General features: G+C 53.5%; 2 protein-coding genes across 3 annotated transcripts; one reads left to right on the top strand and one right to left on the bottom strand.

Moving 5' to 3' along the window:
- The first annotated feature begins 19,867 nt into the window (after nucleotides 1–19,867).
- Nucleotides 19,868–35,709, top strand: CCN4 (cellular communication network factor 4). The gene is made up of 7 exons (XM_040979439.1): nucleotides 19,868–19,969; nucleotides 20,453–20,567; nucleotides 21,135–21,170; nucleotides 24,852–25,112; nucleotides 30,364–30,624; nucleotides 33,559–33,752; nucleotides 35,405–35,709. Exons 1-7 carry the CDS (start codon nucleotides 19,868–19,870, stop codon nucleotides 35,702–35,704), a joined length of 1,269 nt encoding a protein of 422 aa, XP_040835373.1. The 3' UTR covers nucleotides 35,705–35,709.
- Nucleotides 35,710–44,150: 8,441 nt separating this feature from the next.
- NDRG1 (N-myc downstream regulated 1) lies at nucleotides 44,151–84,967 on the bottom strand. 2 transcript variants are annotated; one of them, XM_040979251.1, is made up of 16 exons: nucleotides 84,846–84,967; nucleotides 74,778–74,858; nucleotides 74,093–74,128; nucleotides 64,687–64,792; nucleotides 62,628–62,748; nucleotides 60,697–60,759; nucleotides 59,660–59,720; nucleotides 58,377–58,463; nucleotides 56,235–56,291; nucleotides 54,064–54,167; nucleotides 52,886–52,942; nucleotides 52,059–52,110; nucleotides 50,870–50,917; nucleotides 49,903–49,938; nucleotides 47,841–47,892; nucleotides 44,151–45,999 (listed from the first exon to the last, which is right to left on the bottom strand). In XM_040979251.1, exons 2-16 carry the CDS (start codon nucleotides 74,838–74,840, stop codon nucleotides 45,758–45,760), a joined length of 1,185 nt encoding a protein of 394 aa, XP_040835185.1. In that variant the 5' UTR covers nucleotides 74,841–74,858; nucleotides 84,846–84,967; the 3' UTR covers nucleotides 44,151–45,757. The 2 variants fall into 2 exon arrangements, with proteins under 2 accessions (XP_040835185.1, XP_040835184.1); XM_040979250.1 differs by lacking the exon at nucleotides 44,151–45,999 and having other exon boundaries at nucleotides 46,423–47,892.
- Nucleotides 84,968–141,543: the final 56,576 nt, after the last annotated feature.

Below are 141,543 nucleotides of genomic sequence, written 5' to 3'. Positions count from 1 at the left end.
TGCATTTCATCCTTCTCTTAGCCTTAGTCTCAATCGTCTCTGAATTGTGTGCGGGATTTGCACAGTACCCACGACCTCCCAGCTCCAATCCATGGCCCAGAGCTAGACGCTGAGGACTCACGAGGCTGACACTGGCTTCCACTCACTCCTGGAATGTCTGGTCATCCTCCCAGAATTACTCATGGCAAGGGAACAAAACCAACATCTAAAGAACATGCAGTTCAGTGAATTGAAAGTCTGAGATGCAACGTTAGCTTTGGGTGCTTGTAACCAACCACAGATGCACTGCTAGCCCAAAGCAGGCTGGTCTCACCCGAGGCTGCTCAAGTTTTGCATGTCTTGTGTGTGAGCTCATGGTGGTGAGGCATGGAGGGGAACCACAGGATGACCTGGGATTGCTCAGCACGTTGTCTGGCCACGAGGGAACCGTGAAGCAGTGCCGGCCATGGTTGACTGTGAATACAAAGCCCACAGATGCAGCTGTGATGACCAATCAACCAAGCCTCAGCTCTGGCCTTGACTGGGTGGAGAACAGAGCAGACTCACGAGATAGAGTGGAAAAGGAACGTCATCCAGGAGCTGGGTAGTGTGGGACAAGGGCTGGTGCCGGACGTGTTCCCCGACCCGCTTTGGTGCCTACTGAGTTCCTCACCCAGGCCTGATCTTGCTGACTCCAGCTCTTCTTTCACATCTCATCTCTGGAAACTCAATCTTTGAGCATAGTTCAATTCTTAATCATTTACTGTGCCTCAGGAGGAACTTTTCAAAAGCATGAGCATTTGGCATCAGGGTCACTTCAAGTCACTCCTTTAGTCATCACGGCTTGTACCCTGAGTTTAACAATATGGCACACAATGTCCCGCCTTCCTCCTGTATGCAGACAGAAGAAAGACAATTCCAAACACGCAAGTCACACAATATTAGTTAGGCATCTGTGCTTTAGATAAAATAAAGAACAAGGAAGGGGCTGGCCATGTTTGCCAGTGAGGGTCCAGGAAGCTTTCTGTAGAGGCAGAATTTGGGAATAGATGATGGTTTAGGAGGTGCTGTTGATCAGCCACGTGATGTGCACACTGGTCTCTTGGAGGTGTCAGTGAATGAGAGGCAAGGAAGGAGGTATTGGGGATAAAGCTGGATTCGTGGTTGGGGAGTGGGGAGAGGTCAAGAGACATGACAGAGCATGCGGGAAGGCCCCGTTCAGAGCAGCAGGTGCTCTGACTTACAGCGCTGAGAATAAGGTCCCTTCCCTATCCTCCCAGCACCGAGGTAGCACCTGCTATATACAGAAGCTGTGTGTGCCTATGCACACATGCGCAGAGAGGGCCTGGGTTCCAAGTCTGTTCACAGCAAAACACTGGGCAGAAGGTGGACGGAGGAGGCAAGGGACTCCCTGGACCCTGGGGACTGGCCCCAGGAGTGTGGGTTCAGTGAGGGACCCTGCCTGCTTTCTCTGCCCCTTCACACATCCTGCCCCAGGGCGGCATGGTTGGGCACACGCAATGCAGTTCTCAGTCTCTCCCTCTAGGGAACGGGCTCTCCTCCTGGAGGGGGCACCCTCCTGGACGTGTCTGAGCCCACTGCTTGTCTGAGCCGAGCCATGGGTATTCAAACCACACACCTCTCAAAATCTACCCACTCAGCTACATGTCAGCCATTGTTACGATTAGTGCTATTATATGACTCGTGGATAATTCAAAGCAGGAAATAAAGAAGATGAAATTCTTTTAAATTCTTAAAAGATTTGTTTTATTTATTTAAAATACAAAGTAACAGACAAGAGGGGGAAAAAGAGAGCTCTTCTGCCGGCTGGTTCACTCTCCTATGGCTCCAACAGCCAGAGATGGTCCAGGCTGAAGCCAGGATCCAGGAGCTTCCTCCAGGTCTGCCATGGGGATGCATGGGCCCAAGCACATGGGCTATCTTCTGCTTCTTTCTCTGCATATTACCAAGGAGCTGGATTTGAAGTGGAACAGCTGACACCGGAGCCTATATGGGACGCCAGCTCTTCAGGCAGTAAATAAACCAACTGAGCCGGTGTTGGTAACTAAAGATTTATGTATTTATTTGAAAGCAGAGTTGCAGAGAGAGAAAGAGAGGGATCTAGAGAAAGGTTTTCTGTCCACTGACTTAACTCCCAAATGACTGCAAAGCCAGGGCTGGGCCGGGAAGACGCCTGGAGCTCCCTCTCAATCTCCCACAGGGCTGCAGAGTCCCAAAGGTCGGGCCATCTTCAGTTGCAATAGCAGGAAGCCTGATGGAAAGTGGACCTCAAAAAAGCACTTGGACCTATTCTCCAATGTGGAATGCTTATATTGTAGCATGTGGCTTAACCCACTGTACTACCATAACAGTCTCGAGATAAGTTGCTGGTGTGCATGTGTGTGTGGACACAGAATGCATAGTTTGTTCCTAATGCACACCTGCTATGGACTTCCTGATGACCTCAGACTAAGTTGCCACCAAGCAACATTAACCATGGAGAGGTGCCACAGCTAGCAGGCTTGGGGCATCAGGACTGCATATCGACTACTCCAAATCCCACAACTTAAGGAAACATTTTGTTTTATTCCCGGACTTAGGGATCAAGAGGCTAACAAGAGCTCAGCTCAGTGGCTTCTCTCCACGCATGGAGTGCCAGCTGGGACAGCTGAGGCTGGAGCATCTGCACCAGGACCACTGCTTCGCGTGGGCCTCTTGGCAGAGATCGCCACAAAGCTGTGCATCAGCCGGCACCCCTGCTTCTGTAGGTAGTCTAAGAGACCAAGGAGGAAGCCAGTTGAATTTTAGCAAGCTGGACATTTAGCAAACTAAGTCATGTAGCGTTACTTTTGGTTTAAATGGTCATGGAGACAAGCCAGAGCCAATGGATTGAGAGCACACCGTCCTGTCCCTGGAGAGGCAGCTGAGAGTTTGCAGTCAGCTTTAACCTGCAGGAGAGGGTGATGTCCAAACTCAAGGCAGACGTAGGTCCTGGAGCCTGGCTGGGAACTGTAGGCTTATCTAATACACATTACAGGTTTAAGAGAATGAGACAGGCCAGTTTCTCCTGGAGAGCCTCAGCCTTGGCAGCAAGAAGAGAACGGATCTGAGAAACAAAGCTACAAGATGGGCTTGCTACAAAATTGGACTTCCGCAGGCCACCCCATGAAGCTGCCCCTGCCTCCCAGAGCTCCTGGGAGGCGCTCCAACAGGGAGCAGGAAGCTCCTTCCAGCACCAGCACCGTTTGGACTTGAGTTCTGCCCAGTCCCTAGCAATGTTTTCTTAAATGTGGAGCCCACTGAAGCAGAAACACATGGTGTCAGGCTTCTCTCCCTTAGAAAAACAGCAGACTCCAGTGTTTACAGCAGAAGTCTGAATGTGTTCTTTGAAGCTCTCTCTGGGCAAAGCCCCAGTAAATGGTAGGGAAAAAAAAGACAACTAACCAAGACCTTCTTTCCTGCCCATGCCACGGGGTACCTGCTCACCCTAGGCCCCATCTTTTCACCCCCCGACCCATGCAGGCTTTGTGGGGAGGGAACAGAGGCAGGTTGGGAAAAGGCATATGCTAGGCTGCTTGGTGAATTCATGAGTGGCAACCAGATACTGGGTTTCTGGAAGGAGGCCCAACGAGAAGCAACAGGGACAAAGGAAGTGTAAAGACTGACTGTGGACCTTCAGAGTGGTCAACGGGGTATTGATGCCTCAGCTCCACTGGAAGGCTCCATGGCTGATGCATCGTGCTTTGGTCTCTCCTAGACCAGGCTCAAACTCTCTGCCTGCACTGCCAGAATGGCGGGAAGCCGAACAGCAGCTAAGTGGGGGAATTGTCTCACAAATCATAGCGTGCCCACCCACAGGATGCCAGCCCAAGTCTCCAAAGGAAATGGAATATGTGCTTACGATATTAAGCTCAAATAAATAAGCAACAGTAGAGTGATTTCTGTCTCCAGGAATACATCTAATATATAGATAAGTATAGAAAAGTTATCAAAAGCATCTTAAAATGTGACAGCACTTATCTTTGGCAATGAGTCTTTGTGTGCCATTTTATTTTGTCTAGGATTTATTTCATTTATTTGAAAGCCAGAGAGGATAAGACAGAAATATGTATACACAGAGAGAAATGTTCCACCATCTGGTTCACTGCCTAAATGGCCCTAATGGCCAGGGCTTGGCCAGACTGAAACCAGGAGTCTAGAACTCGTCTGAGTCTCCTCTGTGAGTGGCAGGGGCCCAAGGGCTCGGGCCACTTCCTGCTGCCTTCCCATCAGTATTTGCAGGGAGCTGGAATGAAAGTGAGGCAGCTGGAACTTAAAACCAGTATTCGTGTGGTATGCCTCACGCACAGCAGCTTAACTTGTTGCACCACAACACCAGCTCTATGATGTTTTAGTTTAGGGTTTGGAGAATATGAGCCTTTCAAGTACACATTATGATAAGACTCAAGATAGGGTGTGGGGATCATTCCCTGAGAGCCTAGGCTTTTTAAAGACTTTTCTTGTACACACATTTAATGTTTATAGCAGTTTACTATGTCTTTACTTTAGCCAGCATGGGAAAGTAAAGACATGTCTAAATAAGCATTGTCCCCTTTTGTCTCCAGCTCTGTAGCCGTGGGCCGGTGACTGGATAGGTCTTGAGACTTGCTCAGCGAAGCTTGTCCTAAGGTATAGAAAGTGTCAGTGGAACATTTAGAAGATACTCAGTATACAATGGTCGCTCCAGTTGGTTCTTTCAATGCATGTCATTGTAATGTAGATAAAGTCTGTGCTGGCATACACATGCTTATGTATACATAAGCTGATATGCAGCCACTGTGTCCCTGATAGTGTATGCTGGATGTTTGGTCAGACTCTTTACTAGCACCAGCCATGTCCACAGACCAGTTCCTGGCAGCCGGTGTAGAAGCCCAGTTTGTTCCGAACACTGGGCTCCCCCTGACCTGGCAGGATCCTCTGGGCAGAATTTCCTGAAACCCAAACAGAATCAGGCACAAAGGACAGCAGAGGGTTTATCTAGCCCAGATCGTGCAGAGAGAAGACAGGCAACATTGTGCCCAGGCGATGGTGCCACAGGCAACACTGCAAGTGGACACCCCCCCAGGGAGAGTTGCCCATGCAGACCCATGGTGCCTGGGAGGCTCCCAGAGCTAAGCAAGCCGGTGCTGTCCCAGTCAGGGGCTGCAGGCCAGCCAGGCAGGAGACTGTCCCCAGTTCCCCTCTTCCAAGGAAGTTGGCAGGGGGGTGGGGAGACACTACACAGGCACCAGGGACACATCAGTGAAGAGGGGCTCTAGGATGCTGTTCCTGTTGTGGTCACATGTGCAGATGATCAGCTCTGTACCCTATTTAACAGGAAGGGAAATGAAGTGCTGAGTGATTGAGCTATATAGTCAAGACTTGTAAGCAGCAATGTGGAGATCTCCCTATGCCTTTGTATACATGCAGGTGCAAAAGTAGAAATAGCCCCGAATGCACAGCCAGAGGGCAGATGCTTAAGCAGAGCCACTCCATCAACCTGCCAGGTGACTTTCTTGCTCTTCTCAACCATCGGAGTGGGGATGCAAGGGGGCCATTCCATGCTCTGCAAAACCTAGAAAACTCATCTTTGTTTTCTCCAAATTTCTGCTTATCATTCACGTAGTAATTCATTCAATCACTATTTATCCATCTACACATCTGTCCACCCACCCAGCTAACCATCCATTCACCCACCCAGTTAACCATCCATTCACCTACCCATCCATCCATCCATTCACCCTCTCATCCATCCATCCACCCACCCAACCAACCATCCATTCACCTACTCAATCAACCATCCATTCACCCAACCAACTAACCATCCATTCACCCACCTAACCATCCATCAGTTCACTCACCCATCCATACACACCCATCAATCTACATATTCATCCACCCACCCAACCATACATCTCACCACTCATTTATCCCCCAATTTATGCATTTGTTTTCCAACTCTCTCATCTTTTCATTTCTGATTATTTTTAACACTTTTTCCCCTCTTTCCTTCCTGTAAACACTTAACTGAATGTATTAAGTGCAGTTAGCACAGGGTAAGCCCAGATCTGGAAGCTCCATCAGGGCCCTCAAATAGCTTAGGATATATTATCCAGTGTATGCAAACCATCATCATGTCCAAAGCACCTGTGTATGCTTTACATGTAAAATGTGCAACTGCTGCTTGTACTGTAGAGGGGAAATGCTGGAGGGAAGCCAGGAAGCCCTGCATGGAGGAGAGATGTTAGACATGAAGAGGCCTAAAAAGCAGCCAGATCATCAGGAACAATGTGGGTAAACAGATGTCCCAATGAATAGGTGTCGCACAGTGGGTTAACCTGCCTCTGAGCATACCCACATCCTGCATTGACCTTACTTCAAGCCCTGGTTCAACTTCCAATCTAGCTCAGGAGGCAGCGGATGATGAATCAACTACCTGGACCCCTGCCACCTGTGTGGGACACCTAATGGGGTTCAAATCAATGAACATTTTAAAAGAGATGTCATCAGGTTTACAACCCTGGCTGCCTTCTATCACAGTCTTACTTCTTGCTTCATCCCTTTACTTACTGATGTGAGGACTTGGCCAATGGTTTTTTCCTCCACTATGCCCAATGCCAAGTATACTACCAAACAGTGGCATGAGTTGCCCACCTGTCCCCCAACCCTACTGCTCTTCTAACACTGTGGCTTAACCCAGGTGGCTGCATGTCCTCTGGCGCTACCCCCCACAGAATTCTCCCCAGCCTCACACACCAGCTCCTCCTTCTGCCCAGCCACTCGTATTCTACCTCTGCTCCCAGGGAAATGCTACCCTTTGTGTCTCAGTTCTTCCATATGCAAACTTGCATTTACCTCTGGCCTGCATCATCCTATACCCCAACCCAGATTGAGAGAAGGGGTTCCCTTTATTCCTATAACTTATGGGGCTGCCCTAGCTAAGGTGTCAAATGCGATTGCTTACACAAGATCGATGACCTTGGGGGCCAAAGCTGTGATTGTTTGCCCACTGTATTCCCAGCTCCTTCTAGAATCTTCTCTGTAGCAGGTGCCCAGTGAGTGACAACTGGCAGACAGTTGACAACGTGCAACAGCACAGCAGACAGGAGACTGAATGGGAATGACAGAGTGAATTCTGGGACCATTTCTATCCTCCAGCAGCCATGAGCTTGACTGAGCTTCATACCTCTGATTCTGATTTGCAATGAGGAGCTAAAAGAAGGAAAACTGTGTTATTGTGTCATGGAGGAGATCAACGAATGACCATCTTAAGGGCTCTGCACCTTCTCTGTGCCAGCCTGGACCTGTCTCGGGGTTGTGGGCACACATGTGAGCTTCAGTGGCCTGGGTAAGGAGCAGAAGGTTGCCATGTTGCTCTGCCATCTGTGATGCGGAAGTCATGTACAGAGCTGGGAAGAATTCTGAGACTGTTCAGCCCTCATTGACCCAAACACATCCCAGGAAGCATCATCACTGCAGAGAGACCCTGGGGAAAAAACCACAGCTATGGCCAAGAATCCGACAGTCTTGGCAGGGAGAGGCTCGGAGCTGTGGTTACTGTCTGACTCTGAGACACTCAGGAGAGCCCGCTGCCAAGTTGAGACTGTACGTCTAACTGCAACAGCAACTGGTGAAGCCAGCTGCAGAGCCAAGCTGAGAAGGGGCGTGCCTCCCTGTGGCCCCACCCTTACCTTCTGTCCTCTCCCATCGTGCTTCTGCTGCCCTTCCTCTCCTGGACTCATTGAAGTCCTCTCCCTCACAGCCAGGGGCAGTGTCTCTAATGTGAGTGTCCCGACATCTACACCCTCTTAAAAATAAGGGAGTGTGAGTGCATGTACCTGATTTGGGTCCACACCCATAGTGGAGGCTGGAAGACTCATTCCCACCCTCTTTTCCCCTCATCTCTGCATTGTGAGCTCGCCCCACTGCTCTGTGCACATCTGTGTCCCTTCCTTCTAATGGCCATGGAACTCCACGGTAGACACCATCTGCCCCATCCACAAGTTGCTGTCATGATTCTGCTTCAGTGGTCAATGGCCTTGATTTTTTCAGGTCCCCAGAAAGACCCCTCTTTTGCACCTGCCCCAGAGCTTCTGGATGACCAAAGAAACTGCCTCTTTGATCCTCGGGCTCCCTTCCCCACCACTGCTCCTATGCATCTTGCAAAGCCAACTTCCTGGGCAAGTTCTTCTTCTCATTCTACTGATACCTGTGTTACATAGACAAGCCTGATGGGAATAGCCCAATGGTACCTGGGTCAGACCATGGGAACATGGTCCTGGTTCCCTGGTTTGACCAGTTCCAAAGGTATCAGGGACCCACTGCCCATATTGCATGAAATGCTGGAAAACCACAGCATGCAAGGCAGAACAGTGGCTTAGAGGATCACTCGGTGTCACCTGGGACAAGTGCCTTAGTAAGTAAGGCTTTGTGGAGCCTGACACCTGCTCTCCTGCAACATGTAAGTCCCAGCAGAGAATCCAATTATGGTACGGTTGGCTGATTGCTCCCCAGTGCTTTGAAAAACTTTGGGAAGAAAAATGATGAGCAGGCACAGCACGGTAACCTAGCAGTAAAGTCCTTGCCTTGCTTGTGCTAGAATCCCACATGGCCACTAGTTCCAATCCTGACTGCTCCACTTCCCATCCAGCTCCCTGCTTATGGTCTGGAAGAGCAGTTGAGGGTAGCCCAAAGCCTTGGGACCCTGCACCCACATGGGAGACCTAGGAGAAGCTGTGGGCTCCTGGCTTCAGATCGGCTCAGCTCTGGCTGTTGTGGCCACTTAGGGAGTGAATCAGCAGTGGGAGGTCTTTTTCTCTGCCTTCCCTCCTCTTTCTGTATATCTAACTTTCCAATAAAAATAAATAATTCTTTAAATTTTTTTTAAAAGAAAATGATGAGTGCAGGATGGAAAATTCCCCAGCTGAAGACCTGAATAAGGATCCACAAAGCTTTTATTGTGGTCCTGGAAGAAATGTTTGCTCTTTCAGAAAGCCAAAGCCAACAGCAAGTCCTGAGATGCGGGGGTGGGGGGCGGGCAGGGAGCTGCACTGCAATACAGCTTGAAAGAGCACTGCCTTTATAAAGAAGAACTGGGAAAGCATGTGGGACGCTGGACGTGGAGATGGAGACACAGGATCACATCCCAGGGAATCAGGACACAATTCTGCAAGCCTCATTTTCTGGATGAAACAGCTCCTCTTCCCAGAGAGGTTCATGGTTCCCGGCCTGTAGATCTCTTTCTGGAATGTCTTGAGGTCACTCTCCTGCAGGGACTGGTGACCCTCCTCCAGCCCGCCCACTGCACTGTGACTGAGCAGTGGTCCCTAGCAGAGGAGGCTGGGAGTGGGGACCTTTGGCACTCTGTCATGGTTTAGTCGGCTTGTGGGAATGGGGTTCTGTACAGTCTTCACTTCTTCCTCTCCCCTGAGTTACAAATCCAGGGGCTCTGGAGGACACCCCCTTCCTCCAGCCTCCGGAGACACCCTCTGATGAGGGGTGTCTATGCACATTGTAAAGTGCCAATACAGCCACCACCCTGCACCCAAGCGGCCAGCCCTGATCCATCCTTCCAGTGCCAATACAGCCACCGCCCTGCACCCAGGCAGCCAGCCTGGTCTCTCAGCCATGAAAGATCCTGCACCCTCCTCAGGGCCCTTCTCCTAGGATGACACCATTCTGGCAATTCCAAGTCACAGTCCCCAGGTAGAAGCAATGGAGGTGGATGAAGTGGCCATGCAGTGTGTTGAGTTCAAGCTCAAGATGACATACTCAGGCAACATAGAAGAACTGGAGCACAAACTATTGCAGGGCTCTCAGGGCCTGCTATGCCTCAGGTGTTCTACCCAGAGTTGGACTGAGTAGGTCAAAAGATGCACCCCAAAGGAAGTAGCCTTGAGCTATCATCCAGAACTGGGGCTTGTGGCAGGATGACAAAGTGATGAAGCCAAGCCATGCTTGGAAGATGGACAGATAGGAGAGGGGAGGCCCCACGAGGACCATGAGACTAGAGCCATAGCCAGGCGACCCCCAGAGGAGCCAGGGGCTGGGAGTGACTGCCAGGTGTCTCTCAGTAGCCTGTGGATGGCACACTGCCCAGTGACACCTTGAGTTCTGCCTCCTGGCCTTCGAGGAAGCCAGAGAAGTGATGGTTGAGCTGAAAGCCACCCAGCTGGAGGTAAGGTGGCCCTGCAGCTGCTTCACTGCACATTACACACCCCTAGCAAATGCATTACTGCCCCATTCTACAAACAGGAAATCTGAATCCCAGAGAAATCTGTGATTCCTCCATGACGAGGCACTGGCAGGAGGAGAGTGGATTTCAGGGCTTCCAGCCCCCACCTGCATACCTGCCATTACTTCTCCAAGTGTTTCTGGATGTGTTTGCTGAAAAACACATTCTCAAGCCCTGCCGGACACACGGAGTCCTGGTTTCTGGATCGCAGGCTCAAGATCTGCATGCTGTGAAAACTTCCAGTGCACCCCAGGACAAGTACGCCAGAGAACGCCTGTGCCTCCTAGCAGGTGCACTGCCAGAGCTCCACCCAGCAGACAGACCTTGGAACTGCCCCAGGTGGGTGCGGGCACTGCAGGCATGGCCCAGAGGCTGCGCTGCCTCCTGGCCAGGCTGCCTTTGGAGCACCTCTCTGCGCTTTCTTCCCCTGGCTGCTGGGGAAACCTTTCTCGCCAAGGACTGACACAATGCCCGGTTCCTTCATGGCAAGGCTTCTAGCCAGCAGCTCCCTGCTCTTCTGGCCTGGAGCACCCACTTCCCACCACTGTCAACCCAAGCCAGCACAGCCACCAAGAGCCAGAGTGCAACCAGCTCTCCCCACAGCCTGCCAGGACCTCGGGCCACACTCATCTCCATCTCCCTTCACCAGAAGGACTCGGGCTGTTGCTGTAGGAGGCAGGGATAGGGGAGACGATCCCACTGCACAGCTAAGCCGAGAGACAGAGACTCAGAGAGATGGGAACAGCACAATCCACGATAGGGACACAAGTGAAGCCCCAGTGATGAAAATAAATGATGGTGTGATAAGCACCTACAGCAGTCCTTGGAGGGACTCACCAGCAGACAGGAATACCGAGGCTCAGAGACACATGACATCTGCAAGACCTCCACTTGGTGTGTTACGGAACAAGCATTCAGTGTGGGGCTCAGGGGCAAAGAAGGTTACTAAGTCAACAAGATGGCGACTAACAGTCAAGGTCACTGGGTTATGCATGACGAGTAAGATGGAGGCCAAGGACAGAGCCTTGGGCTTGATCGGGGGGGTGGGGGTGGCGGGGGGGGGGGCGGTGTCAAGTTGTTTCAAAGGAAGACTGATTGGCCAGGGCCACTGGCTCACCGGCCCGGCCTATGGGAGGCGGCTCCCGTAGTGCAGGTGACCATTGGCTCCTAGTTTCTCCCCTCCTGGGATTCCTGGAATTCCTGGCCTGAGGCTATTCACTATCCTATATAAGAACTTGTACTCCCCAAATAAACCGGAACTGCTTAGACAGAGCCCCTGTGTGTCTCTCGCTCACCAGGAGGCTGGATGGCGGGCAGCAGGCTCACCCCCTCCGGTAACGGGGTACTAGAGGAATCTGTGGGAGACACCCCACATTCAGTTGCTTGCTTAACACAGGCTGGTCTGATGCCAGCGTTTGCAGCTTTCCCTGCCCAGGTGAGGAGCAGGGAGCCCTGCTTGTAGCCAAGATTGAGGCTAGGCTGTGGGGGCAGGGGCAGCAGGAGGATGAGGGCCAGCCCCCTGCTGCCACCGGGCTGGTCCCCTGATGCCACCGAAGCAGTCTGGATGTGGAACACAGCAGTGACCAAGGCATAAGGCCAAGGGACTTACTTAGTAGGTCCTACCTGTCAAGCTTTGAACAAATTCTTACCTCACTCATCCCATATGATAGATGAACAAACAGCACAGAGAGGTTATGTGACATCTCCAAAAACACACAGCAAGCAGTCAGTAGTCAATGGGTGTGCCACACACACATGATGGCAAGACTCTCAGACGAGCCCTGAATCCCGGACTTCTAAGGGATCGTGGCAGTGTGAGGTAGGGTGGGTAGAATCTGAGGGCTTCACACTGGGGAAACTGAGGCAGCGCAGGGCACAGCCAAGCTGAGGAGCTAAACTACAAAACCAAGTGCAGAACCCGAGATGGGAGGGGCAGGTGTCTGGTGCACAAGCTCTGGCTGAGCCCCCTCCTTGGTGGGTGACCCACCATAACTTCCTGCATCATTTTGTGCTTCAGTATCCCCGGGTAGATAGAGCGGGTCGTGGGAGCCCAGGGGTGCTCAGCACCTAAGTGCCGTGGAGGTGCTTAGCACCTGATGTGCGCACTGCACAGGGATATGGAACAAAACCCACAGCAGAGGCCAGAGGGCCATCCCAGCTCCCACCTGTGTCCAGCGGGGGCTGTGGGAAGGGGCAACAGCACTGGGGTTAAAGCTGACACCTGTGAAGCCAAGTCCAGGGGGGACCTGCCGGACGCCAGTGGCCACCTGTCTGACACGTTACCAATGACAAGAACAAGTCTCCTGGTGCTTCCCTACCCAACCCCCACCATGCCCTGTGCGCATGCCTGGGAGCACACGCCCTACCCTAGGCCCGCCAGCATCCCATCCAGTCCCTTCTTCACTCACTGCCCCACAAAAGCTTCCTGGAGCCCAGCTGTTGCCTGCACATTCTTGCAGGCCCTTTGAAGAGCAGCACCTGACTGAGTACCTCACAGGGACCCATGTGTCCCTTCCTCCAAGCCCTCCACATCTCCTCTGGCCCTCGCAGTGCACACACGCACTCACCGATTCACCAGCTCACACACCTGTGTCTTCCTCCGTTCTCAGGGTGGTTCTCCTGAAACACGGCCCGGGTGCCCGTGGTGTGTTCGCCAGGTGTGTCCATTGCACGGCCCGCGGGCTGCCTGCCCATCACCACCTGTTCTTCTCTGAAAGGTCATCGAACTGGATTGGCCCCAGCACCTCGATGGCTCCATCACCGACACTTGTTCTCAGCACTCTGGGAACTGCATGTGAGGGCAAATCCGAGGGTCCCCGAGAAGGAAAGAAGGACTGGGCAGTCTGCATGTGCCCTCGCACTGTCCAGCCTTGGCATTATGCACATGATTCAGAAAACCCTCGTACAGCCATTTGTATATGTACAGCTCTAACAAGTAAGCCACGTGGCCAATGGCTTAAGCCATGAATCACGGACAAGCCTGGAGGTGGTGGTTCCAGGTTTGGTTCAGTAACCATACAAACAGCCAAGAACATAGCGCCTTCCGCTGCTTCTGCCTCACTGGACTCAGTACGCTGGTTTTTCATTCTGAGACTTGTGCCTCGCATACCCAAAATGGATGCTGGACTTCCAGCCATCACATTTGCCCATAAAGGAAAGACAGGAAAAGAGGTATTCTTTCATTTCCTGGGGGGGTGGGGGGGGGGCGTGATTTCTAGGAGCCCTCCAGAAAATCTCCCACTTTGGCTTATGGGTCAGAACGGGGTCAGAGGTGCACTCCCAGGCAAGGGATACAGAAATGGTGAGAGGAGTTCTCCAGGAAGCCTGACTGTGCTCACCCCAAGCCACTCCATAGACACACGCCTGCTGCCACCTCCGAGCACACACACGCACACACACGCACACCCACACCCACACACACAAAGAGAATGAGTCGGAGCCTGCAGACCATGGGACCAGGGAGACGGTGACTTGCTGGGGTGTGACAGGAGCTGCAAGGCTGAGCTGGGGGCCGCGGAGAGAGGCAGTGCTAATCACCTGAGCCTGGGTTACCCCTCTGCTCGCTGCCTGGGGCAGGGGCTGAGAGAAGCTAAGGAAGAGCAGAAGCGCCAGCAGCCTAGACAAGTGGGAGGAGGGGCGTTTCCCCCGGAGCCCTCCCCCACCCCCGCCCCTCCCACTTTCTCAGGATCCCCTGGAATGGAACTCCCTGGTGAGGAATCATCCCTGTGGCACTTCCCCTTTAAGAGCTGTCAGAGCCAGGCAGGCTGGCCTGGTTGGAGGTGGGGACAGAGGGAAGAAAGGGGAAAAAAAAAGAAGAAAGAAAGAGGCAGGAAAAGTTTTCCGGAGGAAAATGTGCGGTTTGTCCTTAACCCTGACGTCAGATCTCGCTCCCTTAAAAGCCGCCGCAGGCTGTGGATGAAACTCAGCCGCTGTTCCTGATGGGCCTGGCCAGTCTGGGTCCAGCTCCCCCGAGAGGTGGCCGGCTGCTCCAGGCTGCTCGCTCCAGGCATGAGGTGGCTCCCCTGGGTGCTGGCAGCCGTGACAGCGGTGAGTGTGACTGCTGCCTGGGGGTGCACCGAGAGGGGACCCCAGGCTTTCCCTTCCCCAACCTAACCACAGGGCCAGCGGGCAGGGTGGGAAGTCCTGGCCAACCCAGGGGACAGGGGTGAGGCTGCCGCGCGTGGCGAGGGGGCATCTAGAGGACCCTGGAAGGCTAGAAGGAGGTAGGGACGTGCCACCAGGCAGTTCCTTCCTATCTCCCTCACCTTGAAACGGAAAAGGGAGCTCGGTGGAGCTGGTGATGGTGGGCCAGGACTCCTGACCGTGCCCCTGGCAAGCCTGGCCCTGTGACCCCGGGCATGTCAGTCACTCTCAACCCCCAGGGCAGCACCAAGCCAGGCGGCTGCTAGGAGACTTCTGTGCTCCCTGAGTTTACAAAGATCCTGTGGGGAGGTGATACGCGAAGCACCAGCAACCACGTTCAGGAAAAACGCCATCACCCAGCAAACGGGGCACCTGCCACTGCCCCAGACAGGGATAGCCGCCCAGGTTACCTGGAGTGCATGTGGGCTGGGGGCAGGGGCCCTGGGAGACAGCCTGAGCTCTTGCTGTGTCCCACCTGCATCCCAGCACGGCAGGGACAGAAGTCAGCATCTCCCAGAAGCCAGGAAGCTGGACACGTGGCAGCACAGAGCTAGGCTGCTGCAGGAGGCAGTGGCGTGGCAGCGAGGGCAGGGGGAGGCAGGCGCAGGACAGGCAGCGGGTGCCCACAGCCTCTGCCAGTGCCTGCTGCCAGATGGGAGATGGCGGGAGATGCTAGCCTTGGGATCTGAGAGCCCTGTTCACAGATGCTGCGGTTGGGACATTCAGAACTAAGCCTGAGGACTCCCAGCCTCCATAGTGAGCCAGGCAGGTCTGCTACTTCCAGGAGGAGGAGGCAGCCTGGATACCCCCACCCCACCCCGGGAGCAGCCGCTGCTTTTTGATGACACTGAGGGCCCCTAGGACGCAGACCAGGCACTGGAGTTCCGGGAGGGGGCGCTCTCAGCTGGCAGGGCTGAGGCTAGGCACCCCACAGGGACACCAAGCCTGGGTCCAACCAGCAGAGCCTCGCTTTCTTGTGAAATTTCCATACACAGCGCCCGCCCCGGTTTATATGGAAAGGGCATCCAACAGGGTCCCGGCGGGCGGGATGCTAATGGAAAAAATGAGTGCACACGTTCCTATGGATGCTGGAGACTGGCTGTGGGAGCGCCAAGCTGACTTCCAGCCTGGGGGAGGCTGACTTCTGGGAGACTTGCCTCCCGCTCAGGAAGAGTCTGTGAGGCAGCGGCCAGAGGGGCAGGCAGAGAAACCAGAGACCAAGGGGCAACTGGGGACTGGGGAATTGGCTCTGTGATAAAGGCACGTCACAGACACACCTGGATTTTTCCCCCTCTTTCTTCCTCTTTCATTTTCTGAGCGCCCACTGTGTGCAGAGCACTGCCGAGCTCCATGCCGAACATTCTAGGTTTGTGTCAGGTCCTACCTCAATCCACCCAGCACGCATGCAGACATCTTAAACACCCCGGAAAAGTCCCAAAGCAGATATAATTTCCCCCTTGGTAGCTGCAAACCCTGAGGGCCAGTGCTGGCCTGGAGTGCACGTCTGACCTTGGGTCTCCCTTCCTGCACTCCAGCCTCCTTCCTCCATGGTCTCAGTACTTGTGCAGAAGTGAGAAGTTCCCGTCCCTGCCCGACAGAACCTGCAGGATCGCGGGCAGGTAGTGTCCACCCAGGCTTGGGAACGAAGGGCAGAGGGCAGTGTCACCAGGCTGGGAAGGCTGCAATGCCAGCCTGATGCTGCTGGGTTGTCTCCACGTGTCCCTCCGCTGCTGGGGACCTCAGGTCTTCCTGACTGCTCTCCCAGCAGCGGAGGGCACTGAAAGACCTCACGGAGCAAGCACAGGTGCACAGATGTCAGTCCTGGGGATGCCTGGAGCCAGATGTGCCCAAGGCCTTCAGGTCCTGTCGGGGTGCATGGGAATGTGCAGTAGCCTGTGTGTATGTGAGCGTGCGCGGGTTCTGTGTCTGAGTGTGCACAGACGAACTACGCAACTCGGGCATGTGGCAGAGCAGCCTCTTCCCAAACTGGAGACAGTACAGCACGCACCTCTGTTACACCTCCCATTTGCAGTTTGGAGTTGGGAGGGAGGTGTGTTTTTGCAGGCCCACCCAGGCCCACATGCCTCCCTTCTGCCCTCAGCACAGCTGGGATGCTTGTCCCAGACAGCACTGACAGGGGTGTACCCAGTGGGCAGCAGGCTTTGTGGCATGGCAGCAGCAGTGGGCACAACAGAGGTCCTCGGATCTGTGAGACAGCGCAGTCTCTCGGGCTGGGTACCTCTGGCTCTTCAGCCCCTCCCAGGTGGCAGAGAAGGCTCTGCCCAGGTCAGCGAAGTACCCAGCCCCATGAGATGGCTCCAGGAACCTCCTCCACCTCCCCTCGCACAGCCAGGGGCCAATCCACCTGCTGTGGCTCTGAAGCCAGAGCAGGGAGAGGGAGCGGACATGGACCCAGGATTCTGGGACAGCCAGGAAGAATGCCATGCCAGCCAGGGCAGGAGGGAGGGTCCCTGGTGATGTGTGTCAGCCTCGAGTCAGCATAGGTCCCAGCAATGAGGGTGGTGATGGGAGCTAGCATGGGCCCAGCTCTCTGTTCTGGACACAGTGTCCTAAGCCCACCCCCTGGATCCATTCCGCACTCCCTGGGAAGGCAGGCAGCGCCGTGGCAGCTGAGTCCCTGCAGTATGGCGGGTCCCAGCTGCGCGGCACTGAGGGAAAGGCTCAGCAGTCAGGCTTGGTGCCCTTGCCAAGGCCCCGTGTCCTCCTTGCATTGACTCCATGCTGAGTACACATCCGGTAAACAAAATACATCATTAGATGAAACTTCACCTGCTTCTTAGGATGTTAGATGCGGCATTCCTTCTGTGGCCTCGGAAGACACAGCATCCCTGGGAATCTGGTAATACAGGGACAATACCCTGAGCCTGCACTGTGCTGTGAGAGCAAGAGTTCACGCCAACCCCCTGTGCTTGCCGCAAGCAGGGAAGGAAGGAAGTGGCATAGTCTGCCCTTTGCACCCCAAAGGGGCCCAGCCCCCATGAGCCCATCACAGGCAGGGAGAGGGAATTCCAATTCAGGTGGAAGAATTAGCTGCAGTCAAAGTCCCAGGAGAGAGCAGACCCCAGGCTAAGAGCCGGTTGAGGCAGGCTCATCAGTGAACTGGCTGATTGGGGGCACCTATCTTGGCAAGAAGTGCTGGGACATCTTCCAAAGAGTCCCCAGATGTCCTCATTCTAACCATCTAGAGGAGAGCCTGTGAACACTCTGGGTTATTGAGGGGGAGGAAGAGGTGATGGTGGTGGTGGTGGTGGTGATAAATATGATGATATTGTTGATGATGATGAACATGATGGCAATGGTGACTGATGGTGGTGATGATGGTATTGATAACGCCTGCTGAGGAGCCGCCTGTCTGACAAGCCCTGCTGGGTGACAGGGTCCCTGGAGGCTGGCTGTGGTGTTTGTGGTGATCCTGGTCCTGTGGACGCAGCATTCCTGCTGGCTGGACCCCCTGCAGCTTCCAGAGCCGTGCTGATGGGCAGTCTGCTGTGCCCTCAGCAGGCAGAGTGTAAAGACACCTCTTCCTCCTTCTTCTTAAAGATATCTATCTGAACATCAAGGAGACAGAGAGATCTTTGATGTGCTGGTTCATTCCCTGGACATATACAATGGCCAGGCTCAATCCAGGAGCCAGGAGCTTCACCCGCTCTCCCACCAGGCCACCCTCTGCTGCTTGGCCCAGTCCATTAGCAGGATTGCAAGCAGAGCAGCTCAAACCGGTGGCCAGCAGTGGCTTTACCTGCTATGACGGAGGAGGAGAAATGCAGAGGGCCACGGGACACGGTGAGCACAAGTTCCAGCCCTACACCACACTTGGGAAGACCCAGATGCCTGGGTCCTAAGCACCCTCACAGCTCCTGGGACCTGAAATGCAACAGCCAGCACCCAGGGACACTCCAGCAGCCCCGCAGTGTGCATGCGGTAGTCCTTCCTTCTGCTGAGAGAGAAAGCAGGGAGGCCAGACAGGGCAGCAAGAAGGAGCAGGCCTCTCAAAGCATGCCTGAGGAACATTCCAGGGCCTGTGATAGCATCTGGGCCCGCCCAGGCCGAGACCTCCAGCCTGGGGCCTGGGACAGGATCTGCGGATGGGGGCGGGGAGTAACAGTTGGGGCCCCTGCAGGAATCCTGCACTGCGGCTGAGACTGCAGGACAGGGCTGTGTCTGAGTCTGCCCAGGGCTGCACTGGGGGCAGGGAAGCTCCAAGCGTGGGGAACAGGGATTGTGACAGCTCAGGGGTCTAGAAGGGGTAAGAGCTCTCTGCTGGGTGACTTGAGGCAAGCTCATTTCCTCCTTAGCCGGCTTCCTGCTGGAGGCCAGCGTCCATCACTGACCGCAAGGAGCATGACGGTTGCCGGGGGACCAGAGACCACTGCCTATCTAGGGAGGGGGTTGTGGGATGGGCCTCTGGACACGCCTCCCTGCCCCTCAGGCCCCAACCTCGGGCTCACACGGAAGAGCCAGCAGCCTCTTGGCTGCCTTCCAGCAGCCACTCCTGCCCAGGAGTGCATTTCTTCCCCCACGTGCTGGTGGGCGCACACCTGCTCTGCTCCCACCCTCCCTGTGCAGGCAGTCCTTGGAGTCTTGGGCAGCCCCATCAGGTTCTCCAGGAAGCTGTTCCTTGAACTCTCCCAGGTGCAGCTGCCTCTTCCCCTAAAGCACCATGCAGGCCCTGTTCTTTCGCCTCTGCTCCACCTCAGCCACCTGTCCTCCCGGGCCTCTGGGCCTTTGCACATGCCACCACCCACCTTGTTCGTGTTTGTTCCTCGCTTGGCTTGATGTCACTGTCCACACTGGCACATCACGGTGCGCTGGGAGCACCTGTGGGAGTGACGGTTCTCTCCGCAGTCTGGGGAGTGGACTGTGCGAGCAGAGGGCGGAGTGGACAACCGCTGACCCTGGTGAAGTCGGGGTTTCCTGCTGCAGAGCCTTGCTTTGCTGAGATACCAGGCAGCCCGCCCACCTGGGCCGGCCTCCACTCTGCCCCCTTGTGGAGTGTCGGAGTACAGGCCACTCTCCAGGCTCAGCTGCAGGAATGAGTGGATGGGAATGACAGAGGGAGTACAGAGGTGACATGTGAGGGCCCTGCAGGGTAAGGCCGCTCCTCGGGCCTCTGTCTCCTCATCTCTGAAATGGGGAGAGGACCCTAGGAGCTACTCCCTGGGGCTGCGAGGGGGCAGTGGCCATCATCTCTGCCCCTTTCCAGCCAGGGAAGCAGGCTGACTGCTGGCAGGGAACAGGGACTTGGGGCGTCCCAGGGTCCCCCGCTGCAGAGGCATGTGCTGTCCGCCCATCCATCCTCTGCCCTGCTCGTCAGTGACCGCACATGCGCACCTCCCCATCACCGGCTGACTCGGTGCCCCGGGGAGCCCCTGGCCAGCCCACCCACCCCTGCTCTCACACCTGTCAGCTCTAGTTAGGTGACTGCAGCATGATTCCCAGGCCTCGCTGCCCCCCAAGGCCTTGCTGGGAGCGATGCACTACGAAGCCCTTATTAGCCGCTCACTGGAAAAGCCCCATCAGCCTGGCCGGGGCATCGACTCGCTGCCGCCCTGCCTGGCAACGCCCTTCCTGAGAGCGGGGCTGTGGGGATGGGGGCCGCTCCATTGCCTATCTGCTTTCTGCCCCGCGCTTCAGTCTGAAGTGTCCAGGGTAAAAACTTCACTACAGCGGCTGCATGCAATCTACTCGACGAATGAGGCCCCACCCCAGGTGGCTGCAGGGATGTGTGAACTGCACAGTGAGAGGGAGTTGGGGTGTATGTGGGCGATGTATGGGTGCAGAAGCCAAGAGGGCTGACATGGGCGTAAGGGCACACTGGCCACTGCGACACCCACACGCCAGTCTGGGGTGAGTCCTGGCTCCGCTCACAGTTCCCGCTTGCTGCTAACACATGTCTGGGGAGGGGGGCAGCACGTGAAGCCTCATGTGGCTGGCTTCCAGCCCTGCACATACGAGAGCTGGATGGAGTTTCTGGCTCCAGGACATTTGGGCAATGAACCAACGGGTGGGAGAGCTCTGCCTTTCTCTGTGTTGCAACTCCCCCCTCCCCTTCCACAGCCCAACATGCAAGACAGTGGTAGCCATGCCCAGAAGACCCCCAAAGGGTCACAGGTCAAACTGAAGGCCCTGGGCTCCAGCCTGGGAAACCTGCAGCCAGACATACCCAGCCAGAGTCAGTATCCTGCATTGTAATAAATTCCATAGGTCAGTGTTGTGGCGTGGTGGGCAAAGCTGCTGCCTGCAATGCCAGAGGGTGCCAGTCCCAGCCCTAGCTGAACCCCAAGGGCTTGGGCCCCTGCACTTATGTGGGCGACCTGGAAGAAGCTCCTGATTCCCCTCTTTGGCCTGGCGTACTGCTGGGCCAACGTGGACCTCTGGGGATGAAGCAGCAGATGGAGCGTCTCTCCCCCTCTTTCTATAACTCTGCTTTTTAAATAAATAAAATAAAGCAGAACTTTTAAAAGTTCTGCAGATCAGTGGGTCTCAAATTTCACTGCTTCAGAACATTCTAGACTCCTATATGGACATCAAGAGCCTGGTGCCACTGCCAGGCATTATTGTGTACACAAGCTCTGTGAGGTTCCGGGTGCAATAGACTTTGGAAGCCAAGACAGCAGTTAGCTTTGGGATGTGCTGGGAGGGCCCTGGTGAGGCTAGGCTGTGGTCTGAGGCCTGGGCAGGGGCACCTGGGCAGTGCCAGGCTGAGGCTAGCACTGGGCTCCTGCCCTGGAAACATCAGCAGCTGCCACCTCCTTCCCGTCTCCCACACCCACGAGTGCAGCTCCAGCAACACATCGTAAAAGAGACTTCGATGTCCAGCTGCCACTTGGAAGTGCCAAGGGAATTTCTCTCTCTCTCTGGCCCTCCCTAGATAACCTTCTTCTTGCTTTGCTTTTTATTTCCTCCTAGCTTCTGCCACTGGAAAGGATGGCCTTGGCCTCTCATAGCCGCCGTGGGTTTACATTCGTCAGTTTCTCCATCTGCAGCATGGGCACACTCATTCCAACTTGAAGAGCTTGTGATGGCAAGAGAACAGAGGGAGGGATTTTGAAGGCAGGGTAAGGGTGTGGGGCAGGCTCCTGCCTGGGGCTGTGAACGGCAGGGACAGCCCCCAGTCCCCAAGGAAATGAGAACCTGGGAGGAACCTCAGGTGTGAGACCCGTCTTGTGACACAGCAGGTTGGGCCACCTTCTGCAATGCGCACATCCCATGTACTGCCTGATCAGGTCCTGGCGGCTAGCTGGTAATACACCTGGGACGGCAGCAGATGGCGCAATCGCTCAGGCAGGAGGCCCGGATGGAGTGCCCGGTTCCAGGCTTCAACCTGGCTCTGCTCCAGCTGCTGCAGTCACTTGGGGGTGAAGCAGCAGAGGGAAGATCTCTCTGTGTCTCTTCCACCTCAGCTGCCTTTCAAGGAAACGAGCAAATGAATAACAAAAAGAAAACCTCAAGGGTGCCCAAGGACATGGCAAGAATTCTGCGCTTGCCAGGGAGGACTTTTCTTGTTTCCATGGTTGTTCCCAAGTTGATCCTGCCCCAGGGTTCTGGAGGTGTGATGTCTCTTTGCTTGCCTGTTGACAGGGTCCCTGGATGACCCAGGGCAGGACATGGCAAGAGATGGGCAGTGGGTATGTCAGTGTCTGACTCAGGGGGGCTCCAGCCGGCTGACTGATTTTATCCAAACCTGGGCACTTCCCAAAGTTCCCACCCTCTGAATACCTAGTGATGCTGATAAAATTTCATCCCGTGAGGCCCTGGGCCAATGCCCAAGCCCAGCCCAGGAAGGAAGCGCTGGCGACGGCTGCCAGCTGACACGGCCACAGAGATGCCCTCTTCGCAGACCACCTGTCATTGACACTTGTGCCCCTCCAGGGCTTGCTCATTGCCTGCTGCTGCAACTGCTGCTCTTGCTGGCCGGGGCCTGGAAGGCTTGTGACCACTAGATGGCGCCAAGAGCAAGGGCTTAGTGGTCCAGGCCTTGAGCCCAGAAGCGGAAGCATTTCTCTTGTAGCTTCCCTTTATCTGCTTTTGGGCTGGGATTTTCCTGTAGCTACTTGGGCCATGGGAGAGTGGAATTCTCACTGGATTACAGCCCGTCCCCACTCAGCCCAAAAATGTGCACACCACGCCCTGTGCTGGACACCGTGGACTGGGCAAGGGGATGCCAACCTCTCTGGTACACAGGTGGTCGCACTTCTGAGGCTTCGCATGCCCAGGCCCTCTCTGCGGTTCCTGCACACGCCATGCCCTCTGTACCCTCCCAGCAGCCTCTGTTGGCAGGTGTCACTGTGCCCATGCTGCAGGGGGGATGCTGGGCTCTAGACTGGCGATGCTCGTCTAGCCACACAGAAAGAACCCATGTGTGACTACCTCAGCCCCCACATTCTTTTCTTGACACCCAAACTCAGGGCTTGAGAGGAGAGGTTCCAGGTCATGACCTCCTTGATGACCTCCTGAAGGTCACATGTGTCAGCATCCTCCCATCCCAGCCACTGCCCCAACACTTAATGCTGCGTGCCCCACGTGTTGCGCCAGGCCCACTTTCCTGGGGTGGGGAGCTACAGGCAGGAAGGGCTTCCTGGAAAAGGAGGCCCCTTTCCTTCCTCTGCCAACAATACCAGATCCATGGCCCCTGGGTGCTCATGGAACTCCAGGGACTGTGACCTCGGCCTAGCAAAGGCTCCCAGGGGAGTCACAGAGGGTGTGTGTGTGTGGCTTTACTAACTTGAGACTTGAACTTTCTGCTATGATTTTGGGAAGATGAAATAAGGATAGGCAGGCTTAAGCCTCCTAGGTGAGGCTGCCCGGTGCTGCTCCCCCCTGTCAGCCACAACTCCCAAAGCCATACTGCCCACAGAGGCCCATTGCACTGGAAAAGGCTGTGGCTTCCATTTTCTCCACTGCCCGCCTCTGCCCTCGCCAAAGACCAACCCTGCCTGTCCCCAGCACAGACAGCGTGCCTCTGGCCCTGTCCCTGCAGAGGGGGCAGACATTGGCTGTCACACCAACAGCGTACACATCCACCGCCCATGTACACAGAGCCGAGGGAAAAGCCCGATGCCCGTGGTAGCTCAGGGGGCAGTGAGAGGGGCAGGAAGGGCATCTTGGCCAAAGGGGGCCATGTGGTGGTGGCCCTAAGGTAGGAACAGGGCTGAAGTCAAGGCTGGAGGTGGCAGAAGCCCCCAGGAGCTGCAGCCCCCAGGAGCTGAGGCTTGGGGAGGCGCTGGACCGGCTTTTCAGACTTCCATGGAGGGACTGGAAGGACATGGTGGAGAGCAGGACAATGCTCCCCCGTGCCTGGCTGACATCAGCAAGTGGTATCAACCTTGAGGTCTCAGCATCCTGCTTAGTGGACCAGAGGGCCGAAGCTGAGTGTGTGAGCAGTAGATTTTGCTCTTTGGAGCTGAGAGCCCAGGCCCCAATGCCTTGACAGTGGGAGCTGGGCGAGTGGGAGCTGGTAGATCACGCGGGAGTGAGCCAACTCTGCCCTCATCTCTACCCACTAGGAGCTCAGCCATCATGGCAGAGAGCCTGGGCCGCAGGCTCTGCACCCAGGAAGGGGAAATGGCAAGGAGCCTGGCTCCAGCTCTCCCCCTGTGTATGTTCCAGGAAACCATCCCAGGGGTGGGGCCAGTAAGGTAACAGATTCCCAGGGAGAAGGGCAGCTGGAAGCTCCTGGACTCAGATGCCAGACACCTCCATTCGTTGGTTCTCAACTCCACCTGTCCAATGCTCCATTCACTGTGTCTGCCAGATTAGAAAACACATGTGGAGGCTAAAGGATGGGGAAGGGGCTACTGGGGAGCTATGGCCAGAAGGGTCCATCATCCTGAGTATAAGCAGGGCCTGTGCAGGCAACAGGAACCCAGCTTGCTTCCCCACAGCTGCAAGGAGCTGGGAGCCATGCACCTGCAGCCGCAGCCCACCAGGCTGCTCAGGCTCACGGGAAAGCAATAGCGATAACAAGTGCGCTGGTGTAAACCAGGGACTAAACAGGCAGGGCTCAGCCTGTGTGATCTGGCACTGAGCAATGAGCACAGGGCCATAGCTGCCCAGCAGCATGGCCCATCAGTAGGCTCTGGCGGTGCCTGCTGCAAACTGGGCCAAGTCCTCTGCCTTAGGGGGTTGAAAGGACAGTAAAGGAGGAAGCAAGCCTTGGGCTCAGGTAAAACCATGCCCCAGCACTTAGCAGAAGCAGGACTCCAGCAATTTGCAAAACTTCTTGGAACATTGCGCTCCCCAGCACAGTTTTTATTATTGTTGCTGTGATTATTATTGAGAGGAAAGGAGATGCTCCACTCCAGGAAGCACAGCTGCAGGAACCAACGTGTTGAAAGTGTCCTAGCCCCCCTGAAACAGACTTGGATTGCAGAGTCCTCCGGGCTCAAGACCTCAGCCCCGGCAGCCCCTTCACCTCTGCTCTTTGCCCCACAGGCCTTCATCCCAGTGTCCGCAGCCATGGCCTTCACCCCAGCACCACAAGAGGAGGACGCATCCTCCCGACCCCAGTTCTGCAAGTGGCCATGTGAATGCCCGCCATCTCCACCCCGCTGCCCACTGGGGGTCAGCCTCATCACGGATGGCTGTGAGTGCTGTAAGATGTGTGCCCATCAGCTTGGGGAGAACTGCACAGAGGCTGCGGTCTGTGACCCCCATCGGGGCCTGTACTGTGACTACAGCGGGGACCACCCGAGGTACGCAATAGGAGTGTGTGCACGTAAGTGAGAGCCTCCATACCTTCTCAGCAGCCCCTGGCACCCCAGCCCTACCCCAAGGCCCCACTCCCTCAGCACACTCACAGCCCTGAGTCTCTGTACGAATACCCATAGCATCCCAGAACATACCAAGACACTGGAGAGCTCCAGATAATTTAGAAGTACTAGACATGAACAGGATGCAATTTAAAAATTCACTAGTTTTGAAACAATGAAAGCCAGATGTCTACAAACATCCCTTCCTACCGGTCTGTTTCTCTGGTTATTATGCTTGTAACTTTCGCCATTCTCATAGTAACAAACTATATGATATACGACTTCTGCTCTATGTTAACCAGCGTGATACATTAAATCTGGATAAAGTAGTCATATTCTTAGACGATAACAAATGGCTTACCTCCATAATACCACCAAACCTATCTTTCAAATATGATTGTTATGATGTCTGCTGATACAACCACCTGTATTTTTATTATGACTATGTAAATATTGTTTATTGCACATGAGGTGGTATGCTTGCTTGGATTTCCTGCCTTGTGATTTTTTTTCCCTGGAGTTTCTAATTGCCTTTGCTTTTTCTTTGCTCTTAGTCTTTGCCACATCCTCATGCTTGGAGGGAGAGCTCTATCGGTTTCATCTTCACATGCCGCACCATGGACATTTTTTAAACATCCCCGGAGACCTTATTTCTAGGACATTCAGATCTCCCATTTTGCTCTAATCTGTAGTTTTCTTTATCTGAAGCATCTGAGTATTATCTAAAATATGTAACCAGCATGATAAAGTGCGGTGACTAGGTGTCATGGTGCCACAGTGTTTCATAAACACAAGAGCCTTTTCTTTATCCAATGCTAGATCAAGATTCCTCCCTAACTTTAGCTCTCCTTGTTCTCTCTCTCTCTCTCTCTCTCTATCTCTCTCTCTCTCTATATATATATATATATCCCTCTAGATAATCTCAGCTAACAACAAAGCTATGTGAGCCTGTGCTCCTCGGGACACTCCCTTGTCTTTAATCATTGCTTTGTGTTTCATCTTTGCCAAGTCCTGAGTCCAGCTTTGCAGTCTGCCCACTCCTTCTTCCCAGTGGGTATCCTTTAATGAGACTCATTACTGGCCCCATAAAATTGTGTGTTCAAAGACAGTTGGTGGTAACATTCTCCTAGGCTCACCTGATACATTCATCTAAAATGTAATTTCAGTGTCCTGGCCCAGACTTGTTCAATCAAGTTCCCTGGGCGTGAGGATGGGAATGTAGACCTTTACTGTGCCCAGATGATTCTTACGCGTGCTGATGCTCAAGACGGACTGTGCAGTCAGCTTCCCACGCCTGTAACCTAGACAGGGAAAACTTGGCCTGATCTTCCTGCACTTAACTCCCCTCCAGTTATGTAACTGTCTTGTCACTTCCTCTCTGTTCTCCAACAGTTCTTCAAGGCCACAAAGACAGACATGCAGCCCACTGGGACTGGCAACCCCAAGACGGCTTAATACCATGTCCTGACAGGTGCTGCATCTTCATGGAGATTCTCTCCTAGACCCAGACATCATGCGAGCCTTTAAACGGCCTCTGCAGTCTTCCTTCTCCACCAGGGGCCTGGAAAAGAAATCCTCCCTTCTCCTCCTTGTCTCGGTCCTCCCTTCAGCCTCTGCATCTTCTCCCTCACCCCTGTCTCTCCCCGTCAATGAACTGAGGGAGACTGTGTTAGCTATGACATTCACCAAGGTATCAGGCGTTAGATATGCTATGTCCCTGGTCATGCTCATAGAAATCTGCAGACACAGAAATACATAAATCTCGGGCCTGTCATGGTAACCTAGTGGCTAAAGTCCTTGCCTTGCATCCTCTGGGATCCCATATGGGTACAGGTTCCTGTCCTGGCGGCCCTGCTTCCCATTCAGCTCCTGCTTGTGGCCTGGGAAAGCAGTCAAGACGGCCCAAAGCCTTGGGACCTGCACCCGCATGGAAGACCCAGAAGAAGCTCCGGCCACTGTAGCCACTTGAGGAGTGAACTAACAGACAAAAGATTTTCCTCTCTGTCTCTTCTCCTCTCTGACTTTCCAAGAAAGAAGAAAAAGAAAAAAAAAAAAGAAAGAAAGAAGGAAGGAAGGAAGGAAGGAAAGAGAAAGAGAGAGAGAAAGAAAGAAAGGAAAGAAAGAAAGAAAGAAAGAAAGAAAGAAAGAAAGAAAGAAAGAAAGAAAGAAAGAAAGAAAGAAAGAAAGAAAGAATCTCAATAAATACTGCAAGACTTCAGAGGTTTTATATGTGCATGGTTCCTGCCAACTTGCAAAAGAGCTATTACAAGAAGCTTTTGTCCTTTCCAGCTCCACTGAGCACTAGACTCGTGCCAGTCCACAGACTGTCACCTGTCACTTCAACAAGCATGCCCCACAAATGCCACATGCTCATGCACACCCTCCCCCCACGTATTCCATCGAACAAGCTTCCAGAAATGCTGCCATGGTATCAGTCCATGAGCTGCTAGAGAAACAAGGCAAGAGGCTAGGTAACTAAGCAAAACTAGAGAGGAAGGCATTGGGGACCCCAGGGAAGGAGAAATCGGGTCCCCCTAACAGACAACCTTCACACAAACGGTCAGCTCAACCAATTGACACTCCCCACAAAAGGCTAAACCCGCTCTTGGAGACTCACAGGTAAGCAGGCCGGGACAAGGCAATGACCAAAAAAGCGCCCCAACCCTACCACATACCCCTCCAGACAGCGGTGACAGTGGACTCCGGCGTCAGAGGTTGCCCTACTGGCCTCAGCCACTGTGGCAGAGCGAAGAAATGAGCTGGAGCTCATGAAGTTTACTCAGTTTGCAGGGGGATCCAAAAATCTACTTCTGCATGTGGTTTGTAGATGTTGGCAATACATCCAGAACTTAAAAAAAAAAAAAAAAAAGGCACTCTGCAGGCCAAATTAAATACGTCTGTGGGCAGAGCGACCTCTGAAAGAGACTGTTGGGTTACTTCAGTTGTATAAACACCAGTTTGTGTTTCGGGCAGCCGGGTCAGGCCTGAGGGCAATGTGGTTTGGTGGAAGGCAGACAAGCTTGCCTTTTAGATACACCCAGTGGCTACGTGACTATGAGCATGTCACAGAGAGACCTTGATAAGATCACCTTCCCGGGAGTGCTGTGGTATAAACACAGCACAATACAGAGGAAAGAGGCTGACTTTGCTCTCAGCTTCCTTGGCAGTGGTCAGCTCTGTCGTGTCCACTGTCGTCCCCAGGGTAGAGGGCAGATCTGGTTCCAGGCCCAGACCCGAGTCTGCAGAGGGAGGGAATAGTAAGTCAAGCATCATTTTAGGGAGGAGGGCAACCCAACTTTGACTCCAAGCAGTGTACCTACCTGGTGCTGTGACTGGAGGCAGGAACTGCTATCCTTCAATTTCCTCAAGCAAACTGGCAGAGAATGCCAGTCCCTTTGGGTTCTTGGGGTGACAGGGGATTGAGACATGGTAGGAGCTCAATAAAGATTGTCCCTGCTTCTCCTAGCCCACATATTCCCCTCCCTCCCTCTAGCCGTGCACTCACCCTTCCATCCCTCTAGCCACCCCTCCCTCCATCCCGTCATCCTTTCATCCCCCTATCTATCCATCCCTTCATCGCTCCCTCCTTCACTCCCTTCCTCTATCCATCTACCCATCTAATTCATCCATCTCTCTCTCCACTCACAATCCACTCACACAGTGGACCTGCATGAGAGACAGTGCAATAAGAGTGCTACAACAAAGCCTGGAACACTGCTGTTCTCTCTCAGAGGTGCCAGACCATCGCGGCATGCTGAAGGGAACACCACCCCACTGGCAGAGCGTGGTGGCTTGAGATCATGGGAGCCCTTTAGTAAAAGGAAAGCTAACTGGGTCGTGCCCAGACTTGCAAATCTGAGATGAGTTAGGAGCTGTGAAGGAAACTGGACTGACTTACTCTCTTGCCAAGGGTCAGTGTCTTGATGGTTGGGAGTCAGAGTGATGAGAAATTGAACTTAGAGCCCGTGGGTAGCATCCTTCTCAACCATACACTCACTGATCCCACCTGCCTACGATGGACAGGCCATGGGAGCCACAGCAACACCAGCCCATGCCCCAAGATTGGAGGAGACTCTAGGACCGTCCAGTCACACTGCTTCACTTCACTGGTTGCAAGTTTGGTTCACTTGGAGAGATTCGAAAACTACTAGAGAGACTCAAATGAAAAAATCACAGGGACCCAGGCTCACTGCTACGTTTTGGCGCATGGTGGGCTTGGAAGTGTCTTCCAGGATCTGTGTATTTATTGGAAGGACTGAGTTGCACAGAGGCAGAGTGAGCATTGCTGGCAGAGATCGAGGCACTTGAGCCATCTTCCACTGTTTTTCCAGATGCACTAATGCCAAGCTGGATTGGAAGTGGAGCAGTCAGGACTCAGAATGATGTCCACATGGGATGCTGGCAACTCAGCCAACAGTTTAACCCACTGCACCATCATACCAGCACTTTGAGCATTTTAACAGCTCCTCAAGGGGTTGCATTGTGTGGCAAGAATGAGGATCACCATGCTAATGATGGTCAGGCACCTACACTGATGTCCCCGTCCAAGTGTCCACACACAGGGCACAGTCCCAGGCTTCAGCCCACACCCTTCTCTCCATGTCCAACACGCACTGCCACTGTCACACTCAAATATGTACTGACATCTGTGCGTGTGCTCCTACAGACACAGTATTCACACATACTCACATTCACATGTACACATCACACAGAGACAGCCAAGGGCCTCACAGCCCTCTGCTGTGTAAATTCTTTGAAAGCACACCTCTTGTCTACTTCGTTCCAGGTGAGGTCTCAGCACCTAGAACACTCAATAAATACTTAATTCAAAGGTTTCTGACTCACTTTGTCTACCCAGAATGCTGAGCCTTGGTGGCATCAGGCTTTGATGCCAGGTGCTAGGAACAGCTCATGAGCAAGCCTCCTGGGGTCCTGCTGGGGGCTGCTCAGTCCTTGCACCCCCATAACCCCCTCAGTGGATGCCAGCTGAAGCTGTGGGTGAATAGTCACATTCTCCATGCCCAGGTCTGACCGAATCCCTGTCCTCCGGGTGCCAACCCTTTGGCATCTCTCTGCCTTGGGCTTTGGGGTGCCCCTCCCCATGTTGGCAGAAATCCCACAGGGATTTGGGGTTGTGGGCTTTGGGGTGCAGTGCAGCAACTGGAGGTCTCAGGGAGTACACCTCCCAGCCTGATCTGCCCCTCCCCTTGTTTGCAGAGGTGGTCGGCGTGGGTTGTATCCTGGATGGAGTGCGCTACAACAACGGCGAGTCTTTCCAGCCTAATTGCAAGTACAACTGCACCTGCATCGATGGCACCGTGGGCTGCACCCCGCAGTGTCTCAGCGTGCCACCCCCGCGTCTCTGGTGCCACCGCCCTCGGCGAGTGAACGTGCCTGGCAGTTGCTGTGAGCAGTGGGTTTGCGAGGACGATGTGAGGAGGCCGCGCAAGGCCACACCCCGTGACACCGCTGCCTTTGGTGGGTGCAGTGCATGGGACTGGGGGAGGGGAGGTTAAGACCACATTGTGAGCAACTGCAAGTCCTGAGTCCAACCCACAGTCCACCTCTTACCAGCTGTGTGATCTAGGGACCATCACATCTCCTCTGGGATCGTATTTCCCAGAAGTAAGGTAAAATGGGAACAATACCATCTGCTCTGCCTCACGCATAAAATGAAGAGGTGCTTGGGAAAGAACAAAGTTATATACACAGTAACCATTTCCTGTGCCGATAAAGAACTTAGGGTGGGAATAGAGGAAAGACATGTCCCCAGAGAGGGAAGAAGTGATGGGGCAGGTGCAAGAGCAGGGATGGGAGAGCACCAGTCCAGTAGAGGCTTCATGATGACTTGAATGCCTCTCCCTCCCCGACTCCACCTGCAGTGGAGAATGGGTGGCAAATGAGGTCTCAGCAAGGTAAACTGGGAGTCCTGAAAAAGGAAGCTATGTTCAGGTAGTGGGTTTGTTTCTCACTACTGCCCACTGGAGCCTAGCCCAATACTAGACACTTAGTGGGTACCCATTCAGTGTTTGCCACATTGGTGGATGGATGGAGAGTCGAGTAAGTGGTCAGATGGATGATGAACGGAATGATGAGTGGATGGGTGATGGATGGATGGAAAGATGGATGAATGGATGAATGAATGGGTGGAACAGATGGATGACCTAACATTGATTTGAACTATTTTGGTGGGTAGAATAATTCCTGTGCTGAAAAAGAAGCAGATACAAGAGTTTTTGCTCACGTAAGATTGAAGACGTTGGTATCTACCCAGTGCATAGGAACAGGTGAAAAATACAGGCCGACACCCAGGACTTGTCACGACGCAGGATAGAATGCAAGGGAAGGAACATGTTTGGGGTCCAAAGGATCTTCATGGAGTGAGACAGGCTGCACGTGATGCCAGGTGCCCTGCCTAGGGGATCATAAAGAGGTGTGGCCAGTGGGGGCAGCCATGGAGGAGGAAGGCAGGGGGAGAGCACAGAGGTCACCTGCTTGGAGCTGGCGGGGTGAGGTGGTGTAGGGATGCTACTCAAAGAGGGGGGCTGGGCTGTTCTGTGGGGGGTTGCACAAGGAGGGAGACCAGGATCAACTGGTGCCATTTCCAGACAAAAAGGCCTAACCTAGCAAAGGAATGGGTGTGGAATAATGGAGAGAGACAAAACCTCTGGGGTTCTAAGAGAATTGTCTTTTGGCTCTGTTTTCGCATAGGACATGGGATTGCTCAGAGGCTTGCAATTTCTCAGCTTTGTCAGCACTTCACACTGGGTACTTTGTGGTGGCAACTGCTGCCTGCCCTTGGGGATGTTCAGCACTGTGCCTGGCCTCTACCCATACCGTGCCAATAGCACCCTTGGCCCTGAAACCCCCAAGTGCCCCACAAATTGCCAACTGAGCCCTCAAGGACAGCATCCAGGTGACATTGTAGGGAGACAGCCTGTTTCCCAGCAAGACCAGGGCAGCTGGGGAGGACACAGGCAGAAGCCATCTGCCCATTGTCAGGGGGCAGGTCCAGTGACCACGTAGTGGCCAAGCACAGGCTGAGCCCTAGCAGCATTGCCCAGGCATCCCAGGAACCAAAGGAAGCTCTTGGGTCCTCTGAGAGAGAGGCTGCCCAACCTCCCCTGGCCTTGGCTCAGCCCAGCCTGGCTCTCCTTGGGTACTGAACTCTACCTTTTCCTGTCTTCTCTGACACTTCTTTCTCTGCCATTCACTCCTCAGTGCTCCCTACACATGCATGCTCTCGGGGAGACTCAACCAGCAATGCTGACCAGCCCTGCTCTCTCTCTTTTTGACAAGCCTGAGATTTCTCTCTCCTGAGCTTTTTAGCTGTCCTCTCTCTTGCCCACTCCCTCCCTGGTACCTTGGTTCCAGCCTCCCTCCTTCCTTCCCTTTCCCCCTCTACTCTCTGCCATCTATCTGTCTGTCTCTTCTGCCTCTGCCTGCTCCTTTCTCCCTGCCCACGCTGCCCGTGTATGGCTGCAGTGGGATTTGGGTGGCTGCCTTGTGCAACTGCATCATCTATCTTACGGCATCTGTCTTACTGCCTTTTCACCTGCCTCTGTCTCCAGCTTGCTACCCTTTTCCATGCTGGCCCCTCCTCCTTCTGGGTCCTGAAATTGCACACATCAGGAGAACCACCTGAGTTGAAAGTGGAGTTGGCCAACAGTCAAGTAACCACTCAAGCCCATAGCTGACTGAGGGCTGAAGGGCAGTGACAGCTGGACATTTCACATGTGTGCAGGCATCTTCTCTGACTCCTCTCTGGAAGGCATCTCCTTTTGGTGGTGTAGTGGGAGGTATGGTTAGGAAAGATGACAGCCAGCTGGTTGAAAGCTCCGCTCCTTATAGATAGGAGCTCCTTATAGATAGGCTGACTGCACCTGACTTGCAGAAGGCTGGATGTCTGCTTAACTCAGAACCCCAACCCTGCTCTGATGGAATGTCAGGTGTCACCTTTGACCTCTCCCCAAGTACACTGGACCTCTGCAGAGGCAGACTCTGCGGTTCTTTAGCCATCTGTGCCCAGCACCCAACAAGATGCTTGGCACACCTAGTCAAAATCTAGAGTCTATCATTGCCTTACTGGCCCTGCAAGGCAGCTGGTGTCATTCCCATGAGGAGCGTGAGATCAGAGTGGGCAGGCTAAGATGACACAGCTTGTGGGTGGCACCGCAGGAGATGACCCTGGGCCCACCAGTCACTTTCTATGTTTTCAAGTGGCCTCCCTAGAGCAGAAGGCCCCAGGGAGCCACCTGGGCTGGCAGGCAGCCTACCAGCTCTCCCGCACGGAGGAACAGCCCAGCTCCTTCCCTAAGTTTAGGGGCTCCCTGTCCCAAACCTTAATGTGGCACCGGAAGGTTTGGAGACAACTGGGGTTGGAGCCTCATGGGGAATGTGGTGTCTTTGCAGTGGTTGCAGGCGATGTGGAACCATGGCACAGTAATTGCATAGCCTACACAAGCCCTTGGAGCCCCTGTTCTACCAGCTGTGGCTTGGGTATCTCAACTCGGATCTCCAATGCCAACGCCCGGTGCTGGCCCGAGCAGGAGAGCCGTCTGTGCAACCTGCGGCCCTGTGACATGGACATCCGCTCTCACATCAAGGTTGGTGCAGACTGGGGGCTGGTCTCTTGCACTTGACAGGCAGACAAACCTGGCCTTGAGCCTACTTCCTGAACTTCTTTGGGGTCAGCAGGGGGAGGGCGTTTCTGTGGTGGAAATAGTTAGCTCGGCTGCTGGGTCTGCTACCACAGTTACCAGGAATAACGCAGCTCACCAGGCTGGTGAAATTCACCCTTTAGAAGCTGAGTGCTAGAACCACGGCATTTCGGATCATTCTGTCACGGCTGAGGGCCTCCCCACATGCCCATTCTCCCTCCCCTCCCATGCCCACACACTGGAGCATGAGACAGTCAGGTCCACTGATAGGAGCTGCGTTCAGCAGGCTTCCAGCTGCTTGGGTCAAGCCACCCACCTGCCATCATTGTGTGTGGCTGCGGGCAGTCTCCAACCCTGAGCCTCAGGCCCTCATTATTTGAATTATTGGGCTTGATTGTTCAAATCCCTTCCAGCTTTGAGAGTCTATGCTCATTAAAACAAAGCTGGGTCACAGCAGCCCAAGCTCCAGCCCTCAGCTCTAAACCTGGATCTTAGCTGCCTAACTCAAGGCCTTTTCACTTATGCCTTTACATTGGGCCACCCAGTGTCACATCAAAAACAAAGCAAAACAAAGCCAGGCACTGGCTCTGTTTGGGGAGCTTTCTTGGACTGTCCAGTAGAGACAGCCCGTCTTCCCATGATTCTCTGCAGACCTCCAGCTTTGTTCTCTGATTCCTGGACAGCTTCTCCAGTCATCTCTTGCTGAGTTAACTGGATCTATCTGTCCTCTTCCTTCTGCTGGTCCTCCTTCGTGCATTTTCTCCCACTGTACTGGGTTTGTTTTGGTTGCTCAGTATATAATGGTCTTCAGTAGACGTCACTTAATTAAAATCATGGGTGGAAAAGAAAACACCACCAGCAGAAAAAAAAAAAATGGAAGCAAAGATGTCCAGTTGAACGAGATGGCTCTCCCACAAAGCTGCTGCAGATCTCTTACTGCAGGCTAATGTTTCTACCCCATTTTGTTCCCATATTTATGTGTCTTAGGTGGACCTTCCAATTGCATAAATGACATGCCCTATGTAACTTGCACCTCTGCTGTACGCCAAGCTCTGACCCAGTGTGCAGTCCACCCCAAGATCCGTTCATGCAATGAGTTTGCTAAATGCTTAAAATGCATAAGGCATGGAACATACATAGGGACACAGAAAGAGCCTCCAGTCTCAAAGGGCTCATACACCTTTAGATGCATTCCATCCAGGTGAATGATAAAAGGATGTGTGAGAAGCTGTGAGGGGCAGTGAGGGAGCGAAGTTAGGACGAAGGTGACTGCTATTGTGCAGTTCTCAGACTGGCTCTACTCCCTGTGTTGATGAGGTTGTGATAAGCGATTGGGTCCTGGCAAGGCAGAGACACAGAAGAGAAGGGAAGTTGCAGGCCTGGAGACGTAGCTCAAGCAAAGCCATCCTCCTCTGGGATCCTCTGCGTGTCCCTGCATGGTGTAACTGTCACACACAGTCCCTCCTTGCTTGAAGATGCTTGTGCAGCTGGAAGGAAAGTGAAGCATGCGAGGAGGGAGAGTTGAGCTTTAGGAGATAAGACATGGTTGCTCATCCTTTGAGCACATCAACTCAAAGTGTGCCTTTCCTTTCCTGCAGGCAGGGAAAAAGTGTCTGGCAGTGTACCAACCTGAGGAACCCATGAACTTCACCCTCGCAGGCTGTGTCAGCACCCGTTCCTACCAACCCAAATACTGTGGGGTCTGCACGGATGGCAGGTGCTGCATACCCTACAAGTCCAAGACCATCGATGTCTCCTTCCAGTGTCCCAGTGGGCCTGGCTTCTCCCGCCAGGTGCAGTGGATTAATGCTTGTTTCTGCAACCTGACCTGCAGGAATCCCAATGACATCTTTGCCGACTTGGAATCCTATCCTGACTTCACAGAAATTGCCAATTAGGCAGGCTCAGAGTCTGGCCTAGGTCTTTCAAAGTAGCCAGCCCTCTGTGGCCAGTCACTGGTCAATGATTGAGTCTTCCTTTGCCAACTTCTTACTCCCCATTACCCTGACAATGACCCAGGGGCTCCTTTCCTTTCTTCAACCATCCCATGACCCCTGAAAGTGCTGATCCAGCCCAGACTGTGGAATTCCCCCACAGCAGCCTTCTGCATCTACCCCAAAGAAAATGGCTGAGTCTAGCCTCTCAGGACAAAGCCCATATCTAACCCAGCCTTCCCAGATCCCTGGAAGTCCAGCTGGGTCTTGTCTGAGTCTCCAGGAATGGAGTCAAGCCAACTTCCAATCTATTATTTCCTTCTTTAGAGGACCAACCACAGAACCCCTGCGACCCATTCCGAAGGATGGGCATTTTCACAGCAACAGAATAATCTGTTACTTGGGTCTTGCCAAGTGGCACTTGAATGGGCAGTGCTGCCCATCACATGCCAAGGGTAGCTCTGACGCCAAAGACTTCTGCCCTCCGCCATCACCAAGCATTTACTATATGAGATAAGTAGCTATTTGAGTTGGATTTTTAATGGGAAGTTGCATCCGTTAACCTGGGTACTGTTGCAAGTTAGGTTTCTCCTCACTCCAGCATTATGAAGAGTCCTCACTGTGTGTATCCCAGCGAGAAATGCTATTTGACAAATTTCATTCATGTGGGTGGAAAAACCCCCAATTGATACTCCGGATGTAGGGCAAGGTCAGCCAAGTTCAGAAGCTGTCATTGACCCTAACATCAAATGTGCTGCTGACTGATGGGGCTTCAAGCAGGGGGCAGGGCCCTTCTTGTATCCCAACACTCTCCCTGCCTGGGGAGATGCTTGCAGGAGTTGGTGGACTTCCTGGAGGGTGGGGCCTGGAACATTCCTTTACTCTTAGGAGTCTTGGAGGGTTCCACCAAAGTCTAGACCACACCCAGCTGAAGTGAGGGAGACAGGCACAGCTGTGCCTTAGGTCACTCAAGAAGTGAGTCCAGCCTGCCTCAGCCTGGGGTGGCCTCCAGCCGAAGGCTGCAGAACCACAAAGCACCAGGACACATTTGTTTCTACTTCAGGGACCCATTTCATGCCTTTGGCTGTGCTGTTCAAAGTTTTGTGGTCTGAAGACAGAGGTAACGTCTTCAGAAGCTTGATGTGAGCTGAGCAGAAGTCAGAACCCAAAGGGGGTTGATGGTCAAAGCCAGGGGAGGCCATTCTTAATGGAAATGAAGCTATTATTGACGTTATTAGTAAACTATAGTCTTTACAATTGCAATTCTTTTCTGTAGCACCTTCTGCGTGCTGACACGGTTCTGGGTGCTTTACCTTTCACGGCTCAGTGATTGCAGTAGCCACATCAGCAAATGCTGTTATTACTTCTGTTCTTACAAATACGAAATGGATGCTCAGAAAGGCAAGGAGACAGGACCAAAGTCACCCAGCTGCTGAGTGAGGCAGGTAGGCTTCAAACCCAAGATGGAGTAACTTGAGGGCTCATCTTTTTGTTCCTTCTTGTCAGGTTTCCAAAATGTCCAGTTAGAAAAGCTTACAGACCAGCAATTTCTTACTCTCACTTTTTGCTCTTACTGCTGGCTTTCTAGCTCACTTTCCCAAAAAAGACAGGCTGTGTTCCTGGCCTCAGGTACCTATGTATACCCAAAAGGGAGGGAACAGATATACCCAGCTCTTAGAGATCTCCACCCATCTTCAGCATCAGAATCAGCTTGCTTCGTGCATTCAGAAACGACTGTCCATCCAACACTGTGTATTGAATATCAATGTGCTGTTATCCATGAGGACTTAGGGGCACCAGGCAGAGTCCTAACCAGGAAAAAGAACTGGGACTCTGCCTTCCTAGTGCAACCTCCGGCAAGCCTAGCCTAGCACAAGCCATTTGGTGGTACTCAATATGAACCCGTTGAATAGATGTTGTATATATTCCTACTTTGAATCATCTTCCCTCAGAGTTGCATGAACATCTGATTTTTCTCAGCCCGAAGCTTATCTTAAAGACCAAATGAAAAGAAATAATTGATATGTTAGAGAAATGCATCATTGCTAACACGTAAGAGTTCTCACGGTAGGAGGATTTACCAGACGAGTCGTCTCATCTGCATGAATGACGCTGTGTTTTCTTCTTGTTTCAATAGTTAACATCTGTAAAGCAGCTGGAAATGAGCTGCTTCCATCTGAAAGTTAACAGAGAACCCAGCTCTGAATGAATTAGCATCCTTAAAGTGGAGTCTGGGCAGAGCTCCCGAGTTGGTTCCAGGCCTGGTTGGAGGAATTGGGGTTCATCCTGTAAGCAGGCAGGGTGTGGGGTGAGGAATGTTCCAATTCCTGTTGGCTCTAAGAAATGGGCCTGTCTCGAATCCACAGGTAGAGGTCAGGAGGAGGCACTGGACCCACTGCAATGAAGCTCTTTCAGGCAAGTCAGAATTGTCCTGCCAGAGTGTGGCCTGCTAAGAAGAGCAACCACATTGAAAAGCACTCCATTTACTGAGTGCTTCCTTGGTGCCAAGCACTATGCTAAGCTTTACATTGTTGTATTATCAGAGCCATTTGTGCATGCTTCCCTTCTCCATTCATATCTGGAGAAACTTGACCCTCAAGGAGCCTGCAACACCACTCGATACAAGGCTGGAGCCTAACCTTACCTGAACCTCCTCTGCCTCACTTTTGGTGGCCTTGAGGCACAGCCTGACTGACCCCAAAGGAGAACGCATTGGCAGGGGCTATAAAGAGGCCAAGTGTTCTTCATGGCCCCACTGTTCCTCCTAACTCTGTGATCTGACACAAAAGTAAGAAAAGTTACATTAATAATTGGAATGAGTTTTTCTGGTTTGCCATGGTGAGGAAGGCGAAAGCTCTGAATTCATCAAGCCACTGGCTCTTGCTCAAGCTTACCTAACCTCATTACGGGCATCTGTCGGGTCAATGCTTAGCATTGAGTGCTGGCCCTACAGTAGCCACTTTGCTCAGGATCTTACTGAACCCTCTGGACAACACCCCAGGCCTGGCATTGTTCTTGTGACCCTGTTTTAGAGAGGAGAGCTGTGTTTGAGAGGTTAAGTCATTTGTGCAAGGTCACTCCAGCCAGCAAGGGGCAGAGCAACATTGTAAACCCAGGATTCTCTGACACCTTGAGCCATCTCTCCTGACTTAAGCCTAGCTCTCCTGCCTCATGGCAGAGAGGTACAACCTTCCCAACAGGTGCTTCACCGACAATCCCTAGCATTCCAGCTACAGGTGACTCAGACAGTAAGTGAAGAAAGCCAATCCATCTGTAATTCCGATGATACTGTGCTGTGCATCCGAAGGGCTTGTGGGCCCAGCAGTGTAACTCCTACCATGCTGTGGATGATGTCATGACTTTTTAAATACTTATGTTGATGAAAAAAAATAACCACAGTGATAACCCTGCCTAGCAGTGAGCCATAATGGTCAGCTCACTGTGTATTTCCGTACCTCTCTGCGTGTGTTATGTATATGTAATCTATTTTTAAGCTGTGATGTAATGTTAAATATTTCTACTGCCATTTTTGTAAGTGACCAAAATACGAAATGTCTTAGAATGTTCCAACTTGGGTCAAACAGCACCCGGGCCATCTGCCAGGTTTCATAGCATTCCCTGTTTTTCTCATGATCTATGTCACACATAATATGTTTGTTCAATGTGAAGGATTTTTGTAGCTCGCATCCTCTGTTTCAAACTTCTCTATTTCAAGCAATAAATCATCAGCAAAACAGCTTTCCGGATGTGGCAGATTTTCTCATCTTCAGTTAGCAGGAGGTGCTGGGGGACCATTGAACATATTCAATAAATGCCCACATGGTGGAAGCTGCAGCTAGCTGTGTTACCCAAGGAAATAACAATAGATTAAAAGCTCAGAGACAGGGCTTGGAAACAGAAATCCTAGAATTCGGAGATCAGAGCTGCCAGTGCCTTGAGGCTGAACGACACAGAACGCAAACACGCAGTGGAATGTGGAGCACTGACTCACTTCCTCATTCATTTCTTCAAGGTCGTTCTAACCCCAAGTGGATCCCTGGAGGTCAGGGACTGACTATGACTGCATGACAAAGTGTCCAGCACCTGTCTACTGCAGCTGCCTGAGGGACCTTGGGTGGCACAGGCAGGGGTAAGGGAGGCTGCCTGACACGGCCGAGTGGACTTAAACACATAGGTTGAACAGCCCTAATCTGAAATGTCCCAAAGTCTAAAAGGGATGCTCAAGACGTTTCAGCTTTGCGGGTATCCAGAGTTTAGATTTCCAAATGACACAGGGGCAACCGACAAGTGCAGGCAAATATCCCCAAATCCTAAGAATCTAGACCCAGAAGCACTTGTATTCCAGGTACTCTGGCTAAAGACTGCTCAACTGTGCTCTTTCTTTCCTGTGAAATGCAGAAAGCAACAGAACTGGCCTCGTGGTGTGATCTGTGCCACCTGCAGGAGGCTTCAATAGAGCTAGGCTGCTGTCAACACTCGGTGACACACCTGGGACTCAGTCCCCGTTCCCTAACGCCCGAGAGGCCACCAAGGTTCTACGAAGAATCCCTATCAGTGAGCTTGTATATTTATTCGACCTTTATCTAAAAGTAAACTTAAGTTTACTAAATTATCTAAATTTAAAATGACGCTAATATCCAGTTGAATGCTCTTTAATCTCAGACCGAGTCCTTGATTTTTTGATTTTTCTGATACCATATTTCATACTGTAGTTTGATTTAAACCCCAGCTTTCTAAGGATAGTGACATACACTCCCTAAGCCAGCCCAGGAGGTAGTCGCTGCTCAGCTGCGTGAGCAGATGTACAGGTGGCTAGAAACGATGAATATACAACGAGAGTCATGCTGCACATCATTGCCCACGGACACACAGCCACACCAGTGATTTCCAGGAAGACCTGTATGTTGAAGCACGTTTGTTTCAAAATGAGAAGTTAGAGAGTGGAGCCGTGTGGGTGTCCTGGATGAAAATGAATGTGTGTGTAGACTTTGGGGGGAACTCCTGAAGCTCTAAGACACTGCAACTTTAGGAACACAGAATTTGGAAGGAACAGTCAGAGTGTTTCATTATGAAGCATTTTCTTGTGTGACACATCCAGCAGAGGAGCTGGCATGGCATAATGGCATGGCATAGATGGCAACGCTGGCATCTCCTACAGGGACCAGTTGAAGTACCACCCTCTCCACCTCTGACCCAGCTTCCTTCTAATGCGTCTGGGAAAGCACCAGAGGACAACTCAGGTGCTTGGGCTCTAGCATCCACATGGTGTGCAAGACCCAGAAAAAGCTCCTGGCCCTTGGCTTCAGACTGGACATTGTGGCCCAGCCCTGGACACTGTGGCCATTTGGGGAGTGAATCATCAGACGGAAGACGCCCCGTATCCCTTTTCCCACCACCATCCCCTCTCGCCTGCTGTAGCTCTGCCTTTCAAAAAAGTAAATCTTAACAAAAAACAACAAAAAAAGGCTGAGCCTGAACTCGTTCCCAATGCAAGTCTGAGCAAAAGTGACCTGCAAAAAGATGAGAAGGTTGGCACAAAGCCCCTGTCAGGGCTCACACTGTAAGAGTCTCTCCAAAGGGCCACTCAAAAACTCTGCTGATGCAGGTTGAAGCATCACTGGGGATGCCTGCACTGGCATCAACTCCAGCTTCCTGCTCAAGTACGCCCTGAGGCAGCAGTGACAGCCTAAGCAGTGGGGTCCCTGCCATCCACAGGCGATCCCTGGGTTAAGAGCTGAGCTTCTAGCTTCAGCCTGGCCCAGCCCTGACTGTGTGGGCATTTGTGGAGTGAACCAGTGGGTGGGAGATTCTTTCTTCCTCTCTGCCTCTCTCTCTCCAAAGCTCTGCTTTCCAAATGAAATGAAAATAAGGATTTTTAAAAGATTCAATGATCTCATTTTGTATACAATACTAACCTGTAGAAGGGTCCCCAAGTCACTTAAAAAACCCAAGATCGACCCCTCGCCACATGGATCAGGTGTCCCGTTGGTCTCATTGAGGGACCATTCCACTGACTTGCACTGCAAGATATTGTCTGGGCACGGGCAGTCAGAAAGATGGTAGGTGGAAGCCTTGTTGGTCCCTACAGATCTCACCTGTGGGGCTGACCTCTGTGTAATTGGCCTCCCAGATGCAGATGAGACCGAAAGTTAGGGGATCTGAAAGTAAAAGCAGCAGCCCAGAGAACAGAAATAGACACCTAGCTGGCACAACAGCCTCCAAGCTCACCATCTCCAAATAGCATCTGATACGTCATAACTCCTGGAAGCCCCCTTCCACCAACAGCAACGGTCCAGTGGTGTCCATGCCCACGTCACCCCCCACCCCATACAAACACCACCTTCGGATAATTCCACTGCACGTACAGTGGCTCCTTTATTAGTTCCTAGTATGCTGTGGGTTCTGAAAGCTTCTCTGGTCAATTTGAGGCACTACCCACAGTTCAATGGGGTCCAAGGTGCCTTCCTTCCCTTTGGCAAGTCCCTGCCTAGGACTCTTCCTCCAGCCTCACGTCCTGCTGTGGCCACCTGCACATATGTATGGCAGGCTCCTCGTAAAGCTGATGGCATCCAGCCTCTGTGCCCAGTGCCACACTGCCTCCTATGCTGGGAGTGCCTCTGCACCCTGCTGGGCTGGTCCAAGGGCCTCTCACAATCCTGAGCTTATTTCCTGAACAGCAGGCCCTCAGCTCATGGCCCATTACTGGTTGTACCCTCACATGCACCTTGGAGATGTCTACGGTGTGTTACAAGGCTGGGAAACTCTTCCTACAAGTACGTAAGTCCAGTATAATCAATAACATGCTAGTGTCCAAAGAGGGCTGTTCTCCAGGAACAAGGCAACTATTGAGAAATTATGACAGGTCAAAGGCAGCTGAGAAGACACAGCTCCTCAGTGTCACAAGGCATCTTGGATGGGAAATGGTGACACACCAAGAATATCAAGGAGAAGCAGCAAGATCCCAGGAAAGCCCTTGCTTCAGTAACAGTCATGTTCCCACATCAGCCCCTCCTCATGACAAATGGACCAGTTATGAAAGATGTCAGACACAGGGGAAGCTGAGTTCTGGTTAGAAGGGTTCCCTCGACACCCACTATCTGTAACTACTGGGTGGATTTCAAGCCAATCCTAAACAGAAAGCTAAATGTAATTCTAGGACATGTGCACAACTTCAGGGTTTTTACTTGAATAGTTGAGATACAGAGACAGGCAGATCTGTTCACAGCTGACCCCCTACATGGCCATCAACAGCCAGACTTTGGTCAGGCCAGCCAAGAAGCCCAGAGTCAACGCAGGTCTCCTACGTGGATAGCAGGGGCACAAGTCCTTGAACCATTCATCTGCTGTCCTTCCTAGATGCCATCAGCAGGATGCTGGGACAGAAGCAGAGCTGGGATGCAACATCTTGTCCACGGCACCAAACAGCTGCCCATGGTGTTCTCGGACATGCAGAAGTTGAACACTGTCATGGTTGTCATTCATCATGAGCAAAGACATGATCTTGCTGCACACTTTTCTCTAATAAAATATATATGAAACTAACAGCTTTATCCTTTTACCACTGTCTGTCCAGACTCATGGGGAGTTCAAATATGACTCATCTGAACTGAGACACACTGTTGAGTATGAAACACATGGTGGATTTCTCATTTAGTTATTTGAGAGGCAGAGATAGAGACAAGGTACCATCTACTGACTCACTCCCCAAATGCCCAGAATGGCTCAGACTAGGCAAGGGCTGAGGCTGGGAGCCAGGAAAGCAACCAGCTCTGCAACGGGGGTGCCAGGCACCCAGCCACTGGAGCCATCACCCGTTGCCTCCCAGGGTCTGCATTAGTGCGGAGCTCGAGTCGGGAGCCAGAGCTGCACAGCAAACGCAGGCACCTGCAGAGGAAAGGGTGTCTTCACCAGCATCTTAACCATTGTAGGCACAATGCCACTTCCGCTCACTACTTTTCATGGGTATGGGGCAGGATTCCGTGACATCCAGAAGGTTACAGGTTTGGGAGCATTTCTGAGTTTTCAATTCTGAGATTAGGGATGCTCAACGGGCACATCCTGATCCAGAGATACTTAAGGTCCACACATTTTAGGAAAGGGACATTCAACCTGTGGTATATTGGATAATAACAGTGGATTATACACAATAGCTTATGAAAGTCAATTACAACTGTCTACTCCCAAATGAGGTCTCTAGAAATGGGCCGGTCACATATGTGGCTGCCACTATGCTTTCCCGGAACACAGCTGCTCCATTGCACAGAGTATCACTGGTGGGGCTGGTGCCAGGAGGCCGGGTAGCCTCCTCAAGGGGAGAGAAGCATCCCTCCACCTCAGCACTACACACACACACACACACACACACACTCTCTCTCTCTCTTAAGTAGAAGAGGAAGAAGACACGGGCCACTGCAAAGTTACAAATTTATTGGTCTGGAAATAAATACAAATATCTCATTAAGAAACTCCTCTGGAAAGCCTGAACACAGCAGTCTCGGGTCCACACCCAGCCATCCTTGACACGACCCCTGGATCTTTCTGCACAAGGCTAAGGGACCCCTCCCCCTGCCCTCCCCGCCAGGGGGTAAGTGGTAAATACGCTCAATCATGGCCTCTCTGGCCAGATGGGAGTTGGACCACTTCCTTCTACCAATCCTAGGGTCCTGAAAATCACCAGGCCCACCCACACAGCTGACTCAATGTTCGATTTGGTCTGATGAAACTTCCTAGAAGAAAATCCATAGTTAGCCAAAATGAAAATCAATAGGGCAGTAGTACGGGAAACCTGACAGCTATGCCAACCTTGCCAGAAGGCCAGGGGTGCTGTGTGCCCCACTCGGCAGAGGAACGTTAGGGGCCCAGCAAGAGGGGAAGGCAGGAGAGTCCCAGGGCTCAGAGTCCTTGCATTTCCTTGGTCAGCACTTCCCACTGGGAGGCAGACATTCTATACAAAGTCCCAATGGCAGTGGGACCTGCTTAGCCATGTACAGCAGTTGAGTACAGATTCGACCCCAGAGCCCGAACATCGGAGACTGGATTGAATTCAATCACAGGGTTCCTGAAAAACAGGCCAGGACCCACTGAAGTCACCACAACACAGGATTCTGTCACCACCACTAGGAACCCACCCCAACCAGTACCCACCCCCAAAATTCCCACCCCCAATCCCAGCCCCTTCCCAGTGGTCCCGCTGGCTTACAATGCTGGGCTCCATGTCAGGGAGTGTCACAAACCCAATTCATGATTTCCCCTCCCAGGAAGGAAAGAGAGAACCCCGTCCTGGTGGGCTCGGGAGGCCGGGGCTGTGGCCGAGGCAAGTACCAGAACTAAAGCCTTAAAAAGCCCCAGTGCCAGACAGTGACCCAAACTGTGCCTCTGTAAGACATGGCTTTACTGCCCTACTTAGGCATGAGCCCCACAGCAAACAGGCTGGCTGCCTCAGCACCCGACAGTTTAGAGGGGCGCCGACCTTGAACCTCAGCTTCTTCAAGTTAACTGCGTAGACCTGCTTCTCCAACAGGTTCAGCCTGGGATCAGCTCCACCTGTGTTTTTGCCTTCCTGCTTTGTCTGTGAAACAAAAGCACCTGCCCTCCCCCTTCCCAAGTCAGAACAGGGTTTGCTGCCCAGAAATGGGCAGGGAGGGGCTGACTGCGGTGGGGCTGGGGTGGGCCTGGGTGCAGATGAAGCAGAAAGGCTCCTGACAGACTCCCTTGGAACTCAGCCCAGGCATGGACCCCAAAGTGCCTGCTGCCCTGTGGTTTTTGTTCTGGGACTTCTGGCAATGCTGAGGCTAGGTGAGGCAGTAGTACTGGGCACTGGCCACTCGCACTGGCAACAGGACACTGTGATGGTTCCCCCGCTGCCCCTCCCTGGACAGACCCCATCTGTCAGCCAGAGCTCGTGCTTACAAAATAAGCTTCGGGTTAATACGGAGTTATGTGGGTGGCAGGTGGATGGGTGGAGGGGTGCAGGGAGGGGCTGCCTCCAAGCTCAGAGTCCTGGGTCACACAGGCCGCCTAGCAGGAGACTTCCATGGACTTGGGCCCGGTACTGTTCCCTGTGGTGCCCGAGTTGGGGGTGATGTCGAGATGGGCTCCCTCGCTGGTGTGGGAGCGGCTGCGGGAGCCCTCGCTGGTGTGGGAGCGGCTGCGGGAGCCCTCACTGGTATGGGAGCGGCTGCGGGAGCCCTCCAGGGAGGTGACACTGGAGCCGGAAGCTGTGCGGGACCGCATGAGGCGGGTCATGCTGGCGGAGGGCACTGCGGAGACACAAAAGAAGGCTGACTCCTCTGGATCAGGCAGGGGACCTGGAGCACCTGACCAGCAGCCATGGTGCACATCCTGGCTGAGCACGCTCCCCGTCCTGCCTTTACCCTGGGGCAGTGCAGCTGTGGGTTCCCTGTGTCTGCCAACAGGCTGGGGGAGGGATCTACATGGGAAGGAACCCAGGTGTGGGTCTGACCCCTCATTGTGCCACATGGTTCCCAGCTGTGTGACTGCAGACTTCTTCTGCATAGGGCCACTGTAGATTAGGCTATCCCGAGTCTAGTAATAGACAGGCTAATGCCCTCCAGCTTGTGGGAATGGTCAGGGTTGCCCTAGCACAAAAATAGCCCCTGCCACGGAAGCGTGATGGCAGCAGCCTCTTGCTGAGCAATGGCCAAAAGAGTCCCTGGCATGCAGAGGTCCTATGCCCAGGTTGGCTCTCTCCCCCACAGCTGCTCACACCCCAGGCTTATCCCGGCTGGACCAACTCCCTTCTTAGAAAGAAGCCAGGGTGGACCTCATGTCATCTTTTCCCTGCACCTGTTTCTTAAACCCAAAGCTGGGAAGCTTTGTCGGCCTCTCCAGGCAATAGCCATAGGCAAAGCTGCCAGGACAGTGGGAACTAGCCACCAGGCCACCATCATGAGCAGAAGCTCAGTGACTGTTCCTGCTCTCTGATTGGCATCTCTTCCGGCGATTCTCCCTCAGGTCTACAGATTTCTCTGGCTTCCTGGAAAAGCTCATTTGTGAGGGGAAGGAGGGCCTCACTTTGCCTTCCCTTCTCCCCTTCAGAAAACACTCTCAGAGCAGAAACCCAGGCCCACAGCAGATTCAAGGAGCCAGAATCTCCACCCTAAAAGGCCAACCAGGGATGCTGGCCACGTCTCTCCAGGTACCTCCCTTACCTGCACACATCCCACATGGCCAGCAGCTGCGTGGGCAAGAAGCCCCTGCAGACACAGTGCCCCATAAGAGGGACTGGAAGTTCACTGCATTCCTGGCTGAGCATGGCACACCCACCACACTGGCAAGCAGCAGGCCAGGAGACTCGGGAACACAGGTTTCCAGGCCAATCAGGACCGACCGTCTGCCTTCAGTATCATCTGTCCCGGTCACTGCGCACCACTTCCCCCACATAGCCCGTGTGCGTCTAAGTCATAAAACTACAGCCAGGACGCAAGGAAAGGCAAGTTCCCTGATGGTGCACCTGCTCAACCTTCAGTCCCCATGGCTGTGGCCTAGCAGACACGCTCTGTTGTGACCCCGTGCAGCTTCTCCACCCACCTAACAAGCTTTTCAGTTGGCAGAGAATTGTCCCAGAGCCCCACTCTGCTCCACACTAGCTTGGCAAGTTCTCAGCTCTGTCATGTGTAGAATGGAGGGGGGGAATCGCTTGCAACCATTGTGATGGTTCCAAGGAAACAAAGGGAGGACTTGTTCCTCTTTCTCCATTACCACCACCCCATTCAGCAGCACCACCACTGGTGGTCTCTTAAGCAAGCAAGGAATTGACATGAAAAGGATTTCTATCTTCTCACTGCCTCTCACCTTCTCATTGCTTAAGAGCACAGTCCTCACCTACACCTCAAAGAATCCCTGGTGTGGGAAAACTTCCAGCCCAAAGAAGGGGAAAGACAAACACAATGGTGACAGCTGAACCCCAGGAGGGACAGGCATGGCCCTCGCATTGCCATGTGCCCTCCACACGCCTGTTCTTTGCAGAGAACCAGAGCTGGCGGCAGAACATCCACTGTTACAGGCTCAGGACACGGCATTTTCCACCCCCGTATCTGCCCCCACTGGAAAAATCCCTGCTGGAAAGCCCCATACTCACTGTATCCCATGCCCTGCACGAAGTACTTGAAGGCCTCGGCTAGCTTGGCTGGCTGCAAGAGAAGACAAGAGTCAGGGACTAGGGTGAGGAAAGAGCCCAAGGCCAGACAGAGCCCCCTCCAGGGAGAGCACGACCTGAGACACAGGCCATCATGTGTTGAGGGGACAAAGCAGAGATGACCAGGGAGACTGATGGGCAGAATGTGGGCTCTGGAATTCACTCTGCCTGGAAGGAATAGTTCGTGTGCAATGAACTGCTGGGAGGAACAAGCAGCACAACCCATCAAGAGCCAGTTGTCCTTGCAGGAGACACAGGGGTAGGTCCCCTGCCTAGGGCAGGTGTCTCTGGTGAGACCACTTTAGATGAGGCATTACATCCACCTGGGCATTCGGGGACAATGGTGCCGATATCACACACCTCTCATATGTTTTCCTTCCTTTTGACCACCTGCTCCCAAGGCTGGTACCATCTGATGAACATGGTACAGCTCAACAGACTTGGAATAGCAAATAACCCACCCCAGGCTCTACAGCTAGCAGGTAAGAAAATGGAGGGTCCTGAGGGTACCCCTAGGCCTCTCCAAACTCAGAAGCCAGTCTCTCAAGTCCTCAATAGGAGCATGGCTGACCGGCAGGAGGCAAGATAGATGGATAGATGGGTGGGCAAAAATGAAGCTGAATGGATAGAAGGGTGGATAGAAGGTATTAACTATAGAAGGATGGATGGATGCATGGATGGATTGTTAGGGCATAAAGAGAGGGAAGGAAAGAGGGTGGAGGGATGGATGCAAGAATAGACAGATTGATGAATGGAGGAGAGAAAAAGGCAGAGAAGCAGGGGAAAGGACAAATGGGTAGGTGAAAAAACCACAGCTCTCCTGGCAGACCAAGAGAAAGGATCAGTAGGCAAAAATGATGACAGGGAAGAAAGATAAAAGGAAGGAAGGATAGGTGGTTGACACACCAATTAATCAATTAATTGGGCTACTTCCACTCAAATTATGTGACTTTAATCAGAACCAAGAAGTGAACCCTGAAGTATCAGAGTCACATGGACAACCTCTAATTGACCCCACCTCCCAGTTCCAGTGCACTGGGTCTTTCTCTTCTGCAACAGTGAGAATTCAGACAGAAGCCAATGGCATTGGAAGGAGTGGCTATGTACAAACTGCCCCCTCTCCCCGAGGCTGGCACCACAAGAGAAGAGGCCAGAGCAGCAGGTGCAGCTGCAGAGAGCATCTGTGTGTTCAAGAAGTCCGGACTATAGGCCAGGGAATGAGAATGTTGGGATTCTCTGGTGGCATGGCCATCACTTCAGGCGTCTGTAATACTAAGACACCACATTTGCTCCACTTACTGCTGCTGTAAGGAGCCAGTTAGACCAAGGATGTGGAAATCCTTTCGAAGCACACACTCACTCCATGAGGATCCAAGGGGAGAACAGGGCCTCCTTGGGATGGAAGCCTGGAAGACTGTGCTGGCTGAGTACCTGCTATGCACTGAGAAGCATCTTTCTTACAGTGAGAGATAGCTCTGTTCTCATTCAAGTCAACAAGGGAAGGAGAGAGAAGGTAGCACAGGGTTTGAAGGAGGGAAAGAGTAATTCACCTGATCTTTCACACTAAGATAGAAAACAACATTATGAGGATATAAAGACAGAACATGGCTAGAAAAGCTCACGTGTTAGGTCAGTGGGGGTTACATGTAGGAGGGACCCTGAAGAGAAGGTCAGTAGTTGTACGACAACACATCCCATTAAAGGATGTATTTCTGTGTGATCCAACCTCTGCTCTCCCTGGGGGAGGCCCTTTTGCTGTGGTCTTTGGGGCAGAATCATCTAGATCCTCATCCATGAGACCATGCTGTGTCTACTTGGCAGATCTTCCAAAGTCTTCTTAAACCCCCACTCAGGCTGGTTTCTGGGGGATCCAGTGAGCAGCTTTCCCAGACTGTACCCTGTGTGCACAGTTCTCCAGTGCCACAGTCAGGGGAAAGGCAGCAGTGGGCAGAGGCCCCTGCCCCCAGCAGGAGAGAGAGGTGGCCAAAGACGGGGTGGTTCTCACCTGGGAGATCTGCGGGAGGCCGCCACAGTCTGCCATCTAGGAGGAAGAGAAACAAGTCAGGGCCAAGGGTCTGATGCAAGGCAGCCCAGAACAGACTCTTCTCCCTAAGAGCCTTGGAGACGACACCGCCCTGCTGACACCTTGACTTTGGCCTTGAGACCTCCACATCTGGGAGGGACTAGATTCCTTGCATTCTAAGGAGGCTGGTCTGTGGTACTTTGTTTGGAAACCCACAAAGCATGAACATGTTAAGCAGCCCAAGGCCCAGCACCTTCTAATCTCACCCCATCCTTTGGATGGACACTTGAAAGAAAACATCTATGCAGAGCCCAGTTTGGAACAAGTATCTGACACTCAGCTAGTGCTACTCTAAGGCACTCTCCTCCTACTGGGGCAGGGGGCTCTGAGGGAACCATGAATACACCTGCCCCCGACCCCAGGTTCTCGCAAGTGCCTCCTGGGGGTACTCCACGGCTGCAGGGCCCTTTCTTGTACTGGGTCCTAGGTCAGGTCTACAAGAATCTCTGGCTTCTGAGTGTATGTTCAGCTGGTCACCAACAAGGCACCTGCAGGTCCTCCTCAAACCCAGCTCCCAGACAGGAAGTGCTCCAGGTGCTCAGAGAACCTGCTGCAAAGTCCTGCTCTTCCTCAACCTTGAGAGATGTCAGCTTGCATCGGGCAAGTACAGCCCCTGTGGGAGGAGCATGCTGGCCCCACCCCTGCCAAGTCAGCTCTGATCCTTCCCTCCTCAGAGCCCTAGGTCCAGCAGCCCTAGACTCCTGTGGTCAGAGCCAGATGGAGTCTCTTAATTCCGTTGCCTGACTACACTGGCTGGTCCCCATGAAGAGGTGACTGCTGGTTCTGCAGTTTCTGACCACCAGCTCCACCTTCACCAGCCCAGGGCCATGCTGTAGAATGCCTGGGTGTCTCTACAAAAGGACAGATGTCCCCACCCTGTCCCCTGTACCTTGAGCAGTGTGGTCTTAGTCGGGTCCAGTTTTGAGTTGCACTCCACCTGGACAAGGACAAAAATATTTGTTAATTTTCTACCTGGAGTCCAGTCCAAGTTAAAACTTTTGTTCACCCCTATGCTACTGTGCACTGTGCCACTCATATAATGGCAACATTCCAACTGGCACAGAAGGCAGTCCTTGGGTTTAGGGAGACATCCCAGCCGTCCTATTTGTGGCTGTGTCATCTTGGAAAAATTCCTAAACTTCTCTGAGCCTCAGTTTCCCCTTCAATAAAATGGGAAAAAAATGTCATTTTTCAAAGGTTAGCTGAACAGCTTAGTTAAAATTCAGACCACGCTGCAGAAGCACCTGCTCTGTGCAGGCCTTTGAGACCCAGCTGGGTCAGACGCTGCAGGTCACACACACCTGTTCTGACAAATGCTTTGTACACAGTCAACGTCCCCGCACCACCGCCCCAAGCTGGTTTCCCTCTCCCTTGGACCCATGTCAGAGTGGTGTCCAGCACTGTGTCGAGTACCCATAGGTCATCTGTAATGATCAGAATGCCTAGGGCAGAACCAGCAGCTCCCTGGATGGGGGTGTCTATTGGCTTGGCCCGTAAGAAACTCAAAGCCAGCTATGCTGCAACAAGTGTTGCTACATGCGTGTCTGCACGTCCCTCTGGGCAGCCTGCTGCACTCCTCCAGGTGTGCGCCGCTCTGGGACACACATCAGCTGCCTGGCAGCCCCATCCAGTGGCAAGGGAAGTCAGGAAGTCAGGCTCTGTGCCTTCACAGCAGTGCACAGGGGACACATGGCATGCGCCGAGTCAGAAAGCCCTGCCTGAGCCCCACTGCCCAGGTGCCTTGGGCCCCTGCCAGACTATCAGGCAACCATCAAGCCAAGGAGAACCACCTGATTCCAAAATGGAAGAGAAGGTTCTAGGCCAGGAAGCCAAGATACGTCAAGCCTCTAAAATGAATCAATGGAAGCAGACTGGTGGCGGGAAAAGGCCAAACATCCAGGAATGGCAGGTAACAGGGTAAGAGATTGGTGGGGGACTCTGCCCAGCGGCATTTGAATGGCAGCACAACACTTCAAACATGTCACCTGGTCTGGCAGTAGCTAGGGGTAGGACAACACCTAACAGAGTTAGACGGGTTGTTGGGCCAGTGACTGACTCCATCGGCTGATCCTACATACCACAGCATCCACAGCTGGGGAGTTGTCTCCAACCACCAGTAACGCAGGACACCTGTGGGCAGGGAGAGAGCAGGGGTGATTGGCACAAGGTTCAGAATCCGAGTCATACATTCCCAGACTGGGACCAGTGCCCTAAAAATGGATGATGGTTTTCATAGTACCCATTGCTCTAGTTCATCTTCCCAACCCTTTCTGCTTTGTTCTTAGGAGAAAAGGGACAGTGGGCATGTACATCTTAGCATGAATTTCAGCCACGTAAGTCCCGTGCCCTGACAGTCTTATTTTAGAACATGGTCTCACGGGAGGATAGGCAGGGCTCTGCTGACAACCAAGAGGAACTCGAGGATGGCACAAACTACAAGGGAAAGGCATGTGCCAAGGACACATGGATCACATGGCGCGGTGAACGTGTGGAGCCACAAAGAGACACTGTGGTTGCTGGGGGATCTATGAGCTAGGTCCATGCTGTCACTCCCGCCCAAATGGAAACGGTGCTCCAAGAATGGGTCCCAGCTTGCTCATTTTTATGCTTTGGGAAGAAAATCCTGGGACCTAACACAGCAGGTACTTCATAAACAGTGTCCAAAGTATGGCCCTCTGCTGTGGAAAGGTCACTCCGAGGGACTCGGGGAGAAACTGGGTCGGGCTGGGCAGAGCTCTGTCTCCAGAGAGAATTCTCCCAGGTGCCAGTGACCACAACGCACCACCCAGGAATCACCCATGGAGGGCCATCCGGCTACACCCAGGACGGCCCGCATCAGGCAGAGGTAAAGTGAGGATGGCTACATGGCCCACCACAGGTGGCAGAGGAAAGAAAAGCTACTCACTGCAGGGTGACGGTGTGTGTGCCCGGCATCGGACGCTCGATCTCCAGGTCCCGCCGGCTGCGACAATACAAGAACTGTTAGCAGCTGCACATCCCCAACCCCATGCCGAGAGAGCTACACCCCGACATCCCCAAGTTATGTGGGGTCCCCTGGGGGTCACTTGGGGGCTGTTTTGGGGACAGTAACACTGGACCATCTCCAGGGAGCCAATCTCATTTTGTCTCAGATGATTTGTTATCATTCATGCAGCATGTTCATTGCCTGTCCACCTGTCAGAGGCTGCGTGGGGCAGCCCAGCCTCCCCAGCGCTCTCCCTCACGAGCCATGACTTCTCTGTGGAGCAGCCAGGACCTGGCTCAGACACACCTCCATGGTTCCTCTGCCACAGCCTGGGTGGCCAGGTGTCCCCGGCACCCCGTGCCCTTGCAGCTGAGGTCCCAGCCTGGCACTGTGCCCCTTTCGAGCTGTGTGACCTCGGTGCCTTCACCGCCCCAGCAAGCTCTCATGTCATGTTGTGGGCATTCAGGGAGACAGCAGTGCCCTGCTCTGGTCTGCAGGGCTCCCAGTGCTGCCCATGAGGCCCGGAGCCTGGACCAGCTCTCCCATGCTGAGACACCAGTGGAAACTGACACTGGACTTTGTTCCAAAGACAAATCAAGTCAGGTTACTGACACTGGAGGAGAGGAAACTCCTAGGAGGCTGACTCCTGAACCCTTCTCAGGGATGGTGGAAGAGTGAGTGATTTTAGCAGGCTAAATGAGCCCATTGGAAGATTCATGAACCCCTGGCTGCCAGCCCTGGCCATGGCTGAGCTCCTGAGGCTGTGCCCCACCTCCTTGATTTGCAATGACTAACTTGCCTCGCAAGAGCTGGCCTGGATCCTCCCTTCCTTCCAGGGAACCCAGCTGCACACCAGCTCATCTCACACATGGCATTTTCCTGAAGGTCAGCCACACTCACCCCTTGATTCAGCGTAGGCCCTGGGTCCCACGCACAACCGCCCCCAGTTGGCTGGATCAGTAGCTCAGGTCCGACTCCCACCTCCAGGTCTTTATATCAGGCACCCCTGGCCTGTATATTGTTCTCATTTCAGCAGCCCTGTGCTCCCTTCCTCCACAGTACAGACCCACCCTGGAGCCGAGCAGCAGCACCCACCTGGCCGAGGGCCTCCCCCATACCTGTTGTAGGCATTGATGAACAGGTGCAGGTTGCCAGGGTTCATGTCATTCACGATGTGCTGGCGGTAGGTGTGCACGACCTCCACGTTGCTCTGCATTTCTTCCTGCGTGCAGAGAAAGGGGTGGGGAAGATCCTCACTGTGCTGTGGCTCTGGCCTGCTCACTGCCCCTTGCCAGCCGGTGCTCAGACACAAAGGAAGGCTAATGAGGCCCGATGCACAGGGCGAGCCAGAGAGCCATGCTTCCACATCCTGGTGCAGACAGGGAGCCAAGGCTAGGAGATCAGGGCTGGCCTGGCGGGCTCCCACTGGACAGCGGGGAGACCAGTTCCCTTGCTGCCCCTCTCTTGGGGAAATCACTTCTCTTGTTTGACTCCCCATTCTCTCCATTCTCCACATCCCCCTATGTGGAATTCACCAGAACTGCCACTGAAAAGCCCTTTGCCAAGAGGTGGACTTCTAACGGAGAGAGCTAAAAACCTGCTTTTCCTGCACAAGAAACAAAATCAACCCAATGTATTAGCAAGCTGCTGCCAAGAGGACACTGCCGGTTGCCATGGAGGGCTGCCCCAGGCCTCAGGACAGCCAGGGTGGCCCTGGCCCAGCCCCGCTTGGGGTGCTTTCTAGTGTGAGCTGGGGCAAGGCCCCAAGTGAGGAGCCAGTTCCGCTTCCACTGGGCTCAGCAGTGGGGCATGCTGCAGTACGCACGAGGCTCTGATGTACCAGGCGCCAGCACAGCGGGATGCGAAGCAAGCCAGCACAGCTCCAGCCACACTGTGTCCACCACGAACCCCAACCGGCTAGTCACACAAAGGCATTGGGACAAGCCAGTGTGAGGAACCCTGCTGTAATTTCAGGTCCAAATCTGACCCGGGGATGCTGGTGAACACCCTGCTGATGGCCTGATCTCCAGGGAACCCTGGGTGCCATCGAGACGTTCTGTGCTCTACCCGATGCCCTGCCTGCAAGGGAAAGAGACATGGGCTCTGAAATCCCCTAAATTTCTGCCTACTTTGGACATGAATAGCTGAGGGGGAAAGAGAAGGAAGACCCGAGTGGACCCCCAGAAGAGTTGCTCTTGGACCTGAAGGTTATGAACTGATTTGGGAAAGGTACTCAGGAATCTCACGATGAGACCTCGCAAAGCACCCCAGAGGCCCTGAGAGCTGATGGAAAGCTATGGAAGAGAACAGACATGGGGCTTTCAGACAGATGTGGAAAAGTCGGGGCTAGTTGGGGGCAGAGACTGGCGTGAGTGGTCAGCAGCTGGGAACAGCCATCATGGGTTCATGTCTCAAGTCCCATGATACCTGACTCCAGGGCCGTAGTTCCAGAATGGTGAGCAACCTGTCTTTGGAGACCTGAGTCAAAGCTGGCAACCTTTCCCTGCCAGGGACTACCGAAATACTTAGAACGCCACTCACAGGCCATGCAAGACTATCAACATACAAACCTGCCTGCTATAGGCTTAATGGCTGTCGACTCCTGTTGCAGCAGCTTGGCAGGGCCAGGCTACGTGATCTCATGAGCCGGGCATCCTCACCCTGCTCCGAGCCCTCCCCTCTGTGGCAGCAGCCACGGCAGCTAAGGCAAGGACTGCTTCCATGTGCACGCCTCCCCAGCTCCAGAGCGGAATGCCATGGCCCAGCAACATGCTGGCTGGCAGGCAGTCACCCTTGCTCACGCAAGGCCACACAGCGGCAATAGGGCAGGGCAGCTCGAGGTCAGGCAACTGAGGGGTTTTCCAGGTCCTTGCCCAGTATCAGAATTTATGGCCAATCCCCCCTCAGCTGGGGCTGCTGGTGCCAGCTACAGATACAAACCCAGAGGCCAAGGCCAGGCTGGAGGGCACAAGGACTTACTGGCACCATCTGCCTACCAGGAGAGGGCAGGCTCTGCCTGTCTGGTGGGGGGAGGGTAGGAGACTGCAGACTGCCCCCTACCCTCCCAACTGAGAGCCAAACAGGAGTGGAGCCACACAGGCCATCACCTGGAGTGGCTACAGTGGACTCTGTTCCCGAACTCACGGGTTCTAATCCTCCCCCCCGCCAATCATTCAGTCTCCGATTCCACATCCTGCAGCTGGAATGGAAATAGCCCTATGGCCCCTGGCCAAGGAGACTCAGTCATTTGCTCTATATGGCCAAGAGGGCGCTAGGCCGTGCTACTCACCTTCCCAAAGAGGTGGGACACCACCATGTCCGGCAGGGCTTGGGTCCACCCGGAGATCTGGAGGACAGGAGCCGAGAGTTACAAGCAGTGAGGCCCCCAAGCCTCTAGCAAGAAAGACCCCTCCACCTCTTCCAAGCGCGCCCTGAGTCCTCCTCCTCCACCTCCCTGCACCTGTGGGGCTCTCCACTGATGCTTCTGCACCGCCTTCAACACAGTCCCTGCAAAGCCACCCTCCCAACTCAGACTGTACTGATGTAGCACACTGGTGACCACCTCTGCGCTCACCAACAAGGCTAGGCATACAGCAGGAGCTCCATAAATGCTAGGGATCCAGCAAGAGTTCTGGAGCATGCAGGTGTACATCAGCAACTCATTAAATGCCAGATTACAGCAAGAAGCGCACAAATTCCAGGGACACTAGGAGTTCTGTAACTGCTAATCCTAAGGCAGGAGCCCCATAAGTACTCAGTATACAACAGGAGATCCAAAAATGCTGCCTGCCATGCAGGAGGTCCCTCAAGACCACCCCATCAACCAGGAGGGGAGACGAGCTCCAGCCTGGACCTGCTCTCTGAGTGCCACCTCCCAGCCCAGGGGGCACTGTGCACACGGGCTCGCCTCCAGCTGGTGTGCCGAGAGCCACAGCGTCAGCAGGCACAGGTGAGCAGTGCACAGGCACCACGGGCAGTGGGCCCTGGTGAAGGTGCTCACACCCCGGCACCCCAAGGACTTCCAGCCCGCCCTCCTGAAGGGTCTTCTGCCCTTTCCCCCTCCAACCCTGCTTCCTGCAGAGGGATTCACAGCAAGGCTGGGGTCTGGCAGGAAGTACACATTGTGGCCACTGTAATCCCCAGTATTCCTCAGGCTCCACCTTAGCCAGTCACCCCACCAGGCAGCCTGGCTCACAGCAGCCATCCAGGAGCCAAACCGGCCAACTGGAATGCTGCTTCCCGTGCTGGAAAAATCCAATCAGAACCACAGGGAGTGAGCTCCCCTCCTGCTATGTCTCCAAGACCCGAGGGAAGGGCCCCATGTTCTGGCACCATGCTCAGACAAGCAAGGCAACATGGGAGCAGCCAGGATGGGGCAAGGACTGTGACTCCTCAAAGCCTCTGTTCTCAGCAGCCACCCTAAAGCTTGGCAAAAACACCCCTTCCGAGGGAGAAGCCAGGACCCACTCCCCCAACCCCCACCTGGGCTTTATCCTGTTTTGCTTGGAACAACTTTTTTCTCCTTCATTAAAAAAAAAAAAAAAGGAGTTTTAAGAAATAAACAAGGAGGCTCAGGACTTGAGCCAGAGCCGGGCTCCCTCCCAGGATGGCTCGCTCAGGCCCCTTCTGTCCCAGCCAGACTGGCCTGTGTCCCCCTGCCACACTGGACCAGCAGCACCACGGCTAAGGACAGCCAAGCTCACACACCAAGAAGTCACAGGCACTGCCACCCACTTCCTGCAATCCCGTGCAATGTCCTCAACCACGCGACCTTAGCTCCCTCCTTTGCAGTGCAGGGGTTAGAAGTACCCCTGCCAGTGGGCACCGTGAGGATGGGGGGCAGTGTATGCCCACAGCAGGTGCTCACACACACAAGCCCCCTATTACTCCAATACCATGGCACCAGCAGGACAGTATTTTCCCTCGTGAATGTCTGTCTTAAGACAGCAGGTTTTTGGAGGCTTGCACAGCAGTGCAGCCAGCTAAGCCTCCGCCTGCAGCATCCCATCTGGGCACTGGTTCCAGTCGCAGATGCTTCTTTCCAATCCACCCCACAGGAAGGACAGCACAAGTCCTTGGCTTATGAACAAATTCCTGGCTCCCAGATTGGACGAGCCCAGCTACGGCCATTACAACCATTTGAAGAGGAACCTGGTAAATGGAAAGGTTTCTTTCTGTCCTCAAATCCCAAACACTTAACTAATCCATCAGATGCCCCACGGGGCTGGACAGGAGGTCTGTGTGCTAATGACATTCCTGGAGTGGCCAGTACAGTCCTATTTGAACCCTCTGCAAGACAGATAGCTGAGGTCACACCCACTCTTCTAAGTGAGACCAAGGAGAAGGCCCTCTCTGCCGGGAGTGAGTGCAGTGGGGCCTGGAGCTCCAGGGCTGCTCCAGGCATGCGCGGCCCCCGGGGTCCCAGGCTCACCTTGGAGGCAGCCCAGTCCATCCAGCCTTCAGCACAGGGGTTCACGTTGATGAGGACGAGGCCCTCCACCATCTCAGGGTTGTTGAGCTGCGAGATGCAAGACACCAGGTGAGACAGAGCCGGGCCACCCAAAACCCTTGGAACTTCCCAAGTCACACCACATGGGAGGGCACTCACCCAGAAGAGGGTCAGACCACAAGAGCTGCCAGAAGCCCCACACCCTACCCCAGGGGGACAACACTAGGTCCTGCAGAAACCCAAAAGGGGGTAGCAATGACATGTGCTGCAGAGCCCCCACCTTGCTGGGTTGGGCCTCAGCTCTTCTAGCTGTCAGATGGGTACAAGCCCCATCAACCTCGCAAATCAGGGTGCAGCAGAGGCACCATGACCCTCCTGAGGCCTTCTACTCTCAGAGTCTCGGTGGCTGATTCACCTCCTACAGCAAAGCCCAGCTAAGCAGAAGACGGGCGGAATTCCCTACGTGGGAAGGCAATGAGGAGGGCCGCATTTTCCAACAGCTTGCTGAGGATGCAATGTCAAGGCCACAGCAGTGCTCGAGATGTAACAAGAAGGACAGCTGTCAGGTTCACGCATGCATCTCTGGTTCATGTTGGGGTTAAGCTGGGATGTAAATGGACTTTAGCTTCAAAATCCCAAACAGGTGTGACAGAGCGGGGCTGTGGTATACTTTTCTGTAAGTGGACACAACTCATGTACCTGGCCAAGTGCATGAGCCTGCCATGGAGAGGAAGTGAGGAATCCTTACAGATCCCAGTATTGATGAGTGGTCCTCAGCAGGATGATGCTGGAGGCACTTAGGCGAGGGCTGGTGCAGCGCGAGGTCCCTGGGGTCAGCAGAAGTACTGCTCACAGCAGGCATCAGACGGCCACCACGTGACCCTGAGCAGGTTGTCAGGACAGCGAGCCTGGCCCTACCTCGCTCCTTGAACCCCCAGAACAGGGAGCCAGACGATGAAGCAGCCTGCTTCGGGGACTATGTTGTAGTAACATAAAAACGAAGCACACACACCAAGCCTGTGACAAAAGTGTGTACCTGGCACAGCATGCATGAAAACAGGAGCTGGATTTGTGTGAGGACATGCCACCTGTGTGTGTGCCCAGGATACAGGAGCACGGAGCAGGTGCAAGAGGTGGGCAGGGTTCCGCTTTTGGAAACAGTGAGGGATTCTGTTTCTTTCCCTCTGGGCCCTCCTGTTTTCCCCACCTTTCTTCCTTAAGTCTCCAATGAATTTGATATACTTAAAATATGCCCAAGAACTCACAGCAAATCGAGTCAGGATGTAGGCGCCCGCGCCCGTTCCCATGCCAATGATGCTCTTCAGCCTAGAAGCGGAAGCAAGGACTCCCATCAGGGAAAGAGATGGTGCCGTCATCATCGCCTAAAGCCCCCTGGACCACTGCAGCGTGGCCACCGAGGAGGCCTCATGTACACGACACAACCCTGGAGCATGCTGCCAGGCTGGACTCTCAAGGACCCCAAGTCCCTTTAAGACTCCACAGGGACCATGACCTTGGACTGCCTGGTTCCCTTCCCTCCCTCCTGGCTGGAGCCCAGGCTCCCAGGGCCCCATCTGACATTTACAGGAAGGCCCCAAGGGCATTCGTTACTGCTTCCCACTGGAGGCCAGAGCTTGGAAGGGAAGGGAAGCAAGTTGGGCAAGGGCACAAGGCATCATCATCATCATCATCATCACACAGACAGCTAGAGCAGAAAGCAGGCAGTGCCAGGGAGCTGTTTCCAAAGTCCTGGGCAGCCCAGGAGCCCTCTGCTAGCCTGGGGGGTTGTGTTGTCCGCAAAGTCTTGTGCATGCGGCACCTGGCAAGGCCTCTGGAAGCTGATCGGGTCTCAGGACTCCGTCCTGGTGAACAGCCAAACCCACTTGTGGACATGGAGGGCTTGGCTCTGCCCCCTCTGCAGCCTCACTCTCTCTTGCTCTTAGCAGAACCCAGCACTGTGTCCTGGGACTTCATAGCCTCCAGAGCCAGGAACTAAGTCAGCCTCCACTCTGCATAACCCACCCAGCCTCAGGCACACAGCCAACGGCCACAGAGCTCGGGAGGAGGCAGGGGCACCAGGAGGGGAGGCGGGGCAGGATGGCGGGGTGGGTGCTGCCATCCAGGAAGGAGGACCAATATGATGGAGCCGCAGAGGGAGCAGTGTCTGCAAAGCACCGGAACGCCCCTTGCCTGTTACTCAGCTCCAGCCCAGGTGTGGGTGCCCAGACGGGGATCAAGGCAGAGAGATGGAGTGAGCGAGAGCCGCCCTTCTTTGCAGGCCCCAGGAGTGGCTTGCTCTTACCCAAACTTGTGGAGGACTCCTGGGAGCATGTCAGCCAGCTGATCCATGGAGGGGTACATGTATCTGGGGACACAGCAAGAGGCAGTCAGTGGGACATGAGTACCCAAGGGCCATACATGCTCACCCCCTGCCCAGTGCCCTTCACCTTCTGAGTACCCAGCAGCACACACAGAGGCAGGCTCCTCCCACAGGCCTGGGGTCCCAAGGAAGGGCCCCTGGGTAAGCTCACTGAGCTGTCGTAGAAGAGTTCCCCAGTACCAGAATTCTAAACATCAGTGATCCCAAAATAGCCCACTTTGGTTCTTAAGACCAACAGGTCCAGAGGCAGGGGTGCTGGGGTATGTGTTCAGCCATGGGTGCAGGATGCTGGGAGAGCAGAAAGGAGGGCAGAAAGGCCTTGCCCATTTACAAGTTCAGAGAGCAGGACCCAGAAGGGGCCTGAGTCACCTGCCCAGGAGCCACTGACACTCCTGCACGTGCCAGGCTCTGGGGGAGGCGGGGGGGCACGCAAGCACAGCAGAGTTCAACTGTGGAAGAAAAGTGACCAGACTCGTAACAAAGGCTGTGAGAGGAAAGCAGGTGCAAAGAGGGGAGACTGGGTAGGGAAGTCCATTTGGGTCAGGCAGTCAGGGAGGACTTCTTGGAAGAAGTGACTGAGAAAGGTGAGGTGGGAGGAAGGGCATGAGAGCTTTGTATGAGTAAAGAATGCCAGGAATATATTCAGCAGAAACCAGCAGGTACAGGAGCCTGAGAAGATCTGGATAAGTGGGACTCAACCTGAGTGGGAGCAGGTGGGGGAGAGTGGTGCTGGACTATGGGAGAAGAGGTCTACAGGGCAGATGACAGACAGGGACATCAGGCTGCTGCTGATGCGCTGGGAGCTAGTGGCCCCCAAAGTGAGAGACAAGCCCAGCAAGCTCACTTCTGGGGCCTCTCAGCTTCTCCTTGCACCCCAGGGTTGGGGGCACAGCAAGGAGGCAGCAGGGTACCCCACAAGGACCTATCCTGTGTAGCAAGCAGGTCCCAGATCCAGGAGTTGCCTGACCAGGCGACCCCATGCCTGCTCTGCTGCATCAGGCTCAGCCTGCAGAGGCTTCACCCTTACAGGGGCTGGGATGCTCCCTGCTCCCCCACTGTCCCTAGCTGAGGGACTCAGAGCAGGGATTCCCAATCACACATGACCTTGGCAGAAACACACCCTGCATCAACTCAACACACACTCCCAGGCTGGGCCCCCTGGGTCTTGCAACATCACTCCAACCTGCCAGGGAGCTGAGATAGTCTCCTCATGCACCTTCTGCAAGCCTTTCCCCGTCCACTGGTGTGACTGACCCCTGGTTTATCTGCTGGTTAACAGTTAACTGCTTCTCACCATTTTGATAAGCTTTTAATGTGTGGTCCTGGCCCCCTTCTTCTCCGATAAGGGTTAATTATTAAGGAGAAATTCCAAATGCTAATTGAAAAGGCTATTTCTTGATGCCCTCTAGATGGTGACTTCTGGAAGATGCTGACCTAGAAGCCTGCTCCTACCTTGGTTTAATCACAGCGTCAAGAGGAGTCCTTTAGAGTCCAACCTCACCCCATCTGATGCTTACTGGTGGGGCGAGGAGGGGTGCAAAAGGCAGTGGTGAGCTTGACTGTGACTACACCATGCGAATAGGTATAGCCCTTGTCCACTGCAGGCTGAGCACGGCTGGGCAGAGCAGACAGCCCACCACAGGTTGCCGCTTCAAAGGGAATTGCTTTCAGTGAGATGACTGCGCAACTCTGAACAAGGCAGTGAATGGCTCGGTAATTCAATTTCTGCATCTTAGAAATGGACCTAGCCAGGCCAGTCACATTCAGCATGCCCCAAACATGACATAAATGGCATTGTGAATGAAGTGGCCAACTCAGTATGCATCCTGGGAGGGATGACCCCAACGTCTCACCCCACGGGGAAGGATGGTGCACCGTCCTGCTGGCCAGGGGCGTCCACATGGCAGACCGCAAAGTGCTGGGTGATCTCCTGCATGTCCTCGTAGTTGAAGAGGGGGTTGTAGCAGGTTTTGTCTGGAGGCAAAGCAGGCAAGCAAGGAAGAAAGGCGACGAGAGAAAAGTCAGACCAGAAGTCTCGCTGACAAGGAGTACCCATGCGGTGCTTTGGCTCCCACCCTGTGCAGACCCCAGTTCCACTTTCTCCTGGTGACAAAGACAAGGGCGGCTCTCAGGACCGAGGCTGGCTCATCAGTGAACTGCAAACTGATGCAGGTGCCAGGAGAGGCATCTCAGAAATTGTGGCTGGTGCTGACATGGGCTCCCAGTCTGGCCCCATGGCCCTAGGACACGCTGGGTTTCTTGGCTGAAAACCTCTTGGTCTCTAAGTCTTCTAGATGCTCATGTCTGGGCCACTGGCCAGTGCACGTTCATTTTCTAACAAGAGCCGGGCAATAAAGCATGGACTCTTCCTTTCCTGTGTGGCCTTGGAGTCTGCCAATCACTGAGGGCCAAAGGACCACCAAATCATGTCTTCTCTCGCCCTGGACACCTGGCTGGACTACATTCTCTAGACTCCCTTGAAATCCATCTATCGTGATCAGCTTCTGGCCAATAGCAAGGGATGCTCATCATTTTTCCCATCACCCACCCAGTAGTTCCTCTCCCATCTCCTGGAAGCAGAGACACCAGCAGAAGACTCTAAAGCCCATGGAAAAGGCAGAGTCACATGCAGGAAGGGGCTGGTGGCAAAACCACAAGCAGGACATGTTTCACAAAGCATCCACTAAATTGTTCCAGGACCGGGAACGAGCAGATCCCAGAGTGTGGGCCTTCGGTTGCAGCATCTCGCCCATGGCAACCAGCCTGCGGACAACGTGTGCAACACGGATGCAGGCAATACCATGTTCACCAGAGCCCAGTATGCAGGCACACCATGCTTGTCAAAGCACTTGGCCTGGGACCAGCACGTCAGACACAAGGGGGCGGAGGAGGGAAATGTGAGCTAAATTGAAATGAGGATGAAGAAGGACATCTACAGCCTCAAGAATGAACTGGAATTAATAAGCTGTAGGGGAAAATATAAACCAAGTAATGTATTAGTCAAAACCTACCCAAGCACGGAACACTCAATACTGCGCTTTTCAAATGTAACTGAACAAGAAGGTCTAAAAGTGCCTTCTGTGGGGAAAAATCCATCTCCATTCTGTGTATTTTCTTTCAAAACTTTATTCTAATTTGAAAGAAAGGCTGAGCAATAAAGACAGAATGATCTTCTATCTACTGTTTTACTCCCCAGATGCCAAGCACAGCCAGGGATGAGCCAGGCCAAAGGTCTTCCATCTGAGTGGCAGGGTTTACCATCTCCACCTGGTTCCCCAGAAACCTTTAGAACTCTCCAGTCACACACACATAGCAGCAGTACTCACAAGAGCCAAAAACTGGCTTCCTCAATGAACGTGGGCTATGTTCACGCAGGTGCAGTTATGTGCAACCAGGGCACATGCTACATGCAACGAGGGATCCGTGAAAGCATCACAGAAGGCCCCAGACTGTGTGATTCCATTTGTTTATTCCAACACACTAGAGCAGGCAGGTTCATAGAGATGGAAAGCAGACAAGTGGTCCATCACCAGTGGCTGGTGAGGATGGGAGACTGGGTCACAGATACAGGGGACACAATTTCCCTGTGGAGTGATGGAAAGGTCTCCAAATGATTAGGCTGATGGCTATCGTACTCTTAGGGGAACACTAAGCACCACCATCGTATTAACTGAAGTCCTTGCCTCCGGAACCAGTCAGATGGCAGAGGGCTCCCTGGGCTCATAGCAGCCCCATACTGTACGAGCCTTACACAGTACATTCCAGGCCATTCAGGGTTGTGGCAAGAGCTTTTCCCAGAACTGCTCCCCAAAGACCCTAGAGTGGAGACAGTGGGTTCCCCACCTCAGCCATCGCTCTGCCCTTCCAAGATGGACCCTTTCAGAAAGTGAGCCATGGCTCCTGGGAACTTACGGTTCATGCCGATGTCATGGTACGTGAGGATGACGGGTCGGTTGCCCTTGGGTGTCCCGCACAGAGTAACATGGAGGGAGCCGTGCAGAGTCTCAATGTCCTGCTCCTGAGGGGACAGCAGACACAGGGCCTGTCACATGGGCCATGGGATGTCCATTCCCAGCACCGGAGGAAGCATGGAGTGCACCTTCAGCCAGCAACCAGGGCTTGGGGCTTAGCAGTGGTAGAGGTCAGTGACCAGGAGCCACGCCCAGAGCAAGAGAGAAAAAGGGAAGGAAAGGGGTTGAGTCTGTTGGTGCAGAGGGAAGAACCCCAGGTCAAACGATACCATCAATGGCACCAAACTCTGGGAGAAGCCAGGCACTACAGCCCTTCCCCTACGCCACTGCATCTCCACCATCCGAGAAACAGAGGTCTCCTGCACATGCATGTCTCAGCTCACCTTTGGCCACAGGTGATCACGCCCAAGATGGGCCTTTGATGGGTTAGACTGCTCAAAATCCACTCCCTATCTCCAAGAACAGTCTTCAATTTTCTTTGGGAAAGCCACCCACCTCTTGCTCTAGTAGAGTTCTCCTGACATTTATCCCCCTCCCAACCTTTCCCATGCCAAAGCCAACTCACACATTCCACATGGCAGCTTTGCAAGACCACCTGACCAGCTGAGTCAGGCAAACCAGCTACTGGTGAAGTGGATTGGATCCAGATCCAGCAAAGCTGGAAGGGTTGGATCCGCAGCAAACCCTATTGTCACCCATTGGCAAGTGATGTTATTCACAGCAGCCAATGCCAACAGCTCAAGCATTCATCAACTGAAGATGGATAAACTGAATGTGGACTATCTACACACAGGTGTGACATGTAATAAAGGCTGGATGGTTTGATACCTGCTACACACAACACAGGGAAACTGACAATATCACAGAAGACTCCACATGGGATGATTCTATTTATACACTAGTCCAGGGTAGACAAATTCACAGAGATGGAAAGTAGACAAGGTGGGGGGGAGAGGAGGAGAGCAGGAATGACAGATACAGGATATTGGACAATCCCATCAGTTTAGAGATGGAAAACAGAGAGGAAGCAGTGCCTACCACCTGAGACTTCTGCTTGCAGGAACAAGTATCGATTACACACTAGCTCTTCTGAGTTGACCCAGATTCCTAAATGACACCACACCACACCCATCCCTTACCTGCCCCCAGTTCTCAGCAGGCCAGGGAGCCCCTTTCCAGCCCCAAAATAATTATCCAGCCTGTGTCCACAGACTTGCTCACTCAGCCAGTCCCCCACCCCATGTCTCCGTACCCCACCCCTTCCTGGCTCTCCCTTCCATCTCCAAAGGAGAGTCACCTGCCAAGAACCTCAACCCACTCCTGGACCAGGCTCCAGCTGCAATCACCAGAAGTTTCCAAGGCCCCAAGTCACTCATCTCACTGCAGTGATCTGCATCTGAGAGAAGCAGTTTCACCTGGGTCACATCTACTTCCTCTGGCCCAGGACTGGCGGCCCCGGTGCTTGGGGTGGCCCTGAGCCATCTCTACGGCCCGCATCTCTCACAAGAGCCTTGTCGGGTTTACACATGCTTATCAGGGCAAGAAGGTAAGAGCAGCAGCTGGGGTCATACAGGCCAGGCAGAAGGGTCACCCTCAGTGTATCTTCACCTGTGTGCACCCTCAGGACTTAGCAGGTGCAACCTCAGCTGCCACCGCAGGCTCCCAGCCCTGAGACAGCACTGGGAAACACTCCTGCCATCCACACGCCCGTCTCTGATCCATTTCTTCCTTTGTGCGACTTCAACCATTCCACTGCCATGTGCCACTCACTGATTAAGTACCTACTATATGCCACTCACCTTGATACCTAGGGAGATAAGTGGACAGGAGCCTATACCTAGCAGGGGCAATGGGGAGGACCCCAGGAGTTATAGGGCCCTGGAGTTCTTTGGAAGAAAGCAAAGCCAATGAAGCAGCCCATCAAAGGGGCTGAGGGCAGGGGCCAAGGAGGAGGACCAACATCCCCAGGGCCATGGTACCGAAAGGAGCAAGGATTCAGAAAGAAAAGCAGAGTCCTGCCTCCCAGGTTCTACATGAAGGAGAGGAAAACTCAAACAGCCAAGCCCTGTGTCCCTGTCCTCTTTCTGCCCCTCGTGACCCAATACTTCCCTGCTGCTGACATGAAGCCCTGGAAAAATCCAGACGTGGGAGCCATGGCCAGCCCCCAGCGCCACCCCTGGTGGGGGCCACGGATCATCTGCTGGGCCCTGCCAGGCCCTGAAGCCTCCAGAGGAACAATAAGCCACTGTAGGGCCCCCATTCTTCATTGTCTTCTCCGCCCACCCACATGGCTCCTTCTAAAAATAGGCTAAACCAGGCAGCGTGCCCTGGTCCCCTTGGTCTGTGCACAGGGGCCAGCCACTGTGAATTAGCCTTCAAATTCCTGCCTCTGGGATGGGAAAGAGTGGAAGCCACCTGCTGGTGGCCTGGAACCCAGCATGGCAGACAGGGAATGCCCGGTCCTGTGGCAAGGAGCATGTTTCTGGCAGCCCTCGAGTGGGGAGGGCTAACAGTTTCTGACACATCTCTTTGAGGCTTTAGAATTGCTCTGCTTTGATGTGGGGATGGTCCAAAAAGGAATGGCTACCTTGGACTTGCTAACTGGCACAGTCACCTGCACACAGCAGGTGCTCGGTGCCTTTTGGATGGAAGACCCTGGACTCTGCTGGTGACACCAGAGGGGACCTCCTGGGAAAGTACACCTCTTGCTGAGTGTGTTGGTGGATGTGGCGCTCACCTCCAGCACCCAGCTCACAGTGCCTTCGAGCTGGCTGTGAGCTACTCGACAAACCCACCTCTGCTCCCCTGCTCCCTGCTCCCCAGCACTGCGTGCCCAGGACACAGCCTCACAGAGCACTAGAGGCCAGCACTTTTTGTGCCCAGGGGCTGGGCAGGGCACCTAAGCTCCCAGAGCCACAGAGAAGCCTGCCAACTCCATTATACAGGTGGGGAAATTGAGAGCACTTTTTCCATGGCTACCAACCTGTAGTAGCAGAAGGCATGTCAGAATCTTTATCTACTGAGCCCTGGCAGGGGTTCTAGATCCTACCACATGAACTCGGAACTCCAGAGTTCTGGCATGCCAGCCCACAAAGGGAGGAGGGGACAAAGCCAGCAAACCAGGTGTCCTGGTCTTCCTGTGCCCTAAGCCTTGCACCTGCACACGCATGCCCACTTACAACTCCCACAGGGTTTTAACCAGTCTTGGAGCTCTCTCACCTCCTCTTCCCATTGGCCAAAACCAGCAGGACTGAGACTGAATGGGGCAAACTAAAGCACTCACAAGAAACGCCATTGTTCCCTTCAGTCCCACAGGCACGTGCTGTCCCCGCGGAGTGAATCACCCAGTCACCTGCCCCGGGTGCCCACGAGCGCTGAAAGGGCACAAGGAGCCGAGAGCTTCAAGGCTGTGTGTCCTCTTGCTTGCCCTGTCCTGGGGCCTCATCCAGGGGCCTCTCTGACCAGGAACAAGTGCAACAACAGCAGAAGACCCCATGTGGCCGCAAGAGACAATCACCCGGGCTCTCTGGCTTTTCTTCCTGCCTGCCTTGGAAAGACCTAGAAGGTAGCTTTCCCAAGGTGCAGAAGGGGCTCAGCCACAATCCCCTTGGCCATGTGCCCCACTCCAGGCCCTGCCCTGAGCAGCAGAGGCTGGGAGCACCCCAGGCACACACTGGGAGAGTGAAGCCATCTCGGATTTGGATTTGGTGACCCCATCTTGGATCTGGAGAGCCCCAAAGCCCACCACCTGCGGCCTGTATGCTCCCCGCTCTGGACTCGGTGCCAGGCTGAAGGAACCAGGCTGAAGGAAAGCTTTCTGCGAAGCTTGCACATGAGTCCCCAGGGGCGCACACCGCAAGTGGGGTTGCCCACATGTATCTGACTGCCCCTCCCTGGTATTATCTGCCCAGTTTGTCCAAGGATCAGCAATCCAAGGCCCTCTGAGGACAAGTGAGAGGGGGAGCAACCACCCTCCAGGACCCACCCTTCAGTCCCACAGGCACATGCTGTCTAGCCTGACAGCACTCCTAGGGGCCAACAGCGAAATGCCCATCTTATAGATGGCATCACTAGGCCCGGGGAGGTCCCACAAGCAGCCAAAGATGCAAACAGCCCTGGACCTACATGCCTTCTGCCTACGGCATGGCTTCTGCACACCAGGAGATAAGCGTCTGTGCTAGGTAAGCCAGAGCTTGGTCCAGACAGACTGAAGAAAGGCAGGTGTAAGCGCCACCCAGGTGAGGGCCACCTGGTGAGCCAGCCATCCTCTCTCCTACCAACTCGGGTCGGGGAGGGGTGCCCCCAGGGAACCTCCAGAGGAGTGCCCAGGCCAGGCCTGGCGTCTGTCTCCCAAAGCCTTGCTGATCCAGATGAGCCCTCCCACCATCTGTCACTGGGGCTGTTCTAAGTAAGTCCCGCGGGACAGCAGGAGGGCGAGGGTGGGACAGGGTTAGGGAAGGACCTCCAGGCTCCTCAGTTCTGTCCACCTTCCTTCAGGGGACAGGACCACGAAGCAACCATGTTGAAGGAAGAAAATGAGTGACAGGTTACCACATGGGCCCTGCAAGAAGGCTAAAGTTCTCAACTTTGCACGCACCGGGATCTCATATGGGTGCTGGTTCTAATCCTGGCAGCCCCGCTTCATCCAGCTCCCTGCTTGTGGCCTGGGAAAGCACTAAAGGAAGGCCCAAAGCCTTGGGACCCTGCACCCACATGGGAGATCGGAAGAGGCTCCTGGCTCCTGGTTTCGGTTAGCACAGTTCCGGCCGTTGTAGCTGCTTTAGGAGTGAATCATCAGACAGAAAATCTTCCTCTCTGTCTCTCCTCCTCTCTATATATCTGCCTTTCCAAGAAAAATAAATAAATCTTAAAGAGCTCCAAATACTCCCATCCACATCACTCCTCCAATTTGTAAGCCTCACCACCTAGAACCGGAAGCCAGTGCCTTCTCAGCAGGCAAAGGAAGCCATTCCTGCAGCGGGTCTTTCCCACAGCCCACCCAGGCCCCACTCTGTGGCCTTCAGAATCCACCCAGAAAGGGGACTGGTACAAGGTCCTGGCAGCAGCTGGCAGAATCTCCTAAGCAGAGAGCTCACCGTTTGCCTGGGGAATCACCCAGGCCAAATCAACCAGACTACCGTACGGAGACGTGCTCCAGGAAGAGAGAAGGCTGTGCTGCCATGTGCTCCGGCCGTCAGCAGCCAGGGAGACCCTCCAGGCAACTTCTGCCTGCTGACTGCTGCACCAAGGAAGGGAATGTCTGCAAGCACAAGATGTGTATGGAGAGCCTGGTCCCTACACCCCTAGATCAGGCTCGCCCAGCCCCGGCTGCTGCGAGCACTTGGGCAGTGAGCCAACAGGTGGAAATCTCTCTCTCTCCCTGCTCTCTGCCTTTGGACACACACAATAAAGCAATTCATCATCAGCCCCAGCTCGTGAAAAAATGGCCAGACAACCTTCTCTTTAATAAGCAGGTAAGGACTCAACCACATGAACAGGCAATAGCAGCTGGCCATTCAAGCAACCACGAGAGACCCTTGGGTCCCCTGGAGCAGCTGCCTCCTCAAGGTGTCAACCACAGGCCCCGTGAGGCACTGTTTAGATGACCTGTTTGGCCAGATACACAGTAATCAAAGGTGACTTAGGAAGGACCTAGTCGGTAAGTGCTAGACTGGCCCTGGCAAGTCCAAAAGCAGATCAAAGCTCCTTGGGTGACTGTGCCAGCCTGGTTCAGGTCACTGAGACAAACTGCCAGCAGCCGTCAGCGGGATAGCTCCAGTTTCCTCAATGAGTTCTAGAAAACATGGTGAGATGGCAGGGGACACCCCACCATGGATGTGACGCACCATAGCAGGCAGAGGATCCAGGGATCAGGGCCAGCCTCTGGAATGCTACATCCCACAGGTGCTCCTGTCCTGCATGCAGTGGGAGCCCTTTGGGGCTGGGCAGCATTGCTGGTCACACTGAAGGAAAGGTTGCAGTGCTCCCAACCCCGGAGGCTGGGGCACTCGTGGTGTTCATAAGTCCTACCTTGGAATCTGCTGGAAGCCATCGCAGACGTCACAACCCACTGGAAATGGGAACCCAACCCCGAGGCGGATGATTTTCTACCTGCTCTCTGTGTTAACAAGCTCAAAGCAGTCTCATACAACACTGGACTTGGCGCTAACACCATCATTCCCAGGTAACATGGAGGCCCTACCGACATTTCACAGTGATAACTTTCCTTTCCCAGAGAAGGTTCAGGATCCAGGCCAGCGTGACCACTGGCCCTGTGTGCCACAAATCCATCCCTCATCTTTCTCTCTAGTCCATCTATCCTTGATCGCTTGGGCTAAGGCAGAGCCCGTAGTGCCCTGGCTCTGTATCAGCCAGAACTCTGCTCTCAGCAGTCAGAGCTGATGCTCCTGCTAGCCTGGTGATATGCTGCATATCTCCCCGTTCTCCCAGGTGGAGGAGGGGCCTCAAATGCCTACTTTGGAAGCATATGCCCAAGCTCCAACACAGCCCTACACTCATCCAGGCAGCTCAATCCACCTACTGTGCCTTCCAGGACCCAGCACCTGCACAATGAGCCGGACTTGTTGTGAGCATCATGGAGCTTGACATGATGCAATCAGATCAATGCTCGGCCCACACCAGGCTTGGTGGTACTAGCCTCTAGCACAGAATTCAAGCACGAAGACCACTGACCACTGTATGCCCAGCACCTGAGGCAATGCCAGGCACCAAGTGGGCATTTGTTAATGGAAAAAAGGAAGCACAATAAGGAAATGCTCCAATCTCATGAATGCACTCCAGGGCCCCAGAGGCTCAAAATAGGTCTGTGCCTATGTGGAAACCCATCTGAACCTCACCTTCCCAGCTGGGCCTACTCTACTGGCTGCTCACGTTGTAGGATACAAACTACATTTAAAAAGGATTTCGCAAATGACCAGGCAGGACACAAAAGGCAGGAGTTTATCTTTCCAGGCTCTGGATTGCTTTCTTGGCTTCCCAGAACCAACAAGCAGGATTTCAAGACTTTCCAATCCAGCAATCTCACTCCCAGTTATGCTCAAAGAATGGAATGCAGACTCTAAGAGGCATGTGCCCACAGTCACAGGCGCTGATTCACAATACCCACCAATGGGAGCCACCAATTGTTCATTCACAAACAGACGAAAAAGGCAGGGTCAACGCACGACAAAATACTCAACCTTGGAAAACTACGCCAGCACAGAACACAGGTGACCCTTGAGAATGCCAAGAGGCACAGCCACTGCCCAGAGGACACAGCCTAGGTGACTGCACTCACAGAGGGTGGAAAGGAACAGGAAGTGGTCTCCCAGGCACTGGGGCTCGGTTTGGCAACAGTCATCGGTTGTGCAGATGGACGGCAGTAACAGCCGCACGGCACAAAGGGGAATGGACCAGTGCTGTCGGGCTGCACACATACATGCGGTTGTGGTGGCCAACTGCAAGTGTCCACATTGCAGCACAATGAATTAAGCCACTGCTTGCGACACCGGCATCCTGTATTGGAGTACTGGCCCCAGTCCCAGCTGCTCTGCTAAGGCACCTGGGAAGACAACAGAAGAGGGGCCGGGTGTGGGGCCCTCCCACCCTGTGGGGAGTTTGGCTCCGGCTTTGGCCAGTTCAGCCTTGGCTGTTGCGGCCAGCAGGGGAGTGAGCCAGAAGACAGATTAATCTCTTTCTCCTTCCCTTTCTCTTTCACCCTGCCTTTCCAGTAAGTTAATAAATCTTTTCTTGGATAAGTTACAATTAAACAAACAAAGACAAGAACAAATGTGTGCCTTGAGTCCTGTTGGTGACTGTTCTGTTGCATGAGTTTTACCACAAACCATCACAAGAGAGTGGAAGTGGCGAACAGAGGCATGATGTGTGAGTCAGGGCCATGCTCTCCGACTGCTGCTCACTAGGGCTGGTGCCCCTGGCTGTCTCACAGATGAGGCCCAAGACAGGTGGAACGCACCTATGAAGAAATGGCATCCTGTGGCTTGCAGGGCACTCTCCCTGCCTCTTGCAAGTGCCCTTGACCCTGACAGGAATGGAGAATCTCAGCAGCAAGAACTAATGGAATTAGCAGAGCCGTTCATTTGGCTGCGGCATCTGCCCCTCCCTGCCAGAGGATCTGTCTTCAAGCCCCTTGAGCGTGGATGACATTGGCGGGGATTCCAGAAGGCAGAATCCCATGCAGCCTTGAAGGAAGGACTTCTCTCTCTCTCTCTCAGTTCCCCAGCTGCATCAGGAAGGACTGCCCAGGATAACCTGGGCACCTGCAGAAGGCCCACATCCCCCTGCCTCCCGGAGATGCAAGCCCAAGGAAGGCAAGCAGAAAGGACTCCAGCCCTTGAGCAGCACAGCAAGACCACGGGCTCCCTTCCCCATCAGGCAGAGCTGGGGAGACACCCAATCACTGGTGTGTTGCACCATCTGAGCCCTGATGACACGGGACCACCAAGCATTGTGATGGGACCCTTGCCAGAAGCCCCCACTGCTTCACTCACAGCATCAAGGTCCGTGCATGCAACTTTCAGCTTGGAAAGAGGAAGATCAGGTCCTACAGCCACCGACCCAAGTCACTGCAGGGTGGCCTCAGGGATGTCCTCTCCCATGTGTTCCTTTCCTCCCAAAGAGCAGGCAGGATGCCCAGCATCCGGAGAGAATGGTTTGGGAGGGAGACGTGGGCAGGACACCTGAGCTGAGGTCACAGAAAATGGCCCCAGACAGGATAGGAGGATAGGCCCCCAGCACCAGACAGCTGAGATTCAGGGGACCCCAAGGAAAGCAGCCTTCCTGCGCTGGCCCCAAGCTCTCCCTCCTGTGCTACTGCCCAAGGGCTCAGGGCAGCATGGAGCCTGGTCTTGGACCTGGAGACTCCGAGTCTAGGACTTGCAGCTCCCACAGTTCACACCACCTGCCCAGCCCACCATCCCACCCCACCCAGAACTTGTCCCCCCTCTGGGCACACCTGGAGCCCCGGCTTTCACTTTTCCAGGGGAGTCCAGGACACCATCAAGCCTCTGCTTTGGCCCCCTCCCGTGACAGTGGCACCCCTAGCCAGTCCAGCTTCTCACTGCTCCCCCTGCCTCTCCCCTGCCCACGGTCGCAGTTCTGCCCAGCTCTATGTGACCACTCAGGGGTTGAGATTGTCGCAAGAAGTGACTGGTTCCCACTTCTTTGGCCAGGACAGCTAATAGTTTGGAAGAGCACCTGGTACAGGCAGCCTGCTGGACTGGCTCTGCCCTGCCCCATCCCCTCATCACAAACACAACACTCTGCCCCAAATCAATGAAAGGAAGGAGAGGGCAGGGGAGGGGCGAGAAGTCATGGGCTCTACTTGCCTGCACGTCGAACTCACGCAGAAGGCCGCTGATGGTCTGAGGAGAGAGGACACACAGAGTAGGAGTCATCAGCTTCCACAGGTGCAGAAATAACCCAGGAACCCACGGGCCTATCGCTCACTCCCTGCCCCACCCTTTTCATGGAGCATCCCTAATTGCTCACACACACGGGAAGCGCAGCCTGGCCGGAACACAGGCACATGGATGACCATCCCAGGTGACAGCATCCTTAGTGACAAGTGTCCGTGCACTGGCATGGGCCAGATATGGTGAAAACACTAGGCTGCTGGAAAAGGAACACGAACTGTGCTCTGGCCCCTCGCAGGGAAGGGCTCTGAGAACACAGAGCACACAGGCGTGGTGAACGCTCTAACTCCACAGCCACACATGTCAGCTACGGGGGTGCTCAGGGCACCTCTGGCTCTGCCGCTGCAAGTTAGGGGCCACAGCAGCGGGACACCAACACAGGAGCCCGAGAGGGAGGCAGGAGCCACAGCACCTAACAGCCTCGTGGGACACAAAGCGGTGCCTCTTGTACTTGTAGCGTTTGGGACCTGTGTGTTGGTGCACATACATATGTGGCTGCGTCGTACACATGTGTACATGATGTGTGATTGGAGTGTGCTTGTGTGCATGATGACATGTGCACACAGGTGCAGCGGAGGCCAGGGCCATGAGCACTCACCTCTGTTTTCTCCACCAAAGGCTTCACCTCGGCCAGATCCACGTCCTGCAGCTCCCGGGACATGGCTGTCTCTGCTGTCACCTGTGTGGGAGGGGACAAAAGCCCAGAGGTCAGCACGTCCAGCAGACACCTCTTTCAGGGAGCAAATTCAAGCCCAGAATGTGAGACTGGCAGAAAAGCAGGCATCCACTTTGCCACCCTGCACCCACATCATGGTCTACAGCAAGACCCTCGTGCCCACTGCCCCGTGTTAGTCTTCCTGTGGGCAGCCAGCTCACAGACTCGACTACATTTTCAACGCAACGGATCCTACACATCAAATCCAAGCCCACAGACCACATGCACAATGCCCCTGGTAACCCAAATCACCAAGGCCGAAGTCATGCAGTCACAGGCTGACATCCAAAGCAGAACCAGGGGCACTGGGGCACTCACCCTGTGTGGGGCACCCAGTTAACACACGCATGTGCAAACACATGCACACAACACACACACGTTTGTACTCCATAACCACCTCTGTGCAGGACCCAAGCTGCCCACTGAGATGAAAATGGCCAGCCAGGGAGCACCTGAAGCCAAGGGCCACAGGCCCTGAGCACTGAGTGGGGCTCCGGAAGGACAGACCTTGGCCACACATCACACTTCATGCAGAAGTGGGCAAAAGGTCCCTCCTTGGCTCTAACCTGGGCAGGTGCAGAAGAACCAGAAAATGAAGGTCGGGTGGGCACGGACTGTGGCCATCACCCTGTCCCTGGAGGGTCACGCTTAGGCGGTGTAGGACCCTCCCCAAGTCACTCTCCCAGGAGCTTCCTGTGCATTCTGGAGTTGGTAACAATGACTCCCTCCTGAACCAATACCTGGAGAGCCCCCTCCCCACAAAAGGCAAAGTTATACAGGGAGCAACACAAGAGCCCTGGAGGAAGAGTTGGAGGCAGAAGAAGAAGTAACAAGAAGAAAAGGCCCAGGCCACCAGTGCACAGCTAAAGGCCTCTGACTAACAAACTGTGAGAAACAGTATGGCTAGAGCCCTTAACTGGCCCCTTCCAGATCCCCTTCCAAGGAGGCCATGGCCAAGAGGAGGGCTTGCTCCCAGCCCGGGGGACTCTGAGAGTCAGAGGTCAGCATATGGCTACGGCACCCTGTGGGTGCGTCCTGCACCCCACTGGATGCTCGGCTCAGAGCCTTGTAAGGGCTCTCCCAGCAGATAAGCAGTCCATAAGGCTGCCTTTATGAGACCTCTGGAGCCTGTGCTCCAACACATTCCACAAACAAAGTCGGTTTTATGTTGGTCAGCATTCCTGGGCAGCCGCCAGCTCGGAGGCAGGGGTTTGAAAGGCCAGGGTCCGTGAGCTTTGCTTGTTCAGCGCGTTTGTGGTCCCGAGCCCGGGACCCGTGGGACACCTCGCCCCCACAGGCCCAGGGAGCTGTCCAGGGCCTCATGCCAAGAGAAGACTGCAGATTCCACAGAGGCCTCTGCATGCTGGGCTCAGCAAGGAAGGCTGGCTCCTGCCCTGCCCTGCCAGGACCTGGCAGCCTGCTCCACCACACCTGTGCACTGCCCCCTCCCTTAGGTCCTTGTCTCACTCTAGCTGCTACCATCACACCAGGCAGGCCACCATGTGATCATGGCACTGTGGAATCAGGTAGTTTCATGGCCACATTGTATAGACTGCCCTTGGAGCCATCACTCAACCACAAGTAAGCAATCTTTCAAGGCCATTCCACATCTGTCAGGACTGCAGGCTGTAGCTCAGGCTAGTCCGGCCAGTTCTCCGGTGTTTGTCGGAACACACGGTCAGCCTCTAAGGCTGCCCTCTCTTTCTGACAGAAAGGAGACCAAGTCTAGCCATCCTGGCGTCTTACACATGTACCTGCTGAGAAGTCTGTGTCACACCTTTCTGCCCCATTCCTGCTTCTTGGCTTCCTAGCCCAAGAAGGCAGTAGGCTGAAAAAATGATGGAATCTTCTAGAGATAGCAGGTACTTGCAAATCTGCCTTTTTGGAGCTAGACAAAGCCCCACCTAGCCTCAGAGTCTTAGGGAAGCCCAGACGCAGTCAATGAAGACCCAAGCTGTCACAGTGCTTGCCTCCTTGGGGGAGATTCTGTCTGCCCTAAGACATCTGGCCGCATATGCCTGAGGGTCACAGCAGAGGGGACTACTACTGGCCTGCAATGGACAGAGGCTAGAAATGCTGCCAAACTTCCTACTGTGCAAGGCACAGCCTTGGCACAAAGATCCCGGGGACCCCAAATGTCACTCATGCCTGAGCTCAGCTGTGCTGGTCCACACCAAGTACAGTACAGGTCCTGGAACTCACTAAAGCAGAGGCATGGCTTCTTTCCATTAAAGGAACCTGCATGTTAACAAAACGATGGACAGCCAGGGGGTCTGCCAGGTCTAGGCCACCATCCTCCCAACCGACCCAGTACCCAAGACTGCCCTCTCCCGGCCTACAGTCTCAGTGACCAGGCAGGCACCTGCTCATGAGCTCACCCAACGCAGCAGGCTGCAGGATGGTCCCAGGTACCAAAGGGCATGCACCCCCTGGTGCTCAGGGTCACTGTCTCAGGACAGCCCCACTAACTCCACCGTGCACCACTGACCCTGGTACCATGGAATTCTCGGATGTAGGGTTGCTCTGAGCACAGCAAGGGGCTCAGCAGCTTCCTGGGCCCCTACCAATCACACCCTAAGTGCTATGACCACCTGTCGCCTGGGGACACAGCCAGCCCTGGTGGAGAACGGCAGATCTTGGCCCTTCCCCGTAAGACTCCTAGACTCCCAGCCCCATTCATGTCCATGTTCACAGCACACAGCTTCACACTCTCTCCACCTGCCACACAGACTTGCACACACTCACAGCAGCTCATGTTCACTCATACTTTCTCACACAAGCTCTTACAAACACACACACACGTGCGCACACACACACATGCCCTGCCATCCTTGCAATGGCTGAGTCCCGGGGTCTGTCGCTGCCTTGAGTTTGCACAGCAGCCTGAGAGGGTGCTGTGGACTGATCCACTTTCAACAACCTCCTCAAAGCACTTCTTGCCTGGGATTCAGTCATATCCAAGGGCACAGGGGTCCTGGAAGGGTCAGGCTGGCTGAAGACACCATCCACCAGGCATGTGACCTCCTCTACACCCCATCACACCCTGACCCTGACCTCTCCCAACTAGTGCCACACCTAGGGGTCACTCCCTCCTCCCCACCCCAGAGGCTCCTGCTTGGCTCAGCCCAACAGGTGCAACAGGCCAGTCCAGCCTCTCCCTGGGTATGAACTCCACGCTGGGCTCTCACACCGCCCTTGAGAAGCCCAGGGTGCAGAACACCCATCAAAGCCATGCTCCTGGCCTCACATGAGTCGGGGCTGACTCCCAGTCAACCTCTTAGTTTTGACAACAGCCTGCTGAGACTCATGTGGCAAAGGTCATCGTCACTCCTGAAGAAGCCCCTCTAGGGAAGAAGTTTTATCAAGATGTGTTATTTTCTACTAAAACCCTGTCCTGAAAACACAGCTCCAGGACCCGCCACCATCCTGGCCACTCATACTCCTTTCTGCCTCGGCTACCTGGCCTATAAAGGTCAGAGACAGGAAGGGCAGCCGGGGGAGGGGAGGATGAGGTTTGCATTCCTAGCTCTGGACCCTGAACAAGTTCTCCCTGGTTAGCCTCAGGCACTCATCTCAGAGATGGTTGTGGTTAACTCCAGCTCCCAGTAAACAACAGCAGAGGAGCTGAACCATGGCCCGCACCTCCAGCCAAATCACTGCTCCATCCAGGACACCTGTGAGTACACAGCGTGTGTGGGAGCCAGGCAGTGTGTGGGAGCCAGGCAGGGTGTGGGAGACAGGCAGTGTGTGCCACGTGCTTTCTGAGTGCCACCAGCGCCAGGGGCTCCTCTGAATTCGCAAAGTCAGTCAATGAATAACCAAGGCCTGGGAGCTGGGCAGATCTCCTTCCAGTCCAGCAGCTTGGGAGACAGCCAGCATCCACCTGCGTCTTGGAGATTCCAGGCAAAACTAAGGCAAGCACAGTTCAGATAGGGGCTCCTGCTGCAGGAAGCCAGGCACGGAGCAAGCCAGTGCTTCAAACACCCACAAGTAATTCCAGGAGGAAGGCACCAACCAACAGGGTCAGCATTTAACAGGTGGGAAAGCAGAGGCACAGAGAGCTGAAGACACATGTCCCCAGCCAGGAGGCATCACGGTGACCCAACAACATCCTGTCACAGACCGTATCTGCACCCTTGCCCAGGTGCAGGACTACATGTGAAGCCCGGAATGGGGGCACCTGCTGCAGCCATCACGTGTGTCGCTCCAGGAGCTCCCTGCAGGAGGGCGGGTACTGTAGCTGCCATGCCCAGTTTACAGGTAGGCAGTCTGAAGCCCCCACAACTTGCAGAATCCACCACATGGAGTTCTCTCTGCTTCGTGGGCAGGTGGGCAGCGCGGAGAGGGCAGCAAAGGGCATCCTGTGGACAAGCAGCTTGTCTGGGTTGTCAAGTGCAGCGTCAACTGTCATCGCCAGCAGTCAGCCCAGATCCTGTCCCCTGCCTCCCATGTCTGGTTTCAAAGTCACATGCGAGCTGGCATTCTTCCCAGCACACTGGGCTCTTTATAAAACCATTTTAAAATGGTGGTGGGGGGGGGGTATCAATATGCACTTGCTATGAGGCATGGCCACTTCCTCCAAGAACAGCAATCCCCAGAAGCTTCTAGAAGGCAGTTCCACGTCGACTAACCAGCAGGAAGATGGCTGTGTCCACCCTGAAGAATTCTGCCCTGCTGTGCTGGCCACTGCCTCCCTCGGCTGGGCAGACGTGTCCACCAGGGGTTTTCAGGCACTAGTGTTGGCTCTATCTCTTGTAAAGCAGAGAAGTTTCCAGGGAGAGCCAGCAAGTGGCCATTTGCAGGTTCACTGTCGTATGCAACTGACCTAACTGGCAGCACTGGGCTCCTGGGCAACACGAGCAAGTCCCCCACATTCACCAGGGATGGGAGGTTGACAAGAGGGTTCTTCAAGCCCCCAGAGAAACCCCAATCACAAAATGGTGCAAGAATGGAGTGGGGGAGACACCCCGCTGGGCATGCCTTCGGGATTCCCCCATTCTCACCTGCAGGATGCCAGGATGAAAGAGAAAAAAGGAACCACTAAGGAAAAGCAGGAAGCAAGCCCCACCTCTCTCCACTCTGCCAGGGCTGCCTTCCTGCCCGGGGAGGCCCTTGTGCAGTGTGCAGGGCACCCAACTTGGGCACGGCCCCAGAGAGGTCAGTGCGGAGAGAGGGAGGTGTGGGGAATGCCCCACCATCCCAACCCCTGCGTTTCGAGGGGTCAGACCTTCCTGCAGATTCTCAGTGGGGCTTGGCAAGGTGGAGACAACTGCAAGGAAGACCAGCCAAGGCCCAGGGGCAGGTGCTGGTTGTAGACTCTGTGGGCCAGGCCTGAGAGACACAGGATGGTCTGAGAACATGAGCTCAAGCCACACAGACGGGAGCTGGTATTAGCCAGCCAGGTTTGAAGGTACTGAGGGATGAGTGAGGACAAGGGCCGCCCAGTCCAGCCTCCCAGGCAGCAAGGAACCCCGGGCCTGCTGTCCTGTAGATTTGATTTAAGGAGAGCAGCCGCCATCATAGATGCCAACAAAGCCACTGCCTGCAGTGTCAGCGCCCCCTTGTGGGCAGGCTTCCAGCTCTGGCTGCTCCATTTCCGATCCTGCTCCCTGCTAACATACCTGAGAAAGCAATAGCGGATGACTCAATGCCTTGGGCGCTGCAAGCAAGTGTGAGGCCTGAATGGGCTCCTGCTCCCTGCTCCGTAGCAGCCCAGACTGGGCCACTGTGACCATCTGGGGCATGAACCAGCAGATGGAAGATCTTTTTCTGTCTCTTCCCTCTCTGTAACTCTCACTTCCAAGTAAAATAAATAAATCTGTTTAAATTTTTAAAAATAAATAAATAAATGTTATCGGGGAAACTCAAAGAATCCAGGCAGATGAAAGAAAATTGTTTGGAGATCTCACTTCCTGTCTGTGGCCCTCGCTTTCCAAGCTGTTCCTGTGCTGTGCAGTGGGCCCAGTCTGGGCAGCTTCACTCCACTCCACCCAGACACCACTTTGGGTCTGCCTCCCCACCCGGGGCCTCAGTGTCCCCACCTCCTCCGCAGAGCCCCTCCCCTCCCAACAAGCCAGATAAGCAGGCTGCAGGTGGCCAGGGAGGCCTCAGGCCATGAATGTGAACCAGGAAAATTCAGCTGGCTCTGATGGGACCTGCAGGGCTCTTAAAGGGCAACGCTGGAGTTTAGAGAAGGCCAGGTTTGGCACAAACCGATCAGGTGTGTCCCCGGCCCTGGCTTCACCTGTAAAATAGGAAGAATGCTGGATGAGCTGAGGCACTGGGTCAGCAGGCATGCCGGCCAGGAGAGAGCTGATCCCAGCAGCCACCAACGTGAAGCAGACACAGCCACCTCCTGTCCCCTCTCCCCAGCCAGTCCAAAGCAGAGGGCTTGAGCCCAGCTGCCTTCAGAGTGAGCTTGGGCCACACACTTAGCTCTCTGGAACAACCACAGAAACCACGTGCAGGGTCCAGCACTTGCAGCAGGCACTTTCCAAGGGCTGCGAAGGCCCCAAACTGAGGATCAGAAAGAAGCCCTGAGGACAGTTTTGTAGGTGATGAGAAAACAAACACCCCATGGCATGTCCTACATACAGAGCCCTATTCTTGCTCACATGGGCTCACTCGGTTAACAGGAGCCAGCCCTAACAGCCGCCACCTGCAATGTTAGCACCCCATACACAACGGTCCACATCCGTGCCTGTTCTCCTCGGACCCCATTCCTGCTGATGGCCTGCGAAAAGCCGGCAAGGTGGCCCAAGTGTTTGGATCCCGGCCAGCCACATGGGATGAGCTCCTGGCACCTGGCTCGGGCCACGCCCAGCACTGGCCACTGAAGTCACCTGAGAAGCAATCCAGCAGACAGAGGATCTCTCTCTCTCTTTCTCTCTCTCACTCTGACTTTCAAATAAAAAAAAGGAAAAAAAAATCTTTAAATACAGAAAGTAAAAGGTGCAAAAATTTCAAAATCCAGGCATGGTTTTTCATAACATGAATGGTGTGGGAGTTCTTTGGGACTCCCTATGGTTTCAGATGGAAGCATCAGACACCAAAAAGTTTCCTTTCAATTCCATTTTCCACAACTTTGTGACGCAGCCTCCTGCCTGCACACCTGATGAGATGGTCCCATCACTCTCACTGCGCAGAAGTGGAAATAGAGGCACAGGGCTCTGCCCTCTTTGTCCAAGCCGAGGTTCCTGGGAGAGCACATGCAGCCCCCCTCACTCTCTGGGTTCCAAGCTTGGCTCCCCAATTTGCAGCCCTGTGGCTACAGGCAAGTCCTTAAACTCTGCAGGCCTCAGCTTTCCTCATCCACTCAATGGAACACAGAGGGTCCAGGCAGAGTTGTTACAAGGACCCAATAGATGAGGAGGCAGCAAGTGTCCTCCAGAGACCACCAACGGGTCCGGCCCTCCTGCCTGCCAGCTCCCAGGCTGCAGTCCAACCACTTCCCTGCTGAGTCAGCCCTGCCCCCTGCCGGCCCTCAGTGCTGAGTCATCACATTGCCCGTTTCCCAGGCCCAGGACCTTGGAGTCAAGTCTTGGACAGGATTCTCTGGAGTTGAGTCTCCAGGAAGAAAACATCAGGAAAACACAATGGCAGCTTTCTTTCTGGTCCAAGCTAGGGCAAGCTAGGGCCAGCAGTTTCAATGCACACTGCGCAGGGGGTGAGGGGGTGGGACAAAGGACCAAATGCTGCAGCTCTGTGTCCGTCCTGGCAAGCAAACCAGTGAAACCACACCACCTGCCAGGGACGGAGAGCTCGGATCTCCTCCTCACCGGCCTGACTTAGCTCATCTCTAAACGCCTGATTTAAACTGAAATCACGCTCACCTTCTGCCTCCTCTGCCTCAAAAGTTGCCTTACAATAAGAAACTCCGTGAAGACAAGTTCTCTTACCCTCTCCTCCCAGACAGGCCAAAATGGGCCTCGAAGCCCCTTGTACTGCTGAGACTCCTGGAAGGGGGTCCAGAGTGTGAAATCCAGACCCAGGCTCGCTCATCCCTTCCTGAGCCCAGACCTGAGCTCCCATCTGTAAAACAAAAAGCGGCTAGAAGAGGCCCCAGGCGGGGCTGCTGCTCCCCTGCAAAGGCCCAAGCCTGGATGTGCTGGTGGCTTCCAGCAGACTGAGTTGCCCCAGGCTCGCCCCAGGCTCCCTGAAAAGCCAACCCCTAACCTAACCCTCCTTGGGACTCTACCTGCCAGATCTCAGACGAAAGCAGGTGACAGGTGGCAAAGAGGTGTTCAGTCACCCCACGCCTATCTGACCTGCCTCTGTATCCCAGGCCCTGGGGCAGGTAACAAGTTACAGGGCAGGGCCGGCTCAGCCCCTCTCACCCCTGTACGGCTTACACTGTAGTCGGGGGACAAGGGCCCTCGCGGCCAAGAGATTCCACCAGGGCAGGGGAACCTCTGACACCTGAGCACCACGCCTTGGGAAATTTGCCACCACTCAAGAGCAAGCTCTCCCTGCCCCAGCACTCCCAGACACGCACCCACCAGCCACAGCAGGGACCACCAACTCTGCACCGAGGACTCCAACCTGTACCTCTCCCCGACCAGCCAGTGGCAGCCCCTTGCAGGCAGGTGCTGGGGCCTGCCTTCCAGTCCCTAGCTTCCCTCCATGCCACATGAGGAGTGGGGAGCCCAGCAAGGACCTCTGCTTGGGAACTGCCATTTTCCCAGCAAGCACAGGGCGTTTGTGGATAACATGGGAGGTTAGCTAGCTAAGGGGCATTCCACGGTGGTCCAAATTCTTCTGCCATGGCCACTGGCTTATCTCCCAAGCTTTGCTCTCCCCCAGTAGCTTAGCCAAACCTTACCAAGGTGCCTGGGACACCTGTGAGGACGGGGCCTCCCCAGCCATGTACCTGTTGCAGAATACCTTCCACTTCCAGCTGCCTAGGGATGCTGCTCTGACGGCTGGGAGGGCTCCACAGGGGCAGAGGGCAGAGGTGGGCGGTGGAGTGGGGCACTGATCCCACTGAAGCCCAGTTCAGCTCCAGGCAGGCCAGAGGTGCTGAGCACACCTGTACCCTGAGACCGCAGCGCGCCACTCTGCCTTGCCCCAGGCTCCTGGAGGTTGAACCGAAAAAACGCTGAGCTCCTCCAGGGAATACCCTACCAACTCCGGCTGTACTCTCCCAGGGCCAGCAGCGGAGGCCCGGCCCAGAGACCAGGAGGAAAGGAAAGCGGGGGCGGTTGGGCGGAGGCAAAAGTGACGCCACTCTTGGCTCCAGAAGGCAGGGGCCCGCCACCAGGATCCCCAGACCCCTGTCGCCCTGGCCACCCTCCCCAGCGCGCGCAACACAGCGCCAACCACTGGAGCCACCTCCACCTCCGGGGGGCGCACGCTGCTCGGCGGCGTCCGCGGACATTGACTCCCGCGCGCACTGCACGCGCTGTGACACACCCCAGGCCCTCCCCAACGCACACACAGTCGACCTGGCCTCGGGGCTGCGTCGGCAGCCGCCCCTCGCATCCACACCCATTGGAGCCCGGCTGGGGAATCGGACACACCCGCGCGTCCCTCTCCGCCCTATCCAGCCTCGTGCGCGCGACCTCTCCCTCAGCGGACTTCGGCTCCCTTCCCCTCTCCCCGTGGTTCCTCCTGGGATTCCAGGCGCACCCGGGCCAGTACCTGCAGCTGCGAACGTGAGACCACGCCACGAAATACGACCCAGGTGTTCCCGGCAGACTCCGCATCCTTCCCGACCCGCAGATCCCGCACTGCCCTAGCTACAGGGAAAGTGAACTGTGATGATTCCCCACCCCATCATCCCCCAATCGAAACCTATTCCAGCGGCGCGCGTCCCCACCCAAAATCCCGGGAGCTGGCTCCTGGAACCCACTGAACCACAAAGGGCGGTCCGCTCTCGGCGTCCACACAGCACCCCGCGGGCGACCCCTGCCTTTTCCTTGTGGTGTCCTGATAGGAGAGCGTCGGGCTTACCTATGGCAGAGGGAGAAAGGAAAGGAGTGGTGCTCAGGCGCCCAGTGGGAGCTGAGCAGAGCGGCGAAGATGCAGCGACTGCGGCAGCGGTGATGGGCGTGCACCCGGGGGTGCAAGTGGACTGCCAGGCGCGGTTTGTTTATGTCCGGGCGGAGGGCGCCTTTATAGGCGGCGCGGTCCCGCCCCCGCGCCGCGCCCCGCCCTGGCCTCCCGGGTCTAGAGCCGCCGGGACACACCCCTTCCCGCTCCCTCCTCCCGGGCGCGCAGGGCCGCGCAGGGGCAGCGCGCGGCGGGCTCCCGCCGGACCCGCCGCCGCCTGTTGCGCAAGCCTTGGTAGGAAGGAGCACGGGGAAGAGACCTCCGGACCGCAGTTCGGCAGTGGCTTGGCCTCCCACGTCCCCGAGGGTTGGGGCTTGGGTGCATGTGGCGGTGGAGGGGGAGCGTTTGCGTGCTCATGTGTGCGTGTGTGCGCTCACGCTTGTGCACGTGCGCCTGCCGTGTTTCTGTGGGCACCCCCCCCCCCCCGTCTCTGCCTGGCTGCTTCCTGCCCAAGGAACCTCGCGGCGCCACGCCCCGGCGTCCCTCCGGGCAGCTCGCCCTACCGCCCCCAGCCCTGGGCTGCTGAGCTCCTTTTAGCCGCCTTCTCCAGGCGGCAGCCTCCAGCGCTTCCGCCAGACCCGCTCCCTGTGATTAGCGTGGAGTGCTCTCTGGTGCAGCCGCAGCCCTCCCCAGCTGAATCCTCCCTCCCCGTCGTCGTGTAATCTCTTCCGTCTCGGTCTCGTCCACCCCCGCCCCAGAGCCGGCGCCTTGCCTTCTTCCTTACCCTCACTTTCCCACTGCCGGGCGGCCCTTCCCAACCCCACAAGGCTGGCCAAAAGGAGCGTCCTTGCCCCCTTTCCAACCCCGTGCTTCTCTGGGTGACTATTGCCTGCGTGTTCATTTGGCCAAGAACAGCAGCCGTTCTCCACCCTAGTGAAGCCTTGTTTTTTCTTTTCAAAGGTGGATGCCAGGGCCTGGGCCCAGCCCAGATGAGTCAGAGGGCACAGGAGAAGAGCGCTTGGAGCTTTCCTTAAAACTCCCCAGTGGCTCTTACCGGGTACCCTTGCTGAGAAACGCTGCTGTGGGGCCACTGAGGCCAGGGCCAGACCCCCTTGGGCCCAAGTCCACCTTGCTTCGCCTCCGTGGGCTTTCCGAGGTCCCTACTGAGTGGTAGCTAGAAGCTGGGCCTGGGTGGAGAAGATCCTTGCACTTGATTTCGCTCTGCATACAGCACGATGAGCAGAATCCATTTGTTCCGTAACCCTGCGGAGCACACGTTCCATCCAGGCACCCTTCTGGATTTGAAGATGTGGGAATGAACACAGAGTCGCGCCCCTCCTTGGGCACCGTCCTATTGTCCAAAGCCACTCTCAGTCTGACGGGGGCGGAGGGACAGTTTTCTTCCACCCCAGTCACCTGGTTTGGCTTTCAACAAAGGTTTATTGAGCACCTATGTTTTGCTACCTGCCAAAGATGGAATGTCCAGTTGGAAAGTGCTGGGAAAGTAACACCATGAAACCCCTGGGATGGGGGTGGGGGACTGGCACGTTTCCCCAAGATGCCATTTCTTGTCCCTTTGAGGAGGTCTTCCTTTAAGACCATCCTGTGGTCCCTAGGCTGCCTGCCCAGCTTTGAATTTGCCACTGAGCCCAGGGCCAGCCGACAGGAGAAAGCTCAGGTGGCCCTTGCTGAAGTGTGGGCCCTTTTCCTGCATCAGCACCAGCTTGCCTCCAGGCATGGGACCTGGAGCCGCAGAGCTGCTCTGTGAACTGCCAGGCCCTTGAGCAGTGGGAAGCCCACCCAAACTTCTGGAAGACCATCAGAGTTGAAAAGTCAGGGGATGGAGGGGCAAAGCGGGATGAGAATAGTGAAGGAGCACTCACCCCAGAGTGTGGCAGGTGGCATTCGTTTTTAAGGCCAACCCAGACGCCCCCCCCCCACCCAGCATCTCCAAGGGTGTCCTCAGTTGCCCCGTCCTTCTATGTTCCTGAGCTGCTTGTTTCTTCAACACGTGAACACAGCTATTTTCCAAGGAAGACACTGGACTGTGGACCGGAGTTTGCAGGCTCACACTCGCCTCGTTGACCTGGCATCAGATGAGGGTGTGTGGAGAAGGCATGGCACGATGAGGCAGGGAGCACCTTATCCATGGCTATGAGGTTGCTGCTTATGAAGCTACCCTAAATCCTCTGTAGGGACTGTACCCTATAAACCATCCAGTCCTTCCCAAGCTCCCACCATATCAGCCAATATTGTCTTCCACCAAATTTCAGGTGTTTAGCTCAGGTGACCACAGGGTAGGAAAAGCACCAACATTGGCACCTGGCAAGCAGGATGGGGTTGCTGCCTACGTGGAGGGGTCACCTCCATCCCCAGGAACAGAGAGCCACCTGCACCTCCACAACCAAGGCCCTTGGAGCTGAACGTGGTTGCAACCACAGCGAGCTGTTGAAATGATGACTCCTCGCTGATCAGTAGCAGAATTAGATTTGCTGAGCGACTGCACGGTCTGTCAACCCATCACAGGGGCAGACTGGATTTTCTGGTCTCATATCCGCTGGAAATTTCTATTTATCAATGCCTTCAAGTTTATTCTAGAACATTCTAATTAAAACGCCCATATACATCATCCATTTGCAATGCTGTCTGCTTGGATTCTGTGGGTACGTGGGGTTGGGAGGGCCCAACAAGGTCGCTGGTACTTCCAGCCTTCAGCCAACTTTGCTACTTGGGACCTCGGGTACCTGAGTCAAGTTAATATCCCTTCTATGCATGCAGGAAATGAGAGAAGCCAGCAGGGCCTCCTGCCCCTTAGCTCCCCAGGAGCCTACTGCTGTGTCCCCATAGTCTGTGTCCTCCTGTTGAGATGAGAAAGTGCCCCTGAAAAGCCAGACTCTCCCCTGTTCCAGTGCTGGGCTGTCTCCGGGGCCCCTCTCTCTCTAGCCTGTCTCTTCTCTCTCTCAAATTCCCTCAGTCAGTGACTCTCCGACAGCCGGTCCTCTCTGGATCCCCAGCCCTGGTCCCATCCCTCTCACTCCTTTCTCCACGTACTTCTCCAAAGCCTTCCACTCTGTGAAGCCCACCCCCTCATCACCTCTTCCGGTTCCTCTTGGAGCTGGTCCCATAGCCCCACAAGACATGTTGGGAGAAACAGCAGTCTTTGTTCCCTCGCCAGAAGCCAACCTCTCAGCATCCTGGGAATCATTTGCATCTCCCCTCTGTTGTGCCCTCGCACCATCCATCCATCACACCCGAGGTGGCCGGCAGGCTCCCTGGGAGTGCTGTGCCAACTAGGATGCCTGGAGTGTGCTGAGAATGGAGCCTGGAGCAGAGATCGTGGTCCGTGGCACGCTGCACCCCAGGTTACCATGTTGAACACATGTCCTGCCTCATCACATTTCACAAGGCTCCTGCTGCCAGCAGAAGCAAGTTCATTGTCTGCTTCCTGTGTGGCAAGGAACCACAACTGCCCTCCACTCTTGTGATGGCACTGCCTGTCTCTCCCTGGGCATGGCCCTCCAGTACCTTCCACCCCACGACACTGTTGTAATCTGTCGGGAAGTGTACCAGGGCAGCTCGCCACCCGTGTCCCTCTTCCTCCTTCCTGCCCGTCCCTCCATAAAATCAGGTGTGTCAACATGAACTGTGTTGATGATGGATGGTGTTTGGAAGTGGCCAGGGTCACTTTAACAGCCAACACATGACTTATCACACTTTCATTATCACTGAGACATGGAGCAGAACATTTACCTGCTCTCACGTGGGCACATCACATGGGAACTGCCTTGTCTCCTAGGCTGTGCCCCGCTGCCTCGGCCAGCTTGTTAGGAGATGGGACCCTTAGGAGTTAGGAATGCCCTGGTACTCTCCTAGAGACCCAGGGCATCCATACTCCATGTCTAAGAGACTGGGTTTGAGTCCCAGCTCTGTGTCCCACTCCAGCTGCTGCTGAGGCATACCCTGGGAGCAGCAGCTGATGGCTCAGGGAATTGCATCCTGTTACCCATGTGGGGACCTACGCTGGGTTCTGGACTGCTGGCTTTGGCTAACCCAACTCCGGCTATTGCAGGCACTTGGAATGCCAGCAGGTGGGAGACCTAGGCTTTTCTGTCCATGTTGATCTATCTGTCTCACATGGATAAAATCATTTTTAAAAGTATTAAAGTCATAGATGTCCCAGAGGGCCGCCTTGGCCCTTCCTCCCGGTGAGGATCCAGCAGGAGATGTTCGTGAAGGAGGTGAGCCCCCATACAGCAGTTACGTGTGATTTCGAAGCTCCCCAGAGTGTGGCCTTCTGCTCTCACAGCCTGAACACAAGACAAAGAGACAATCCCTGCTCCCATGTGCCACAGGGGTCGTCAGGGGGCTGTCACAGCAGCCTAAACACCGCCCCTGTGGACCAGTCATCAACCCCCGGGGCACCTGCACAAAACCAACTTCTTTCCCAACCTCTCTTGCTCTGTAGCTGCTAGATTCTTAAATTCAAGATGAATTTGTCAAGACTTATCAAGGCACTGCACACAATACTAGGGAGAAAGGGAAGAACCAGATAAGCAAGGTGCATCCCTGGGGCTGGAGCAGTGACTCAGCAGGCTAAGCCTCCTCCAGGTTGTGCAGGAATCCCATGTGGGTACCAGTCTGTGTCCCATTTGTGATGCTTGTGATCTGGCTCCCTACTTAGGGACTGCAAAAACAGTGGAGAATGGCGCAAGTCCTTGGGTCCCTGTGCCTCTGTGGGAGGCCAGGAAGAAACTCCTGGCTCCTGGCCCTGGCCTCGGGTCAGTTCAGCTCTGGCCATTGCGGGCAGTTAGAGAGTGCACCAGCAGTTGGAAAACTTCTGTCTCTCCTCTCTGTAAATCTGACGGAAAAGAAAATAAATAAATCTTAAAACAAAAGCATATCCCTGCCCTTCGGAGAGCCACACAAAATTCAAAGACGATGACCAAGTTCATTCTTCAGCTACAGAATCTGAGAAGATTCTTTTTTTTTTAAGATTTATTTTTATTATGTTTTTATTGGAAAGGCGGATATACAGAGAGGAGAGACAGAGAGGAAGATCTTCCATCCGATGATTCACTCCCCAAGTGACTGCAACAGCCGATACTATGCCGATCCCAAGCCAGGAGCCTCTTCCGGGTCTCCCACGCGGGTGCAGGGTCCCAAGGCTTTGGGCTGTCCTCGACTGCTTTCCTGGGCCACAGGCAGGGAGCTGGAAGGGAAGCGGGGCTGCCGGGATAGAACCCGCGCCCATATGGGATCCTGGGCGTGCAAGGCGAGGACTTAACCACTTGCGCCACCGCGCGGGGCGACAGAATCTGAGAAGATTCTTACACAAAGTCCAATGCATTCGGGGTGGGGGGAGGAGCGGTAATCAAAAGTCCCACAGGAAAAAAAAAAAAATTTGAAGTTAGAAAAACATGGGCACACACAGCCTTACTTCAGCTTCCAGAACCCCATATTGCCCTTCCTGACAATCGGTGAGAACTCTTTGGTGTCTACCTGGCTACTACTTAATTTCAACTGTTTTAAGCAGTGATGGGGTTGGGAGTCTTCGTTGGCTTACAGAACAGCAATGTCCAGAGGAGGGCCAGTTTCAGGCACAGCTGGATCTTGGGCCTGACAGTCCCCAGCCCACTGTCTTCTTACTTTCTTGGCACCCCCCACATCAGTTCTGCTTGGTGTTGGCCCTGCTCAGGCCGGTTCTTTCTAGATTAAATGTCATGGCTATCAGTGAATTAAAGACTGTCTCACTTCATTTTATTTGGAAAATCTGGGGAGCTTCAGGCCTGTGTGCCTGGGGCCACTCCTCCTGTGACTGCTGGCTGAGCCTGGCCGGCTGCATCCACTGCCAGCTGCCCTTTCCAGATAGACCTGCCTACCTGCTTCATCCAGTCCTGCTGGGCCCCTCCTCGGCCCTCCCCCTGCACCTTGGCTTTTGCCTCTGCAAGTTGGGGTTCCCTGCTAAGAGTCCGACAGCTTCTCCATCTTGAGAGCACCGCAGCTTTCACAAGCTGGGCAAGACTCAAGTGGTGTTTGTTAATTAAATAAGAAGGAAAGAAGGGAGGCAGGGGAGTCGCGGGTGAGGCCAGATGAAGAAAGAAAGTGGGGAGAGTTGGAACATGGAAGTGCTACATACAGACACTCGCTGACAGCTGCCCTCCCTCATCCAGGTTAGCAGGAAGGATGGGTCTGGGCCTTTGCCTGGCCTCAGCCTGCTCTTGGTGGCTCAGGGCTGTCGTCACGCATCTGCAGGGGACTCTGGGCCTGCCTTAGAGCCAGCTGGCAGTCCGTTCATGGAGCCTGGCTCCTAACTGGTGCCTCCCCACCTCCCACCCCCCAGGGCCTGGCCCAAGACTTGCAGAAGGGTTTTCACGGCCTGACTTTGCACGCCTTGTGTGGATTGTTTCAGGCAGCCCCGCCCTTGGCTGGGCCTGGAGGCCAAGTGCATGCTGGTCAATGACTTGCCGAGTGGTGTCAGTATGAGGCGAGGCCAGCACCTTTCTTGCTTTTCCCTTGCCATGCCTTCTGAAGGAAATCCGAAACTGTTTCCTGGGAGCTCCCTAGTCCCCCTTGCTGATACTCCAGCGCCCTTCCCAGGGCTCCCTCCTTCTGGAAAGAGACGGAAATACCCTCCTCAACCATGCAAGCCACGAAGGTCTTTGCGCACCCAGCAAGTTCAAGGGATGGCTTCTTTGTGTAGAATCGTGGTCACTCTGGGCAACACGGTCAGCATCTAGATCCTGCAAAGTGCAAGTAATGCAATAACGCACAGGCGCATGCCCCGGGCCTGGTGGCATGTGCTCGGTGCAGCTAACGTTTCAGATACAAGACACAGCTGCCCCATTCCTAAGCAAGAAAGGGAGAAAGCCACAGCCTGCCCTGCCCGTTGGAGACACCCGAACGATGGCTCTCTAGGGCAAGGGGGCACAGGCAGTGCCAGGAGAGGACAAAGCGAGGCCTCCACATTTCAGACATCCTTCTCCGTGCAGCTGGCCGCATCTAAGAAGGGCATGGCTTCCGATCCACCTCTACCCACACCAGAGAAGAAGCCAGGGCCCAGGTTCCCAGCATGCAGCAGGTCATCAGCTAAGATCACCCAGCACAGAAGGGAGAGGCTGGTGCCAATGGCAGGTGCTTTAGTCCTGCATGTGTCAGCAGCTGAGAGATGCTTTAAACGTGGCTGTTCTCATAATAATAATACAGAAATTTAGAGGGAAATTAAAACATCCAGAGGATCACTAAATAGGTACCATTATATCTTTGAAAAATGTATATCGCAGAAATTAAATCAGCTAAACACCCAGAAATAATCTCTGTTAATATTTTTCATGCTATTCATTTTTAGGCTTTTCTCCCCCTGTGGGTCTGCATGCATGTGTGTGTGTAAATATATATTTAAAGTTTTATGTCAGCATTAAATACCAGAGATTTTTATGACAGTGGTTAAAAGTCTTTTCATAGACTTTTCATAACCTGTTTTTTTTTTTTACCTCATGGCCACACATGATGCATAATTTTGCATTTTAAAAGAGTCTGTTGACCCATTTCTTTACTTTCTTATTATAGAATACAGCACACATCAAAGAAAGCTGCAAAGAGCTTAAGTGTGGCATAACTGTAAAAGAGCAGGATCTTGGAGTCAGCAGCGGTCATGGCCATCCCATGGATGCCTTCCGCTCCCGCCCCATCCCCGTGGACTCAAAGACACATGGCATTTACTCCATCCGGGGAAGGATCACAGGTCATTTGTTGGCCATTTTTCTGCTGAAATGACTATTCCCATTTATGCTTCCATTTTGTGCAATCTTTCTGTAACTAACTTCTTGGGGTAAAGTAACAGAAGGGGAGTTTCTGGGTCAGAGAGTGTATCTTATTTTCGGAGCTTTTGCTACATGGTGCGGGTTACCCTGCAGCAGGTGGAGGAGGTGGGTGGAGCTAGCGGGTGGGTGTGGCCTGACGTTGCCTCTGAGGATGCTTGTACAAGTGGCAGGTGAAGGAAAGATGCATGCATCTGCCTGCGTTTGGCTGATGAGACAGAATTATGTCATCTCTGTCAGCTGCTTAACACTTGGCCGTCTTGGATTGGAGGCAAGAGGCCAGCCACACCAGGAAGAAGGACCCTCCCATGGCTTGCCATGTCTCTGCTCATCCACAAGAAATAAAAATCCTATCCCACCCATTTTCTTCCAACTCCATGTCTGGAACCACTGTTGAGCTCCCAGACTTGAAGCCAGACTTGGCGGCAGAGCTGCTTGTTCTGGTGTGGGAGCTAGATGAGGCCGCTCCCCTCTCTGAACCTCATGTTCTCCTCCCATCCCTTATCCTGCCACCTCAGGTGTAGCAAATGAGAGGATAGGAGGCAGCACCGTGGCTCAACAGGCTAATCTTCCACCTCCAAGTGCCTATGTGCGCTGGTCTGTGACCCAGCTGCTTCGCTTTCCATCCAACTCTCTGCCTAAGGGCTCCAAAAGCATCAGAGAATGCCCCATGTCCTTGGGGCCCTGTACCCACATGGGAAACCCAGCAGAAGCACCTGGCTCCTGGCTTCCGATGGCTCAGCTCCAGCTGTTGCAGCCACTTGGGGAATGAACCAGTGGATAGAACATCTTTGCCTCTCTGTCTCTCCTTCTTTCTGTAAATCTGCCTTTTAAATAAAAATAAATAAACTTTTAAAAAAGAGAGAATAACAAAAATGGAAAACAACTGTGCACTGCATATCTTAGTGAAGGTATGTCCAAGCACTTTAGTTTTGACGTTCGCGACCACCCAGCAATGTGCAGGTTGTAATCCTGTTTTACACAGGAGGAAGGTAAGGCTCAGAGAGATGAGATAAGGTGCCCACAGCCACCCAGCAGGGAAGACTGACAGCTGCGGCTGACTTCCAAGAACCTGCTCCTTCTGGGAAGAGCTGGCACCACAAGCATCTCCTGACAGGCACGCAGGTGACCATCAGGGAGTGTGCAGGGAGTGTCGGATGTGCCCCGTGAATGCTCGGAGCAGCTCACTCTTTGGGCCCGTCCATGCAGGAAGCCCCACTCACAGGAACGCAGAGCAACTCGGGAGTAGAGGATGTAGAGGAGGGGCTCACCGTGACCCACTGGCTGCCCTGTGCCAGGGCTGCACGCATGGCAGCTCGTGCGGGCAGCACCCCAGCTGAAAAGAAGGGCTATCACGTGTCTGTTTTGCAAATGGGCCAGCCAAACTTCAGATGGAGGTAAGCCCTGGGCTGCTGGTTCCTCGCCAAGGACAATAGCCAACACGTATCTAGGACTGTTGTAGCCCATGTGCCCGCACTCCTCATAACTTGAATGACGCCAGGAGGGCATTGTTTTAGCACCCCCACATTATGAGGGTGATGAGTTAAGGCACTGGCCCAAGGTATCCTAGTAAGGTGTCTGCCAAGCTTGACCCTAACTGCCCTGTCCACGTGACCCCTAAGCCCATGTTCTTGCCCTTGAGCCACCACGCACCTGCCTATATGCACAGCTGATGAGAATGGCACAGGAAGTCTCTCCCAGAGTGCCGGACTCCAGTCCCGTCCTCTGCAGCAGTACGGTCTGACAACTGGCCCTGACCCTGAACCTGTCTCACAGCAGTCCTGGCTCCTAGCACTTCCACTGGGAGGGAGGAAGGGCGAGGCTACTGGTCTCACCTCTCCTGGGAGAGGCAGGGCTGGAAAGTGGCTGTGGGTTTGACCTTTAAGGGAGCTGCTGCAGAATGGGGTAGACAGGGAAGCCCGGGCTTCAGGGAGCGGGCAGTCTTGGCCTATGACTTTCTGGAATCACCTGGATGATTTAGCACCCAGGCCGTCTCTGTGACTCATCCCCTTGTGCCCTGAGAAGGGGGAGAAGCCTTACCAGGGCCGTCCAGTTCCCAAAAGCCTTTGCTGTTTGCCTCCCACCTTCCTCCCTGCTTGCAGCATCTGCTCACAGGTGGCCACCGGACCATGCTACGTCCTAGGAGACCTTGGACATGCCTTCCGGCCTCTGGGACCTCAGTGTCCTCATTTCTAAGATGGACATGTTGGCACCTATGAGGTAGTCCATGGTGGGAAGCATCCCTTGGAGCTGCCCTCAATGGGCTCTGTCCCTGTAGCCCTGGTTGCTTCTCATTTTCTGCAGGAAGCCAAGTGAGAGTACTGTGATGAGGAACGTGAAATGGGGCAGTGTTAGAGTGGGCTCCCCCCATTCGCTCTTCAGTGGGCTCTTGGAAAGAGAAGGCTGGAGGCGTAGAGCCTTCTCCATCGCAGTGATCAGCATGGCGGGACTTCAGTGAGGCACAGCCCAGTCAACTGGCTTCTATTTGGGTAAAACCTACAGAGAGGGTGATGCCGCTGTGGCCTCAACCGGCCGTCTCAATAGATCCTGGCGTCCAGGCAGCACCTGGGAGGAAGCCAGGTTTGCCTGGTGCCTGGCTGCTGCGTACTCTGCCCCTGAAAATGTGACGTAAGTGTGGGGAGCTGGGAAACCCCATTGACAGCTGACACAGAATTTTGTATGGGGCAGGAAATATGGGGGCTATGTGACCCCTACTGATAAAAGAGAAATGGACCATGAATTAGTGTGATCCCCACTGCTCTATCAAAGACGCCAGGGCTGGCTTATGCCTAAGTGCAAAGTTGATTTTGGCTTACGGAGTTTAGAGGTTGAATGCCAAGGTCAGGTGGCCACAGGTGGCTTGCACTCCGCTTGTGGCAGCAGGCGCATGTGGAGAGAGAGCATGCAAAGAAGCAGCCATGCCGGACAATGGCCAGCTTTCGCGGTGACTGACGCAGGCTCACAAGAGTGAGGACTCAGCATGAATCCACTCAGGAGCCTCTGCCGCTGTGACTCAGGCTGGTGCTGGCCACCAGGCCCCTGCTCCTTGTGCTGCTTGGGGAATCAGATCACCTTGGCGTGAGTTTCTGTAACAATAAACCACATTCAAACCATGGCGGGTATTTCTTACACACCTGACCCTGTGGTCCGTGGTCCCCACCCACACACCTGCTGCAGGCCACCTGCGTCCCTGAATGAGACAAAGGCTCAGGACACAAAGCTCTCTCCGGGAGAGCCTGTTTCAAGGACAGAGATGTGGGAGAACAGGGTGGCTGTGGGCCTAGGAGGGAGGCACCTGCTCAGTGACCACATGTGTGGTTTAACATTCTTGCCATCTAGGAAGCTTCATGTGGCTTTCCTGAAAATAGTTCAAATGAAAACAAAAATTATCTGCATTTTAAGTGTTTGATAGTCCTCATGACCAAAGGCTACCGGATTGGTCTGTTTGTCCAGAAAGTTCTATCAACAGAGTAATTCCTTGGGGAACACTGGTCTGCTAGACAACAGGTTATTGCGGGGACAGTTCTAACCATTCCCAACATAAAGGGAGAAGTCCGGAGAAAGCATGAGAGGGTGAAATTCATTGTAGGCAGGCCTGTGGCTATCTCACGCCTCCAGACACATACATGGGCCCTCCGAGGATTCCACCTGGCGTGAGTCTCCACAGCCCCAGCTGGGCACGCTGATGGCCCTCTGTGACTGTCACAGGGAAGCCTCGTTTTCTGTTTAATCTTTCTGCTTTGAGAACCATCTCCTGGTCACCAGTATCTGACCCCCAGAGTCTGGCTAGCACACAGCGGTCACTCTGCATTGCCAAGATGCATGGGCCCGTTGCCAGGCAGCAGGCCGACTCAGGGCAGCTCCCTTGGGCCTCCTTCAGATCTCCTCTGCTCCAGGAAACCCAGTGGGTCCATGGCAGGAAAGCAAACAAGCCAGACTGATATGGGGCATTAATGGGTGGACCAGCCCTTCTGGTCCAATGACGCCAGAAGCAAATACCTGGTCGCACCTGTTTGTGCTGCCCATTGCGTCCACTGTTGCATCAGGGAACTATACCACAAAGGTCATTCTGCAAGAGCCCGAGGTCCCTTGCAGCAGTGTGCAGGAAAGCACCCTTTGCTGGCGCTCCCTGTGAGAGAGTGGGAGGAGCAGGCAGGTCTGGAAATCTCAGCCCTGGCCCTTAGGGGCTAGCTCCAGCAGCCACCAGCCCCTGCTTTCCCAGGTGGCTTGCCTCTGCAGGTGTCTGGTAGGTCCTGCTGGGATTCCACCACCACCACCGTGTGCACACGGCCCGCATGCTCAGTCACGTCCCACTCGTCCTCCTCGTTCCACACACAGCCTCCCAAACACAGGTAAGCTGCTGGCATGGGGCCAGGCGTCTCTGGCCTGGCTCAGCTCCTGGGCGGGCTAAGTGTTAGCATTGCCTCCACTCCCCCCCCCCAAAAAACTCTCTCACTTTCACTCTGCCTTAAGTGCCGCCATCCTCCCCACCTCCCCCAAAGTACAACACACAGTTTTAATTTGGTCTGAAGCATTTACAGATAGACAGTTAGCAAGGGTTCAATACACTCCTGAGGCAGCATGCATTGGCCCAGCATGCAGGCTGCCCTGTGTTTGCACAAAGGCCCCTGAGCAACTGGCGGTAGGGGAACATCGGGGCCCTCCCCTTTGGGGTGTGGTGCGGGCAGCTGACGGTCACAACCTTCAGGATGGCAGCTGCTCCCACAGGTCTTCCCTCAGCGCCCACCCTGCTGGAACTGCTGCCGTATCTGCACCCTTGGAGCCTTCCAGTGAGGAAGATGTTATTATCCCAGCTTTATTAAGGCAGGAAAGGAGGGGGTAAAGGAGAGTGGTGCCCAGCGTGTCCGCTGCTGGACAATGACACCTGGGAGCTGGGGCTGCGGAGCTGCTTCCTCCCAGGCTGGCTCACGTCTCAGCTGGAGGGGTGTCTTCTGAAGCCTAGGAAGGTGCCTTCTCCCTGTCTGGCCTCTGAACTTGCCTAGTCCCTCATGTTCTCTTATTGCAAACAGTCATGTTGGATCGGGTCACCCTCAAAACCTTATGGTAACTTTGACTGCCTTTTTCAAGACCCCAAATGCAGACACATTCTGAGCTCCTGGGGCCAGGATTTTGTCATAAGACCCTGGGGGCACAATTCAATAGGGATTTGGTCCAAGACTGGTGGCTTCCCACAGTCTCCATGCGTCCCTAGTGACAGCTGGGATGGGGATGCCCAAAGCAGGGATCATCGAGGGAGTGACCACCAGCCTCCCCTGATGACCCTCAAAGCTCTGGGTCTCACACTGCCTGTAGGTCCTGCAACTCCACGATTCTGTTTAGGTGACCAGGGGCTCTCCCCTCCCACTTAGCATAGGCAGACAGATGCAGAAAAAAAGACCCTCCTCTCCCCCAGGCAGCTCTCAGGAGGACCCTCCCCTCTGTAATGGTAACCCTGGGATGGATGTTTAGCACGGTGGTTAAGACATCTGTGGAGATGCCCATGTCCTCTGTCAGTGCCTGGGTTCAAGTCTGGGCGCCAGCCCCTGACTCCAGACCGGGGAGACCGGTCCAGTGAGCAGGTCCCTGTCACCCACTTGGAAACCCGGCTTGACTTCCTAGTTCTTGGTGTTTGCCTTGGCTGCCCCTGGTACTACAGGCATTTGAGGAGTAGCAGTAATATGAGAGTCTCTCTCTATCGCTGTCTATCGTGTGTGTTATGTCTCTGTGTGAGAGTGTGCATATCTGTCACTCAAGTAGATTAAACAATGTGAGAGAGGGCTAACCCTCTAAGTTAGTGCAGAAAATGGGTGCCATGTCTTCACCAGCCCAACGTCCCTCAATTCAAGGGCCACTGGTTTGAGATCTACTGAGAGTCAGTATTAGTTTGGGGAATCTATGACTCCACAATGTAAAGCCTGGGACTGAGGGGGAGGCTGTGGTGTGTGCATCACAGTGATTTCCCCAAGGCAAAGGCAGGACACCCACCTGCATCTGCAAGAGCAGAGACTCCGAGCCTCTTGCCATCCTCGGCTGTCCAGGATGGGGACACAAGTGAGCTCCACAGAAGCTTTGCACATCTAGCCGAGGATGAATGAGCGACTCCTGGTGGGTATTAGGGTGCAGGGATTAAGTCAGCATTGAGCCTGCATATATGGGAGCACAGGCTGCCAGGAGGGACACACCCATGGGGCATTTCCTTGACCTCTGGCCTTTGCCTGATTGGAGAATTTTCTGGAATATGGGCCATCCACAGGGATCTGAGTTGACTGCTCTGCTGTGCTATAAACATGCCACCACACACATCCAAATGAAACGCTGCTGTCAATTCATGTGCCAAGGTGTTTGCCAGTGCTTCATGGTATGGGAACAAATGAAACGTTGAGGTTTAGAAGTTGTAGGATATGGACAAGAAAGAGTTGCCTTGCAAACTCTTTTGTTAAATTTTATTTTATTTTAACTTCTTTTTAATTATTATCATCATTCTATGATACAGTTTCATAGGCCCTGGGAGTTCCCTTGTCCTCGCCACAAAACCCTCCCCATCATCAAATTCCCCTATATTATTAATATAGCATAACTTTTCATAAACAGTCACATGTTCATTGTTGCAAACATGGACAATGGCAGAGTCCAGCATCCTATTGTCAAGATACAGCTAATAGTTTCATTAGTAGTCCATCTTTGATCTGGAAGTAGAGATGCACACTGCACTGCATCCTCACATCGGGACATGCTAGTCTCCATTACACAGTTACCACACATCCCTCTTAAATGAAAAGCCAACAATACAAAGTCAACAACAGGAAGAAAAATAGAAATTCACAACACCATGAATTTCTCAAGAGGCTTTGATAGTTTAACAGTGCTGAATTGCTGGCAAACCCGCCACTTCAATCACAATGAAATCTTTCCCAAATCCACTGGCTGTTATAGTCCACCTTAGTGTCTCCATCTGCCCAGATCTTCATTGCCAATGATTGGCTGGGGTAGTTGATCAATTTGTTTTGTCCTCCATCCCCTGTCATGGTACCAGGTGTCCTCTGAAGGCTCCAATGTACTGCCATATCCTCTTTGTACATTTGGATATGCTGTCCACTGCTCCCTCTGACCAACTGAGGAGGCCCAGCTCTGACACATCCCATGGAACCTGCAATTCTTTCCATGGTTAGGGTCCTGAGTCCAGCAGTTCAGTTGGTAGGGAATCGCCAAAGAAACCTCATCTGAGGCCGTTCCAGAACTGATTCTCGTATGTGTTCGCCAACAGAGGGTCTGGCACAGTCTGTCACCCAAATCAGCCGACGCACACACTGGTAGTTGTAATTGCTGGGTCAGTTCTGTCTCTAGCCCCATGTTTTACATAACCCAATGGGTGTTGGAGCCCAGCCCAATCCTGCCCACCACACAGTCGACCTTCATGTAAACCAGTAGGAGATACAGTCTAGAGGGAGTGACCCACGAAAAACCCCACCAGGCCCACCTCTGCCCTGGTTTCAGTGCTTGCCAGTATGTACAGCAGACTGGTCCCATCTGTCCCACATCCCATTCAGCTCTCATACATGTTGATGGGCACTGAGACCCAATTCGTCCCAACCAGCCCCACTATCCAGTCCATACTGGTGCCAGCGGGTACTATCATCTGTCTAAGTCATGCCTGCACCTGACAGAATTTGGTCCCTGTGCCAGCCTCTGCCAGCTGATGCTGCGGCAAAGCCCAATCAACCCATACCCACACTGGCTTATGCATGCACCAGAAGGTACAGTCAGCCCAGCCTGGCTTTTCCCTGGTTCAGTTCATGGATGTGGCCCTGCCCAGCCTCGTCTGTCCCCATCCCAGCTCTCATGCTCACCAGTAGGAGTGGTGGTTCAGAAGGGGGGTCCCCACAGCCCCCTCACTGGGGCCATCCCCCCACCAGGTTTCACACATGCTGGTGGGGTGTTGCAGCCCAGTCTGGCACAGCCCATCCCACCTTGGGCATTTGCCAATGGGTGCTGTAGCCAGGCCAGGCTAGGCCCACCTCCAATTCCAACTCATGCTGGTGGGGGCTACAGTCTACCCCAGCCCCGCCATCCCCCAGTCCCAGCCCTCATGTGGACTGGCTGGTATTGTGCCCAGACCTGACCTAACCCACACTCTGTTTTGGCACTTAGATTCACCATTTAGTGATATGGACTGAAGCAGCCTGGCCCTGTCCCCAACCTGTGCCAAATGTATGCTGGTGGGTACTGTATTTTGGCCTGGTCTGGGCTCCCTGTCTTGGTTTTTGCACTCACCTGCAGGGAGCATGTCTTGACAGAGAGTTGGCTTGCAAACTCTTAAGGACATTCAAACTCCAAAGTCAAATTAGTGGCACCAGGTGAATGGAGACTAAACCTGACTAGGGGGTTTGGCAGGGGCTAGTGCAAGGTCCTTAAGTGGCCAGGGATGTGCCATGCAAAGAATCTCTTGGAGGTGGCTTGATTCTAAAATCAAATTCTAAAATCACTGAGCAGGGCGCAGTCACTTCCCCTTCTTGACTCGCTAAGTGCTCCTTCCCCAGACAGGCTCTCCACAGCTCCATCCAACCTCCTGAAAACAGACAGATCAATGGAGGCACCTGATCTCAGATGGACTCTCCAAAACCCTGAGCTTCTCTCGAGTGCTTCCTTCGAGTTTTCTGTCATGATGACAAATAGCTGAGTAATGCAGGAGGGTTTGTCCTGCTTCTCCTCTACCACTTCAAAGGCAGCAAGGAAGGGCGTTGGGCACAGCACTGAAGCCACCCTGTGGGATGGAATACCTCAGTTTGAGTTCTGGATTCACTTCTGATTTTAGTTTCCTTTTAAAGTGCAACCTTGGAGGCAACAAGTGATGGCTCGAATACTTGGGTCCCTGCCACCCTGTGGAAGACCCAGCTGGAGTTCCAGGCTCTCCGCTCCAGCCTGGCCCTGCCCTGGTTATTTCAGGGGGAATGAACGAGCAGATGGAAAATGTCTGTCTCTCTGCCCTCCTCTCCCCGCCCCCCTGCCTTTCAAATACAGTAACTAAGACTGTAAAGGCAATACATGCAGAGGCTCAACTTATTAGCCCTGGGTCCTTTAGAAGAAGCCATTTAAACTCTTTGAGTCTTAACTGTGTCATCTGGTTACCTCAGAAGTTTGCTGAGAGAAATTAAGATTCCCCAGGAGTCCCTTCCTTTCCCTGCCAGGGCCACCCCAGTGGACTCCTCCAAATAAAATTGCATGTCACTTCCAAAGAGCAGGTAAGGGACAGACTGCACTGGTGCCAACACTTCCTGCGGCAGGCGGGCCATTACTGCCAGTGGCCGTCCCTCCAGGTGGGCAGTAAGTGAACAAAACCTCTGCTGCCAGGCTAGCTCACTATTCCTCCCACAGGACTAGAGGCTTCACCAACCCACACTTGGTCTCTTGTTACCCAGTAAACATGACCAGTGAGCTGGTGAAGCCAGGTAATCCCTAACAAAGCTAGGTAATGGCTAATGTTGGTTGTGAAAGTTCTGCTTGGTCAAAGTCCCCAACAGGTTGAGCTATACGCAAAATAAGTGTGTGTGTGTGTGTGTGTGTGTGTGTGTGTGTGTGTGTGTGTGTGCTTGAGACAGAGAGAGAGAGAAAGAGAGAGAGAGTCAGGAACTCCCTGCTGTTACCCAGAACTGAGTGGAACACCAAAGCGTTTAACCTATGTGACTCCTCGCCCTGCCAACAACCCCACACATTGCACACACCCATCCCCATCTGGAAGCTGAATCTCCCAGATCATAGATGACTTTCCCTGAAGTCACCGTGCCCTGTAAAATTCCAGAGTTGGCAGATGTTCCCAGCTTAGTGGTTTCTCTGCTCATCCCGGGCCATGTGGAGGGGAAGAGACCACCTGCCAGGACGGTGGGAGCCATTTGCTCTCTCCCCTGCCCCAGCTGAGTCACGCAGGCAGCCTCTGGGGCCTCTGTGCAGCCTGGGCTCGGGGCAGTGGCCTTGGTGTTGGCCGCAGTGAGCTGGGTGGCTCTCTCTGTGGTTGGGAAAGGCTGTCTTTTACCCAACAATATCATCTTAGGCAGGAGCACGTCCGCCACAGACTCATCTTCAGAAAGACTGCTCTGCATGCAGAGGCACGGCCGGGCAGCCCTGGGCTGCTCACCCCAGCATCCTGTGAGTGCCAGGACCCATGTGCTAGGCTTGTCATTGGCACACAGGATCACCTTCTGCTCTGACTTCACCACTGTGCAAACGACCCAGCAGTTTCAGTGTGAAATTGCACAAAACAAGGTAGATGGGAAAATACATTGCTGCCACTTTGAATCTCTGCTTCCTTGTCTGTCTCCCACCAGGCACTAGAACAACCATTTATTCAACATGGTCTTTGTGCATGTGCTTCCTAAGACACATGCAGAAAGCAAGCGCACATCAACGCGTACATTCATCACTCCTGTGACACACCACCCCCTGCCCTATGGAAAACACCATCTGCACCTGGTTTCGAGTTCCAACATATCCGGCAGCGCTCGGGAGGCAGCAGCCAAGGCTTCGCTAGCCGTTGTGTCTGTCTGTTAGTCTTCACTGATGGGCATGATGCATGCTTCCAAGTGTTCAGCACAAGCAGTGCCGCAATAATTTATGTGCCTTCGGGACTGGGCTAGTTTGCCAGCCACATCAGTTCTCACAGGGCAGGTTCCAGGGTATATGCCCTAAAAGCTGGCGAGTCCAGGCAGCTCCTGACTTCACGGCGGTTTGATGGAGGATGCTATTGACTTCACAGTATCACAGAAGCAGTGCATGGTGAGCAGAAACCCAAGGCTGAATGTGAAAGTTGGGTCACTTCCGGGGCAGGAAAGACATGGTGGTATTGGGTCTGGCGACGCACTGGGCAGTGTGATACCTGTCAGTGTGCGGTGTTGTGAGCCCTGACACTGTGTATGTGATGTGTGCCCAATGCACTGCTGATGAGATTGGGAGCTAACCCTGTCCCACGTGTGAGCTCGCCAGGCTGCTCTCCACGGGGTTCTCATCAGTTTCCCCCCTCTCGTCAGCAGCTCCCCAGTTCCACCTGCGTGGTCCTCCATTGGTCCCTAGCGTCTCACAGCCCTGGTGCTAAGAGGGTGTCACAGCTGTCAGAGCTGGTGCCTTTGACAAGAAATTAGACTGGACCAGAAAGTTAGGGTGCAGCCCTGTGCTCAAACCACAGTGGAATCCTTAGGGACGACAGGGACAGGCACACATACCCGCTTGGCCGCGGCTGCCCTGCACTGCCCGGGAACCCGGCTGTCAGCACGTGCTGAGCCAGCAGGGACACCTGATGGATGCTGGACCGCAGTTTGTCCTAGCCACTGTGATGCAGTGAGGGAAGCAGAGTACTAAAGCACCCCGCGATGCTACCACTGGGAGGTTGTGTCAGCATCCAGACCATGTGTTAATCTTTCAGGTGGAAAATGACAACTAAATGTTATTTATATCTTATGTTTTATTTTTTAATTTTTTTTGTCAAGCTGTGGAATTTTTATGTTTAAGAATCGTCTTTTTTTTCTACTAAAACTCTTCTATTCCTGTCTGGTATCCACTTTTTTCCTTTGATTTTTTAAGTCTTGTTTATTTCAGGGAATTTTCACTTATTAGGAAAATTAAAATTCTAGTACACAGCACAAGCTTCAATTGTTTGACTCTTTGTCTTTTGGTGATAAATGTTTTTCATTTTGCTAATAACTTTAAGATCCCCATTCTTGTATGAATGTTGAGTTTTGAAGCTTAAACCAGTCATCTTTGATGTTTTCCCCTAGTACTCTCATGATTCAAAGTTTTACATGCGTTTGTTTTATCCATTTGGAATTTATTTTAGGAAATAAAGTGAGATGTATTTAGAGTGTCACTCAGGCTTACTGATTCAGAATGTCGTGTTTGTTTTAATTTGTACTAAAATACAGATTTCATCTGCCACTCGTGTCCTTTCTCATACAGCTATTTAAGTACCACCATACATTCACTTAGTTAATAATTAATCATTGGACTTCATGACATACTTTTATATATAAGGTAGGGCATCTGTCATGATTTCTTTTTTTAAATATTTTTCCTTAATTGTTTGTAAGCTCTAGAATCATCTAATTGCCTCCTAAAAATAAAACCAAGACATGCTTTATTTTTTTCACTGAAACTACCTTACACATAACAATCAGCTTGGCTAGAATTGCCGTTGTTATGCTGTTGAGTGTAACTGACAAAAGATGAGCTTTATCTCTACATTTTTACAAGGCTATAATAGGTCTGTATAAAAGGTCTTGCTTATTTCTTTTATAGCTTTTTCCTGTCAGCATTTTATCATTTTGTTGCTGTTGTAATAGGGTCTTTCTTGTATCACATTTAGCTGGCTGCTTGCAGACAATCAGCTAAGAGACGATCGCAGTGAGACGTGCCAGGCTGAAGGCATGTGCGGATTCATTTCAACATGCCAAGAATTAGAGACGGCGTTCTCCAGGACCGGATGGTGTGGGCAGCCCTGTACCCCTGCATTCCTGCACGAGCTGGGCCTCCACCCTGCTGGCTTCCTGCTGTGACCTGGGCCGCAGTCCCCAGGCAGTGTCCCTGCAGGTGTCCATGGAGCGGCTGGACCCAAGGGCCGGGGCCAGAGGCGGTGTGTGGCCCTCCGCTGCTTGCCATCCTGCTGCCAGTACCTCCCCCCGCTGGCACAAGGTCACCTAGAGGAAGCGGCCCGGCCACTTGGCAGCGTGGGCTCAGCTCTCCCAGTCCCGGTTGTATAGAAGGAGTTGTCTAGGTAGGTACAGACCTAGAAGATAAACGCTAAAAAAGAAAGCAGGATGTCTTGTCTTTAGGTAGAGTGGCATTCACTTGTTTCTGTGTCAGTTAGCTGTGACTTTACTGAATTCTGACAAAGCTTATAATGGCTATTCGCGTGAATGCATTCTTTCTCTGGGCATAGAATCATAATTTTTTCAGTCATTATTTTGTTTCTTCTTTTAATTTTCTTTTTCTTTTTTTATTGCAACTGGGAAAGTAGCGGCGCCTAGCCAGAGTGTTTTGGTTCATGTCATCCATGTGGAAGACCCGGATGAAGCTGTGGGCTCTCCCAGCCCTGGCTGCTTGGACACTGGGGAGAGAGCCAGCAGATGGAAGATTCTCTCTCTTTTTTTTTTTTTTTTTTTTTACCAGCTCTGACTCTTGCTGTCTCCTTATAAAAAAAAAAAAAAAAGAATAAGACTTTTTCAGAAATCAAAACTACTGTTGATTTTTTCACATGCTTTTCTGTTTCTACAAAAATAATCTTGTACTTTTCCTAATGTAACAAATTGCATTAAAAGATTTCATGATATTGAACGCATTCTTAAATTCTTGAATGAATTACGCAAGGTTACAATATTTCACTCTCTTATCCTCTTATCGTGCTGCCTGATTTCCAAATTAGCCAACATTTTATTTATTTAAAATGTTTACTGGTGAGGCTCGCTGTTAATCTTTTGCGTGTGAAGTCTGAATGTCCGAATTTGATGTTTAGTGTTTTCTTTTGCAGCTGACCACTGCCCTGGAGCTCTGTGCCCTCCCAGGGCCTGGCGGACGGCCCTGTGCGCACCTGTCGACCTCACCTCTTTTTCAGGAGAGACAGAAACGTGCTGGCAACTTCCCCCGTCGATCTTCCGCACGTAACGATTTTGGGATTCTCATCATCTTTTCAAATCAGTTTTGGTGAATTTTCTTTTCTGGAAAGCATGCTATCTCTCCGGGGACTCCGCAATATTGTCAGAAGTTTCCTCTGATCCGGAGAGAAGTGCAGCCGCAGGTGAGGCTGGCAGAGACTGGTGCCCGAGCTCCTGTGTAGTTCCGGGCCGGTAGCTGTCACTATGCGTCACCTCATGTCACCGGGATTTCTCCCCAGCTCCTTCAGCTCCTTTCCCAGTCCTGGAGGTCTTGAAGTAAAGCTGGCACCTTCTAAGATTTTCTCTGTGAACTAGTACATTCCATTAAATGTCCTCTCTCTGAATCACATCAAGCTAAAGACATCGTGTTAAAATAATCAAATGTTAGTCAAGCTAACAGCTCTTCAGTTGTATCATAAGTAAATACATGTATATTCAGTTTATTTTTCAAATCAGACAACAACAAGGTCTGGCGTATGTGAATGTTGTAAGCTGCCCACCCGAGAGAGACAAGGAGAGAGCGCTCAGGTCTGCTGACCACCAACCCCCAAGAACAGGGAACCCGAGTCTCCGCCCACAGCATCCTGCCCATGCATGTCCCTCCTCCCTTCTTTCTCCAACGGTTGTTGATGCAGCCAGAGGCCCCACCCACCACCCTGTGGCTTTGCTACCCTCTGGGTTTTTAGGATTTCAGCTTTGTGCGGCGTGTCTCTGATCTTTCTGGAAGCTGGATCAAATTCAGGCTTGTTTTATTTTGCTAGCAACATCTCAGAGATGGTCATATATTAAATTTCCACATGTGCTGAGCAAATTTTTTCTTCCTATTTAAAAAAAATTGTTACTTTATGCAATTCTTTCCTATGCAAATGTGTTTTCTTCTTGCTTAAGCTTACTGAATTGCAGTTTATCTACTATTTTTTTCAAATTAGTGCACTATAGTTTCTGCTTTGATTAGTTCAATCCTGTGTCAGTCATTTTAATGTTCTTGTTGTGTTTAATGCTTTAGTTCTGTATCTGTAGGTAGTCCTTGGGTTTTCTGTTGAACATGCTTTATCTTCCAGCTGAGTCTGATGCCTTTTTTTTATAGACATTCTGCAATTTGTTATTTTGTTTTCCAGTTTGACTAAAGAGTCAGGGTAGCTGATAAGTCATTTAAAAGAGAAGGAATTTTAAAGGTTCTAAGTGAACAGACTTTTTGGTTTTCAGCTTTTATTAGTTTGTAGTTGCAGTAGAGTGAGTCAGGAAATGCTTGACTTGGAGTTGTATGGGTTTTTATGGCTTTATTTGTGGAATAGTCTGTTCAATTTTAGATGTTCCAATGATGCTTAAAAAAGGAAAGATGTTTAATCAATGTCCAATATAGTTTAGAACTTATGCTTTTAATTTTTTGGCATCTGGAAATCTGACCCAGCACTGAGAACGGATGAAGATGAACTGAATTCTCCCAGTAATTCACGTGTCTGTTTTTCCTCTGAGTCCCCGTAACTCAGACTTGATAATGTTACAGTTATAATTCATTGTTACTGTTGATAACTGTTTTTCATCAAAAAAGTATATTCTTTATTAATGCAGGCTTTTGAATTTGCCCTCATTGATGCTTTTTCTGGCCAGAATTCATTCCACTTCCTTCTGTGCTTTGCCTAACAAGTGTGACCTAGCCTTGTGTTTTTAAGGCACATCTGTTGGAAAGTTGTAAGGGTCAGATAGCACAGGTCACGTTTGCCGTGGCAGTCCCCCTTGGCGATGCTGTTCCTTACCAGACAAACTAAGCTTGTTTGTATTGATTGAAAGAGTGATGAATATTTAGTCTAAATTTTTTCATGTGATTTTTGTAACATCTCATTCAATCATTCAAAATTTTAATTAGTGTTCTATTTCGATGTGTATGTGCTTTTTAAAAACATTTGAGAAGTTAGTGTTTTTTAGTTATCTATTTTTACCTGAAAGAGTTACAGCGAGTGAAAGGAGAGGAGGAGAGAGAGCTAGAGAGAGAGAGAGAGAGATGAGGATCTTTCATTCACTGGTTCACTCTCGAAATGGATGCAATGGCCAGGGACGAGCTGGTCTGAAACTGGGAGCCAGGAACTTCATTCAGGTACACACTGTGGGTGCAGGGTCTAAGCACCTGAGCCCTGTTCTGCTGCCTTCCAAGGTGCATCACCAGGGAGCTGGATTTAAACAGGAATAGTCAGGAAGTGAACCAGGACTCCTATAGAATGCTGACACCACAGGTGGAAGCTTAACTAGCAATGCCATTGCACCAACCCTTGAAACTAATATCCTTATCAGAATGATTGTCCTTAAGATTATACCTTGGCCTTCTATTTCTTTTTTCAATTCACTCCTAAAAGTCATAATTCACAGGTAACCTCTTCCTTTCCCTCACAGATGTTAGTTAAGGCTGTCCTTTTCTGGGGCCAGCACCATGGCACAGTAGGCTAAACTACCTCCTATAGTACCAGTATCCCATATGGACGCTGGTTTGAGTCCCTGTGGCTTCATTCTTGATCCAGATCCTTGCTAATGACCTGGGAAGGCAGCGGAGGATTGTCCAAGTCCTTTCGGGTCATGTAGGAGACCCGATGAAGGCTCTGGCTTCCTGCTTTGGATCTGCCCAGCTCCAGCCATTGCAGCCATTTGGGAGAGAACCAGCAGATGCAAGATTTTGTCTTCCCTTCTCTCTGTGTAACTGTCTTTCAACTAAAAATAGTGAAAGCCACCAAGGACCCCTCAAGGGGGAGCACAGGCTTTGATTAGGTGTGGAAGCATTGCCAGCTTCTCATGCAGGATGGACTGGAAGACACGGGGAGAGTGACAGCTAAGACTCTCTCTGCTACTCCGGATGGAGCTGGCCAGCCAGCCATCTATGTGCAATGGATCTGAGATTCACACAGAGGCGGAAACTCAAGCAGAATGTGAGGTGGGGAAGTGCACTTGGGTCTGGTGAGAGTGCAGCAGGTCCTGGAAGCACCGAGACCCATGGCAGGACCATAGTGAGGGAGAGAAGGAGTTGAGTGTTGACAAGGGCTCCTTGCTGGCCTCATTCACATGCATTTGTGTAAACTGCAGCAGCAGCCACCATCAGAGCATCTCCTACAGCCAACATCTTCCCTCTGCTGTGGCTCACAGCTCCCCAGGAGTGGGACCAGCTTGGCCTGAGCCTCCACCCGGTCCTCAGCAACAACAGCCCATGTTCTCCGAAGTCCTGTCCTTGCATCCTTGCTGTTTGCACATGGGGAAAATGGAGGAGCCATGTGGCTCATGACAGACAGGCGTGGGAGCCTCCAACAGTGGCAGCCTCTGGAGAGGAATGATGAAAGCCTCGCCTTTCATTTCCCTCTTCCCCTCCCAAGCCCAACATGGAGTTGGACTTCCACAGGCTCTGGAGCCACGTAGCCACAAGATCAGCTCTGACCAATGGGTCAGATGGAATGAGAGTGACGCTTCAGGAGTGACTCCTTGAGCATATGTCCCACCACTGACCCTCTCCCACATGGTGGCTGTGCTGCCATCAGCTTGAGCCCTGAGTGCAGAAGACAGAATGTGTGAGCCTTGCTCACCTGTTACGGGAGGTAAGAAATGGACCTTTGTCGTTCAAAGTCACTGTGACTTGAGTTTTCTCTGCACCATAACTTTACCTGTTCTGACCGATATAATGACACCCCAAATGCTCTCACTCAGTTGGCAATTAACCACCAGAAATGTCTAGGTACTGCTGCAGGAGCCTAGAGTTCTCATGGTTATTTTCCTCTGCCCGTTCATGTCTGGTGTCCATGGAGAATGAGGAACACAGACAACGAAGAGTAATTGAAGCAGAGAGGTTTATTGAACGAGAGCAGAGACGTTGCAGCAGAGAAAAAAAGCAGAGGCAACTCACAGCCACATGGACCCAGGTCCGAGGACGGAGCAGTTGAGGGCTGTCTCCAGGCTCTAGAGGCTGTATAAAGGAGAAGCTCTTGTGATTGGTCTGGGAGAGGGAAGGTTTTCATCGGTAATGAAAGTTCTAATTGAGATTCAGCAACGACAACAGCTCTCCCCACAAGATGTACAGCATCTCCTGACCTGGAATAATTACAGCAGCATAAAAAACCTTGATTACAATGACTGATATGTGTCTGGCCTTATGGCGTAACAGGATAAGCCTCCACGGTCACAAGTTCACGTCCCAGTGGCTACACTTTGGATCCAGCTGTCTGCTAACAGCCTAAGTCAACAGAGGACATCGCAAGCACATGAGCTTCTGATTCCAAGTGGGAGACCCAGAAGTTCTGGTTTTAGCATGGTAAAACCCTGGCTTTTGCTGCCATTTGAGAAGTGAACCAATCTCTCTCTCTCTCTCTGTATCTGCCTTTCAAACAAATTATATATATATATATATATATATATATTAGGCATATGCCATCAGCATCCTTACAGAGCCAGCTGCTTGAAAGGACCTCCAAGATTCATGTTCAGGTGGGTACAGAGGGGCCCTGTGTCCCAGTCTCCAGCAGTACATAGCATTTATCAGGCTTAGCTACATAGCAATGAACAGAACCTCCTTACAGCTTGGGGACTTCAGTTTCTGAGTTTATTGCTCAGATCAGAGTCAGATTTGGGCCAGCCAGCCCTCCTCCATCCTTCCCCTAGGCCATCTGGGTACATGCCCACAGGGCTAACATCGCAGGGAAGGAGGCAGAATACCAACCTATGTCTCACCAGTGTCACTTTGCTCACTGTTCATTGGCACTTAACAGTCAGGGATCTGTGAGAGCAAGTGCCATATCAGCTTGCATGGCCTGTGGGTGTCCACATGCAATGTGGCTCCCGGGGTGCCTGTGAGGGGGCTTGTAGATGAGCCAGTGGCTCAGTGAGGTAGCTTCACTGTGTCGATGAGCCTGGGCATCATCCAGTCGCCTGAGAACCTGAACAGAAGGCAAGATGGCGGAAGGAGGAAGTCACCCCATACTTCCTGCCTCACTGGCTGGGCTGGCCCATCTCTTCATCCTCTCCTGCCTGGGACCGGCCTCTCCATCACTGGCTCCCTTGGTCTCTTCCCTCAGACTGATCACACCAGCCATTGTCTCGGGGCTCTGGCTGGCAGATAAGGAGGTGAGCTTCTCAGACTACAAAGGAACAGGAGCCAATTGTTCATAATCGATCCGTGTGCATGCATGTGTGTTCACATGTGTGTATGTATGCATTCGTGTGTGGGTAAATACGTATAAGTGTATGCATGTGCATGCGTTCCTTGCATTCCTATCTGTGTATAATGTGTGAGTATATGTGCATCTGTAAATGTGCATGTATGGGAATATGTGTGTGTGCAGTGTGTATTGTGTCCAGGTATGTGAGTGTATGTGTATGCCTTTATGTGAATATGTGTGCATGTACCTCTCTGGAGAGAGGCTACCAAAGAGGACTGCGCTGGGATGCACACACCCAGGGCCGCCCCATTTCCCAGTGAGTAATCTCAACTGCCCAGGAACTGGCACATGTCTGCGGGCCCGGCTGCTGGCAGTGATGTGACTCCTCTGCCATCTGATTCCACAGCCTCTGCTGCCTCCTCAGGACTTCTGCAGGTCAGGGTATCACTGTCCTCCTGGTCCTTGATGGCTGTTTTCCTCTGGCCAGGGCTCAGTGGACCTCGAGTCCAAGCCAAGTGCACAGTGGGCCCCAAGACGCCTTATCTTGGTGTTTAGGGGTGCCCCGGGGATGAGCACCAGGATCTCTGTAAGCCCAGCCCTGCACTCTGCCCCGAGAGCTGAGCTGCGTGGCCTCTCCCTGCTCCCAGCCCCACTGGGAACTGATTCTTCCGCACAGGCAGCCCCGCCAGCTGGGCTGCCCAGGGCGGGTCCTTGGAGACTTCCTCTGAATAGCATGACTCAGGTCTGGGGAATCTGCTCTTCCAACAGCTCCAAGTGGGCATTCCCAGGGGCCTGCCCTGTGGTTGACCAACATTGCCTTGTACTTGCTTGTGCGCCTGACTCCTTCCTCCTGCGGAAGCCACAGGCCACCTCCCAGGGCTAGGGCTCTGGGCCACCCCAGGAATCTCCCCTCCTCCTTGGGATCCTATCCCTTTTATAAGTAGATAGAGCCTTCCTCCCTTTCCCAGGGTTGGGTGGAGACTGAAAGTGGGAATCCATTGTTCATCTGTTTGTTCACATGCTTAGCCTGTATGCAAAGGGTATCAAGCATGTGCCAGGCTCTGTGCCAGGCATCAGGAGTCCCACAGCGACACGGGGATGTGTGCCTGCTGAGTGCAACATGCACTGCTGTGGGGTGAGGCAGACCATCTAACAAGACAGGGAATAAACAAGGCAATAAGCAGGGCGGCCCTGGATGGCAACACAAGCTCTCAGGGAACAGAGATGGCATAGCATTGTAGGCAGCCCTGCCATCGCCAGCTGGGCCACTAAGAACAGGTCTTGATGTCGGCAGCAATGAGGAGGAGCCAGCCGGCATGAGTGGGTAGAAGTGTCCCCACAGCCGAGGTAGCACATGGGAAGCTTTGGGGAGGGAAAGGAGATGGCAGGTGGGCTTGTGTATAGCCAGGGAGAGACAAAGTGGTTGTAAATGTGGGGGTAAAACTCCCCGGGCCTGAGGTATGGCCAGGAGCTGGCGTTCCTTCTCAGTGCCAGGAGTGACTGGCCTGGCCAGGGCAGTGCCCACAGAGAGGTGGAAAAAAGGATGCTGAGCCATCTAGCACAGAACCTCCTTCTAACAGGTCCTCGGCTAACAGGTGAGCCTCTCCTGGGACCCTGAGTGAGATTCACTGCACACACACACACCTAGCACAGGCCATGTGGACAGACAGAGCCTAGGGACATTTGTCGTGCTCAAGCAAGCCCCTTAGCACCTTCAGCCCGTATGACCTTAAGAAGGGTTGTAATCTGTCCATGCCTCTGTTTCCTCATCTGTGAAGTGAGGAACCAGTGGGTCCGTATGTGGGAAGTATTTAGAACCGTCCCTGACACATAGCACCAATCATGAAAGTATACCACGGTTAGTATTTACTGGTTCACCTCTGGTCCCAAGGACTGCTCACATCCTGTGGTCTGGCTGTGTAGGCTGCACAGATGCGCTGCCCTTCTCTACACCCTTCCCTTGTCTACTGCACAACCAACATCACCCAACTTAAAATGTGCAACCAGGGGCTGACTTTGTGGGGCAGTGGGCTATACCACCTCCCAGGTCTCCAAAATGCCAACTTGGAGTGCAGGTTTGAATCCACCTGCCTACACACCTGGGAACACAGCAGATGATGGCTCCAGTACGGGGTTGTATGCCATGTACGTGGGAGACCCAGATGGAATTCCAGGCTCCCAGTCTCAGCTTGGCCCAGATCTAGCTGCAACCATCTGTGGGCCAACCAGCAGGTGGAGGATCTCTTTCTTGGTGTGTCTCCCCCACTGTCCGCCACTCTGCCTTACAAATATACAAATATACGTATCTTTTAAAACTGTGCCACAGGACACTCGCGCAAGCCAAAGAGCCTATTCCTGGTAGCCTAGTACCTCCTTATAGTACCACACTGCCTTGAGAATGAAGGTCTGGCTCATGGCCTGTGGGGACAAGTTCAGCTGTGGTTGCCTGTGTCCAGCTTTCTAGAATATTCTAGGAAGCCTAGAACCACAGGGCCTATCAAGGGAAGTTGGTGTTTGCTTATCTGAGGTATTCTTCGGAGTGGCTACCTGGCTTGCACAGTCACAGCTACTCAGCGTGTTGGAGTCGCAGGCTGAATCACCAGCAGATCACACCCAAATCTCTTCTGGTGTGGCTCTGCATCCAGGCTGGCTCCTCATGTAGAGAAAGGCAGCCTGTCTGTGGCATCAAGAGTTCCGCTCTGGTCATTTCCAATCCCTACAACCTGGATTCCAGCTGTAGTTCCTAGCACACTTTCTGTATAGAGGAAACTAGAATACCTGTGTGTACTGTCTCAAAATTAAAGGTATCAGTAGATTTAGTTTAAAGTAGGAAAAAGTGTTTGCTCTGGGCAGAAATCAAGACACAAGTTTAAACTGTTTGCTAGGACAGAAACAGGCCAGCAAGAGGAAGCTTGCATCAGTGGAGGGGCCATGGTGGAGCTTCAGGCTTGCTGGTGTCACATAGAAAGGCTCCCAGATGGCTCTCAGCCACTCTTCCTGGTCTGCCCTGCCCCCTGTCCTTTCAACCTCTCGCATATAGGCCACATGCTCTGGCATCTGGACCTTGGAAGTCTCTAGAAACATTGGACTTTCTTTACTCGACCATCCTGGCTGACTTTTGTTTCTGTAGTAGAGGGAGAGGAGGTGGAGGACCTCAGCTGGGCTCTTGTACTGTAACCTCAGGAGTTGCATTTGTCTGGGATGCTCCAGCGAAATGAAATGGATAGTCCTATCCCTCAGTGCAGAGTGCTGTGAGACTGAGAAGGGGTAAGGGGAGCCTGAGGCATCAAGTCGTGGAGTCTGAGAGCCCGCCACTGGACGGGAGCCATTGGGCCTGCCCGCCCAGCAAGGCTAGCTGGGAAGAGCCCAGCACTACTGCTGGCCACAGGTGTGTCCTGCGACAAGTCTGTCCCTCTGTTTTCAGCTTCCCCCTCCCAAATCAGTCCAGCAGCAAAGCTCTCAGAATGCTTTCTTCGTCCCCACTGTAGGCATCCTGGAGTTAATTGAAGGGTAGACTTGCTCATGGGCAAATAGGGGTGTGTTTACTCAGAAGAGATGGATTCAGGGATGGTTGGCTGGTGTGTGTGTCAGCTTGTCTGGGCCACGGGGTGCCCTAAACATTCCATCTGGCTGTGTCTCGGCGGGTGTGGCTGAATGAGATCACCATCGCCCTCCGCAGTTTGATTGGACCTCATCCAGTCCACTGAGGGTGGCCTGAAAGGAGCAGAGGTGGAGGGAGGGATTTGTTCGCCTTTTCGGGCCCCGCCGCTGCAGCTCGGGCATCTTGTCTAGCCTTGCCATTGAACCTACACCCTCAGCTCCCCTGGGTCTCCGTCTTTGGACTTGACCTGAACCTCACTGCCTGCTTTGCTGCTTACAGAGAGAGGATATGGGGATGTCCATGACCTCTCTCTATTCCTGTGTGAGGATACTTTAAAAAGGTACAGAAAATGGAATGATAAGATTTGTTACAAAAAGCTGAAAAACCTATGCATAGACCTTTCCATGACACACGTTTTGATGAGCTTTGGTGTGTGTGTCTTCTATGATGTCTATTTTTCTGGAGAACCCTGATATATTATATTCTAATCATGGAAAGCAGTTAAAACCCAACATGTTAGGGAATTGGAAGAAATAATTCCTCCCAGAGAGGAAGGTGTCACTGGTCAATTCCACTTGCAGTGGAAGTTTCTAGACGGGAGCTACTGTGTCAGAGGCCGGAGGGCTCTCGCTCAACCCCTGGACTACACAAGGACATCGGTTCTCTCTGTGACTGGTGCTCCCTCCAGCCATGCCAGGTGCTGGGCATGCCACTTAGGCTGCTCCATGTTAGAGAATAGAGAAAACAGCCTTGGCCCAGGGTGTGTGGTCACTGAGGGAGCCCTGTGAGTAGTGGGAGGGGGTAAGGAGCAGTACTGTCTCATCCAGCTAGGGAGGCAGGTGAAAGAGAGATGCAGAGGAGAGACTTGAAACTTGTCTAAACAAAGAGGTTTGGAAGGCATGGCCAAGTTCCAGGCCATGGGAACACTCCAAATCAAAGCATAGAGGCATGAGAAAAGTGTGTGGAGTTTAGGACTGGTAGTCGTTGTACCCACTAGGCATGAAGGGTTGGGCCATCTGGCATTGAATCCAGCTGAGCCCACAGGGGCTGCCTACAAAAGCCCTGGCATACTCCCCTGAGAAGCCTGGCCTGCCAGCAGGCAGAGTACCAGCTGGGTGTTCAAAAGCCCTTGATGGTATCCACTGCATGCCAAGGAGACAGTCGGAAAGTGTTACAGCGCCAAGGGAGTACGCACCGTGGATCTTGGTAAGTGGGCACTGGCCTGAAAGATATCAGAGGAAGAGCAGGGAAGGCTGAGTGGAGGACTGCCCAGGAAGGCTGTTGTTAGTGGCTGCCCGTTGAGACGTGCTGTCCAGGTGCACAGAGAAGGAGCTCGAGGTCGAGAGCTAAGAGGACAGTGCATTTCATAAGGGACACACAGGTGTGGGGCAATGTCGCAGGAAGCTCTGTGCAAGCCCAAGAGTTGGTTGCCCAGCAATATCATCTCTTTGGAGAATAAGAGTGACTTGCCCAGGGTCATGGCTCAAAGAACCCAGCCACCCTTCCAGCTGCCCTGGTGTCTGAAACCCCAAACAGCCACAGTTTGAGAAACCCTCCTGTAACCTCCCAGCAGGAGGGACAAATCCGAGAAGGTAGTAGTGATTGCTCTCATGGAATGGAAGCTGTGGTGTCATGAGCTACACCAGAAGAGGTACAAAAAGCCCCTCAGAGACCGCGCACGCTCCACCGAAGGGTCTCATGCAACTAGGGCTTTGGAAAGAAGCCCCCACCCTACTCCCTTTGTGAGCACATAGGTGTAATTCCTTTTAGGATAAAGCAGGAAATACCTCCCACACTCTCCCTAGTCCAGACACCTCTCCTCCCACCTCGCTTCCCCTTGGCGCGGGGATGTCTCGCTCCTGCCAAATGGGTCAGCTGACTTGGAAAGGTTAATTGTTTGCGCTGAGGGAGGCCAAGGTTCTTGCCTGGACTTCCCCTCCTGACATAAGCTCAGGCATCCTTCAAAGCCCAGCTTCGGGAGCCCCTTTCCTCTGCGGCCTCCAGTCAACCTGCCAGCCTTCCGTGGTCCCACGACATGTGTGCTGGGGTCAGCCACTGAATCTTAGCCCTTGCCGAGCCCCGGGGGAGTCTGTCCCAGAGCTTGCCCTGTGGGATCAGGATGTCCCACGCTGCCTCCTCCGTCTGCATAGCTTATCTCCTGGGGTGGGACTGCCACTGTCGGGTGAATCAAGGAATCAGTAGATGAACAAGTGAGTGGATTAAGAGTTGCTAGTAAGAAGAACTACAACAAAATGCACTGTGTTTTAAACATTTAAAATACTTCACTGTATCATTTTAATAAAACACACATGCTGGGCCCAAAATAGTCTATGGCCATGAAGTGGGAACTAAGCCCTCTTCCTTCTACCACTCCTCCCAGATCTTGTCGCTCACAAGACGATTTTTTTTGTATTCTGAGATGTTTCCCTTGTATGTGTTCTACACACTAGGAAGAATAGGGAACAAATTATTTAAGCAAAACAGTGTGACGGTTTGACGTCGTGGCACAGCTGGTCAGGATGCGACACCAGCATCCCATATGAGCTGCTCGGCTTGCAACCCTGCTCCCTTAGTGAGCTCGAGAAGGCAGCAGAAGAAGGCTCAGTACTTGGGCCCCTGCCACCCACGTGGGAGCCCTGGGGGAGGTCCAGGCTTCCGGTCAGACCCAGATATTTGGGGCTATGTGGGGGGTAAACCAGCAGATAGAAAAATCTGTCTCTCCCTCTCTAGTTCTACCTTTCAAATGAATAAATAAACATTTTTTTTTAAATACAGTGAAAAGAAGCCTTCCAGCTTCTTTTAAGAATCTCCTGGGCATAGTTCCACGCCGTGCACTATTCAGATAAAGCAAAGTGGAAGGACAGAATGTGGCATCCGACTGGGGGCATCCTGTGACACTACTCCTGCTTCCAGATAGTCCCCTCACGTCCTTTCTCCACACCTTACTGAACTCCTTAGGAACCATCCAGTCCACCTCAGAACACGTCTGGGTTCAGGTGCATCCGAGGTCTGAATGCGGGCTGCAGGCCATGTCTCCCGGGCCAGGGCACAGCACACGAGTGTTCTCCTTGGTGAGATCTGCTCTCTCTGGCTCTTGCACATCACACGGCCCCCAGACACAACACAAGGGAACTCTCGGAGAAGCAAGTCCAGCTCAGGCTGGGAGCCCAGCAGGCTCACCGCCAGAGCAGGTGGAATGAATGGATGTGGGAGGCGTGCTGTGTGCAAGGGCCTGGCCGGCACCACCTCTGTGACCTCCGCTCTGCCTGCCAGGCTTTCTGACCCACCCAGCACCATGCCATGCCTTTGAAGCCCAGCGATTGTTCTCTTGGGTGTGGCTTAGAAACTGGGGCAGAGATGAGCATTGATCGGTGAGGGCTGAGAGCGTTTGCCCACAGGGCTGGAGAGATCACAGGGAGGTCACTTTTTTCTTCATCCACTTTTTCATTCATTCAAGAGACTGGCTCTGATCAAGCGTGCGTTTGACCTGGAGGTTGGCCACTGAGCAGGTCCTGGCCCTTGCCCTCTGGGTCTTCACCAACACGTGTGACACCCAGTGACTGCCATGGAGTGTATTCTCAGAGGTGGGCATGACACTGGGAGAATGATTTGGCATCTAACGCAAGGGCAGAGACAGGAAAGGGAGAGAAGTGAGTTGGGCCCAAAGGCCATGGGACGGAATTGGCAGCAGCGCTGGTCTCGGTGGAGGCTCCTGTGAGGACTTCAGACCACCGTGCAGAGGGGGGAGCCGAGACTCTCGGGTCCAGGGAACCTTGGGAAGCAGCTCTGACTTTGGCCCCACCAGGTGGATGGGGAGAGGTTGCTGAAAGCAGTGGGGGCTCTTCAGGATACATAAGAGCTGAAGGTGAGAGTCAAGCTCTGATGCCAGAGGTTACCACCAGGCCTCACTGCCACAGCCACGGAGGGACCCAAACCAGTGAGGCAGGAGCACAAAAGTCAGGCAACAGAGAGCTAAGCCTGGTGGGAGAGAGGACAAAGGGAGGCGAGGAGCAGGGCTTGGGGCAGGAGGCTCAGGCCAGGATGCCTTTGTACCACCTCCTGGGACAGAACAAGAGCCTAGACCCCTCCCAGCAACACACACACAGCCTCTGCAGCAGGAGCTGGGGCTCTGGTCCCAGGTGGGGTGCTCTGCAGGCCCAAGCCTGGGGTCTACCTTGCACCAGAGCAGAGCTAACGGGTTAGCTGGGGGGAGGGGAGTCGGCTGGCAGACAGACACAAGCGAAAGGAGCACATAGCTGTATTTTTTGCACGCTCTCCTAGTTAACTAAAAATCCAAATAATAAAAGTGCTGCTTAAGCCCTCAACCCTTTTGTGCACAAGGTCATGTCCAGATGGAATTGCTGAGCTTACCGGTCAAACTTCTCTGGTGGGGCCAAAAGCAGGCAAATATTTAACCAGGGAGGGGACAGCCTAGTCCTGTGCTTCTGCAGAACCTGCACGACCCCAGCGCTGCATAGCCCCAGCGCTGCATAGCCCCAGCGCTGAGCCCTGATCCTGCAGGAAAGTGCTATTGAGGGTTCTGCCTGCACCTGCCCCGCCCCATATCACAGGGACCCCTGGGGCATCTCCACCTCCCCCCCAAAGCCTGAAGGATGTGGGCCCCACACTTGGCACTGGGCTGTGTCGGCCCTGTGGGGGATGGGAGGGAAACTTCTTTATCCATCTCTGCAACTCCAGGGCTGGCTTAATGTCTCAACAGGGTGGCTGTTGAGCGAATATTGATGAAATGCATTTCACTTTTCTTTCTAATGGGTCTGTGCCTGGGTTCTAGGTGTGTCTCTGTGTGGCTACACGGGCGAGGTGCAGCCAGAGGGCTTGGCCCACCCAGAGGTCCTGTGGGAGGTTCCAGAACCTGGGAGAGGCCAGTGGTGTCAAGCAGGGAACAAGAGGAAGTGTCTTGGGACTGTGCGTTGGTCAGCTCCGGCTCCCTGACCCATCCCAAGATACCCACCATGCAGTAACTTCTCAAATGACTCAAGTGACTGTCCTTGGCAATTATCATTTATTATTTTAGCCACAATCCAGATTTGTAAATCTTATTCTTCCCTATTAAAAAAATAGTGGGATCTCTTGCATAAATTGAAATCATGAATAAATTAAAGGAAAATTATTGTCTAATTGTTCTAAGAGGAGAAGCAAGCAATTTGGTTATGAATCAAAGGCAGTGGCTAAACACAAATGCCATCTAAAGCAGACCGGATCTTCATCTCTGGTTAGATGCAGCTTCCCTGGAGAGGGGTTCTCCGCTGGGAGCCTGCTCAGGCCTGGGGGAAGGAGAGAGAAGCAAGCCTTAGGGAACCAGCAGCCTGGGCGAGAGGGGCGGTGCTCTGCAGGCAGTGGGGATGGAAGGAGTCAGCTGGGGAGTCAGTTCCAACTGGTGCAGCTTGCTTTCCTTTAGCACATGTTGTTGGGGAGCCCTAACTCCACAATATTGAGTCCCAGCCTTGGCTACCTTATCTTGGTGAACTCGGCAGCCCAGCAGGCACTGGCAGGGTGGAAGTCGGCTGCAGTAGAGATCTGGGTGGCCCTGTGCCTGGATTGTTCCCTCCTTGCCACCCACCAGGTCTGCACCAGCCTTGCCTGCATGCCTGCTCTGGCAACACAAGAGAGGAGTAGTTCTTAACGTTGTGACTGTCTAAGGAAAAAGAAGGAATGCCAAGGGTCCTCCTTGCGTTCCTGTTGTTGTCTGGTTGTGTGTGTGTGTGTGTGTGTACACGCCCACATGTGTAGGGGAATGAAAGCTCCTCTTGTTTAATTGATATGAAATGACCTGTGATCACAGCTGCATTCCCTGGTCCCATGGGCCACTGCCTGTCCCTGGACGCCCAGCAGCTGTGGCCTGGACTACGAGATCCCTTCCCCTGGGACAGCCCATGGAGCAGCCGCCGGCCACATGGCAGTTCAAGGGTCAGCTGCGAGGCACAGGGCCAGAATGCTTTGTTTTGCTGTGTAATGAGCACCGTGTGAGTCCTTGCTCAGGACCTGCCTTGGAAAGGAGCCACAAGAACATTGCTGTGGGGTCAGAGGGAACAGCAGGAGCGCTGTGAGGCTTCAGCGCCACGGCCTTCAAGCAGCTCTCAGCAAACCCTCAGCAGGGGCCCCTGGGTGTCAGGCCCTGAGCCAGGCCTATAGAACTATGGGGGCGGCTGGGCTTAAAGGGCACACCAGGGATGGGGCAAGGGAAGAGTAAGGAGAGCCGCTTCAAGGAATCCCAAAGCTGGCATCTGGACCCCACGTGTGCCCACACTCTGTGGCAGCTGGGCTGCTGGCTAGCACTGGGCGTTGGAAATGAGCGCTCTTGCTTTTCGATCTAGTCCAGTCGAAATTGTTGCAGGCATTTGGGGAGTGAACCAGCAAAGAGGATTCCCCCTCTCTGTCTCTCCCTCTCTCTCGTTCTCTCAGTATGTCTTTCAAACACATATATAAATCTTTTCAAAAATGTTAAATGCAGGGCTAGTGCTGTGACACAGTCAGCACCCTCTGTAGATACCAGTTCGCATCCCAGCTGCTCCACCCCCACCCAGCTTCCTGCTGAAGCACTTGAAAAGGCAGTGGAAGAGGGCCCTTCCGGAGATCTGGAAGAAGCTCCTGGCTCTTGCAGCCATTTGGGGGTTGAGCCAGCAGATGAAAGATGTCTCTCTGTCTTTCTGTAACTCTGTCATACAAATAAGCACATCGGTCTTAGGAGCAGTTAAATGCAGTCCGGTGTATGAATTTGGTGACAGACTTTCCTCAGACATGATGTCGGGGTTCCTAGCACCTCTCCACTGTCAGCTTGGGGAACTGGCTAAGGTAACCCGGCTTCACTTGGCCGGTCCTACTGCAGTCCCGTTATGTACACCAGAAAATTGAGACACAGCAAAAAGGAGTCCCTGGGTTCAAGTCTGCGCGAGGGAAGTATTCCATTAGAATCCAAGTACCGGGTATCTGGATGAGCCTTTAACCCAAGACCCAATGACTCAAGTACCTCAGCCTGCTCGGATCTGGGAGCCAAGGGGTCTATTGCAGAGCACTTGAACCCAGACATGCTGTCTGCTGCCTTTAACACAATGGGGGAGGCCTACATACCCAGGGACAGGTGCTGGGCTTGGGGTGAAGGCACCAGGTCCTGCGTTGGAGCACCTGAGTTCAAACCTCGGCCCGGGCTCCCTGATTCCCTGCTAAGGTGGGCCCAGGCAGCCTGCCACCTGTGGAGGGAGCTTTTCGATATGGGCCAACTCCTGGCACTGCAGACATTTGGAGCGTGAACAAATGGTGAGAGTTCTGTCTGTGCCCTTCTCTCCTCTTTAAACACATGCCTATCTACATTAAAATATTAATTACCAACACGACATCGTGGCATTATGAATATTCCACACTTAAAGTAGAACATGGTAGAACATGGGCTGCTTTTTCCCGCAGCCAAATGCCCTCCCTCCTCCAGTGCTCCTTGAGACTGCCAGCCTCTTACCCGACACTGCATGGCCAGGGACTTGCCCAGACTCCTTGAGGGGGTGGGGTGGGGAGAGGGTTGGTTTCCCATTATTTGTTCTTGTATACAGTGGTTCCAACACAGGTCCCTCCTGGCAGAGTATGGGGAGTTTCAGCTCAGCTGGGTCCTAGTCAGTGTGTGCACACCCTCGCCCTGGTACACCTGCCCGAGATGCCCATCGGGAAGACTGCCTCAGGCAGTAGTTCTGTCACCTGCAGGAAGGGGGCTGAGCTGGAAGGCAATTCAGTGGCTTTTCCCGTCTTGGCTGCTGTGGGACTCCATTTCTCAGCCTACACCCACTTGGCATTTTCAGCTGTACTCTAAGAGGGCTTAGAGGAAGTCACGAGTTTCAAACGAAAAATCAATCATGCAAACAAGAACCGCTGTGTGGTCAGCAGCTGCTGTTCCAAGGGGTCAGGCATGGCTCACTGGTCCTCGTGTGTATGTCACACAGAGGTGACCAGCTCTCTGAGCAGCCCAGGGGGCAGAATTCCTGCTGGATTTCAGTACCCACGTGCCTGATCCCAGAAGCGCTTGTGCGGTACACAGCCTGAGCAACCTAACACATTAAAAACATTTTTTTTAAATTTTTATTTTTGATGATGTTTGCATAGCTGATCAGGGTGGGAAGAATCATGGGTTTGGGGAAAGTGGATGAGACAACATTGTTTGCAAATTTTACTTTTCTTCTTCCTGTATCGCAGGGAAGAGGGGAGGTGGGGGAGAAGCCACACCCAGGCTCCCATCTATCCCAGTACCCTGATGGTGAACAGCAACCCAATGTCAACCCAGGGGCCCAGAAGTGGAGCATGTTCCGAGGGTTTGGCTTAAGTGGTTTTGATTGTTCTGAAATACTGTCAATCACACCATTCCAAGGATGAGAAATCCTTCCAATGTCCATTGGCTGACGTAGTCCACCTCAGAGTGTCCACTCATCCGGACATTTGCTGTCATTGCTTGGTCGGGATAGTTGTCCAATTTGTTCTGCCCTCCTTCCTCTGCTATGGTACCAGATGACCTCTGCAGGCCCCCAGTTGGCTGCCATACCGTCCGCGTGCTGCATCTCGGCCTGCCATCTACTGCTCCATCTTTTCCACTGAGGAGGCCCAGTTCTGACACATGCACTCTACAGTCTGACTACCAATCCTGGATATGAACCCTCATGTCCCTGCCTGCCCCCATCTGTGCCATCCCCCAGAGCCTGTCCAACCCCACACACCAAGTTCGCACTAGTAGCCAGGCAACTGCTGGGCTTCACCCAACATCATTGGCACTCCAGAATGTATGACCCAGGTCCCACCGGATCGTCTACCTCTGGAGTTCAGGGACCCAACAGTCCCTCTGACACACATATCTTTAGAAGAAAAAATAGAATAGGCCAGGTGACTCTGCTGGCACACTGATGTGGTTAACACAGATTTGGCATTAATTAGGCCCAGGATGCCTGCCAGTTATCAGCTGCTCTGCTCCCAGCAGCGTAACACTGGTCTAGGTACAATGCAACCTAGGCCGTTGCCCACAGCTGGGAACATATTATTATTATTTTTTAAAAGATTTGTTTTATGTTTACTGGAAAGGCGGATATACAGAGAGGAGAGACAGAGAGGAAGATCTTCCATCCGATGATTCACTCCCCAAGTGAGCACAACGGCCAATGCTATGCCAATCTGAAGCCAGGAGCCTCTTCCGGGCCTCCCACGCGGGTGCAGGGTCCCAAAGCTTTGGGCCATCCTTGACTGCTTTCCCGGGCCACAGGCAGGGAGCTGGATGGGAAGCAGAGCTGCCGGGATTAGAACCAGCGCCCATATGGGATCCCGGGCGTGCAAGGTGAGGACCTTAACCACTGCGCCACTGCGCCAGGCCCCAGGGAACACATTATTATAGTTAATGTAGTAAGCAGGATCTAAGCTGCGCAGACTCAAATCCAACATCTCAATCCTGTTCATTGAGTGCCCCCCACCAAGTCGCTTCAGCTCTCAACTTTCAGGATGCAGTTGAGGCTGATAATCGTAATGGTGCTTGCCTTGCAGGACACTTGCACGAGGATCCAGACAAGTATCCAAAGCCTGTTTAGGAGCACGTGGTAGGTGATAGGCCCTCAGCAAGGATTTGCTGTCAGGCAGTCGGCATGCCTTGGAACCGCAGTTAGGGAGCACTGCACTTCTTCCCTGAGCCTGCTTCCCTGCTCCGCAGCCCTCCTTGGCCTTCAAGTCAGAGGGTTTTAATGCACCAATAGACACTGGGTTTGGGAATGAGCAATGCAGCTGGAATCCTGGCATGCTCCCTAACATTCAGGCAGCTGCCCACAGCTCTATCTGCTCATCTGATCCTAGTGTGGCAGAGCTGTCTTTATACACCCATCAGTCAGTGGATCTAGCCTGTTGCCTGTGTCCTCACTGCTTTGGGAAAGACTCAGCATGGGATGGGAGAGGAAGGTTTAGGAGACGAGAGACAGGTGGGCTGTGGGGGAATCAGGAGAGGAGCATCCCATTACAGTAACCAGTGCAGCCTGGCAGCCTCTGCCAGGTTGGACCAGGGTCACTATATGTGGGCAGCGTCACACACACCAGGACCAGTGCCCCCATGCCCTCAGCTCTGCTCATTCTGCAATACACAGCCCCTGGGCTGCCTGCTCCTGACTGTCTGACCCTTTCTCCACAGTGGGACTGATACCTGCTGGGAGGCCCTGCAGCTATGAGCTGACACTTTTTAACATATTTGTTTATGTATCTGAAGGGCAGAGTTACACAGTGAGTGAGTGAGAGAGAGATGCAGAGTGTTCTTCATCCACTGGTTCATTCCCCAAACGGCCAACACGACCAGGACTGGCTCTAGCCAAAGCCAGGAGCCTGGAACTCCATCTGGTTCTCTGTGTGCACAGGGATCCAAGAACTTTGGCCATAATCAACTTCTTTTTCAGGCATGTAAGGAGGGAACTGGATCATAAGTGGAGTGGATGGGATTCAGACAGGCACCCAGATGAGACGCTGGCTTTGCAGATGTCTGTAACACTGTGACACAATGCCAGGCCCACTTGAATCTCAGGCAGCCATGTGCTGCTTCTGCTCTCTGGGGCAACCTTAAGGTTCCTCAGGGCAGAGATTGGTTGGATGTCCAGACAGTGGCATTGGGCATTTGAGGCGTGCATTTTCAGTGGAGCTCTTCTGGAATTTGGCCTCCACCTCGGAGGCTTGCTAACCCTGTATCCGCAGGGAGCCACGGATGTCTGCGCCTCAGGTCTCCTTGATGTGCCTGAAGTTTAACTGACCATCATTACTCTGTGCCACGTGGCCACATGGGTTTCTGGGGACACTTAGAACAAGAAGCTGGATTCTCTTCCTTGTAGAGGCAGAGAGGACCTGACCCCACGCATACCCAGGGAAGGTGCTGAGCTGCAAGCTGAGGCCATGCTGCCATGGCTGCCTTACCTCCCGCATTGTACTGCTATGAGGGCAGGTGCACACAGATTGGCGATGCCTGGCCCTGTGTCTCAGTGAGGATTTTGGCTGCAGCAGCAGGGAGGTGTTTGTAGCCAGCCCAGGCTGATTTGGGTGGAACACTGGCCACCATCCCCTGCCCTGCACCTCCACCCCAGGGGAGGAGGAAGAGCAGTGCTGGCAAGTCAGAAGAGGCACACCTGTCTAGGAGCTCCACCCAGCACTGCCTTCTCCTCAGGCCTTGGAAATCTTAGCTTTCCCCCATTCTGCTGTGGGAATTCAGAAGGGCACAATTAAACCCCTAGCTCCAATCTGCCCCTGGGAGGGCAAGGGACAGTTCCAAATGTCTGTGTCCCTCGTTTTCACAGATTGTTCACCTAGTGGGGAGACCAGGCTGGAGCAATGAGAGACCCTCCCTGGGAGTGACAGCCCCCCAGATTCCCTGTTCCAGGCAGCCAAGGGCATTCAGCAACACTAGAGTCGGCTACCTATCTTCATTACACAGCATGACCCAAGACCAGTGAGTTTTAATAGAGGACCCAAGAGGCAGACATCAGTCAGGGTCTGCATCCTTTGCTCCAGCTGTTTGAATGTCACTGCACTTCGTGTCAGTCTGTTGGTTTTATGATATTCACTTCTAAACTTGAGTTGGGATCTAGCAGCAAAGGGCTGACACAGTCAACGGCCTCTGTGGAAGGATGAACATGCTCTGCCCCATCCAACCCGGAGGACAACTGCTAATGTGGAGGCAGGGAGGACGATGTCCCAGCCCAAGGGACCAGCTAAGTGATAGGTGATGGAGAGCAGCCTGGTCTCTTCCTGTTAGTGCAGGATCCCGTGAAGGCCTGGGAAACACCACGGAGTGCCCGCTTCACCCACACACACACCTCGAGTGTGCAAGGCAGGCAGTCTACAGCCTGCATCACAGACAAGAGTCCAGCAGGTGCCTTAGTGACTGGGCCCTGTGGAGAAGATGTTAGGGAGGACGGGGCTGGTCATGGGGAACTTGAGCCCATGCGCAACCACAAGGAGGTGCTCACGCCATCATGCCCTGGCTGTGTCAACAATGCATTCATTCAATCCCTCAGCCCTTGCATTGTCACGGACAGAGTTTTCAACAATGACTCAGATGCTCTGAATTTTACCCTGTCTTTGACGGATGGACGTTGAGAGTGCAGTGGAAGAGGGCCGTATTACACAGCATAACGCTTTTCTACTTGTTCACTAGGACAGCAGCACACAGTTCTGCAGGTGCACCTGCTGTCGACATCACGGCTATTGAGAGAGAGAGAGAGCCCTTGCTTTGCCCTGAGCATCTTTCCCTCTGCTGACTTTCCTGGTACTTATGCAGCCCATACATGTTGAACCATACCACCAACTACTCCAGCTATAACACAACACAACTGTGACCGAAACAGAAGAGTGCTTCATTTTTGTCTTACACAACAGTCTGCGCTTGGGCAGTCTCGGGCTGAAAACGGTTCCAAAGGGATCTGCTATCCCCCGGGGGCCATCCTTGTAGCATTGCTTCATGCACAGGGATCACAGCAAGTCTCCACCTGCTTGGATCAGGGCCATTCTGGTAGAACACACTGAGAATAGGGCAGTCTGGAGTTACTGGAGTGGCTGACTGGACGTTGGGACGGCAGTCCACCTCTTCCTCTGTAGGCAGGAAGGCAGGAATGGGGGGTGTGGAGAGGACAGGCCTTCCCTGTGAGGACTGGCCCTGAGTTTTGCTGACAGCCTTGGAGGGGCTGAACCAAGTCCTTCCTGGAGTTCCCCCCCAGCTGCAACACATGCCTTCATCATTGAGTTCACTGGGAGGCAGGTGCTGTTTCTTGTGATCAGAAACATGGTTGCTGCTATGAGACCTTACAGTAGGTTCCAGAACATAGACGCTACCAGATTAGATGAATTAACCTGTGTCCTAGAGACTGCCAAGCTCACAGGGGCATGGGGCACAAAGATAGAGACAGCAATGTGACCACTACAGCAGAGAATGGTGAGTTGGGGGTCACCTGCCCACAGTACACATGGCAGTCCCCAGCATGGAGACTGACCTGGACCTGGATGTCAGCCCAGGGAAACAGGATAAGGCTCTGGTCCCTTGAGAAACCCTACCAATAAGAAGGCCAGGCCCATTGCAGCCTTGACCCTGGACAAGCTCTGTAGGCTGAAATAAACCTCCAGGCTTTGTAACATGCTTACTCTGTGGCATTGTGTGATGATCTCCTAAAGATGAGCCAACACAGACAATGAAATGCATAATGCATTTGAAGTGTGCAATGAGTATTTGCCCCAGGTAAGCATGGGACAGACAAGAATCTGTCCCCTCCCCTCCATTCCCAAGTGTCCACAGAGTGTGGCCTTGTCCTAATACCAATACCTCCCATGGGCTTAGTCTGTACATTTTGATAAGATGTGACATGCATGGTTGTGTATAGCCTTGGAGTTGGAGCTGATCCTTCTGTGACCACACACTGAATTCCAGTCATGAACAGGCACCGGCCTAGGAGCTAGCAGCAGACAACAAAGGAGAAAAGACTGCTTCCCAGGCGCTCCCCTCTAGCAGGGGGAGCCAGGCAGTAGGGCGGCTAAATAAGGAGTTCAGCAGCTGGGCAGGGGTCAGCATCATGGAGCAGTGCATCAGGCCACAGCTGGTGCTGTCGGCTTCCCATATGGGAGTTCCAGTTCCGGTTCTAGCTGCTCTGCCTTCAACCCAGCTCCCGGGTGATACATTGAAAAAGTGGCAGATAGTGGTGGCCCACGTACCTGGACCCCTGCCCCTCCTGTCATGCAGTAGATCCTAATGGAGCTCCAGGCTCCAAGCAGAGCCCCAGCCATTGCAGCCATCTGGGCAGTGAACCAGTGGATGGAAGATCTGTGTGTGTGTGTCCATTTCTGTCACTCTTTCAAATAAATCAATCTTAAGCACAAAATAAAGAGCTCTGGCAATGGGAGAACTATGTTAAACGGGGGACAACACTGCAGCTAACGGGGAGCTCCTGTGTCAAGTTGAAGAGGTGTTCAGTTGTTAGTAGCTGCCCAACACACTTCAAAACTAGTTAAAAGGGATACTGATTTGCAACTTTCACTATTCCACGGGCTCAGGTCACGAGGGGACATGTCTGAGCGGGCCCAGGTGTCGGCAATGGCATTGCAGGGGTTGATGACACCAGTGGGTGTGGGACAGGTGTGTGTGCTGTTGCAGAGCGTGAGAGAGATCACACTGGACCCAAGTGCAGGATGTCAGCAGGAGTCTTTATTTCCCAAGCTTGGCGACAGCAGCTCCCGCCACACTCCAGGAGCCACTGCTCCAAACAGTGAAAGCCAGGGCGTTCTTAAGCTCTCATTCTCCAATCAGATTAAGAGCCATGCAGTACAAGCAAAGTTCAGGCAGAAAGGAAGTCACCAGAGCCCAAGGTTTTCCTATAGTTAACTACCTAACACAGCACAACAGGAGGCAGGAGGGCCAGGTGTGCGGATCCTCTGGAGTAATTTCCGTGCTGTCAGTTGTGAATAACTCAGAAGGCAGGAGGGGCAGGGTGCCTTCAACTAACTTTCATGTTGCGAGAGGAGGTAGGGAGGGCAAGGTGAGAAGCTCTGTTTCTCTGCCCTGTTTGCTGTCAACCTGACAAGCAGTATGTGACATCAAAGGCAGTGCCCTGTTACCGTGCCCTACTGACCCAGGAGGCCATACAAGAGGAGTGGCCATTGGAGGCAGGTGCCAACAACCAGGGATGAGATTCTGTAGTGTAGGCATGACTACCTCCATCTAGACAGCAGACATGGCCAAGCCCACATCCTTGGCTGTGGGGCCTCCCCTCCCCTCTGGGTTCTTGAGTATTGACCTAGGGGATCGGACTTTCAGGAGGTAACTCGGTCCCTCAAGCTTGGCCAGTGACCTGGAAGGTGGCCTGCGATCAAGGTCCCTATAGAAGCTCTCACCAGGACTGGGGGACCTGGGAGGAGGCCGGAGTTTCTCCCTAAAGGAGGTAACAGGGTGAGTGGGAGGATGTTCAGGGGCAGGAATGGACAGACTGTGTCCCAGGCAGCATGGACACGTGGGCAAGGTTGCAGAATGCCATCCCCGAGAAGCAGGGCTGGGGTGCAGCTTTGGGCTTTGTCCAAGAGTGTGGAGAAGGGGTGGGGAGCATAAGGAGGCCTGGACGTCAGTTTCCTACCTAAAGCAGGAAACCTGGCACTTTGCCCAGCAGGCAGAGACAGGGCCAGCTTTCTTGGAATGGGGCCCCAGTGCCGAGCCTCCCACCCCTGCTGCCCTCCAGGACCCTTCCCTCCAGCTGCCCTCCCCCCAACCAGTGCAGCAGAAACAAACAGGCTGCTCCTCCTCCCTGCCATGATCTCCTTCCCCATGCCAGCTAGGGCTTCTGACTTTCTTACCTTTGCCACCTATACCTACCCACAATACACTCACCCAGAGCCCAGCCCTGCAGGGCCTGATAACCCAGTCATCCAGCTGCCCTATCTCAGAGAGAAGGCAGTGGCCCCCAGTGGGCAGAGGGTGGATGGGAGGGGGATCTGCCTCTAGGTGCTTGGATGCCCCAGGCCCAGAAGGCTGGGTATCCCAGTGTGTTCCCTGTCCCTGACCACACTCAAGGACCAGCAGTGCAGACAGGGGGCAGCAAGCCCACCCACTTTCCTGTCCCACCAGCCACCCACAGGTGCAATGCTCAGATTCCACCCCGACACTCTTGACTCACAGGCCCTGATTCAGTTCCCACTTCCTGTGTTTCCCAGTGTGCTGCTGAGGCCAAGGCTGCTCAACTCCTGGCCCAGTCTCTTGCTGCATAGCTTGTCTCAGAGCCTCAGCATCCTCAGCTGTAAAACTGGGATGCAGAAGTAGTGCAAGGGTCAGAGGTGAGGTGTGCGACATGGCCTACAAGTTGTTAGGACTCTGTAAACAGCAGCTGTCATTGTTCCTTGAGACGAGGAGGCCTCTGAGGATTCTGGGCTATTCTGAGGATCCCCCCATATTCCTGCCACTGTCCCACAATCCCCAGGTAGCCCTACTATTGGGGACCAACTTCAAAGGGAGAGAGTGAGTCCCTGTAAGCATGCAACAGAACTGCTGGGGTACCTGCCCCACATTGGGCCCCAGAGCCTTACTCCTGCATTAGCCTTGGGCACAGCTGTGACCTCCCCACTGTGGGATGCAGAGGTGAAGAGGCATACGGCAAGGAAAACAGAACCCAGTCTTCCTAATTCCACAGGCTCAATGTCAGAGCTGTTAAAAATCACTCCTTGCTTCCTCCCCCTTACACAGCTATAACACCTCTCTCCACCTCTCTGCCACTGCAGGCCCTGCCCCTTCCTGCAGGATGCAGCTCCTGGGGTCTCCCCTCCTGCTGGGAGCCCTCCATGGGACACTACAGGGCCTGTGGCTCTCTCCCAGTTCCCAGAGTCTTGCTTCCACAGCCCCAGCACTGCCCTTGTCACAAACCATGCTCATGGCAGGTCATGCCAAGCTATGCTCTTACACCTACTGGTCTGCGTGAGCCAGGGACGCTAAGCCACAACATCTAAGGAGGGGCCAGGACAGGTGAGGGGCTATGCCAAGCTAAGTCAGAGTAACCACTGGCATGCGCATGATCTATGTCTAGGAACAGGCCTGGTTGGGAAGCTAAGGGGACACCCTAGCTGGGTTGAGGTTCCCACCAAGCAGCGTGTGGGCTGGAATGGGGACTGCATTCTGATTAGGATGCGGTTGTAGTCTCCCTTGGCACAAGTGTGGACTGGGACTGGAAGCACCAATCTGGGCTAGACTCCAACACCATCTGATGCTCTGGAAGACCAGGGTAGATGTGGGAAGGACTATGCTAAGTCTCAGCCCCTGCTGAGCCAAGTGTGAGCTGTATGTGGGTGTGGACGAGCCATGGCTGGGCTAAAACATCCAACAGTAAGAATCAGATTGGGTTGAAGGCCAGTCAGGAAAGGCCACTGTTCCTACTAGGACAGGAAGTGATCTGAGTAGGACTGGCTCATGGACCCCCTGGTATGCGCAAATTCTGGCACTGGGAGAGGTTCTGATGGAGGAGCCTGGGCAACTCCTCTGGCAGGACACAGTCCCTGCAGGTAAGCTCAAGAAGCTTGATAGGAAACAGCCCAGAACAGGCCATGAAAAGTTTCCCACTGGCATACATTTGGCATGGGTCGGGGACAGACCAGGCTGAACCAGTTCACATCACCCACTGGCAAATCCATGCACTGGAACAGAGTGTTGGTCGAGCCAGGTTTGGTTGCAACAAAAACCAGTGCACAATAAGGACTGCCAAGGTAAGGTGACCTGTACCGGATGTGGCCGCAGCACCCAGCAGCGCATATGAAAACCAGGAGGGAGGGGGCAGAGCCGGCAGGGGGAATATGGGGGTGCTCCCCTGCTGGACAGCTACTCCCACTGGAGAGCATGAGCTGGGATGGGGGCAGACCAGACTAGGTAGGGCTGTAAACACCTGTGGGCCTCATATGCACTAGATCAGGGAAAAGCCAGGCTGGGCTGATTATTCCTCCTGGTGCAAGCATAAAATAGAGTGGGTGAGAGTTGGTTGGGCTTTGCCGCAGTATCAGCTGGCAGAGGCTGGCACTGGGGGGCTAGTTCTATCAAGTTAAACTTCAGAACCACCTGGACAGTGCCTAATCTGGTAGTGAGAGTGGCCTAGAAGGGAAATAGCGGGTACCTTCCTCTTGGATTACCACTCCCACTGGAGGGCACAAAAACCAGGACAGGGGCAGGGGTGGCTAGACAAGAGGTCACCCAACAGCATGTGTATGGGCTGGAGAGTGGAGCTGGTTGGGTTGACCTAGGCTTCAGTGCCCATTGACATGTATGAGAGCTGAATGAGATATGGGACAGATTGGACTAGTGTGCTACACATAATGGAAAGCACAGGAACCAGGATAGGGGGAAGGCCTGGTGGGGGTTATTGTGGGTCGCCCCAACTAGGCCTCAGCTCCCACTGGTTTATGTGAGGGCTGAGTGTGTGCTGGGCAGAATCAGGCTGGACTGCAACACCCTTGGTTCCAGTGGAAGACAGGGTTGGAAATAGAACCAACCCAGCAATTGCAACCACCAGCTGACTGAGGCGATGGACTGTACTGGGCCCCATACTTGCAATTACACACAAGAACCTGGTCTGGGTTCACCTCAGACAAAGTTTCTTTAGGGATCTCCCCAATTGAACTGCCGGACTCAGATCCCTAACCATGAAAAGACAGGTGACAGAACAAATCAATCAACTACAACAAATCAATCAGCTGGGGTAGTTGGCAGTTGGAAGTGAAAAACAGGGCAAACAGAGACTCTAAGATGGACTATGCCAACCAACAGATTCTGCAGCGATTTCTTCGTGCTTGGAATGGCAAGATTGGCAACAATTCATAACGTTAAACTATCAAAAACACTTGGGCAACACCCTCAGAACATGCCCCACATCGGGACCTGGGATGGGTGGGAGACTAGGTGGAGGTTCTCCCTTTACCCCAGATATAGAAAAAAGAAAAAGGTGTGGAAATGATAGTCTTAACCACTTTCCTGTAGCCCCTGAATCATTATGCCCCAATTAACTATGTAAAGAGTGTCAAAAATATAATTAAAAAATGGAAAAAAAAAAAACAACCCAACACGCTCATGGCCAGTGTTTCCTCTGCCTCACTAGGCCTGAGTCACGTCACAGCCAAGGGTGCTACTCGCCTTTGCCCACCAGCCTCACCTCTCCCAAGACCTGGCCGCTGTGCCGAGCAGCATCATGAGAAGAATCTGGCCTCACCCCCAGCTTGGCTGTCTTTATTCACAAATGCACCTGAGGGCTTTGCAGTGCTAGCCTGTGTCCTTGCCAGCACCAGTTAGGGTGAGGTTAGGGACGGTTTCCCAATCACAGGTCAAGGGCAGGGTGGGTAGAAGGCCTGCCTGGGTGGAGCAAGGAGGGGCATGGTAAGTGGGTAACAGGTGGCAGAGAGGTAGAAGAGGAGAGTACCATGGAGGCAGAGGGGGAAGCCCTGCTACAGTGCCCCACTGACCCAGGAGGCCGTAGCAGGGGAGTGGCCATCTGAGGCAGGTGCTGTGGGCAGGCCCAGGTATGGCTGCACCAGGGCCCGAGGCTGACCTTGGCACTGATGCACTGTGTAATGTACAGGAGACAAGCCACTGGGCTCACTGGAGCTTCTGTCTTCTTCACTGTGCAAGACTAGTGATGGCCAAACCCCAGGGACCTCGGCAGGACTCAATGATGACATGGAAGCAGACCTGGGGTCCCGGGTCGGACTAGGAAGACAGCAGGATACACACTCCCTCCCTCCCTGTCTGTCTCTTCCTCCCCGAGTAACACAGCAAAAGCCTAGAAAGGAAGATGCGAAGCCAGCATGCGTGGCTCCCTCCCTCTGCGTGTCACAGACTAGATGGATGTGTGGGTGATAGCACAATCTTCGAAACAAGAAATCACCTCCCTGCGGTAGGGGAGAGAGGGAGGGAGCCAGCCCGGGGTAGCTGGGGAGCCTGAGATGGCTCCACGATCATTCTGAGGATTGAAGAAGCCGTGGGTGGTGCTACGGCTGTGACGTACAAGTTCTCCCAAGGGAGGCGCTGAGTCACAGGTGTGTGTCTCTTTAAGATTTATTTCATGTATTTAAAAGTGAGAGTCACAGAGTCAGAGAGTGAGATCCACAAACAGCCACCACAGCTGGGGCTGGGACTGACCCAAACCAGGTCTTCATTTGGGTCTCCCAGGGGGCTGCAGAGGCCCAAGCACTTGGGCCATCCTCTGCTGCTTGCTCAGATGCATAAGAGGAGAGCTGGATCAGAAGTGGAGCAGCCAGGACTGGAACCAGTTTCCATAGGGGATACTGGCCCTGCAGGCATCAGCTTAACTCACCACACCGCAGCGCCAGCCCCTACAGGTGCTTTTAGGGCCTCTACCTATGGACGGTGTTGGCAGCCCAACTCCAGCGGTCTATGTTCATAGGGACATACACAGGCCAATCAGAAGACATGCGAACTTCAGGCAGGGCTGGGCACAGGCACTTTGACAACGCGATCAGAGTAGGGTGTACACGTGGGTGAGTGTGTCTTTCTTTCCTGTTCCTTTCCGTGTCAGGCAAAGTCTCTCCCTCTCCACCTCCTTCTGCCCCACCCCACCTGCCCGACAGAAAGCAGACGTCTCAGAGTCATTGCGCGATTTCATGAGATGAAGTTCACGCTGAGTGCATGTCACCTCTCGGGATGACACGTGTTGGCCAGGCAGGGCCCAGGAGTGTTGGGGCCGGTGTGCACTGGGCCTCACTCTCCCTCTAAAGCTGTTCCTTGGTTAAACAGCACCTCCCATGGAAATTCATGCAGCCACAACTGACCCCACCACTGCCGGTGTCCCTCTGTTCATCTCGCTGCTGCCATCCAAGATACAGATGGAGGAACAAAGGCACTCGTGGCTGGGTACAGGACTCAGGGTCAGCAGTTTAGCCAGATCAAACCCATCTACTGGACCCTCCTTCCCTGACCCCCTTTGAACCAGTCAGGGTCCTGTCCCCTTCCATGCAGTGGTCTCTCTCTGATTAGTCACAGCTGCTCCCAGAGCCTCCTGGTGGTGGACAGCTCAGGCCGGTCTCTTGGTCCACAAGCTTTTGGGCCCTTGAAACCTTAGCTATTGCCTGGAAATGGGGAGGCCTTGTCCCAGGGAGGCTCCCTGGGCTGGGGTGCTTGTCATTGCCTAGCCCCAACTCCAAGACCATTGCCCCAGGCTGGGATGTGGATGCCAGATGGAACTGGAAAGACTGAGGGCAAAAAGGGAAGAGAGCGTGGCTGGAAGTCTCTGCCCCTCCCTAACCAAACAGGACGTGCACTGCCTCACACCCCTCCTCGGGATCCCTCAGGGCTGAGAGGTGACTCAGCACCGCATGAGCCTGCCTCCTGCCAGATGCAGCGCCTAGCCACCCCTCCCCAGGGCTGGGACGTGCACCTCGTGCTCCTCGCGGGCAACGACCTGCACCTGCACAACCATAAAAACTGTCCCTGGGGCCGCTCCTGCCTCTCCCTCCTGCACCCACCCATGTCAGTGGGGACCTCACAGGCCTGCTCTACCTCCATGCAGCCCTCTCCTTGCTCTGGGGCCCTTCACTGCAGGACTGGTGTGTCGCTGTGCAGAAGTTTCTGGCTAGGCCCATCAAGGGACAACAGAGACTCAGAGGAGAGCTATGTTTGTGCAAAGTGCTGGGAGTCAATGCCAGCTCAGTTTGAACCACCCCGGCAACCATACATGTTGCACCAGGAGTGTGACTAAATGGAGCTGGGTTCCCCTCTGCCCAGCTTACAGACAGGGAAACTGAGGCACAGGAAGGAATGAGAGACAAGAGACACGCTGAGTCCTAGGCAAGGCCCTCACCTTATGCATCTCCATGGTAAAGCTACAGCTTACGCGGGGGCGGGGACCCTGTCTGAGGGATGTGCAGGAAAGAAAGAGGGAGGAAGAAGTTAGAACATCACTCTCAATATGAAGTCACTGGCCACTTGTGGCCATGGAGCGCTTAACCTGTAATGAAGGAACTGCCTTTAATTTGATTTCAAATGTCTTCTTTATTGCAAAACAGAGAGAGGAGACTCCTACTGGCTGATTTGCTCCTGATTTGCCTGCAGCAACCCCGGCCTGGGCCGGGGCAGGAGCTGGGAGCCAGGAAGGTCCCCCAGGTATCCCACAAGGGTGGCTGGAAACCACCAGCTTGAGCCATCATTGTTGCCTTCCCAGGAAGAGCCTTCGCAAGAACCTGGCGTCAGGAGCCGGGAGTGGGGATCAAGCCAGGGGCACAGCAGCACCTTAGCCCCCTCGGCTCTGCTCCACAGCAACCCTGGTTTCAGTGACCAAGTTGCCAGAGCCCTGCTGTGGCTTGGCGGAGCCCCATCTCACAGGAATTTGAGATGGGAACCTGGGGATGAGATTCCTCCCCCCCCTTCTCTCAAATAAACAGCATGAATACATTTCAGCTCAAGAACCTGAAGTTCAGAGAGGCCAAGGGGCTTGACCTTGGAGTCCCTTGCTCTCAGCTCTGAGACAAGGAGCTGGGCAGATTCTGCTTTCTGCCCGAAGCTGCCCAATCAGACAGCAGCGGAGCAGGGCTTGGCCGCTGGGGCTGGTTCTTGGTGTGAACAGCCTTCCATGGAGAGCATGGAGAGGGTGTGAAGAGGGCAGCATTCCTGTCCTGAGTACCCATGGAGGATGCTGGGCACAGGGGCTACTAGGAGCTCTTGAGCCTGGGAGTGACCTCTGCTCGGGTTCTTGTCACCCACGAAGGAGACCTGCACTGAGTTCCCTGCTCCTGGCTTTGGCCCCAACCCAGACAGACCTTTAGTGAGTGAGCCAGTGGATGAGCAAAAAAAGTTATTAAAATGAAGAGTCACCATCATCTCAGGCTTTTTTGTTGTTGTTGTAGTTTTTACTACTTTATTCCCGGCACTTACTATGTTTCCTAGCATATAAATGGGTCATAAATTCAGTAAATATTAGTTGAATGACTAAGCTATCCCAAAATAAGAGAGCCACCATTTTGATTATAAAATCCCATTATGCATTGTTTCCATGTCCGTTTATCCCATGTATGTATGCTTTTTCCCATTTAAATGTGAAATCACCAGAGCTGTGGTACCATAGTCAGTCTTACCTCTCAGTAAACTGTATCTCCCTGCAATGCTATCAAGGGTCGCTTGGTCAGTTGTCACGGTGTCTGCTGGTAGCAGAGACCAGTGCTGGAGAACGCAGCTCTTACTCTGGCACAGGGTAATGTCAAGCTGTTACGATCTGCAAACATATCGCCAAGCACCCTGGCAGGTGCATTGTCGCCTCTGTGACTGTGTATCTGTGTGGGCAGAGAGAAAATTATGATGTTTTCTAGTAAGTTCTCTGGCTGGCAAGAGATCTTAGTGGCAAGGCTCTGCAGAATGCCTCTTCTCTGGGCAAAGCTCCCATGATCGTACCAGAAATGGACTGCAGTGGGCCAACCCATGGCTGCAGGTATGAGGAGTTAAAGGAGTGAACAGGGGGCCAGCACTGTGGTGCACCAATATCCCATGTGGGTGCCGGTTCTACAACTGGCTCCACATCTGATCCAGCTCCATGCTATGCATTTGGGGAAATTCGCCAGATGACCCAAGTGCTTAAGAAGGCCCTGCAACCATGTGGAATATCCAGACAAAGCTCCTGGCTTCAGACCAGCTCAGCTCCAGCCATTACAGCCACTTGGAGAGTGAGCCAGTGAATGGGAGATCTCTCTCTCTCTCTCTCTCTCTTCCTCTCCCTGTCTTTCTGTAACTCTGCCTGTCAAATAAATAAGTAAATCTTTAAAAAAAAAAAAGAGAGAAGAAGAAGAATGAATAGGCAATTAGGAAAGACCCTTGTGGGAATAAGAAACCAGGTATTTATTTGAAATCTGGCTCCTCCTGATTGGAAAAGGGAGAGACTGACAGTGGGTCTCCCACACACAGGTAAGTGTGTGAGCAACTGGGCTGTGGCATCATGCCAGAGCACACCTGCTCAGGGAGGCGCAACCTGCTTTCATCAGCCACTTCCACTGCACTCTTCAACTGTCGCATCTCCCATGTGTTCGACAAGTGACATGTTAACTGATCAGACTGTGATCGCTGTGCAGGGGACATAAGAGAAGCAGTGTGGATCCCTGACAAGTCACAACAAAATAGAATAGGTTAATCAAGGCTGGTGCCGTAGCATGGCAAGTTGAGCCTCCATTTGCACTCCCAGCATCCTGTACGTGCACCAGTTTGGGTCTTGTCTGCTCCACTTCCAATCCAACTCTTTGCTAATGTGCCTGGGAAAACAGTAGAGGCTGGCCAAAGTCCTTGGGTCTCTGCACTCAGGTGGAAGACTCAGAAGAAACTCTTGGCTCCTGATTTTGACGCAGCTCAGCCACTGCAGCTCCCTGAAGAGTGAACCAGTGGATGGAACATCTTAGTCTGTCCTTCTGTCTTTGTTCTAACTCTGCCTTTCAAATAGAAAGAAATGAGCCTGCACAAGGAGAATTGTTCAACTGATATGCACTCCCTGGACAGCCCCTCAGTTGGGGACCCCTCCTGGTAAACAGCATCTCTGTCACTCACTGAAGTCTCCATTGGCTTGCTTTGCTCACCCCTCTTCATTCTGCACCCCTTGATTCACCCCTTGTAACTGGCAAGGTATTACCAAGACTGACAGTTCAGCTGGTGATTTCAGGGAAGGAACAGGACCAGAGTAGCAGGTAGAGGCGCATCCGGTCATTTCCCCTCTGGACCCTTTAATCTCAAACCACTTTGGCCTGGATGTAGGGTCTGGGGGTGTCATTTGACAGCTGCATGTCCTTGGGGAAGTTCTCAATCTCTCTGAGCCGTCATCTCCTTGAGTTGTTGCACAGCCCAGCTCCCTGGAGTTGTTGTAGGGGGACCCCGTATACAGTGGTTGGCTGGGGCCAGCTGGGTTCTCCCAGCATTCCCATGGTATGTGAAGCGCAACCTGCTCAGCAGTCTGTTCTGGGCTAGCTTGTTGTGTGTTAGCCTGAGAAAGTGCCTTGTTCCGGGAAGCATGGCCAAGGCAGTGGGACTTGGCTCCCAAGCTCACTCTGGGAAGATCCGCCTCACCCCCAGTGGTAGCGCTGGCAGCAGGAGCAGCCTGGGCCATCAAGCAGAGATGGAGTCACAGCGCTTAAGTCGCCCATTCCACCTTCCCAGAGTAGCACAGGCTGGATCCCAGTTTGGATCCCTTCAAAACCCACCTCCCAGAAATGCTATATGCCGATTCAGAGCAACCCAAGTCTGGCCTGGAGTGTCTTTTTATAGGGACGATCTGCCAGGACTAACGGTTATGTTTTTAAATGGCTGAGAAAAAAAAAATCAGAAGATCGATACTGGTGACATGTGAAAGGATGCAAAACTCCCCTGTTGGTGCCTATAAATAGAGTGTCACTGGAAGCCAGCCCACTCATCTGTTGGCCTACAGCCTGCGTCGGCCCGGCTGAACAGTAGGGATGGGACTGGCTGGCTTCAAGGCCCCAGCTCTCCCTTCTCTGGCCCTTTGCTGAGAAAGCCCGGCCCCTGCGCCAGGGTTGCCCTGGCAGACTGCTTGTTGTTTGGGAATGGTTTGCATTTTTCCCCTTTTCCAAAGGTCATTGCTTGCAAACAGTGATACTAATTACAAAACAGCAGAACACACAGAGATGTCTGTAGCCGGGCCTACAGGCGCGGACAGGGGCCGGTTGGGGGTTCTACGGGGTCTGTGTTTGTGGCTGTGCAAGAGGCTTGGGCTCCAGGCCCTTCTTGACCCACTAACACTGCAGGCTCAGCCTGGAGTGGGTGTTTGGCACAGTGGGTGAAGCCACCGCCTGTATGCATGTCGGTGTTCTGCAAGTTTGAGTCCAGGTTGCTGCACTTCTGATCCAGCTTGCTCACCTGGGAATGCAACGGAGGAGAGCCCATGGGTCCCCACTGCCCATGTGTGAGACCCAGATGGAAGGCTTGACTCCTGCCTTCAGCCTGACACACACTTGGCCATAGCAGCCATTGCGGGGAGAACCTGAGGATGGAAGATCTCTCTCTCTCTCTTTCTGCCTTTCAAGTAAAATAAATAAATAAATACATAAACAAATATTTTAGAGAGAAAGAATCTGCAGAGTGCAGGTGATAGACTCAAAGTTCGATCTGAAACCCTGCCACTCCTCTCTACATCTCAGTTGTGTGATCTTGGACAAGTAGCTTAATCTGAGACATTGCTTCTGCATCAATAAGATGGGAGAAAGCAGGACGTGTCATACGAGGAAGGCCCACAGGCGGCATGGCTGGGATGGCTGCGATCTCCATGCTTCTCTTCGGGTTAGATGAGGTGGTGACTGACGGGATCATGTCTCCCACAGGTACTGTCTGACTGTTCTCTGCCCGCGACCTCACACGCGCCTCCCTCCAGGGGAGTCCACACCCTACTACTGGGTTAGGGGCTGCTGGATGACCTTGGTTTACCTTAACTGCGTCCTGAAAGCCCCTAGTTCCACATTCCACAGCCCAGCCTCCTGGGAGCCCAGGCATCTCATGGGAAGGGGCCTCTGGGCCGTGAGCACTGTTAGCGAGTCTCATTTCTTACTTGGGTTCCCAAGAACAGTCCCGATGCAGCGTGAGGGCCGTGGCTGGGCTCTCCCCAGGGCTTCCCTGCAGTGCTGCAGGGGGCACGTGAGTCTTGGTTCACCAGCCAGCCGCAGGAGGCCCTGTTCCCATTGTGGACACCACACTCCGTGCAGTGTCCAGTGGGCGCCCCACTTGGTTCTGTGGGATGTGTGTCTTGAAAGGCCATCTCTCCTTCACAGTGCAGGAGCCTGTCAACCGCAGTTACAACCCTGGGGGGTCGGGGGGAGGTCTAAGTCCCCCCCCCTTTTTTTTTTTTTAGATATATTTTATTTTTATTGCAAAGTCAGATATACAGAGAGGAGGAGAGACAGAGAGGAAGATCTTTCATCATTTGATTCACTCCCCAAGTGACCACAACAGCCAGAGCTGCACCAATCTGAAGCCAGGAGGCAGGAGCTTCT

This window comes from Ochotona curzoniae, unplaced genomic scaffold (genome assembly GCF_017591425.1).
Source record: "Ochotona curzoniae isolate NIBS_2020 unplaced genomic scaffold, NIBS_Ocur_1.0 contig_3190, whole genome shotgun sequence".
In the NCBI taxonomy this organism is placed as follows: domain Eukaryota; kingdom Metazoa; phylum Chordata; class Mammalia; order Lagomorpha; family Ochotonidae; genus Ochotona; species Ochotona curzoniae.
This window is presented reverse-complemented; position numbering and strand designations above follow the sequence as displayed.

What these genes read in the sequence shown, in the direction of transcription:
- NDRG1 (XM_040979250.1), bottom strand. Translation starts at nt 74,840, where the DNA reads ATGTCCCGGGAGCTGCAGGACGTGGATCTGGCCGAGGTGAAGCCTTTG. An exon ending in GGAGTCCTCCACAAGTTTGG is followed by an intron (nt 59,721 to 60,696) that starts GTAAGAGCAAGC and finishes TTCCGCTTCTAG; the next exon opens with GCTGAAGAGCATCATTGGCA. An exon ending in ACATCCTGACTCGATTTGCT is followed by an intron (nt 58,464 to 59,659) that starts GTGAGTTCTTGG and finishes TGCATCTCGCAG; the next exon opens with CTCAACAACCCTGAGATGGT.
- CCN4 (XM_040979439.1), top strand. Translation starts at nt 19,868, where the DNA reads ATGCACTACGAAGCCCTTATTAGCCGCTCACTGGAAAAGCCCCATCAG. An exon ending in TGGCAACGCCCTTCCTGAGA is followed by an intron (nt 19,970 to 20,452) that starts GCGGGGCTGTGG and finishes CCCCTTCCACAG; the next exon opens with CCCAACATGCAAGACAGTGG. An exon ending in CGCAATAGGAGTGTGTGCAC is followed by an intron (nt 25,113 to 30,363) that starts GTAAGTGAGAGC and finishes CCTTGTTTGCAG; the next exon opens with AGGTGGTCGGCGTGGGTTGT.